This window comes from Oncorhynchus mykiss, chromosome 4, assembly GCF_057628025.1.
Source record: "Oncorhynchus mykiss isolate SJ-2025 chromosome 4, ASM5762802v1, whole genome shotgun sequence".
NCBI lineage: Eukaryota > Metazoa > Chordata > Actinopteri > Salmoniformes > Salmonidae > Oncorhynchus > Oncorhynchus mykiss.
Genome location: NC_143025.1, coordinates 8,401,857 through 8,521,282, shown reverse-complemented (window position 1 = coordinate 8,521,282; position 119,426 = coordinate 8,401,857). Strand labels below are relative to the sequence as shown.

The window sequence follows — 119,426 nt, the reverse complement described above, 5'->3', positions numbered from 1 at the left end:
TTTGGAAGCATAAAGACGACAAAAAATAAATAGATGGTGATACATTTGTACACACCTTGATAGGGTTAGGCATCTGTAACTGCTACAGTGTAGTTTAGTAGGATGGAGGCATCTGTAACTGCTACAGTGTAGTTTAGTAGGATGGAGGCATCTGTAACTGCTACAGTGTAGTTTAGTAGGATGGAGGCATCTGTAACTGCTACAGTGTAGTTTAGTAGGATGGAGGCATATGTAACTTCTACAGTGTAGTTTAGTACGATGGAGGCATCTGTAACTTCTACAGTGTAGTTTAGTACGATGGAGGCATCTGTAACTGCTACAGTGTAGTTTAGTAGGGTGGAGGCATCTGTAACTGCTACAGTGTAGTTTAGTAGGATGGAGGCATCTGTAACTGCTACAGTGTAGTTTAGTAGGATGGAGGCTCCATAGCTATATGGATCTGTAACTGCTACAGTGTAGTTTAGTAGGATGGAGGCTCCATAGCTATATGGATCTGTAACTGCTACAGTGTAGTTTAGTAGGATGGAGGCTCCATAGCTATATGGATCTGTAACTGCTACAGTGTAGTTTAGTAGGATGGAGGCTCCATAGCTATATGGATCTGTAACTGCTACAGTGTAGTTTAGTAGGGTGGAGGCTCCGAAACTCAGAACTGAGAAATCTCAGACTTCCGTGATTTCAGACAACTGGTAACTCTGAAAAAAATGAGCTCCAACGGGGAAAATACGTTTTGAACGGTCATCCAACTCAGAATTCCAGGTCAGGACCTCAGTTGGGCATCTATCTATAGCTCCGACCTGAAGATCACTGATGTCATGAATCAACCTTGTTTTCTTTTCTGAGTTCCCAGTTGTCTTGAAAGAACCATAAATCCAGAGAATGTCAGACTTTGACAAAGCTGGATGACAAAATTTGCCCACAGGAAGGACCGTCACGCCACCATCCTGTTCAAGTGAGCACAGCACAACAACTTGAGTCCAAAAACGTCTGGTATGCTGCTGCATAAATAATGTAATATGCCAGGGAGATATGTAAACTGGAGATAAGAATGTAAAAGTAAATGTACAGTACAGTTTTCAGAACCCTGGCATTTTCAATATTTTGTTACGTTACAGACTTATTCTAAAATGTATTAAATACATTTTTTCCTCATCAATCTACACACAATACCTAAACGACAAAGCAAAAACTGCTTTTTAGAACTCCGAAACAGCAGAAACAACTTATTTACATAAGTATTCAGACCGTTTGCTATGAGACTCGAAATTGAGCTCAGGTTGCATCCTGTTTCCATTGATCATCCTTCAGATGTTTCTACAACATCTCAAGGACCACCTGCGGTAAATTCAATTGATTGGACATGATTTGGGAAGACACAAACCTGTTTATATAAGGTCCCACAGTTGACAGTGCAAGTCAGAGCAAAAAGCAAGCCATGAGGTTGAAGGAATTGTCCGTAGATATCTGAGACAGGATTGTGACGAGGCACAGATCTGGGGACGGGTACCAAAACATTTCTGCAGCATTGAAGGTCCCCAAGAACACAGTGGACTCCATCATCCTTAAATGGAAGAAGTTTGGAACCACCAAGACTCTTCCTAGAGCTGGCCGCCTGGATAAACTGAGCAATTGGGAGGGAAGGTGACCAAGAACCTGATGGACACTCTGACAGAGCTCCAGAGTTCCTCTGTGGAGATGGGAGAATCTTCCAGAAGGACAACAATCTCTGCAGCACTCCACCAATCAGACCTTTATGGTAGAGTGGCCAGACGGAAGCCACTCCTCACTAAAAGGCACATGACAGCCCACTTGGAATTTGCCAAAAGGCACCTAAAGGACTCTGACCATGAGAAACAAGATTCATGGTTCATCCTTGGGAGCAATTTCCAAACGCCTGAAGGTACCACGTTCATCTGTACAAACAATAGTACGCAAGTATAAACACCATGGGACCATGCAGCCATTATACAACTCAGGCAGGAGATGTGTTCTGTCTCCTAGAGATGAACGTACCTTGGTGCGAAAAGTGCAAATCAATCCCAGAACAACAGCAAAGGACCTTGTGAAGATGCTGGAGGAAACCTGTACAAAAGTATCTATATCCACAGTAAAACGAGTCCTATATTGACATAACCTGAAAGGCCGCTCAGCAAGGAAGAAGCCACTGCTCCAAAACCTCCGTAAAAAAGTCAGACTACGTTTTGCAACTGCACATGAGGACAAAGATCATACTTTTGGGGGAAATGTCCTCTGGTCTGATGAAACAAAAATAGAACTGGCTCTGCTGAGTGTGGAGGTGGTAGCAGTGGTAAGGATTCACTCCATAGTGCTGAAAAGAAAGCTCTGCGGTTGGGGCACCGTTTGTCACCGTTATAGTGCAATTCATGTATTGTTTTGTGTTGTGGAGTGGAGTGGAGTGGCTTTGCTGGCATGCATCTAAAAAAAAGGGGGAATTTGAAACACAAAGATTTACATGCTAAAATTGCCACTGATAGAAATGTTTTAAATTGTCATTAATCATATTGTTGTTTCTAAGTACCATGGTTGTATTTTTATCTTTTAATGCGATAACTGGTTTAGCATATATTTTTTGCTGCAAGATATTTACCAGGATTATTTGTCATTAAGTAGTATGTTTTATTTGAGTTTAACCTGTAGTTGTTGGCTCTCTTTCTAATTTGACTAGGCAAGTCAGTTAAGAACAAATTCTTATTTACAATGACGGCCTAGGAACAGTGGGTTAACTGTCTTGTTCAGGGGCAGAACGACAGATTTTTACCTTGTCAGCTCAGGGATCCGGCTTGCAGCCTTTCGGTTACTAGTCAAACGCTCTAACCACTAGGCTACCTGCAGCCCGATAGTAAAAGATTGTATTCCTGCTTAAATTCCTAAAAAAATTCTCCCTCCTTTACTTTGTACATTTCTTATGGGCTTTTTCTAATAGTTTCTTTAATTGAAATGTTATAAATCAGATTGAACTTTTGCCGAGTATGAGATTATCATTCCCCCTAATGCGTGCCTTAAAGACATCCAAAATTATATTGGGTTTGTCCTCTATGTATAGATTTCTATTGGTAAAGGTTTTCATTTTTATTGTTTTAGTATTTAATAACATTCGGGTCCAGAACATGCGCTCTGTTCATTCTCCAAATTCTGTCACAAAATGTATTTTCTGTAGGTGTAATTAAGCATGATACTGGAGAATGATCCAATACCACTATATCATTCTCATTGTTTAAACCCAGTAAATTGTTGAGCGCATTTTGGGAAATAAAAATGTAATCAATTATTGAATAGCTTTTCTTACTTTGAGAAAAAAAAGCAATAGTCTTTTGTAGTTGGGAATAATAATCTCCAGGTGTCCAGTAAATGATTTGTTGAGATTAACATTTTCAGCCTCTTTGGAGGCTTCATAAATTTGAATGTATTTGTTACTACATCTGTCAATCTTCTTAAATGTATGCTTTGGGACACTTAAATCATACATTTAGGCTAAAATAATAGTTCCTGTCTGGATTTAATCTAATATAGCTTGAATTCTATCTAAAAACACTACATTTTGCCCCTAGTGGGATGTGCAATGAAATCAATGTGTATTTTTCACCATGTAAGGTACAATTCAACATTATAAAACAGCCTTCTTGGTCCATATGCTGGAATATAGGGGAAAATGATGTATTCTTATTTTACCAAATGTCCAGTCATTCTAAAGGAATCAGTCTAGGCCATCTCTTCCTCTTATGTCTTCATTATATTAAATTATAACTTTTCCTTCCAATCAGTCTCACGTGTTCTTTCACTAGAGTGGTGAGTTTGACAAATGATCATAGTCACCAACCTTATAATGTATACATGCAGGGGAGATAAATCAAGTCTGCTCACACGACTGGGAACACGTGTGCTTTCATGACACAAATGTCGGTAAATGTGGAGAGATAGTTTGTGTATGAGGAGGACTTGACTCCAATTGCAAGCTGTCCTTATAGCCTCTCACATATGCCCAAACCTATGGTGCAAACCTATTAGTCTGCCATCAAATCAAAGCTAGTATAAAACTAATATAAAACCTTCAACAGATACTAAAAGGAGTAAGTGCCAGTCGAACGTTGTAAAAGTAGTCGTCGTACAGTGCAGTTTTTAAGTCTCACCACCAGATGTCACTATAATCCCTTCATTACAATATAACATGGTGTCATCATGGGAAATTGTGTGCCTTTCTCTCTCTCGTCATCTCATCATTGACATAACTGCTCTCTCTCTCTTGTTCTCCCATCCTTCGCTGCTCTCAGGAGTAGACGAGGAGATAAAACATTAGCATGTCATTCAAACAAACTTTTTTTTTGTTGCTGACACTGCATGTAAATGTTTTTTTTGTTTGTTCAGGGTAGTAAAGTGCTTTACAGTTTCTCTCAATTGCTTGAGTACAAATTTCATCCATATAGAATTAACTTTTTCAAAACAAACACATTGACCAAAATGACACATTTCCTTTTGTAAAATGCATTAAGAGTCTCAAAACTGTCCAGACGTGACGCTTGGCATTCAGGCCAAAGAGTTCAATCTTTGACCATCAGGTTCTAAGTCACCTCCCTAACCAAGGCCCTTGTCCCCCGATTGCTCAGTTTATCCGGGCGGCCAGCTCTAGGAAGAGTCTTGGTGGTTCCACATTTCTTCCACTTAAGAAAGATGGAGGCCACTGTGTTCCTGGGGACCTTCAATACTGCAGAAATGTTTTGGTACCCTTCTCCAGATCTGTGCCTCGACACAATCCTGTCTCGTAGCTCTATGGACAATTCCTTTTAACTTCACGGCTTGGTTTTTGCTCTGACATGCACTGCCAACTGTGGGACCTTATATAGACAGGTGTGTGCCTTTCCAAATCATGTCCAATCAATTGAATTTACCACAGGTGGACCTCGATCAAGTTGTAGAAACATCTCAAGGATGATCAATGGAAACAGGATGCACCTGACCTCAATTTCAAATATCATAGCAAAGGGTCTGAATACTTATGTAAATAAGGTATTTCTGGTTAACATTTTTTATAAACTTGCAAACATTTCTGAAAACCTGTTTTCGCGTTGTTATTATGGGGCAATTGTGTGTTGATTCATGAGATAAAATAAGAATTTCATCAGTTTTTAGAATATAAGACTGTAAAGTAACAAAATGTTGAAAAAGTCAAGGGATCTGAATACACTGTATTATCACAGCATGGACTGTATACTTCTTTCCAAAACAATATTCTACCAAAGGTGACCAATGCAGAAAGAACGTCACACAAGACCATGAATATGCAGAAACAAAAGGCTTTATTGGATTTTTTTCTCCATGTTGTCCTTCACACATTCTCTGACGCTGCACAGTAGACACAGATAATACAAATTAAATACACTAAGCTAACAAATCATCGCAACAAAAAACACAGCAATGTCAAACAGGCAACACAAATACAGTATACGTCACATTCAATCCATTTGTTGTTGTCGATCCGGCCACATGTTGTCATCAAAATCACATTTCCTCGATTGCAATGCGACAAGGAAAGAAATCTCCTTACATGTTGCATCCACGTTTGGCAGCCCTCTGCGGGGATTTCCAGACAACCGGCATTCATTGAGTCGTGGAGGGGCATCTGTCACGAGTTCCACCGAAGTTGTTCCCTCTCCTTGTTCGGGCGGTGTTCGGCGGTCAACGTCACCGACCTTCTAGCCATCGCTGATCCATTTTTCATTTTCTATTGGTTTTGTCTTCCATCACACCTGGTTCCAATCCCATCAATTACATGTTGTGTATTTAACCCTCTGTTCCCCCTCATGTCCTTGTCGGTGATTGTTTATTGTAAGTGTATGTCTGTACTGGTGTGCGTCGGGTTATGGAACCCATTGATTTTTATTATTATGTTTTCCGGTGGGGGTTTTTTTGTAAATAAACTGCGCCGTTGGAAACACAATTATTTCTCTCCTGCGTCGGACTTCTCTGCCGCCAGTTAAACACCCTTACAGCATCTGGTCATGTGTACGGTCATAATAAACTTTCCACCTTGGCGCATCTGAACCCGTCTTCCTTTATGGGACCGTCCAACTCTCCTTTATCCTTGCCCTTCAGCCTCTTACTTCCATTCTTGCAAACAGCAATTCAGAGGTGACCTCTTTTATGCACGAATAAAGACTGATTGCTGATTGAACGATTGTGCAAAGAAGTTTTGCACACACGTGCAGAAGAGGTTCACATTCATGTGAAGAATTTGTATGAGCTGTGAACAAATGTTTTAATTTAGTTTGACATGATTTACTCAACTGAGTTTTGTGTCTCTTGTAGAGAGTTGTGTTTACTGTTTTGCCAAAAATGTGCTTAGCATTTGCATTGTGTGTGAAAGCAATGAGAAATGACTTACAGTTTTACACAAAATAATACTGTTGTGCTCATTAGGTTAGGATGGAGATTAACTGGTCCCCAGTTTCATTAAAAGTGTCTTAGCAATCGAGAAGAACTGTAAATTAAGTTTGTGATTGGCACTGATTTATGCTACTCTTTGTAGTGTTTCCGTACACCACAGGGGGGCACTGTTTTAGAATACTCAACCCAGCTGCTGCTCTAACTGAAAAAAAAACAGGCTTTCAATTTTTTTTTTCTCTTTTCATTTTTATTTCTTCTGGCAAATCTTTTGCCAATTTGCCACAAGCTCATATTTTCACTTGCGCTGACGTTGCTTCCAGAGGCAGTTTGGAACTCAGTAGTGAGTGTTGCAACCGAGGACAGATCATTTTAACGCGTTATGTGAACTTGTGTGGTCTACCACTTTGTGGCTGAGCCGTTGTTGCTCCTAGAAGTTTCCACTTCACAATAACAGTACTTACAGTTGACCGGGGCAGGTCTAGCAGGGCAGAAATGTCAAAACTGACTTGTTGGAAAGCTCACTGAGCTCCTCAGTAAGGCCAATATTTGTTTATGGCGATTGCATGGCTGTGTGCTCGATTTTATACACCTGTCAGCAACGGGAGTGGCTGAAGTAGCAGGTCCATTGTCTACTGAGCGGCCCAGTTCTTTACCGAAGTTACTTTTTCGTAGCAGGTTAGGATAATTAATGTAGCAGGTTTGGAGACTGAGGTTAAGGTTAAGAAAATGGATAGGGTTAGCGATAATGCTCTTCCAACCTGCTACGAAAATCACTTTGTATCGAAGTTTGAGCGGTAAGACTGAAGAGCCGACTGCAACCAAAAGTTGGACACTAATGTAGTTGAACATTTTAATGCATTTGAAGATACACAAATACACTGAATCAAATACAGTCCCATGAACCCTGGTATTTGAAATAAGTGTTTGAACATACTGTCAAATACAATTTGACAGACTATTTGGTTTTTACAAATAGCCATTAAAATACTCAAAAGTACTTGTTTTGGCCGGTGTATTTGTAAATACACAAAGTATTTTAAATAGCAGATACTCAAATACACATGTATTTGAACCCAGGACTGCATTGTTTATAAAAGGTTTTCTTTATCACTTATTTGTATATATCCACAGTACATATAAATCGCGACAAATTGGTTCCTGTTTGGTCAAACAACAATAATTGGTTGACAATAGAACCTCCCACAATGCAGGATGAAGTTGGTGAAGAACAACTGCAGAAACTTGCAATGGTATGCCGACTAAACGTCATGACCTTTGATCGAGTTTTTTGTAAAGTCCATGTAGTTAGTCGGGAAATATCCCCAGAAAGCAACACACTTTGTCACCGACTTGACAAAAGTGATCCGCTCGAATGCGCCCAGTGTGTCCCTGTATAATGCAGCGTTCAAAGCAACTAGGAACTTGTAAATCTCCGACTTCAAAGCGTTTTAAGACAACTGGGAAATCGGGAGAAAAACTAGCAATTCAATTCAAGGGGCTTTATTGGCATGGGAAACATGTGTTAACATTTCCAAAGCAAGTGTTGTAACATTGTACAAATGGTTAAAGTACACAAGGGAAAATAAATAAGCATAAATATGGGTTGTATTTACAATGGTGTTTGTTCTTCACTGGTTGCCCTTTTCTTGTGGCAACAGGTCACAAATCTTGCTGCTGTGATGGAACACTGTGGTATTTCACCCAGTAGATATGGGAGTTTATCAAAATTGGATTTGTTTTCGAATTCTTTGTGGATCTGTGTAATCTGAGGGAAATATGTCTCTCTAATATGGTCATACATTTGGCAGGAGGTTAGGAAGTACAGCTCAGTTTCCACCTCATTTTGTGGGCAGTGTGCACATAGCCTGTCTTCTCTTGAGAGCCATGTCTGCCTACGGCGGCCTTTCTCAATAGCAAGGCTATGCTCACTGAGTCTGTACATAGTCAAAGCTTTCCTTAAGTTTGGCTCAGTCACAGTGGTCAGGTATTCTGCTAATTGTGCTGTTGTCCTGGGGCTCTGTGGGGTGTGTTTGTGTTTGTGAACAGAGCGCTAGGACCAGCTTGCTTAGGGGACTCTTCTCCAGGTTCATCTCTCTGTAGGTGATGGCTTTGTTATGGAAGGTTTGGGAATCGCTTCCTTTTAGGTGGTTGTAGAATTTAAAGGCTCTTTTCTGGATTTTGATCATTAGTGGGTATCGGTCTAATTCTGCTCTGCGTGCATTATTTGGTGTTCTAATTTGTGCACGGAGGATATTTTTGTAGAATTCTGCATGCAGAGTCTCAATTTGGTGTTTGTCCCATTTTGTGAAGTCTTAGCTAGCTCCGACTGGGACAAATCGTTTTGAACGGTCATCCAACTCGGGAACTCTGACCTCTTTCTAGAGCTCTGACTTTCTGACCTGAAGATCACTGACGTCATGATTTGACCTCGTATTTTTCAGAGTTCCCAGTGGTCTTGAACATAGCGGTCAACCTATTTCCTGTAGTCTCAAAATTATTAAACATTTTGTTTCTTGAAATACATTTTCGATTTCTACCTCAAATGGAGCACACTTTGTTAATAATAATAGTATTCAATCATAAATTAAATAATGTCATGCCTGATGCACATGTATCAACTAAATAGCATGTTTTTATTGTTTGGGCTATTGGCTAATGCCTTTTAACTGAGTACATAAATCGGTGATCGGTCGCTCTTTCCCGCCAAACATTCCTTTGTTCATTGAGCAGCTTCGCTGTGTGAGCGAGCAACTAACGCGGCGCAATTCGCGGCCATTTGCGCAGATGCATGGGGTGCCGGTGACTCCACCTCATGACTAGAAGGGATCCAGCTTTTGTCAAAATAATATTGACATTTTAGCTAACCCGTACCCCTTTCCTAACCTTAACCAAATTCTCCTAACCTGCTGCATAAACTCTCCTAACCTGCTACGAAAAGTCAAATCTGACATTATTTTGACAAAAGCTGTATTCCTTCTAGCCATGACCGTCAGTCCACTACCGTCTACGGCGTCATTTATGTTGACAGTTGGAACCACTAGCAGTGGTGGGAAAAGTACCCAGTTGTCATAAAAGTAAAGATTTCTTAATCGAAAATGACTCAAGTAAACGTGAAAGTCACCCAGTAAAATACTACTTGTGTCCAAAAGTATTTGGTTTGACATATACTTAAATATCAAAAGTAAATGTAATTGCTAAAATATACTTAAGTATCAAAAGTAAACATAGGAATAATAAAACATTCCTTATATCAAGCAAAGCACCATTTTCTTGTATTTCTTTAATTTACGGATAGAAAGAGGCACATTCCAACACCCAGACATAATTGACAAATTAAGCATTTGTGTTTAGTGAGTCAGCCAGATCAAAGTCAGTAGGTATGACCAGGGACATAGCCACGGGAAGTAGTTTGGGGGTGAGGCTGCTGCGGGTGAGGTGGATGCAGGAAACAAATTGCCCACGCTAAAGATATCGGTCCGCTAATACAGGACTAGTAAAGGCCCAGTGCACTATTTTTGTGAAAATGTTTTAACTAAATGTGTTAGAGTGTTTACCAGTATTTGTAACTTGAGTTTGATCATTGTCTACACAAAATAGTTAATCAGATAATACTTGTGGAATATAAAAATACATGCTTGATATATATTTTACAGTTTCTTGAAATACTTATTTCTATGTGAAAACTGAAATGGTCTATTCATCCCTTTTCCATCTTAGTAGACACCCTTATCCAGAGCAACTTACAGTAGTGAGTGCATTCATCCATGTGACGTACTTGTTGTGTGTATGTACTGACATGTATGTGTACCCGATACACACACACACACACACACACACACACACAAACATTTAAAACATTAACATGTAGTGTATGTCAATTGTAAAGTATTTTTAGTTATGTGTCGGCCCCCTGTAAGACTAGCAGTCGCCATTGGCGTCGGATAATGGGGATCCTAATAATTTAAATAAAATAAATGTTGTTACTTTTTCCCCATGGGAATTAAACCCACAACAAGCCTAGCATTGCACACGTCATTCTCTACCAACTGAGCCATATCATCACAAACCACTTGATGTCTCCTTGTACTCAATTACTGTATTGTACATTGTTTTATCGTCATGGTGATGAAAAGTCTACAGGTAGAAAACTAGATGACCAGCCTATGTACAATACACTAATGTACATTTACATTAAGTGGTTTGAAAGGATGGTAAATTAATACTGCGCAAAAAAAAAATGTTGTTTTCCCATGTTATTTGATCAAGAAAAATATTTAATTTGATGTGGATGTTTGATGACAGAGTTTTGTTATTTCTAGATTCCATTAGAATGACATCACAGAGAAAGGAACAGGGTTTTGTTCTTTCTAGATTCCATTAGAATGTCATCACAGAGAAAGGAACAGGGTTTTGTTCTTTCTAGATTCCATTAGAATGTCATCACAGAGAAAGGAACAGGGTTTTGTTATTTCTAGATTCCATTAGAATGTCATCACAGAGAAAGGAACAGGGCAACAACTCTCACAATTCCAACTATTGAATCCTGCAAAATTCTGTTCTTAATTATACAACCACCTTTTTTTTGCCAAAGCAGAAACGCTACAGACTTCTATATCGGTCGGCTAATACTAGTAAAGGCCCAGTGCACTACATTTGTGAAAATGCAGCACACTCAGCACCCCTACTTTGCACGGCTATGACCAAGGATGTTCTCTTCATAAGTGCGTGAATTTGACTATTTTCCCGTCCGTATTCAACATTTTATGAGTAGGACTACTTTTGGGTCTCAGCGAAAGTGTTTCTTCCCCCCCCCCCCTCCTCAGCTGTTTCCCAACAAAGGCAGGGCGAACGGATCCCAGATTGTCCCTTCAAATCTAAAGTGAATATTACTAGAGCTTTTACAATGCAGCCAAAAACATTCTTACCTTTCTATTAACAGAAGACGTTTTTTTCCTCTGCATCTTGGTTTTAGTTGTACTCTCGAACTTTGACTTTCTGCCATAATGTAACAATGAACAGCAAGTGACTGTGTCAGCAAAACATTAGAAGAATCAGGAAACAAGCAGCCAATGGCTGGGTTTGCCAGAGAACAAGAGAGAAAGAAGGACACAGAGAAGAGTGAGGGCTTTTTCCACAGTGAAGGTATCCGCCCGACTGAATGATCTACAAATAACCTAGCATCATAAATAACTACTCATTATTATTTGTAGATCAGTCAATCAGTCACAATTAGACAGACAGAGATAATGTGTTACAGAGAGAGAGAGAGAGAGATTCAGACAGACATAATGTGTTACAGGGAGAGAGACAGACAGACTGTGATAATGTGTTACAGAGAGAGAGAGAGAGAGAGAGAGAGAGAGAGAGAGAGAGAGAGAGAGTCAGAGAGACAGACATCATGTGTTATATATAGAGAAGAGTCAGACAGACAGAGATAATGTGTTACAGACAGAGAGAGAGAACGAGAGAGAGTCAGAGAGACAGACATCATGTGTTATATATAGAGAGAGAGTCAGACAGACAGAGATAATGTGTTACAGAGAGAGATAGAGTCAGACAGACATGTTACAGAGAGAGAGAGTCAGAGAGACAGAAAATAATGTACTTTTTACTACATAAATCTTCCCTGACAACCAAAAGTACTCATTTCATTTTGACAGGGAAATGGTCCAATTCACACACTTATCAAGAGAACATCCCTGGTCATCTCTACTGCCTCTGATCTGGCGACTCACTAAGAATCTCACTAGAATTTGTTCTTACCTAGTTACATTTAAAAATATATATATTATATTTATCCATGACAATGGTATTAACATTAACCTCACCTCATATCATTTATATATCCATATTGTTATTGTAGTACAGGATACATATTAACACGCATACAGAAGGAAGATCGGGGGTCAATGAGAAATGACTTTCAAATGCTGCGAAGCAACATGCATGACCCAAAAACCATATGGAATATGGAATACTGCTGTCTGTCAAACGGACTGCAGTTCTGGTCTCCTAGGATGCCTCTGAAATGGCACCCTATTCCATTCAGTTAAGACCAGGTTAGCGTCTCAAATTGCTTCCTATTCCCTATACAGTGCGCCAGAAGTAGTTCACTACATAGGGAATAGGGTGCCATCATCAGACCAGATAACAGAGCATTGTATTGGTAAGCTTGGACACAGCTGTGTTTAACATCAATAAACCAAAACATACTGTTGTGTCCCTTATGTACACGACATTGGCACACGGTCTGGTCTGACTCACAAATTCACCAGAACCACACCTGTTGACTGACTACAATCAGAAACGTTGTTTTGTTCTGTTGCACGTACAGTGAAGAACCAAGGCTTCTGTCAACCTAACAGAGCATGTTACTACAGACGGACACGGTAAAGGATTGTAGCCTGGTTTAACCAGATTGGAAGATGCGCTCACCACTGTTTCGCTATCAACGGTGAAATGTATTGACATCAGGAGATCAGATGCCAGGCTAAAGGGATTATAGTCTACTGGACTAGATACCGAATACAATGTTATTTTACTGGTGCAATATTATTAACAATCCCATTTTTATAATCCGCAGATATATATCTTTACAAAGGTGCCCTATTCTGCTCTTACTGGCAAGGGCACATGCTATTTAAGCGAGGCCAATGTACAGTATATAAACTGAGGTTGATCATTTTATAGTTACAAGTTGATCTGTAAATTCATGTTTTATATCGCTCCAGTGTGTTTAAGTGAATACAGCGAGCACGGAGTCGAAAATTCTGGTTTGAGCAAAAAAATATATCATATATTATTCAATGATGAGAATAAAACTCATTAGAAGCCTTTTATACACCAACGACTGTGGAGAGACAGAAAGAGCAGAGCTGCATATACACTCACATACCTTCCAGAACATATACACTCTGCCTCACATACGTTCTAGAACATATACACTCTGCCTCACATACCTTCTAGAACATATACACTCTGCCTCACATACGTTCTAGAACATATACACTCTGCCTCACATACCTTCTAGAACATATACACTCTGCCTCACATACCTTCTAGAACATATACACTATGCCTCACATACTTTCTAGAACATATACACTCTGCCTCACATACCTTCTAGAATTTATACAGGAAAAGTACAACAACAACAACAAAAGTTTTGAGAAATATTTAAAATAAAATCATATTGAACATCATCACACAATCAGACAAGACAATTCACTGTTTTTTTTTGTTTTTTTAAATATCTGGCATTCATGTACACATCTTCACATTTGTTTCAAGTCTAATATTGTATTACACATTTTTGTAATATCCATCTTTTACATTTTCAGAGTTAACTTTCTTGAGACTAAAACATTTTCCACTCCAGTCAAATGTAGCTATGCGGTAGTTCCATCTCTAAATGAAAACATCGATACTCATAAAGGCTACAGTTATTTTCTTCCCGTTTCAGTTCATAAAATGAGATGTTTGTATAAACAATATTCAATATTTTCTATATATACCATAATCACATCTATACTCATGTACTAACGTTGACAGCCACATTTTATGTTTTCACTTGTAAAGGTTAAACTCCACCATTACCCAGCAGTCAAAACTGTTTGAAATTATGTCACAATGACATCATTACAACCAGATTTGCCCCCTGGGTAACGTAGTCTTTTTTTATTTATTTTTTATTTAAAGCATTTGCTTCACAGGGTTCACTTTAGGATTAGTGAGAGGATTGACCAATGGGAATAAACATTCATAACATCTAACATCTGTCCATCTACAAATAGCAAATACTATATCTTCAATGGGGAATTAAGACTACGTTTTGTAAATCTTCCATTGTTTCCATCATTCCCTTCTGCCCCCTATAGACAGAACTATCTGCCCCCTATAGACAGAACTATCTGCCCCTTATAGACAGAACTATCTGCCCCCTTATAGACAGAACTATCTGCCCCCCTTATAGACATAACTATCTGCCCCCTATAGACAGAACTATCTGCCCCCCTTATAGACATAACTATCTGCCCCCTATAGACAGAACTATCTGCCCCTTTACAGACGGAACAATTTTTGTTTCACCTAGTCTAAATTCTTAACTGGGTTACAGTAGTCATATAGACTTATCTGGAATGTTCCATCCTATACGTAAGACCTTAACACTGTGCACGTGTGCTTAAATGGGTTGTTATGATTAAACATCTTTTAATTATTTCACTTATAGTCAACAGAATAACATGCTCGCTCAAAACACACTCCCCATAACCTGAAATAAATCTGAAAATGTCGAGGAATTTAACACCTCTAATATGGCTAATGTTGATGACGCCAACAGAACGTCTGGTATTTCTACTGTAGACAAGACTAACATGTAGCTATTAGCCATCTAGCAACTAGCTAAGATCTAAAAAAAAAAAACAGATGAATACAAATAAAGTCATTTTATGTCTAAAACAAAGTAGATGTCTATTCCTGAGAATCTAAGTGATACAAAATCAAAATTCAACATGGACAAAATTGTGATAATCCTTTTTTTTAAATAGGATTAAATTCGATCTTTCTGCATTTTTTGTCATGTCCATGTGGCAAAACTGCATCCTTGACAATAATACAGTACTGCAAAAACAAGTATAAACTGTTTTTCAAAAACATGACAGAACATCACAAGCCTACCCCACTTGGTCCCTGTGTGGATCAGTTGGTAGAGCAGGGCACTTGCAATGCCAGGGTTGTGGGTTCAAATCCCACAAGGGACAATTACAAACATAAAGTACAAAAAAATGTATGCTCACTATTGTAAGTTGCTCTGGATAAGAGCGTCAAGTCAAATGTACTAAAACTAATATATATTTTTTGAAACGTTGCAATGGCTCTAGTAAGACAGTGTTGGGTTCTTCTATTCAAAGCTAATGAGCATTACAGGGCAGTGCAAGTGTCTGTCTGGCACATGGAAGCAGAGAAATTAATCTTGTGTGTGCGTAATATGTTATTACTATGCGTAATAACTATGTGCATGGTTGGAGTGCTGGTCCATGTTAGGAGATAGGTGTTCCGAGTTTTGTAAAATTATTATTCCTACATTTGGGAAAAACCTTTTGAAGCAAAATCAAAACAGTATGACACATTTTAATATATACAGTGGGGAGAACAAGTATTTGATACACTGGCGATTTTGCAGGTTTTCCTACTTACAAAGCATGTATATGTCTATAATTTTTTATCAAATGAATTACTTAAAAATCATACAATGTGATTTTCTGGATTTTTGTTTTAGATTCCGTCTCTCACAGTTGAAGTGTACCTATGATAAAAAAAATTATAGACCTCTACATGCTTTGTAAGTAGAAAAACCTGCAAAATCGGCAGTGTATCAAATACTTTGTCTCCCCACTGTATATATTTTTGTTATCTAAGAATTATCTGAATGTAATCGTGAATTGTGGTTCTCATTTGATGATCATCCCTTTTCATCTCCCCAGTCTGTCCCTCACCTAGCCTGGGCGGCTCGGTTTCTGCTCTCATAACAACTGACGCGAGATCAGAAACAGACTGTCACCCTGGCTATTCCTCACCCCTTCTCTCCCACCCTCTCCTCCTCCCTGTCCTACATGCCCGGGTCGTCATAATTGTAGGTGGGTGCCTGTGAGTACTGGGGCTGTTGCTGCTGCATGGCTCCCTGCGCCACCCCCACGGCGGCCTGCTGCGCTGCCTGCTGGACGTGAGGGTTCTTCCAGGCCCCGGTGGTCCACTCCTCCTGGGCTTTACTCATACTGCCTCCAGTGCCACGGTACATGTTGTGCACCTGGAGAGAGAGTCAGGGAGACGGTGTTAGCGTGAGTTGTATTACTGTAGCACAAACAGAGGACACAATAAAGAGTACTGTCTTTGCTCATGTTGTGCCTGGTGCTACAACACATGTTGTCCCTGGTGTTACAGTACATGTTGTCCCTGGTGTTACGGTACATGTTGTCCCTGGTGTTACGGTACATGTTGTCCCTGGTGTTACGGTACATGTTGTCCCTGGTGTTACGGTACATGTTGTCCCTGGTGTTATGGTACATGTTGTCCCTGGTGTTACGGTACATGTTGTCCCTGGTGTTACGGTACATGTTGTCCCTGGTGCTACAACACATGTTGTCCCTGCTACGGTACATGATGTCCCTGGTGTTACGGTACATTCTGTCCCTGGTGTTACGGTACATGATGTCCCTGGTGTTACGGTACATGTTGTGCCTGGTGTTACAGTACATGTTGTGCCTGGTGTTACAGTACATGTTATGCCTGGTGCGATGGTACATGATATCCCTGGTGTTATGGTACATGTTGTCCCTGGTGTTACGGTACATGTTGTCCCTGGTGTTACGGTACATGTTGTCCCTGGTGTTACGGTACAAGTTGTCCCTGGTGTCACGGTACATGTTGTCCCTGGTGTTACGGTACATGTTGTCCCTGGTGTTACGGTACATGATGTCCCTGGTGTTACGGTACATGTTGTCCCTGGTGTTACGGTACATGTTGTCCCTAGTGTTACGGTACATGTTGTCCCTGGTGTTACGGTACATGATGTCCCTGGTGTTACGGTATATGTTGTCCCTGCTACGGTACATGATGTCCCTGGTGTTACGGTATATGTTGTCCCTGCTACGGTACATGTTGTCCCTGGTGTTACGGTACATGTTGTCCCTGGTGTTACGGTACATGATGTCCCTGGTGTTACGGTACATGTTGTCCCTGGTGTTACGGTACATGTTGTCCCTAGTGTTACGGTACATGTTGTCCCTGGTGTTACGGTACATGATGTCCCTGGTGTTACGGTATATGTTGTCCCTGCTACGGTACATGATGTCCCTGGTGTTACGGTATATGTTGTCCCTGCTACGGTACATGTTGTCCCTGGTGTTACGGTACATGATGTCCCTGGTGTTACGGTACATGCTGTCCCTGGTGTTACGGTACATGCTGTCCCTGGTGTTACGGTACATGTTGTCCCTGGTGTTACGGCACATGTTGTCCCTGGTGTTACGGTACACGCTGTCCCTGGTGCTATGGTACATGCTGTCCCTGGTGTTACGGTATATGTTGTCCCTGCTACGGTACATGATGTCCCTGGTGTTACGGTATATGTTGTCCCTGCTACGGTACATGTTGTCCCTGGTGTTACGGTACATGATGTCCCTGGTGTTACGGTACATGATGTCCCTGGTGTTACGGTACATGCTGTCCCTGGTGTTACGGTACATGTTGTCCCTGGTGTTACGGCACATGTTGTCCCTGGTGTTACGGTACACGCTGTCCCTGGTGCTATGGTACATGCTGTCCCTGGTGTTACGGCACATGCTGTCCCTGGTGTTACGGTACATGTTGTCCCTGGTGTTATGGTACATGTTGTCCCTGGTGTTACGGTACATGTTGTCCCTGGTGATACGGTACATGTTATCCATGGTGCATGATGTCCCTGGTGTTACGGTACATGTTGTCCCTGGTGCTACGATACATATTGTCCCTGGTGTTATGGTACATGTTGTCCCTGGTGTTACGGTACATGTTGTCCCTGGTGCTACGGTACATGTTGTCCCTGGTGCTACGATACATATTGTCCCTGGTGTTATGGTACATGTTGTCCCTGGTGTTACGGTACATGTTGTCCCTGGTGCTACGGTACATGTTGTCCCTGGTGTTACGGTACATGATGTCCCTGGTGTTACGGTACATGTTGTCCCTGGTGCTACGATACATGTTGTCCCTGGTGTTACGGTACATGTTGTCCCTGGTGTTACGGTACATGATGTCCCTAGTGCTACGGTACATGATGTCCCTGGTGTTACGGTACATGTTGTCCCTGGTGCTACGGTACATGTTGTCCCTGGTGGTACGGTACATGTTGTCCCTGGTGCTATACCTATTTACCCTTATTCAGGTGCAAAACTTTCACTGGGGATGGGGGGATGGGGGGGGCATGTCCCCCTCACATTCTGAAATTGCATTTTTGTCCCCCGTAGTTTTATCATAGGAATGTGATACAAAATGAGGCAACGGTGTGCTTTAGGACCATGCGGACGCCTCCGAGCTGTTGGGTAGGCTGTCCCCCCTCACTTCTAAAACCAAAGTTGCGCCCCCTGCCCTTATTTACCAGGTAAGTTGTTGTGCACCTGAAGAGAGAGACAGACTGAGAGACAGTGTGAGAGAGAGATTTATAGAGTACTGGTCCGGTGCCACAGTACATGAAGCAACACAAACATAGGCATAGACACATGCACACACACACACACACACGCACACACACACGCACGCACGCACAGACACACACACACACACAAAAGTACACATGGATTTTGTACTGTAGATATGTGGTAGTGGCCTGAGGGCACACAGTGTGTTGTGAAATTAATGGGGATCCATAATAAACCCCAGGAAGAATAGCTGCTGCCTTGGCAGGAACTAATGGGGATCCATAATAAACCCCAGGAAGAGTAGCTGCTGCCTTGGCAGGAACTATTGGGGATCCATAATAAACTCCAGGAAGAGTAGCTGCTGCCTTGGCAGGAACTAATGGGGATCCATAATAAACCACAGGAAGAGTAGCTGCTGCCTTGGCAGGAACTAATAGGGATCCATAATAAACCACAGGAAGAGTAGCTGCTGCCTTGGCAGGAACTAATAGGGATCCATAATAAACCCCAGGAAGAGTAGCTGCTGCCTTGGCAGGAACTAATGGGGATCCATAATAAACCACAGGAAGAGTAGCTGCTGCCTTGGCAACGCCTAATGGGGATCCATAATAAACCACAGGAAGAGTAGCTGCTGCCTTGGCAGGAACTAATGGGGATCCATAATAAACCCCAGGAAGAGTAGCTGCTGCCTTGGCAGGAACTAATGGGGATCCGTAATAAACCACAGGAAGAGTAGCTGCTGCCTTGGCAGGAACTAATGGGGATCCTTGTGCTTCCTGGAGAAAGTCAGGGAGAGATTGAGATGGTGTTTGAGATATATTTATATTACCCTAAGTAAAACACAGTACAGGCCATATATATTACTTGTCCATCAACTATGTAGTCGACAAGTCAGGGATATTTATCAAATATTTTTTACTCTTTTATATTTAGGGAATCTATTGGGCTCCCGAGTGGTGCAGTGGTCTAAGGCACTGCATCTCGGTGCTAGAGGTGTAGCTACAGTCCCTGGTTCAATTCCAGGCTGTATCACACCCGGCTGCGATTGGGAGTCCCTTAGGGCTGCGCACAATCGGCCGGGGTAGGCCGTCGTTGTAAATAAGAATTTGTTCTTAACTGACTTGCCTAGTTAAATAAAAGTACACTCTTTTTTTTTTTACAGGGATATTAATTAACATTTCAGTGTTCACATCAATGAAGGGTAAATGTGCCTGAGTTAGCAGAAGAGATCATATTCACCCGCCTGTGGTACCTGAGATGTGAGTCATATTACAGCCAAAGTCAAACTAAAGCTTGTAAGAAAGAAATACGGTCTTTGCTGTAAATTAGATCCGGGCCTGAATACATAGTGTCAACAGTAGGAGTGCTGATCTAGGATCAGATCCCTCCTGTCCATTTCCTGTCTTATTCATTCTGATATAAAAGGCTAAACTGATCCTAGATCAGCACTCCTCTACTCTAAGACACTTTATGAATGTGGGCCCTGATCTCCTGTTACTATAGCAGCCCATCAAGTTGTTGTCCTCTTCAAGTCAAAGACACTAAAGGATGCAGAGAGATCTGATCTCCTGTTATTATAGCAGCCCATCAAGTTGTTGTCCTCTTCAGGTTAAAGACACGAAAGCTATATTTCCTGGAGAACGTACACCAAGAAAATATGGTCAGAAAGATAAGATGATACAATTGTGGGTTTGTCTTGACAGTTTGCTATTGCCTCAACAGACAAGAGCAGTACTAGAAGTACGGTAGTAGTGAGGAGAAACTGTTTTTTTCAGCTGAATCATATGTTGGAAGTTTACATACACCTTGGCCAAATACATTTAAACATTTATTCTAGTAAATATTCTCTGTCTTAGGTCAGTTAGGATCACCACTTTATTTTAAGAATGTGAAATGTCAGAATAATAGTAGAGAGAATTATTTATTTCAGCTTTTATTTCTTTCATCACATTCCTAGTGGGTTTACATACACTCAATTAATATTTGGTAGCATTGGCCTTAAATTGTTTAACTTGAGTCAAATGTTTTAGGTAGCTTTCCACAAGGTTCCCACAATAAGTTGGGTGAATTTTGGCCCATTCCTCCTGACAGAGCTGGTGTAACTGAGTCAGGTTCATAGTCCTCCTCGCTTGCACACGCTTTTTCAGTTCTGCCCACACATTTTCTATGGGATTGAGGTCAGGGATTTGTGATGGCCACTCCAATACCTTGACTTTGCTGTCCTTAAGTCATTTTGACACAACTTTGGAAGTATGCTTGGGGTCATTGTCCATTTGGAAGACCCATTTGCGGCCAAGCTTTAATTTCCTGACTGATGTCTTGAGATGTTGCTTCAATGTATCCACATAATTTTCCTTGTTATTTTGTGAAGTGCCAACATTCCCTCCTGCAGCAAAGCATCCCCACAACATGATGCTGCCACCCCCGTGCTTCACGGTTGGGATGGTGTTCTTCGGCTTGCAAGCATCCCCCTTTTTCCTCCAAACATAACTATGGTCATTATGATCAAACAGTTTTATTTTTGTTTCATCAGACCAGAGGACATTTCTCCAAAAAGTATGATCTTTGTCCCCATGTGCAGTTGCAAACCGTAGTCTGGCTTTTTTATGGAGGTTTTGGAGCAGTGGCTTCTTCCTTGCTGAGCGGGCTTTCAGGTTATGTTGATATAGGACTCATTTTACTGTGGATATAGATACTTTTGTACCTGTTTCCTAAGTCATGACGGCTGCGTGGTCCCATGGTGTTTATACTTGCGTACTATTGTTTGTACAGATGAACGTGGTACCTTGAAAATTGCTCATAAGGATGAACCAGACTTGTTTTTCTGAGGTCTTGGCTGGTTTCTTTTGATTTTCCCATGATGTCAAGCAAAGAGGGACTGAGTTTGAAGGTAGGCCTTGAAATACATCCACAGGTACACCTACAATTGACTCAAATGATGTCAATTAGCCTATCAGAAGCTTCTAAAGCCATGACATAATTTTCTGGAATTTTCCAAGCTGTTTAAAGGCACAGTCAACTTAGTGTATGTAAACTTCTGACCCACTGGAATTGAGATACAGTAAATTATAAGTGAAATAATCTGTCTGTAAACAATTGTTGGAAAAATGACTTGTGTCAGGCACAAGTAGATGTCCTAACTGACTTGACAAAACTATAGTTTGTTAACAAGAAATTTGTGGAGTGGTTGAAAAACACGTTTTAATGACTCCAACCTAAGTGTATGTAAACTTCCGACTTCAACTGTATCTACAGAAACCACACTGCACATATTGCAAGAGTCCATTATACTCTAGTCAGAATGAGAAACGTGTTGCTAGAGTCCATTATACTCTAGTCAGAATGAGAAACGTGTTGCTAGAGTCCATTATACTCTAGTCAGAGTGAGAAACGTGTTGCTAGAGTCCATTATACTCTAGTCAGAATGAGAAACGTGTTGCTAGAGTCCATTATACTCTAGTCAGAATGAGAAACGTGTTGCTAGAGTCCATTATACTCTAGTCAGAGTGAGAAACGTGTTGCTAGAGTCCATTATACTCTAGTCAGAATGAGAAACGTGTTGCTAGAGTCCATTATACTCTAGTCAGAGTGAGAAACGTGTTGCTAGAGTCCATTATACTCTAGTCAGAATGAGAAACGTGTTGCTAGAGTCCATTATACTCTAGTCAGAATGAGAAACGTGTTGCTAGAGTCCATTATACTCTAGTCAGAGTGAGAAACGTGTTGCTAGAGTCCATTATACTCTAGTCAGAATGAGAAACGTGTTGCTAGAGTCCATTATACTCTAGTCAGAGTGAGAAACGTGTTGCTAGAGTCCATTATACTCTAGTCAGAGTGAGAAACGTGTTGCTAGAGTCCATTATACTCTAGTCAGAGTGAGAAACGTGTTGCTAGAGTCCATTATACTCTAGTCAGAGTGAGAAACGTGTTGCTAGAGTCCATTATACTCTAGTCAGAATGAGAAACGTGTTGCTAGAGTCCATTATACTCTAGTCAGAGTGAGAAACGTGTTGCTAGAGTCCATTATACTCTTGTCAGAATGAGAAACGTGTTGCTAGAGTCCATTATACTCTTGTCAGAATGAGAAACGTGTTGCTAGAGTCCATTATACTCTAGTCAGAGTGAGAAATGTGTTGCTAGAGTCCATTATACTCTAGTCAGAGTGAAAAACGTGTGGCCAAAGTCCATTATACTCTAGTCAGAGTGAAAAACGTGTGGCCAAAGTCCATTATACTCTAGTCAGAATGAGAAACGTGTTGCTAGAGTCCATTATACTCTAGTCAGAGTGAGAAACGTGTGGCCAAAGTCCATTATACTCTAGTCAGAGTGAGAAACGTGTTGCTAAAATCCATTATACTCTAGTCAGAATGAGAAACGTGCAAGTCAGGGCTTTAGAGTAAAGTCAGGGCTTTAGAGTAAAGTCAGGGCTTTAGAGTATGGTCAGGGCTTTAGAGTAAAGTCAGGGCTTTAGAGTAAAGTCAGGGCTTTAGAGTAAAGTCAGGGCTTTAGAGTAAAGTCAGGGCTTTAGAGTAAAGTCAGGGCTTTAGAGTAAAGTCAGGGCTTTAGAGTAAAGTCAGGGCTTTAGAGTAAAGTCAGGGCTTTAGAGTAAAGTGTGGAAGTTATGGTAGAACATTACAAGATTATGTTTTAATATTATTTTATGTATCAAATACTTTGATTAGTACTCTCTGATCTGTGTCTGTGGGACTGAGTTGGGCCTCTTCTATTGAATGATTAGTGTATGTGAAAGGCTGGCCTGTCTGCCAGGGCCAGGTGAACCGTCCAGTTTCTCTCTCACATGCAGATGAACACTGGACTTGTGAGGAGGATCCAGTGTCCCATTGTTGCATTAGTATCTGTGTGTTATTAAGGAGTGCCAAGCTGAGAAGATGACCCTGTATAAACAAGCAGTAAAATGACCTAGAGACAGAAACCTGGCGACATGTAAATCTTGCTGTCTGTTACTCGATAACACAATGTACCTTCGTATAATTCTACACATCTGTTGATTGTCGTGAACATTCAGGAGGATGTACTTTGCTATGAAGAGCTGTAACCTAAATCTGCTGGTGGGTTCTCAGTGATCCCCTCCGGATGATTGTTGACCAGCTCCATTATTGCTGTATGTTTGTATGTTTGACTGTACGTTTGTTTTTACTCCATGTGTAACTCTGTGTTGTTGTCTGTGTCACACTGCTTTGCTTTATCTTGGACAGGACGCAGTTGTAAATGAGAACTTGTTCTCAATTGGCCTACCTGGTTAAATAAAGGTGTTCTCAATTGGCCTACCTGGTTAAATAAAGGTGTTCTCAACTGGCCTACCTGGTTAAATAAAGGTGTTCTCAACTGGCCTACCTGGTTAAATAAAGGTGATTTTTTGTTGTTGTTGTTGTAATAATTAAATAATAAAGTTTGATTGTTTTGAAGAAATCTAAAAGTCTCTCTCCTTTGGACAGAAGTATTCCACAACAAAGTGAAAATGTATGTAGCACACACACACATATAGTACTATGGTACCTTGGTGAGCCCGGTGAAGGAGAGGACAGCCATGGCAGTGAACATGATGGTGGGGATCAACATGACTACAGCGGAGCCTATATTGGTGCTGAAGAAGGTGATGGTAGCCAGCCAGCCACTGGAGGAAGGAAATAGGAAGAAAACCACAACAAGGTCACAGCAAGTCCACGCCTCTTCTAAAGGCAGGCTTTCCCTAATGATAACAATACTATCAGCTGTTAGGCCTACGGACGAAAATCAGGTCAATCAATCAAGCAAATCAATCAAACTGTATAGCCCTTTTTTACATCAACAGTGGTCACAAAGTGCTTTACAGTAACCCGATCTAGAACCCCAAAGAGCAAGGAGAAGTGGCAAGGCAACTATGGAGGAACCTTTCCCTAGAAGGATGTAACCTTGAGCGGAACCAGACTCAGAGGCGACTGGAGGGCCATACTATCAAAGCCAATGGGCGTGACTCTCCCACAAATAAAAAAAAACATTGGTGTTTTATCAGGCTTTTTCCAAGTAAAAAAAAAACATGACATTTTGGCCATCAATGGCCTTCATCAGACTGAACCTAGAAGGAAGAAACCTTGAGAGGAACCAGATTCCCGAGAGGACACCCAGGCTCCATCCTTACCAGACGCCCCAGCCTGGAATGCCTATACACTGGATGATGCTGATCACCACCTGGGCCATGAACACGAAGAAGAACGCCATGAAGTTGAACGAGCTGTCAGTCCTACAAGGGGGGGGGGGGGAGAGAGAAGTAAATCCAATCAGAAATCCAGGATTTAACCTAGACAGTGGAGGCTGCTGAGGGGAGAGAACGGCTCATAATAATGGCCGGAACAGAGCACATGGAATGGCATCCAACACCTGGAAACCATGGAAACAATGTGTTTGATGTATGTGATACCATTCCACTGATTCCACTCCAGTCATTACCACCACGAGACCGTCCTCCCCAATTAACCACTGTATATCTGGGGGAAAAAAGCCTTAAGAAAGGGTTTACTCACGTCTCTATGCCTCATCTAATGTAACACGGGCTGCGTTCAGTAAGTCAGAACGGTGTTCCAACGTTTAATTCAACAAAGACAGTACTGAACGACCAAAACGTTGGCGAACGTTAAAACATACTGAACGCACCCCAGATGTCAGAAAGAAGGATGTACTTACTTGAAGGCCTTGTAGATGGGTCTGAACCAGCACACGTAGGAGCAGGGGGTGAACAGGATGAGCCACAGGATAGCCATGCCAAAGTTAGTGGCTCCGCCCCCGCCGCACATCCATGCCAGGCAGCCAATCAGATTGACCGCCAAGGTGGCACTGTTGACTGTAATGATCACAGATGGTCAAAAAAGGCTAAATAATGATATTAACGGTGGACCTTGCATTATTTACAATGCAGTAGCATTGGTCATGCTTTTAACATTTTATTTATTTAACCATTCAGGTCAATTAAAAACAAATTCATATTTACAATGATGGCCTGGTGTTCATTAGGGCATGCAACGGTAATGGAGAATGAGGGTGTCTGATTGGACAAGTCCAGGTCGTCCCTCTCTGTTTCAGTCTGTTTTCAACGGTTTGGTGCCAAATAAACAGGACCGTCATGTTACTGTTTTCCCATTTCCTGTTAGTACAATTACATTGTCTGGGACGCGGACCTTGTGTAATTAAAGTACAACAGCACCGTCTGTTATTGGATGATTAATCTAGCAAAGTAAAGTTTAATTGGTTGCTTCAGATTTGTATGAGAGTTTGCAGAGACAGTAAAGGTAACTTTATGATTTTGTATCTTCGGTATAGGGGAGAGATCTCTATGGTCTGTGTCCCAAATATAAATATTGAACGATAAAGAAAATATGCTGTAATTTATATGATTTGTATTAAAAAAAAACACAAAATTAAAAAGCTATCTATTCAACACACAATACAGTGACTACTGTAAAGGGCACAAACTAATGATAAACTATTGGGATTATTTATAACATATATGTCACAGGACTTACTTATACAATCCCCAACCTGAGTGATAATGCAAATGAAATGAAAATGATAATGAAAGGTATACGATCATACATCTATAAAGATTACCATGACACTATTAGATGCATTTTCAGCTCTTGTTGTCAAGCCAACGGTATAGATGGGAGGCTTTGAACTAGCGGATGTTGATTTAGATGAAAAACCATGTCAAGTAACAATTCTTGTCTGGTTTCCTGAAAGTCTTATTAAAGAGCTTCAAACCAGCTACACCCGCCTTCCTGCTATACCTGTGTTTGTTTCCCATAATGCTTTGGGTGACGTTAAAAGTCATCTGAAAAGAAAGGCCAAACAGTAGCAGTAGCACTTAACAGCTTGCCGTTATGACGTCACTCAAGCAATCTACACAATAAATACGCAAAGGGCTTGGTTAGAATGGGCCGGTGCTGCCCGGTACAGCACCAGAACCTCTAATCTTCTACTGCTTGAGTACCGACCAACTCTTGTAGAATATTAGCTCTAATACTTGATGACTAAAACCCAGTTTAACCAAGTTCAGAACTAAAAAGCATTCTCGATGGAAAAAAAATGTGTATAAGGCTTGCTTAATCTGTCTGGGAAACCCTATTTAGTGCACTACTTTTGACCAGGACCCATAGGGTCAAAAGTAGTGCACTAAATAGGGAATAGGGTGCCATTTGGAAGACATCCTGTGGTTAGAGACTGAGTCATCTGTGTCGGTTTCACCAGACAGAACCCTATGGGTCCTGGCCAAAAGTAGTGCACTAAATAGGGAATAGGGTGCCATTTGGAAGACATCCTGTGGTTAGAGACTGAGTCATCTGTGTCGGTTTCCCAGACAGAACTCTATGGGTCCTGGCCAAAAGTAGTGCACTAAATAGGGAATAGGGTACCACGTGGGATACCAACACACTCACAGATCCATAGGTAGTAGAGCTTCTTGCAGATGGAGCGGTGTACATCTGGGATCTCATTGAAGTCCTGATAGAAACACGGCTTCAGAGGGATGAAGCCTGGCAGGGGAGGGAAATTGTTTTCTGTGGGGGATAAAAGGAAGAGGCTCAGAATTGAACTTAGTCAAATCTTGAATTAAAAACAAAAATCCAAGATAAAATATTAAAGTTAAAAGTATAAGAATTCAACCTGATCAACACACAAGTTATATTAAAACAGTCAGGTTACGCATTGTGTGCTATAATTGCATGATAGTAAAATGCTTATTAGCTACTTACTACTAATGACTTATATATCTTACAAAAGAGTAGCATGATTCAATATTCAACACAGAAATCACACTCTACAAAATATTCCCACGACTATACCATCCTTGTATGTATAAAGACTGTTCTTACCTGCCATTACAATTTGATATTTTCCTCCAGTTGGAAATAAATATAATTCAGACTAAAACTCAACACCTTAGAAATTATCCTGAAAAGAATATTACATTGTATCAATATTTCAGCAAAGAAAAGTATAATTTTATGATCATAAACACCATAACTGCCTTCATAATATTCCAAGCAACAAACCGGTATGTAGGCTATCGGTAAGAAATATGAAAAACCTTGAGCGCCCAATGAATGCGTCGGTTAACAGTGAAATTACGCCAAAAACCGACTCTCCCTCCCAGTGTGCTTTGCGCTCGTAGCCTTTATAACCCACCGCCCCCGCACCTACAATATGGGATTACAATGTAACATGTTAGGTCGATTATGCATAATATTCTATGGCTACAAACCCTCCATTCTGATAGCCTCCTGAATACGGCCATTGTTGTCAGTGAGATATACATTGTAGACTGCATAAAATAATCTGTCATTTATTTTAATAAAGTTTGACAGTGTGATGATGGATATTTATGATATTTGCAGCTACCGTTCAAACACTCGTAGGTTGAGGGTGTTTGGATGAAGGGCATTTTCCCAGCATTTATTTTTGCACCAAATGGGCCTATACCACCAGACTGATAACAAACGATGTTATGAGAGCACAAATCAATGCAACATTTTACGTTTCTCCGATGTTGTTATTCATTTTAAAGGATGGGCAGGATGCAAGATTCCGCTGTATGTAATGCTATAACGGCATCGTGATGAGCACTACTGTCAATGGAGAAAGGGGCGCCCTTCAGATGAGTAACCGTAGTAGAGACCTAGCCTACGACACGATGGAGTATTTTCAGCAGGACTCAATAAACAAGTCAAACGATTGTACCATTCCTGCCGCATGATTATTCTACATTCTATTAATGCACGGAGCATTTAGTAAATATATAATTCTCCCAATCGTGTAATTGAAACAGAATGAGTGAATGAAATGAAATGTAAATAAAACGGTATGGATTCGTTACTTTGGAAAGGATCTATCGCTTACCTCTTTTTTTTCTTCCAAAACCAGGAATGCTGTTACTATGCAACGTTCTTCAATTGCATTATATGACGATATTCTTTATGAAACACAACACACGCTGGTGAAATTAAAACGAGAGACATAAATTCTATATTCGATTAAAATCTGCAAAAACCAAACGAGAGTTTGGGGGTAGAAAGCTATTCCGTGACGTCACGTTTCTCCTCTCTCTTTACGCACATACCCGTCCTACTAGGAAATGGTTTGAGGAAACGGAATCGTTGCTGGACAGAACTGTCCAACAAGAAAACTGCTTAGTAGCGGTATTTCACTCTCACTATCTTAAAGGAAAGGTTCACCCATTTTCAATGTTATATTGTTTTTGTGCATCTCCGAGTGATGCTCTATTGATTCCCTGGGTAGTTTCATGTTTTCATGTGTGTCTAATTTATTGGCTCAAGCAGGTAGAAATTCGTCCGGTATGATGTAGCACTGTGATAAAGTATCTCTCGCTACACTGAAAGTTCATTGGAATAGTACTTTTAGATCGCGAAAACATCTATCATTCCTGTCACTGATGTCAGATTTCAATACTGGCCGATGTCATAACTCGGAAGGATGTCTTCTCTCGAATGAGCCATTGATCATATTTTTTTTGCGATATTCTTACCTAGAGAAATCTAGCACATTTGTCCTATTTGTCTACCAGAGATATTATCCAAAGAAGATGGGAATCTAATGAATGAAGAAAGTTGTAACGCCCCACCCAGCAGACAGTCGACCAATCGTGTTCACGTTGTCATGCTACGTAACGCGGTTGCTAAGCTTTTCGTCAAGCAATGCCTTCTCAATATCAGTGTATTTGTCGAATAACGTGCCTATTTTCCTCGAAAGTACGTAATGTCACGATTCCAAAACTATATGATATTACACATAGTAAGTTAATTATCTCATATCTCGGAAAATATTTGTAATGTTAACTTCTTGTTGACGAAATTCGTGATAATGTTTTTTTTGTTGCTAGCGCTCAATAGCCTCCCATTCATCCTTGAAGGAGAGCGCCCCTTGTCCCAGAATCACGCATAATGCACCGCGCGGCCCTTTGACGTGGCATGGGAAACGTTTCCCATCTCCTCAGAAGTGCATCTGCTGTTGCGAATGATCTGCAGTTTGAACACGGTGAGAGTGTAGTCCTAAATTGATAGTGCAGTTTGTTTAGGCGATGTTATAGCTAACTAGCTACTTTACATGCTGATATTGCCAAAACAAAAAATATTGTTTTCACATATTAGCGTTAAGCCTGCACTACTATAGTTTAAAATGTAGATGATAGCTGTTGAGGCGCATAATATGCTATAATTCTCTTTCTTTCTCTCTCATTTATATACAGTACCAGTCAAAAGTTTGGACACACCTACTCATTCCAGGGTTGTTCTTTATTTGGACTATTTTCTACATTGTAGAGTAATAGTGAAGACATCAAAACAATGAAATAACACATATGGAATCATGTAGTAAACCATTTTTTTTTAAACAAATCAAAATATATTTTATATTTGAGATTCTTCAAAGTAGACATCCTTTGCCTTGATGACAGCTTTGCACACTCTTGGCATTCTCTCAACCAGCTTCATGAGGTAGTCACCTGGAATGCATTTCAATTAACATGTGTGCCTTGTTAAAAGTTAATTTGTAGAATTTCTTATCTTCTTAATGCGTTTGAGCCAATCAGTTGTGTTGTGACAAGGTCGGGGTGGTATACAGAAGATAGCCCTATTTGGTAAAAGACCAAGTCCATATTATGGCAAGTACAACTCAAATAACCAAAGAGAAACGACAGTCCATCATTACTTTAAGACATGAAGGTCAGTCAATTTGGAAAATTTCAAAAACAATCTCACCGTGTTCAAGTGCAGTCGCAAAAACCATCAAGCGACATTAGACCAGTGGAAATCTTTCCTTTGGTCTGATGAGTCCTATTGTGAGATTTTTGGTTCTGACCTCTGTGTCTTTGTGAGACATAGAGTAGGATGAATGGATGATCTCCACATGTGTGGTTCCCAATGTGAAGCATGGAGGAGGAGGTGTGATGGTGTGGGGGTGCTTTGCTGGTGACACTGTCAGTGATTTATTTAGAATTCAATCACCACAATCACCGACAAACCAATTGAGGTAGTTTGGGATGAGTTGGGCGGCAGAGTGAAGGAAAAGCAGCCAACAAGTGCTCAGCATATGTAGGAGCTCCTTCAAGACTGTTGGAAAAGCATTTAAGGTGAAGTTGGTTGAGAGAATGCCAAGAGTGTGCAAAGCAGTCATCAAGGAAAAGGATGGCTACTTTGAAGAATCTGTTTAACACTTTTTTGGTTTCTACATGATTCCATATCTGTTATTTCATCAGTTTGATGTCTTCAAGATTATTCTAATGTAGAAAATAGTAAAAAATTATGAAAAACCCTTGAATGAGTAGGTGTGTCCAAATTTATGACTGGTATTTTACTGGTATTATATATATATATACAGTTAAAGTCGGAAGTTTACATACACCTTGGCCAAATACATTTAAACTCAGTTTTTCACAATTCCATTAATCCTAGTAAAAATTCCCTGTCTTAGGTCAGTTAGGATCACCACTTTATTTTAGGAATGTGAAATGTCAGAATAATAGTAGAGATAATTATTTATTTCAGCTTTTATTTCTTTCATCACATTCCCAGTGGGTCAGAAGTTTCCATACACTCAATTAGTATTTGGTAGCATTGCCTTTAAATTGTTTCACTTGGGTCAAACATTTCGGGTAGCCTTCCACAAGCTTCCCACAATAAGTTGGATGAATTTTGGCCCATTCCTCCTGACAAAGCTGGTGTAACTGAGTCAGGTTTGTAGGCCTCCTTGCTTGCACACACTTTTTCAGTTCTGCCCACAAATATTTTATAGGATTGGGGTCAGGGCTTTGTGATGGCCACTCCAATACCTTGACTTTGTTGTCCTTAGGCCATTTTGACACAACTTTGTAAGTATGCTTGGGGTCATTGTTCAGTTGGAAGACCCACTGGCAAACAAACTTTAACTTCCTGACTGATGTCTTGAGATGTTGCTTCAATATATCCACAATTTCCCTGCCTCATAATGCCATCTATTTTATGAAGTGCACCAGTCCCTCCTGCAGCAAAGCACCCCCGCAACATGTTTTATTTCACCATTATTTAACCAGGTAGGCCAGTTGAGAACAAGTTCTCATTTACAACTGCGACCTGGCCAAGATAAAGCAAAGCAGTGTGACACAAACAACAACAACACAGAGGTAAACATGGAATAAACAAACATACAGTAAATAACACAGTAAAAAAAAAAGTGGTGATGCTGCCACCTCCATGCTTCACAGTTGGGATGTTTTTTTTGGGCTTGCCAGCCTCCCCCTTTTTCCTCCAAACATAACGATGGTCATTATGGCCAAACTGTTCTATCTTTGTTTAATCAGACCAGAGGACTTTTCTCCAAAAAGTACGGTCTTTGTCCCCATGTGCAGTTGCAAACTGTAGTCGGGCTTTTTTTATGGCGGTTTTGGAGCAGTGGCTTCTTCCTTGCTGAGCGGCCTTTCAGGTTATGTCGATATAGGACTCATTTTACTGTGGATATAGATACTTTTGTACCCGTTTCCTCCAGCATCTTCACAAGGTCATTTGCTGTTGTTTTGGGATTGATTTGCACTTTTTGCACCAAAGTACGTTCATCTCTAGGAGACAGAAAACATCTCCTGCCTGAGCTGTATAATGGCTGCATGGTCCCATGGTGCTTATACTTGCGTACTATTGTTTGTACAGATGAACGTGGTACCTTCAGGCGTTTGGAAATTGCTCCCAAGGATGACCCAGACTTGTGGAGGTCTACAACTTGTTTTCTGAGGTCTTGGCTGATTTCTTTTGATTTTCCCATGAGGTCAAACAAAGAGGCACTGAGTTTGAAGGTAGGCCTTGAAATGTATCCACAGGTACACCTCCAATTGACTCAAATGATGTCAATTAGCCTATCAGAAGCTTCTAAGGCCATTACATAATTTCCTGGAATTTTCCAAGCTGTTTAAAGGCACATTCAACTTAGTGTATGTAAACTTCTGACCCACTGGAATTGTGATACAGTGAATTATAAGTGAAATAATCTGTCTCTAAACAATTGTTGGAAAAATTACTTGTGTCATGCACAAAGTAGATGTCCTAACCGATTTGCCAAAACTATAGTTTGTTAACAAGAAATTTGTGGAGTGGTTGAAAAACTAGTTTTAATGACTCCAACCTAAGTGTGTGTAAACTTCCAACTTCAACTGTATATATAATCCCAAGAAGCAGCCCCTGCATAGAGGCACATTTCCAGTAAAATACACTGTGGGACTATTCCAACTTCCCCCAGCCCACGCCACCCAACGTCCTCCATCATCCAACCCTGTGAGCAACAGATACAACTCTGGAGACACTGCAAGACTAGTTATCTTTTAATCGTGTGTCTTCAATACGTGGCCGGATACATGGTACCAGCAGAGGGTTTCGACAAGTTACCACAGACACAAAGTCAAAATGTACTATTTTGTGAAAATGCATATAAACAAAAATGTCATTTTTGGTCTTAATTTAAGGTTAGGGTTGGGCATAAGGTTGGCAGTGTGGTTAGGTTTAAAATCACATTTTAAGAAGAACAATTATAGAAATAGGCGGGGTTTATGACTTTGTAGATGTGGCAACTAGTGATGACCCCAGCAGAGAGGAAGAGGCAAAGCGAGAGGATTTACTCAGCCCAAAATCTGTCAGCGTGAGATAAGTGTTCTTGTTTTACCTTAGTGGAGATAAGCCCTTTTTTCTATTGAGGTCTATAAGAGTTTCGAATACCGTAAGGCTTAATTGATCAAATAGAAGTTTCGCAATGTTTAGTCTGTTAAAATGTACTGATATAATTGGAGGCACGTGGAATTCTGACAACTTTGAGAAAAACGACTTGGTTTTGCCTGTTGTTCACACGCGTATCTGCCCTCTCATCGGCTAGAATTGTCCCAGCTGTTCACGCCTGCCTTCGATCACTGAGCACATTTCCATTGTTAGAGCGGTCACTCAGCTATCTTGTCAATATATTACATTATCTTCGTTACCAGTCGAACCAGCGGTTGGTAACGGGCTCACTCAGGTAGGTTTATAAAGCAATACGTTTTTAATATCTCATCTAGTTATTACAAGTTGACAAGTACATAAATACGTTTTAGTATTGTTTGTGAGCCAGATGTATTGCTCTCTGTTGGATATGCTAATTAGTTGATGCTAAGCTAACGTTAGCTACCCAGCTAGCTACCAGCTTCATCTAACGTTAGGTAACTTATCTTTCATCTTTATGACTGACCCAAGTTTTTTTTAAGATAGCCTAAGCTACGTTTGTAAAGTAGCATTGTGTCTCTTTAAACGAAGTGTATGAATTATTTAACATTGTCATAATGAACCAACAGGTTTTGTTGACAAATGGCACAACTATGTAAACATTATTAGCTAACTAGCTATAGCCTGTGGCTGGCTACACATCCAATTTGCACTCAGCCTTTGGTGGTAAAGATTAAGTTAGTTAACTAGGTTAATGCCTTTCTGCATGCTTTTCTGAATCAATTCTGATTATAAAGGTCCAGCCACATCTCTATGTAAATCTGATAGCGGTCCCTCCACATTTGAATGGTTTTACACAGTAGCAGTTCTCGCACAATCAATATTATGTTTATACGTGTCCATTATTAGCTGTCAGTGATGTCCGTGTACACTTGGGACCTGCGACGCGTCTCTTATCTCCATTGTCTACAGTGTTGGAAATGCAGCCGCCACTCCCACCAGATGAAGTCAGGGAGCTGGTGTGTTCCTGTCTTCACAGGGACCCAGTAGCTGCTGACCTGAGATGCAGCCTGTTTGTTGCTGCTGCTCAGAGCTACAAGAGGGACTCACTGCTCAGACCCTACCCCCCCAGATACATCAGAGACACTGACACCAAGGAGTTTGATGAGCTGGTGAGGAGTTAGACAGGACAGAAAACACTGATACAGTGCCTTGCGAAAGTATTCGGCCCCCTTGAACTTTGCGACCTTTTGCCACATTTCAGGCTTCAAACATAAAGATATAAAACTGTATTTTTTTGTGAAGAATCAACAACAAGTGGGACACAATCATGAAGTGGAACGACATTTATTGGATATTTCAAACTTTTTTAACAAATCAAAATCTGAAAAATTGGGCGTGCAAAATTATTCAGCCCCTTTACTTTCAGTGCAGCAAACTCTCTCCAGAAGTTCAGTGAGGATCTCTGAATGATCCAATGTTGACCTAAATGACTAATTTATTTATTTAACCAGGCAAGAACAAATTCTTATTTTCAATGACTGCCTGTTCAGGGGCAGAACGACAGATTTGTACCTTGTCATCTCGGGGGTTTGAACTCGCAACCTTCCGGTTACTAGTCCAACGCTCTAACCACTAGGCTACCCTGCCGCCCCATAATGATAATGATAATGATAATGATAATAAATACAATCCACCTGTGTGTAATCAAGTCTCCGTATAAATGCACCTGCACTGTGATAGTCTCAGAGGTCCGTCAAAAGCGCAGAGAGCATCATGAAGTTCAAGGAACACACCAGGCAGGTCCGAGATACTGTTGTGAAGAAGTTTAAAGCTGGATTTGGATACAAAAGTATTTCCCAAGCTTTAAACATCCCAAGGAGCACTGTGCAAGCGATAATATTGAAATGGAAGGAGTATCAGACCACTGCAAATCTACCAAGACCTGGCCGTCCCTCTAAACTTTCAGCTCATACAAGGAGAAGACTGATCAGAGATGCAGCCAAGAGGCCCATGATCACTCTGGATGAACTGCAGAGATCTACAGCTGAGGTGGGAGACTCTGTCCATAGGACAACAATCAGTCGTATATTGCACAAATCTGGCCTTTATGGAAAAGTGGCAAGAAGAAAGCCATTTCTTAAAGATATCCATAAAAAGTGTTGTTTAAAGTTTGCCACAAGCCACCTGGGAGACACACCAAACATGTGGAAGAAGGTGCTCTGGTCAGATGAAACCAAAATTGAACTTTTTGGCAACAATGCAAAACGTTATGTTTGGCGTAAAAGCAACACAGCTGAACACACCATCCCCACTGTCAAACATGGTGGTGGCAGCATCATGGTTTGGGCCTGCTTTTCTTCAGCAGGGACAGGGAAGATGGTTAAAATTGATGGGAAGATGGATGGAGCCAAATACAGGACCATTCTGGAAGAAAACCTGATGGAGTCTGCAAAAGACCTGAGACTGGGACGGAGATTTGTCTTCCAACAAGACAATGATCCAAAACATAAAGCAAAATCTACAATGGAATGGTTCAAAAATAAACATATCCAGGTGTTAGAATGGCCAAGTCAAAGTCCAGACCTGAATCCAATCGAGAATCTGTGGAAAGAACTGAAAACTGCTGTTCACAAATGCTCTCCATCCAACCTCACTGAGCTCGAGCTGTTTTGCAAGGAGGAATGGGAAAAAATGTCAGTCTCTCGATGTGCAAAACTGATAGAGACATACCCGAAGCGACTTACAGCTGTAATCGCAGCAAAAGGTGGCGCTACAAAGTATTAACTTAAGGGGGCTGAATAATTTTGCACGCCCAATTTTTCAGTTTTTGATTTGTTAAAAAAGTTTGAAATATTTTCTCATATCAAAAGATAATTTTTGACTTCTAATTTAAACCTTCAGATGCAGCCTTTCTGCTAGAATTCAAACACATTATTCAGCGTCACTGTGTACCACACCTGTCCAGTTGGTGATGCAATGCACTGTAATCAGTACTGTACTGTGTTGATGTAGCCGGCTCTCCTAGGTTATAGACTCCTATTGTGTTCCTCCCAGCTGTCAGATGTGAGCAGTTTGCCTGGTGTGAGGGAGCTGGTGAGATTGAGACCTGGCAAAGCTGACCATCATCTGGCCCTCACACACTGGGTTCTCTTCTCCAAGAGCTTCGCTGTGAAGACACTACAGAAAGACGAGGTAAAGGCAAAGTCAATAACATGATCACCTCACTATCAACATTCTCAGATTATTGGATGTTCCTGTCAGCTCAGCATTACCATCTTATAACCTACACCTAGCGTTCACGTCAAAGGGGTTTGGATCTCTTGGCGTAACTGCTAAGGTATTTTGCTGACAGTTGCTGGTCCCGGGTTTTAGTCCTGGCCAGGGCGGCCCTTGAATATCCTTGTTCCCTTTCTCCTCTCTGCTGCCCCTTCACCAGTATGTCAAGCTCTGTAACCTGACAGAGGCTGAGGGGATCTCTAAGCCGGTCCCGGACTTTCTGTTTGAGCTAGAGTACTGCGACCAGATGAACGTTAAGTTTGAGAAGACGCGGGCGGGACGCGACCTCTTCTATGCATTCCACGGCAGCCGACTGGAGAACTTCCATTCTATCATACACAACGGACTACACTGCCACCTCAACAAGGTCAGTGCAGAAATGTGGCAGTCCCACCAGGCCTGTCGTGATGGAGATGATCTTTGGTTCCCAGTAGCCCTACTTGAGTATGGTTGATATGTTCACAGATAATTGTTATGTTGAGTCAATAGCCAATATTATCTATAGCATCATTTGAAGTTGCAGAGTAAAATCTAATAATTTGTCAGACCATTATATTTTTTTGACTGACTGACTGTTGTGTTTGGTGATTTTCCCCCACAGACGTCATTGTTCGGAGAGGGCACCTATCTTACCAGTGACCTCAGCATGGCGGTCCTCTACAGTCCCCATGGCAATGGTTGGCGCGACAGCCTCCTGGGACCGTTGCTAAGCTGTGTCGCCATGTGTGAGGTCATTGACCACCCAGACGTGAAGTGCCAGGTAAAGAGGAAAGGTACGTTTGCACAACCTCTAGGATACTTCATAACAGATGAGTGGAGACCCAGTACAGGCAGAGGTGGATATGACTTTCCTCTGAGTCTGGTTCCTCTCAAGGTTTCTTCCTTCTAGGGAGGTTTTTCTTCTGCTTGCTCTTAGGGGTTGAAAATAAATCCTGTCAATAATTATTTCCCTAAACATGTTTCAGACTCGGAGATCATTGACCGGCAGCGATCCAGAGCCAGGAACAGTGAAGGAGGAGAGGTCCCTCAGAAGTACTTTGTGGTCACCAACAATCAGCTGCTCCGAGTCAAATACCTGCTAGTGTACTCTCAGAGAAGACACCTGTCCAGGTTAGTACCTGCTAGTGTACTCTAGGAGAAGACACCTGTCCAGGTTAGTACCTGCTAGTGTACTCTCAGAGAAGACACCTGTCCAGGTTAGTACCTGCAACTGTACTCTAGGAGAAGACACCTGTCCAGGTTAGTACCTGCTAGTGTACTCTCAGAGAAGACACCTGTCCAGGTTAGTACCTGCTAGTGTACTCTCAGAGAAGACACCTGTCCAGGTTAGTACCTGCTAGTGTACTCTAGGAGAAGACACCTGTCCAGGTTAGTACCTGCTAGTGTACTCTCAGAGAAGACACCTGTCCAGGTTAGTACCTGCTAGTGTACTCTCAGAGAAGACACCTGTCCAGGTTAGTACCTGCTAGTGTACTCTCAGAGAAGACACCTGTCCAGGTTAGTACCTGCTAGTGTACTCTCAGAGAAGACACCTGTCCAGGTTAGTACCTGCTAGTGTACTCTCAGAGAAGACACCTGTCCAGGTTAGTACCTGCTAGTGTACTCTAGGAGAAGACACCTGTCCAGGTTAGTACCTGCTAGTGTACTCTCAGAGAAGACACCTGTCCAGGTTAGTACCTGCTAGTGTATTCTAGGCGAAGACACCTGTCCAGGTTAGTACCTGCTAGTGTACTCTCAGAGAAGACACCTGTCCAGGTTAGTACCTGCTAGTGTACTCTAGGAGAAGACACATGTCCAGGTTAGTACCTGCTAGTGTACTCTAGGAGAAGACACATGTCCAGGTTAGTACCTGCTAGTGTACTCTAGGAGAAGACACCTGTCCAGGTTAGTACCTGCTAGTGTACTCTCAGAGAAGACACCTGTCCAGGTTAGTACCTGCTAGTGTACTCTCAGAGAAGACACCTGTCCAGGTTAGTACCTGCTAGTGTACTCTAGGAGAAGACACCTGTCCAGGTAAGTCACCTGTATAGATGGAGCACTATTGTTAAAGTCCAACACCTCTTTGACACACTGCTAACTGGATGCACAAATGCGGTCAAATATATTGGCACCTTGCACTTTACAATCGAGCAGAATGTTCTGTTTTTTCAAAATTGGTTCAATGTTACCTGCAATTTACCACATGTGAGATGATAAATTACACAGTAAACAAGAATCATTGCCTCCAATGAAATGTATTTGAATTTAGAATAATTTAGTCCATTTTTTTACTTTTTTACTTCTATCTCAATTTCACTTTAGATCATTATTGTTTTTTTTGTTCCTGTGCATTTGTAAATCAAACAAATACATTTTTTCAACTTCAAGTGATTTGATAAAAAATAGAGAATGCATATATATTTTACCATCTGTGTTATCTTTGCTGCCCTCTAGTGGTGTCTTGGTGTGTTGCCAGTACATTGGGAAAAGGATGAACTTTCCAGCTTGGCGTCAGCAGCCACTTCAGATTTTCATTGCCGTTCCAACTCCTATATGCGTTTACTGCTTCTGTAGTGCAGATGTAGTCTTTTGACTTGTGTGATGTGATTTTTTTTTTTTGTGATGTTTCCAGACATTCCCAGGGCAGGTCGTGGCTGGTCAGACATCACTTTGCCATTATGATGAGTCTCTATCTGCTGCTACTCATCTTCATCGGTACCTTCAACTCCACCACATTCCTCTCCTTCTGGAACCGGCTCTTCCGGTGACGTCATGGTGCTTTTCGACTTCAGCCCAAGATGGTCCAGCCTGAGGCTTCCTATGGGCTTAAACCCTGGGGTTTTACTAGGGAAATTGTTTCCTTTCCAACCCTTGGGCTTGACCCTAAGGCACGAGCGTGAAACTCATTCCACGGAGTGCCGAGTGTCTGCAGGTTTTCGCGCCTCCCTTGTACTTGATTGATGAATTAAGGTCACTGATTAGTAAATAACTCCCCTCAACTGGTTGTCTAGGTCTTAATTGAAAAGAAAAACCAGCAGACACTAGAGCCTCCATGGAATGAGTTGGAGACCACTGCACTTCAAACTTGGGAAGAGCAGTGTGTCAAGTTCAACAACCTGTGAAATTTCAACAGTTTCTTATGAGAAGGAATAGTTCATCTAGACATGGACCATTCTTCTCATTCATAGTGCCTTCCCTAACACAGAGACAGACCAGACGGACAGACCGGACGGACGGACAGCACAGGAGACAGACTGGACGGACAGCACAGGAGACAGACTGGACGGACAGCACAGGAGACAGACTGGACGGACAGCACAGGAGACATACTGGACGGACAGCACAGGAGACAGACCGGACGGACGGACAGCACAGGAGACGGACCAGGCATACGGACCGGACGGACAGATGGACAGCACAGGAGACGGACCAGACGGACGGACCGGACGGACGGACCGACAGCACAGGAGACGGACCGGACGGACAGCACAGGAGACGGACCGGACGGACAGGAGACGGACGGACGGATGGACAGCACAGGAGACGGGCGGATGGACGGACGGACGGACGGATGGACAGCACAGGAGACGGACGGACGGACGGCACAGGAGACGGACGGCACAGAAGACGGACCGGACGGACGGACGGACGGCACAGGAGACGGACCGGACGGACGGACAGCACAGGAGACGGACCGGACGGACGGACAGCACAGGAGACGGACCGGACGGACGGACAGCACAGGAGACGGACCGGACGGACGGACAGCACAGGAGACGGACCGGACGGACGGACAGCACAGGAGACGGACCGGACGGACGGACAGCACAGGAGACGGACCGGACGGACGGACAGCACAGGAGACGGACCGGACGGACGGACAGCACAGGAGACGGACCGGACGGACGGACAGCATAGGAGACGGACCGGACGGACAGCACAAGAGACGGACCGGACAGATGGACAGCACAGGAGACGTGGGCAAACAGGACAAACACCTTAACACTGTTCCCATTTCATGTGTTTTCCATCTTACATCCCTTTGTATGTACAGTATACATGGTTATCACAGCTATGGTTATAACACCCTCACATGCTGACAACATCGCCCGCGTCTCATGAGAGAGCATTGCAAAAATACGTGTACACATACATGTTATTCAATCATTGCAGCCACACTGTTCACGCGTGTCAACGAGCGTCTTGCGAAGACGGCCAGCGCTTTGTGACGCTTGACGTGCTGTGAGTCTCTCCTCTCCCATCTCCTCATTGGTTTTTAGGAGCATATACTCACATGGGTGATTGAAAGATGAACTGCGGTCCACTATCCACTCCAGTTGGTGGTGGTAATGCACCTTAAAGTTGGTTGCCAACCCCCATATTTATTTGTATTTATTTCACCTTTATTTAACCAGGTAGGCAAGTTGAGAACAAGTTCTCATTTACGACACACAACAACACAGAGTTGTTACACATGGAGTAAAACAAACATACAGTCAATAATACAGTAGAAAAATATGTATATATACAATGTGAGCAAATGAGGTGAGATAAGGGAGGTAGAGGCAAAAAAAAGGCCATGGTGGAGAAGTAAATACAATATAGCAAGTTAAACACTGGAATGGTAGATTTGTAGTGGAAGTAGAAATATAAATAATGGGGTGCAAAGGAGCAAAATTAATAAATACAGTAGGGGAAGAGGTAGTTGTTTGGGCTAAATTATAGATGTTCTATGTACAGGTGCAGTAATCTAAAGTCCGAAGAAGAAGCCTGAAGGAGGAGAGATTACTAGAAACTAACTAGGTTTCCCCTTTTATCTGTGGATTCATTATCGGAGTAGAGGACCTTGGGCATTTCAGGTAAAATAACAACCCGAGATTTATATCCCAGGACAAGCTAGATAGCAACAGCAAGCAAGCTAGCAACAGCAAGCAAGCTAGCAACAGCAAGCTAGCTAGCAACAGCAAGCTAGCAAGCAAGCTAGCAACAGCAAGCTAGCTAGCCAAATATGACAAATTAGCTAGCAACAGCAAGCTAGCTAAATTGCCATATATGTTTAATGCTTTTTGACCTGGGTGGACAAAATCAACATGCGCGCGATTGCGGACGCACGCGGAGCGGTGTGGTCAGCACATAAGACTGTTTTCACATGAAGGAAACCATGCTTTGAGTCATTTCCTGTTGTTGAAAGTAAACGTTATCATGGTCTACTATGTAAAATCGCTGAGTAGCCTTTTTAATCACTAACAAACAGGTTTTGAGGTCAATTTCAGTACATTGAAATTTCATATTCCTTCATTAATATGTCATTTAACAGACGCTTTTATCCAATGCGACTTAGTCATGCATGCATGTGGTTTACGTATGGGTTGTCCCGGGAATCAAACCCACTATTTTGGCGTAGCAAGCGCAACAGAGGACCATTGAAAAGCATTGAAGAGAATAGGAATTTCAGTGTACTTCCTAAAATAACTGGAATTAAAATGAAATTGACCCTGCTAACAAAAATACAGTGCATTCGGAAAGTATTCAGACCCCTTGACTTTTTCCACATTTATTTGTAAAAAGTATTCAGACCCCCCCCCCCCCCCAGTCTACACACACAATACCCCATAATGACAAAGCATAATGACCATAATGACAAAGCAAAAACAGGTTTTATATAAATATTTGCAAATTTATAACATTTGTATTAGACCCTTCAGACCCTTTACTCAGTACTTTGTTGAAGCATCTTTGGAAGCGTTTACAGTCTTGGTTCCAATCAATTGAATTTACCAGAGGTGGACTCCCAAGTTGTAGAAACATCTCAAGGATGGTCAATGGAAACAGGATGCAACCTGAGCTCAATTTTGAGTCTCAAAGCAAAGGTTCTGAATACTTATGTAAATAAGGTATTTCTGTTTTTTTTATTTTGAATACATTTGCAAAAATGTCTAAAACCCTGTTTTCACTTTGTCTTTATGGGGTATTGTGTAGATTGATTTTTTTTAAATTTAAATACTTTTTAGAATCCGGCTGTAACGTAACAAAATGTGGGAAAAGTGAAGGGGTCTGAATACTTTCCGAATGCACTGTATACAATTAAATTGTGCTCAGTTAAAAAAAAAAATGTTTTTATTGTTGCACAACTACTTACATTTTGCCTGCATCTGCCTTAAGCTTAGCATACATTTTGCCTGCATCTGCCTTAAGCTTAGCAAATATAAAATACTGCTTAGATTGTTGCTTTCATCAGTAATCACTGCAATATCAGTCTGCAATAGTGTACTTCTGGGTTGTGTTCATTAGGGCACACAGTAGCAAAACGTTTCGCAAACAGAAACAAATGTGTTTACTTATTGGACAAGGAGTCCTGTCAATGTAGTCCTTGTATCTGTACATCTTTGTGGTCAACGTCTTCGTTGGTCTGTTGTTTTTTTATTACCTCATGACAAGTGAAGGACTTTCCCTGGTTGTTATTAAACGATTTGAGTTGGCTTATTGTTAGCTGTTGTCCTTTTTGTCCTTTTTATAATGAAAAACCACTTGAATTTGTCAAGAGGACCCTAATTCTTGAAGAGCTGTTATATATTCTTTATACATCATTTAATCGTTTTATTGTTATAAGATATTCCCAAAACAATCATATCAAATAAAATGTGCTTTTTGTATCGCTTATAACATTTTCATTTCTTACAGTTGGATCTTAATCGTAACAAATACATTTGGGATTTTTTTTTTTCTCCCTTTTTTTGAGACAATTAAATGTTTATTTAACTTGTGGATTATAGCTGCAACAAACATCAAGATTAGCTAGTAGGCTGTTTCTCATGAAATATCTCAACAGCACTTTACAAACTATACAAGTTTAGACAGAGCTAGTGGACTGTTTCTCTTAAACCCAAAGGATTTGAGGTTGGGAGTATTCAGATATTTCTATGTAAACAAAAAGTGAAAAGAATTGTAGATACTCTTGGTGTAGATACTGTTGGTGACTGTGGCCTGTAAATTAAAACTTACTGGTTTGTTGGATGATCCACTACTTGGCCAAAAGTATGTGGACACCTGCTTGTTGAACATCTCATTCCAAAATCATGGGCATTAACTTGGAGTTGGTCCCCCCTTTGCTATAACAGCCTCCACTCGACTGGGAAGGTTTTCCACTAGATGTTGGAACATTGCTACAGGCACGTGCTTCCATTCAGCGACAAGAGCATTCGTGAGGTCGGGCACTGATGTTGGGTGATTAGGCCTGGTTCGCAGGCGGCGTTCCAATTCATCCCAAAGGGTTGAGGTCAGGGCTCTGTGCAGGCCAGTCAAGTTCTTCCACACCGATCTCAACAAATCATTTCTGTATGGGCCTCGCTTTGTGTACAGGGGTGTTATCATTCTGAAACAGGAAAGGACATTCCCCAAACTGTTGCCACAAAGTTGGAAGCACAGAATCTTCATTGTATACTGTAGCGTTGATTTCCCTTCACTGGAACTAAGGGGCCTAGCCTGAACCATGAAAAACAGCCCCATACCATTATTCCTCCACCAAACTTTACAGTTGGCATTATGCATTCGGGCAGGCAGTGTTTTCCTGGCATCAGCCAAACCCAGATTTGTCTGTCAGACTGCCAGAGGGTGAAGCGTGATTCATCACTCCAGAGAACACATTTCCACTGCTCCAGAGTGGCGACGAGCTTTACACCACTACAGCCGACGCTTGGCATTGCACACGGTGATCTTAGGCTTGTGTGCGGCTGCTTGGCCATGGAAACACATTTCATGAAGCTCCCAACGAACAGTTATTGTGCTGACGTTGCTTCCGGGGGCAGTTTGGAACTCGTAGTGACAGTTGCAAACGAGGACAGATTAATTTTACGTGCTTCAGCACTCGCCGGTCCCGTTCTGTGAGCTTGTGTGGTCTACCACTTTGTGGCTGAACCGTTGTTGCTCCTAGATGTCTCCACTTCACAATAACAGCACTTACAGTTGACCGGGGCAGCTCTAGCGTGGCAGAAATTTTACGAACTGACTTGTTAGAATGGTGGCATCCTTTGACTCTGCCACGTTGAAAGTCACTGAGTCCTTCAGTGAGGCCATTCTTCTGCCAATGTCTGTCTATGGAGATTGCATGGCTGTGTGCTCGATTTTATACACCTGTCAGCAACGGGTGTGGTTGAAATAGCCGAATACACTCATTCGAATGGGCTGTCCACATACTTTTGTATATATAGTGTACATCTATAGGTGTAGACAGAGAGTAGAATGTGGATGTTATCCTGTGGAGAGATGAGAAGAACCAGAAAAGCATTCGAAACACTTGTTTGTTGTATAACTTCTTATTGGTCTGTGTGTTCCTCCATATTGTAACTTTATCATGCTGCCTGTCCGTGGGAATGTTTTATGACAGCTGGATCCCTGAAGGTCCATTCTTATCTGTGTTTATTATCAGTGGACAACAGGACCAATACACGGGCTTGATAACAGTGGCGGCTAGCTTTGTTCACCGAGGAGTCTGCCATACACAAGCTATTATGTAAATATATCACTGCCTGTTCTGTCCCTGTCCAGATAACACAAGTGTCACGGTCTTCCTCCTCTTCATCTGAAGAGGAGAGGCGAGAAGGATCAGAGGACCAAAATGCGGCGTGGTATGTGTTCATAGTGAATATTTAATTAAAGAAAGTACTGAACACTGCAACACTTTACAAAAACAATAAACCAATAATGACCGTGAAGCTACAAATGAGACCTGTGCTGACACAAGCAACTAGCATAGACAATCACCCACAAACAAACAGTGCAACCCAGGCTACCTAAGTATGATTCTCAATCAGAGACAACTAATGACACCTGCCTCTGATTGAGAACCATATTAGGCCGAAACATACAAATCCCCAAATCATAGAAAAACAAACATAGACTGCCCACCCAACTCACGCCCTGACCATAATAAATAAATACAAAACAACGGAAATAAAGGTCAGAACGTGACAACAAGGCTGTCCCTGTCCAGATAACACAAGGCTGTCCCTGTCCAGATAACACAAGGCTGTCCCTGTCCAGATAACACAAGGCTGTCCCTGTCCAGATAACACAAGGCTGTCCCTGTCCAGATAACACAAGGCTGTCCCTGTCCAGATAACACAAGGCTGTCCCTGTCCAGATAACACAAGGCTGTCCCTGTCCAGATAACACAAGGCTGTCCCTGTCCTAGATAACACAAGGCTGTCCCTGTCCAGATAACACAAGGCTGTCCCTGTCCAGATAACACAAGGCTGTCCCTGTCCAGATAACACAAGGCTGTCCCTGTCCATGTTCTTGGATATCAGCTATTGGATAGAAGAAGAAACACTAGTTTAGTCAGTGAGGATGTATTTATGTTAATGAACGTGCTTTTGAATCGTAGTAATATGGAAATATGTTGTGCAATCTTGTATCAATGGTTTACTTACGAACTGAAAACATTTAGCAAAGGGTCGGTTTGCAAAACAATTTATAGCTTAGCATTTTATGACTTTAAACAATGATATTTCTCAACTGATATTTTAATCAGTAAATACAGTATGTTCCCTCGGACCAGATTTATTAAACATTTGCATTAGAACAAAGTTGGTTCCAGAAGAAAGTTAATAGCTGAAAACTAATCTAATCACTAATCTGTCAGTTTTTAATTTTTTATTTATCAACCTTGATGTACCTTCGTGCCCTACATTCCCTCTGGAAAATAACCTAAACATCCAAACTAGGTGTATAATATATGTATATATATTTATATTTTTTAATGCTTTCAGACTGTGTCCTATCAGATTTCACAATGTTTTTATTAATGAATACCTTTTGGAATTAAAATGGTTGCGGAGAAGCAGCTGACATCATCTTGATTTATTTGTTTTATCGCCATCCTTAAATTTGATCGTGTGTGGTCTTTTAGAAACCTGTGATTGTAACTGAGATATTAAAAATGTCTGTGGAATGACTGATAACTCGGCTGCTCAATGAACACCTACTTCTCACAAAAATGACCACCTGTACTTGTTGAATTCAGTTTTTTTTTTCTCCCTTTCTTGATGACTATTTCTTCACCAGAAGCCACTTTATATAAGCCAGACAGACATCTGAAGGACGTTCAGAGAACAAACAGCCTATTGTTGGGCCAGGCAGTATTCCTGTCTTCTACTGACTTTGTTATTGTAGGCTCATAAAGACGGTTATTCAGTAACCTCTATGCAGGTGTACAGTGCGTTCAGAAAGTGTTCACACCCCTTGATTTTTTTCCCACATTTTCTGTTACAGGCTGATTTATATATATATATATTGTCACTGACCTACACTCAATACCCCATAATGTCGAAGTGGAATTATGTTTTTACACTTTTTTTTACAATGTATTAAAAATGTAAAGTTAAAACGTCTTGATGTCAATAAGTATTCAACCCATTTGTTATGGCAAACCTAAATAAGTTCAGGAGTAAACATTTGCTTAACAAGTCACATAAGTTGCATGGACTCACTCTTTATGCAATAATAGTACTGGCTGCATCATAGTGCTGGCTGCATCATAGTGCTGGCTGCATCATAGTGCTGGTTGCATCATAGTGCTGGTTGCATCACAGTGCTGGCTGCATCATAGTGCTGGTTGCATCATGGTGCTGGTTGCATCATAGTTCTGGCTGCATCATAGTGCTGGCTGCGTCATAGTGGTGGTTGCATCATAGTGGTGGTTGCATCATAGTGCTGGCTGCATCATAGTGGTGGTTGCATCATAGTGGTGGTTGCATCACAGTGCTGGCTGCATTATAGTGCTGGCTGCATCATAGTGGTGGTTGCATCATAGTGCTGGTTGCATCATAGTGGTGGTTGCATCACAGTGCTGGCTGCATCATAGTGCTGGCTGCATCATAGTGGTGGCTGCATCATAGTGGTGGTTGCATCATAGTGCTGGTTGCATCATAGTGCTGGCTGCATCATAGTGGTGGTTGCATCATAGTGGTGGTTGCATCACAGTGCTGGTTGCATCACAGTGCTGGCTGCATCATAGTGCTGGTTGCATCATAGTGCTGGTTGCATCATAGTGGTGGCTGCATCATAGTGCTGGTTGCATCATAGTGCTGGTTGCATCATAGTGCTGGTTGCATCATAGTGCTGGCTGCATCATAGTGGTGGCTGCATCATAGTGCTGGCTGCATCATAGTGGTGGCTGCATCATAGTGGTGACTGCATCATAGTGCTGGCTGCATCATAGTGCTGGTTGCATCATGGTGCTGGCTGCAAATGTTTGTTTTTTTACAAATGTATTAAAAATGAAAAGCTGAAACGTCTTGATGTCAATAAGTATTCAACCCATTTGTTATGGCAAACCTAAATAAGTTCAGGAGTAAACATTTGCTTAACAAGTCACATAAGTTGCATGGACTCACTCTTTATGCAATAATAGTGCTGGCTGCATCATAGTGCTGGTTGCATCATAGTGCTGGCTGCATCATAGTGGTGGCTGCATCATAGTGCTGGCTGCATCATAGTGGTGGCTGCATCATAGTGGTGACTGCATCATAGTGCTGGCTGCATCATAGTGCTGGTTGCATCATGGTGCTGGCTGCAAATGTTTTTTTTTTTACAAATGTATTAAAAATGAAAAGCTGAAACGTCTTGATGTCAATAAGTATTCAACCCATTTGTTATGGCAAACCTAAATAAGTTCAGGAGTAAACATTTACTTAACAAGTCACATAAGTTGCATGGACTCACTCTTTATGCAATAATAGTGCTGGCTGCATCATAGTGCTGGCTGCATCATAGTGCTGGCTGCATCATAGTGCTGGCTGCATCATAGTGCTGGTTGCATCACAGTGCTGGCTGCATCATAGTGCTGGTTGCATCATGGTGCTGGTTGCATCATAGTGCTGGCTGCATCATAGTGCTGGCTGCGTCATAGTGGTGGTTGCATCATAGTGGTGGTTGCATCATAGTGCTGGCTGCATCATAGTGGTGGTTGCATCATAGTGGTGGTTGCATCACAGTGCTGGCTGCATTATAGTGCTGGCTGCATCATAGTGGTGGTTGCATCATAGTGCTGGTTGCATCATAGTGGTGGTTGCATCACAGTGCTGGCTGCATCATAGTGCTGGCTGCATCATAGTGGTGGCTGCATCATAGTGGTGGTTGCATCATAGTGCTGGTTGCATCATAGTGCTGGCTGCATCATAGTGGTGGTTGCATCATAGTGGTGGTTGCATCATAGTGGTGGTTGCATCACAGTGCTGGTTGCATCACAGTGCTGGTTGCATCATAGTGCTGGTTGCATCATAGTGCTGGTTGCATCATAGTGGTGGCTGCATCATAGTGCTGGCTGCATCATAGTGCTGGCTGCATCATAGTGGTGGCTGCATCATAGTGGTGACTGCATCATAGTGCTGGCTGCATCATAGTGCTGGTTGCATCATGGTGCTGGCTGCATCATAGTGCTGGCTGCATCATAGTGGTGGTTGCATCATAGTGGTGGCTGCATCATAGTGCTGGCTGCATCATAGTGCTGGTTGCATCATAGTGCTGGTTGCATCATAGTGCTGGCTACATCATAGTGCTGGTTGCATCATCTTATAGGTATGCTTGTAATCATCAAGGACTGGGGAGTTTTTCAGGATAAAAAATAAACGGAACTAAGCACAGGCAACATCCTAGAAGAAAACCTACTTCCTTCTGCTTTCACCAGACAGTTGGAGATGAATTCACCTGTCAGCAGTACAATAACCTAAAAAAAAACAAGGCGAAATCTACACTGCCGTTTCTTACCAAGAAGACAGTGAATGTTCCTGAGTGGCCGAGTTACATTTTTGACATACGTCTATTTGAAAATCTAGCAATGATCAACAACCAATTTGACAGAGCTTGAAGAATTTAAAAAATAATAATAATGGGCAAATGTTGCACAATACCGGTGTAGAAAGCTCTTACTTACCCAGAAAGCCTCACAGCTTTTATTGCTGCCAAAGGTCCTCTCCAAAAAGTATTGACTCAGGGATGTGAACACTTAAGTAAATGAGATATTTCTGTATTTTATTTTCAATAGATTTGCTAAAATGTCTAAAAACATGTTTCTTAGCTTTTTCATTATGGGGTGTTGTGTGTAGATGGGTGAGAATATATATATTTATATTTATTTATTAAATACATTTGAATTCAGGTTATAACACAACAAAATGTGGAATATGTCAAGGGGGGTATATGAATACTTTCTGAAGGCTCTGTGTAAAACTTTATCAGAGAGGATTTAGAGTATTGCTCTGTCTAAATTCACTCCCTCAACCTTAACCTCATCGGTCTAAAATCTATTACAAATCGAGCATGTACTCAGAAAGATAGGATACTCAGATGTGTGTTGTTATTGTACCCCAAATAGCTTTAACAACATGGATATTTGATCCACTACATTATACAATTGCGCGTGTTGGTATATGTAAAGACACGTTATAATCTACAAAAAAAAAAAATCATTTTTATTCACAAAATTCAAGATGCAGTCAATTTATCACATTGAAAAATGTACACAGGCAATGTATATAACACAACAAACAAAAAAATATTATTGTCAAGTTATTCAAATAATGTATTTGAAAATAGCTGCCGTTCAGTATCTGTAACACACTGTATCAGTGCACATTTTAGTCAGGAGTTTAGTCATCAGTTCAGACATCCAGGCACCAAGCACACAAAATACCCCTCCGCATTACTCTGTTGAGAAAAGACATACCATTCAAAAGGTGAAGAAATGTATTATTCCAAAGCAGATTGTGAATGTTCAATCTATTATAAGGAATGTAAAGCATTTACCACTGCTACCCTGGTGTAGATACCACCACGAGAAATTGCTATCATTTATGACATCATATCTATCATACAGTAAGAATTCTGGGCAGGATTAGTCCGTTCGCAACTTGACACGCTTGCAGCTCACCTGTAGGTTGTGGTGGCAGATGGGGTGGTGGTGGTGACGGTGGGGCTCGGCCAGGTGGTTGTGAACACACCTCCCAAAGCGGTGCAGGCAGGTGGGGTCTGAGGGGGCACAGGTCTGTGGGCAGGAGGCTGAGGATGGGGGTCTCAAGACCAGACAGCTGGAGCATGACGTGTGCTGGCAGGTACCATGACACTCCTGCTTCTCCAGGGACACTGACCTGCCGCAGGGAGAGACAGTAATTCATACAGCTTTTAAAGGACATGAAAAGGGTAGAACATGGGAGGAGGCAAGTGATGAGAACTGAGAGGTAGAGTTGGGGGGAACAATTCCGTTCCAATTCAGACAGATTTTCAGGCCAGGAAAACAGGTAGAAACTCTGAGGGGAGGGAGAGAGGGAGAGAGGGAATGGACTGCGGGTTTGGACTGAGATGTCCCGGTCCAGATATATTCACCCACCTGGCAGAGCACACCTCATTAGGATTGGCCTGACAGTACTCCCAGGTGCATTCTGGGCGACAGGACTCCACATCCAGGGTCTCCAGCACTGCCAAGAAAAAAACTGCTTATGAGACAAAGGACGGTAAACGACCTAAACCATACAACCTAAACCATACAACCTAAACCATACAACCTAAACCATACAACCTAAACCATATAACCTAAACCATATAACCTAAACCATACATTATTATTCATGTCATACGACCTAAACCATACAACCTAAACCATACAACCTAAACCATACATTATTATTCATGTCATACGACCTAAACCATACAACCTAAACCATACGACCTAAACCATACAACCTAAACCATACAACCTAAACCATACATTACTATTCATGTCATACGACCTAAACCATACAACCTAAACCATATAACCTAAACCATACATTATTATTCATGTCATACGACCTAAACCATACAACCTAAACCATACGACCTAAACCATACGACCTAAACCATACAACCTAAACCATACAACCTAAACCATACAACCTAAACCATACAACCTAAACCATATAACCTAAACCATACAACCTAAACCATACATTATTATTCATGTCATACAACCTAAACCATACGACCTAAACCATACAACCTAAACCATATAACCTAAACCATACAACCTAAACCATACAACCTAAACCATATAACCTAAACCATACAACCTAAACCATACAACCTAAACCATATAACCTAAACCATACATTATTATTCATGTCATACAACCTAAACCATATAACCTAAACCATACAACCTAAACCATACATTATTATTCATGTCATACAACCTAAACCATATAACCTAAACCATACAACCTAAACCATACATTATTATTCATGTCATACAACCTAAACCATACAACCTAAACCATACAACCTAAACCATATAACCTAAACCATACAACCTAAACCATACAACCTAAACCATACGACCTAAACCATACAACCTAAACCATACATTATTATTCATGTCATATAACCTAAACCATACATTACTATTCATGTCATATTATCTAAACCATACATTATTATTAATGTCATACAACTTAAACCATACATTACTATTCATGTCATATTATCTAAACCATACATTACTATTCATGTCATATTATCTAAACCATACATTACTATTCATGTCATATAACCTAAACCATACATTACTATTCATGTTATATAACCTAAACCATATAACATAAACCATACATTACTATTCATGTTATATAACCTAAACCATATAACATAAACCATACATTACTATTCATGTTATATAACCTAAACCATATAACCTAAACCATACATTACTATTCATGTTATATAACCTAAACCATACATTACTATTCATGTCATATAACCTAAACCATATAACCTAAACCATACAACCTAAACCATACAACTTAAACCATACATTACTATTCATGTTATATAACCTAAACCATACATTACTATTCATGTTATATTATCTAAACCATACATTATTATTAATGTCATATAACCTAAACCATACATTACTATTCATGTTATATAACCTAAACCATACATTACTATTCATGTTATATAACCTAAACCATACAACCTAAACCATACATTACTATTCATGTTATATAACCTAAACCATACATTACTATTCATGTTATATAACCTAAACCATATAACCTAACCCATATATTACTATTCATGTCATATAACCTAAACCATACATTACTATTAATGTAAAACTTGTAAAACTACTACTAGTAATAGTGTATAAAACAATGAAGGGGACCACAATGAGCATCCATCCTATATAGAGCTGTCTGTAGTGGTCAGATTTTGCTATCTCTCTGTGATGTCGGATATATTAAATATGAGAATCTACAACAATTGAATCCTTAACTATACAGACGATAGTAACAGATAGGACCATAAATATCAACATGAGATTAGACAACAGGTAGGACCATTAATTTCACCATACGTCTAGATAACAGGTGTAATTATGTGTCAACTGTTAACAGGAGAAAGTATCTTTGATTCAAAGGATTCCTTCACCGACAGACACTATCGCATTTCACAGCTCGTAAATAAGAATAGCCTCGTTGGTGCCAATTTCTGGTGCGTACGTCTCCACAGCTCAATTGATTACATCTCAGGTATGGAATGAACGTCGTATCATTTAAAGATTCATTACACGACCAGGGACGAGCAGCAGACCGTGATTCAGAAGCACAGTTGCAGCGCTTTTCATTCAAAACCAATTAGATTTTTATCATGCATCGTGTATCGTAAAGCAGGGGCGAAACTTTGTTTTTAGAAGTTTGGGGGACACATAAATATATATATAGATATATATATCTATATATATATATATATATATATAATAATTTTTTCATCCATCCAGTCGGATTAACACTCCAAATAGCCTAGCCGACCAATCAGAGGCCTCCCCATTGTTCTAAAGCACACCTTGCCTCATTTTGTATCACATTCCTATTACAAAACTGTGTGTGTGTGTGTGTGTGGGGGGGGGGGGGCGACAAAATCTCATTTCAGACATGTCCGTCCCTGTCCCTGTCCCCAGTGAACGTCGCACCCCTGTAGTAAAGTATTAGAATGCCTGCAGTTCCCATCATCTGGGTCCAGGGATATTCTCCTCCTTGATTTTGCGACAGTGCACTCTGCTCACAGTGAACATGGTTTTAGTGCTCAACCACTTATAGTGATCAAATTGTCCTGCACAGATGTGATCACCATGAGAGAAGTGCATTGAATGACATGGCGTTGTCCGTCAGTGTATCCTACCTGCTTTACAGATACCTTTACGTTCCTCTACGTCTGGTATTCCCTCAGCAGCCGAGACAGACTCCTGGTAGACACACACCAGCCCCTCGTCACACTTGCCCAGGTAGTCCCAGGTCCCACCACAGCTCTCCCCAGCCGTCCTGGCACAGGCTGGGCAGCAGCCACAGACCCCCGTGGTCAGGCCACCTTTACACTGGAGCTTCAGGGCCCGGCGGTGGGTGCAGTGGATCCTCTCACAGGGCGGACAGTGGAGGGCCTGGAGGGTCTGGGACTGGGCCTCGGATCGGTGTGAGGTCTCTGACCCTGACACCCCCAGTGATACTGCTACTGCTACTACCAACAGCCACATCTGTGTATGACAATGACGGATGACCATTCTGGCGGTGTCGCGTATGAGGTGAGAGGACTTGGTGAGGATCTTTTATGCTGGTCGTCATTGGCAACACCTAGGCAGTTTACAAGGCACCACCTCTCCACCCCCAGTAGCAGCCAATGAATGGAGGGGGGGGGGGGGTTTACAGTAAGGTTGCTGTGTGTAGTGAATGTGTGTGTATAGTGCGTGTGTGTGCGTGTGTGTGTGTAGTGTGTGTTATCCATCAACCCCCTTATCTTCACCATCTCCTTCGTTGTTGTTTGTTCATTCCAAATAAATCTTTCTTTCGCAGTGATTTTTGTAGTAGATTAGCTTGATCCAGGTCTGCTGTACGAGACTCTTACAAAGACCCTTTTTAATACAGGACACATGACGACAACCAAATGGGGCAATTCAGTAGGATCAGATAGTCCACCTTCTTACAAGGCCAAAAGGACAAGATTAGACATTGGCAGGTTATCTGAACAACCCTCTGTGCTTTCTAGAAGTCTGGAGGCCCCGTAATAAATGTCTAGCGAGTCGTGTGCCTTAAAACGAATATGTACACGACGTCTCTGAGGTCAGACCCTTGACCTGACATCAATCAACGGGCCGCTCTGCTGCAAGAATGATGAAATATCAACAGCTGAGAACTATTATGGCAGAAGCAAGTTAAAGGAAAAGTATGATGGAGATGAAGTCCCTCACGTCAACGGAATGAAACGGTTTATTAACGTAATGTAGTTAGAAACTCGTTCGCCAGACTCTTCCCATTACACTCTGTGCACAATTAGCAGATCAACCCACAAAATAAAATTACAATTCCTCAGGAATAATTGTAACAATTCATTTCTTGAAATTTGGGGGCATGAAAAAAAAAAAAACACTTCAGTCTAATACAATGCTCCTATGTCCAATACCAATACAGAAAATAATGAATATTACACTGCAAATCAAAGTTTATTTGTCACGTGCGCCGAATACAACAGGTGTAGTAGACCTCACAGTGAAATGCTGAATACAACAGGTGTAGTAGACCTCACAGTGAAATGCTGAATACAACAGGTGTAGTAGACCTCACAGTGAAATGCTGAATACAACAGGTGTAGTAGACCTCACAGTGAAATGCTGAATACAACAGGTGTAGTAGACCTTACAGTGAAATGCTGAATACAACAGGTGTAGTAGGCCTCACAGTGAAATGCTGAATACAACAGGTGTAGTAGACCTTACAGTGAAATGCTGAATACAACAGGTGTAGTAGACCTCACAGTGAAATGCTGAATACAACAGGTGTAGTAGACCTTACAGTGAAATGCTGAATACAACAAGTGTAGTAGACCTCACAGTGAAATGCTGAATACAACAGGTGTAGTAGACCTTACAGTGAAATGCTGAATACAACAAGTGTAGTAGACCTTACAGTGAAATGCCGAATACAACAGGTGTAGTAGACCTTACAGTGAAATGCTGAATACAACAAGTGTAGTAGACCTCACAGTGAAATGCTGAATACAACAGGTGTAGTAGACCTTACAGTGAAATGCTGAATACAACAAGTGTAGTAGACCTCACAGTGAAATGCTGAATACAACAGGTGTAGTAGACCTCACAGTGAAATGCTGAATACAACAAGTGTAGTAGACCTTACAGTGAAATGCCGAATACAACAGGTGTAGTAGACCTCACAGTGCAATGCTGAATACAACAGGTGTAGTAGACCTCACAGTGAAATGCTGAATACAACAGGTGTAGTAGACCTTACAGTGAAATGCCGAATACAACAGGTGTAGTAGACCTCACAGTGCAATGCTGAATACAACAGGTGTAGTAGACCTCACAGTGAAATGCTGAATACAACAGGTGTAGTAGACCTTACAGTGAAATGCTGAATACAACAGGTGTAGTAGACCTCACAGTGAAATGCTGAATACAACAGGTGTAGTAGACCTTACAGTGAAATGCTGAATACAACAGGTGTAGTAGACCTCACAGTGCAATGCTGAATACAACAGGTGTAGTAGACCTTACAGTGAAATGCTGAATACAACAGGTGTAGTAGACCTTACAGTGAAATGCTGAATACAACAGGTGTAGTAGACCTCACAGTGCAATGCTGAATACAACAGGTGTAGTAGACCTTACAGTGAAATGCTGAATACAACAGGTGTAGTAGACCTTACAGTGAAATGCTGAATACAACAGGTGTAGTAGACCTTACAGTGAAATGCTGAATACAACAGGTGTAGTAGACCTTACAGTGAAATGCTGAATACAACAGGTGTAGTAGACCTTACAGTGAAATGCTGAATACAACAGGTGTAGTAGACCTCACAGTGAAATGCTGAATACAACAGGTGTAGTAGACCTTACAGTGAAATGCTGAATACAACAGGTGTAGTAGACCTTACAGTGAAATGCTGAATACAACAGGTGTAGTAGACCTTACAGTGAAATGCCGAATACAACAGGTGTAGTAGACCTCACAGTGAAATGCTGAATACAACAGGTGTAGTAGACCTTACAGTGAAATGCTGAATACAACAGGTGTAGTAGACCTTACAGTGAAATGCTGAATACAACAGGTGTAGTAGACCTAACAGTGAAATGCTGAATACAACAGGTGTAGTAGACCTTACAGTGAAATGCCGAATACAACAGGTGTAGTAGACCTCACAGTGAAATGCTGAATACAACAGGTGTAGTAGACCTCACAGTGAAATGCTGAATACAACAGGTGTAGTAGACCTTACAGTGAAATGCCGAATACAACAGGTGTAGTAGACCTTACAGTGAAATGCTGAATACAACAGGTGTAGTAGACCTCACAGTGAAATGCCGAATACAACAGGTGTAGTAGACCTAACAGTGAAATGCTGAATACAACAGGTGTAGTAGACCTAACAGTGAAATGCTGAATACAACAGGTGTAGTAGACCTAACAGTGAAATGCTGAATACAACAGGTGTAGTAGACCTAACAGTGAAATGCCGAATACAACAGGTGTATTAGACCTTACAGTGAAATGCTTACTTACAGCCTCTAACCAATAGTGCAAAAAAGGTGAACAATAGGTAGGTAAAGAAATAAAACAACAGCCAAAAGACTAGGCTATAAAAGTAGCGAGGCTATAAAAGTAGCAAGGCCACATACAGACACCGGCTAGTCAGGCTGATTGAGGTAGTATGTACATATAGATATGGTTAAAGTGACTATGTATATATGATGAACAGAGAGTAGCAGTAGCGTAAAAAGAGGGGTTGGCGGGTGGTGGGACACAATGCAGATAGTCCGGTTAGCCAATGTGTGGGAGCACTGGTTGGTCGGCCCAATTGAGGTAGTATGTACATGAATGTATAGTTAAAGTGACTATGCATATAAGATAAACAGAGAGTAGCAGCAGCGTAAAGCAGTGGTTGGGGGGCACACAATGCAAATAAACTGGGTACCCATTTGATTACCTGTTCAGGAGTCTTATGGCTTGGGGGTAAAAACTGTTGAGAAGCCTTTTTGTCCTAGACTTGGCACTCCGGTACCACTTGCCATGCAGTAGTACAGAGAACAGTCTATGACTGGGGTGGCTGAGGTCTTTGACAATGTTTAGGGCCTTCCTCTGACACTGCCTGGTTTAGAGGTCCTGGATGGCAGGCAGCTTAGCCCCAGTGATGTACTGGGCCGTACGCACTACCCTCTGAAGTGCCTTGCGGTCAGAGGCAGAGCAATTGCCGTACCAGGCAGTGATGCAACCAGTGCTCTCGATGGTGCAGCTGTCGAACCTTTTGAGGATCTCAGGACCCATGCCAAATCTTTTTAGTTTCCTGGGGGAGAATAGGCTTTGTCGTGCCCTCTTCACAACTGTCTTGGTGTGTTTGGACCATTCTAGTTTGTTGTTGATGTGGACACCAAGGAACTTGAAGCTCTCAACCTGCTCCACTACAGCCTCGTCGATGAGAATGGGGGCGTGCTCGGTCCTCCTTTTCCTGTAGTCCACAATCATCTTCTTAGTCTTGGTTACGTTGAGGGATAGGTTGTTGTCCTGGCACCACACAGCCAGGTCTCTGACCTCCTCCCTATAGGCTGCCTCGTCGTTGTCGGTGATCAGGCCTACCACTGTTGTGTTGTCTGCAAACTTAATGATGGTGTTGGAGTCGTGCCTAGCCATGCAGTCTTGGGTGAACAGGGAGTACAGGAGGGGACTGAGCACGCACCCCTGGGGAGCTCCAGTGTTGAGGATCAGCGTGGCAGATGTGTTGCTACCTACCCTCACCACCTGGGGGCGGCCCGTCAGGAAGTCCAGGATCCAGTTGCAGAGGGAGGGGTTTAGTCCCAGGATCCTTAGCTTAGTGATAAGCTTTGAGGGTACTATGGTGTTGAACGCTGAGCTGTAGCCAATGAATAGCATTCTCACATAAGTGTTCCTTTTGTCCAGGTGGGAAAGGGCAGTGTGGAGTGCAATAGAGATTGTATCATCTGTGGATCTGTTGGGGCGGTATGCAAATTGGAGTGGGTCTAAGGTTTCTGGGATAATGGTGTTGATGTGAAAAATGTGGAGAAAGTCAAGGGGTCTGAATACTTTCGGAATGCACTGTAAGTACGCAAACATATTCCTGAGTGTGTACCCAACATTTTCATAGCAATGTGGCTTTTCTCAAGTGACTTTATGCTCCAGGTCTTATTTGGACATTTTCTCCTGCAAATACCATTGTTGCATTTACACAGGCAGCCCAATTCTGATGTTTTCCCACCAAATTGGTCTTTTGACCAATCACATCAGATATTTTCACATCAAATCTGTTCTGATTTTGCTCAAAAGACCAATTAATTCAAACAAATATCAGAATTGGGCTGACGGTGTAAACGCAGTCGATGTGATCTCTACTCAAGGATAAATATAGTGGAATATGGGATAAGCAAACTGACATTTGAAGACCTACATTCTTCACAATCATTTTTTTTTAGCTCATATTATGGAACGCCAGTAGCCATTAAAATACATATAATATTGAACGATAGTGGAGACAAATATAGTCAATCTCATTTGCATAGAATACCACATTTATTTTCCTTCTACTTTCAGTCGTCAAACAGTAACAATTCATTTTGTTGACACGTTTATTTTAAAAGATAAAATTGAATTCATTGTAGATTTGGAAAAAAAACGAAGTTATGCTGGTAAAATATTTTGGAACATTCTTACAGTGAAGAGAACTCAAGGATCAGTTTCTTGTCTTATTGATCAGTTTCGAGGAATCGTCGAAGGAATCCTAACGAGGAGAAAAAAAAAACATATCGAGATCAGATGTTCGTGTTCTTCGTCAAACCATTCAACACTTCTTTCAGAATCTTCTTTGTGTGCAGCGGGCAACACAAGGGTGGTTTTCATTGGATGGCTTTGGGCAGTAGAATAGGTCATAGGTCATGCTCCGAGGTGGATGAATCGAGCAGAGCTGAGAGGGAATGGGAAGGACAGTGGATGTCCCCAAATATAAAAGGGCACTACTTGAACAGGTTGCCGTTTGAGACTCAGCAGTCGGTTGGTGTCACATGAAGTCCTCGTAGTCTTGCGCGTAACCTCCATCGAACTCTCCGTAGTCCGCTAGGTCATCCTTCATCTTGGCCTTCATCCCTCCGGCAGCAACCACACCTTTCTTTTTCTTCTTCCCTTTATTCAGCTGCTGTTGGAAATAAAGACGGGATGATTAGCATCGACTTATATCACAGGAATACACATTTAATGAGGGTCGTGTTCATTAGGGCAAGCAATAGAAAACGTTACAAAACATTTTGCAATGGAAGAAAAAAAAAAGACGAAAAATGAGTAGTAGCTCTTTCACTGTTCCAGTCCGTTTTCTTCTGTTTGATGCCTAATGAACAGGACCCGGATAAGACTGATTACAAGCCCCCCCCAAAAAAGTGTACTTTTCTGTCATTTGAAAAGACCACCTACCTTTTCCTGTTTCTGTTTCTCACTTAGTAATACTGTAAGGGAGTTGCTGACCTTTTTTAGGTCTTCTACCTCCACTGTAACATAAGAGGTGCACAGTTTTAAAAAATTTAATATTTCATATAATACAGTACCACTGACCGTTGATATGATTGACTAATAACATTGGTTAATTTCTAAATGTATATTATTACAATGGATTATAAAATGAATACTCACATGAGAGACAGAGGTCTCGAAACAAGGACTCTAGGAAACCGGAATAGTGTATGGAACTCTCAAAAGGTGTTATCTTGTCTTTTAGCAACTTTTCAAAATCTGTAAAGTCATCTTTAGAAGAGGGGCTTACAGCGTCAATTCCTTTTACAATGTTGACGACACCTGATTTGGGAAGAAAAAAAATTACATTTCAGCACTATGATATTAAAAGTTTCCACTGACAACTTGTGTTGACAATGTAAAAAAAACAAACACTTTATACTTCTAGCAAAAATGGCTGGTTTTAATCACAGATTCCCTGTAAAGCTTTTTATGGATCTGGAATGTGTAACCTGTCAACTTTAAAATGTTTATAATACATACAGTGTCTTCAGAAAGTATTCACACCCCTTAACTTTTCCCATATTTTCTTGAGTTACAGCAAGAATTTAAAACAGATACCTCAATGTCAAAGTGAAATCATGTTTTTTAAAATGTTTACAAATATGTATTACACTTTGGATGGTGTGTCACTACAAATATACAGGTATCCTTCCTAACTCAGTTGCCAGAGAGGAAGGAAACTGCTCAGGGATTTCACCATGAGGCAAATGGTGACTTTAAAACAGTTAAGAGTTTAATGGCTGTGATAGGAGAAAACTGAGAATGGATCAACAACATTGTAGTTACCCCACAATACTGACCTAATTGACAGAGTGAAAAGAAGGAAGCCTGTACAGAATACAAATATTCCTAAACATGTATCCTGTTTGCAACAAGGCACTAAAGTAATAATGCAAAAATATTGTCAATGCAATGAACTTTTTGTCCTGAACACAGTCTTACGTTTGGGGCAAATCCAATACAACACAATGCTTTTAAAAAAATGGAGCTAAGCACAGGCAAAATCCTAGAGGAAAACAAGGTTCAATCTGCTTTCCACCAGACACTAGGCAGGTTTCCATTGTTCCAGGTCAATTCGACAAAAGCAATGGTGCAAAAAAATATTTGGGATGTCTAACGGAATTTAGATTTTTTATTTTACCTTTATTTAACTATGCAAGACTGTTAAGAACAAATTCTTATTTTCAATGACGACCTAGGAACAGTGGGTTAACTGCCTTGTTCAGGGGCAGAACGACATATTTCTACCTTGTCAGCTCGGGGATATGATATACACAGACAAACAGGTTTTTATATAAAAGAGACAAGGCCAAACTTTTCCTTTTCCTGTAATACTGGGACCAGTTTCCCAAAGTCATCTTAAGGCTAAATTCATCATTGGAACTATAGGATCTATGGTTCAAATCATGAACTTAGCCTTAAGATGCTTTTGGGAAACCTGGCCCTGATCTCTTACCAAAAGCATCCTGAGCCAGTAGAAGACCAGTCTCTTCCTGTAGTTTCTCTGCTAGCTCTTCCTCTGGTGTGAGTTCCGTTTCCTCTTCCTGTAGTTTCTCTGCTAGCTCCTCCTCTGGTGTGAGTTCCTTTTTCTCTTCCTGTAGTTTCTCTGCTAGCTCCTCCTCTGGTGTGAGTTCTGTCTCATTAGATTCCTCTAACTACCAAGCAATAAATTAGAAATAGTATACTTTCAAATCCAGCAGACAATGACTTGTCAGTCATGGACACTTTAGGCTATACACTGAGTGTACAAAACATTAAGGACAACTTCCTAATACTAAGTTGCGCACGTCCCTTGGGTGGTGGACGATGATTCTTGATACACACGGGAAACTGTTGAGCATGAAACAACCAGCAGCGTTGCAGTTCTTGACACAAAACGGTGCGCCTGGTACCTACTAACATACCATGTTCAAAGGCACTTAAATATTTTGTCTTGCCCATTCACCCTCTGAATGGCACACAATCCATGGCTCAATGGTCAAGGTTTAAAAATCCTTCTTTAACCTGTGACATCAATAAGGGATCATAGCTTTCACCTGGATTCACCTGGTCAGTCTGTGTCATGGAAAGAGCAGGTGTCCTTAATGTTTTGTATACTCAGTCTATATATACACACACACATTGTGAAGCCCTTCGGGAGGTTTTGAGGTTTAATCTGAGTCTGGAAAACACAAAAATCCGGATCTCTGGGAATACCGGATGTACAGTGTAATAATTTGTACCCAATCCAAATGATAAAGACAATTAAAATCATCAAGGCATCCCAAATGTGCTAATATTTATGGAAGCAAAGGTCACGTTTCTGCTGAATGTTGAGAAGCAAACCAGCAGTCGCAGTAGCTGGATTGGTTACCGTGGCTACTATCATGTGCTCCATAGCAACGACAAGCAGAAATCCCAGTATGCAAGGCACTTACCCTCTTTCTCAACTCTTGTTGTTTTTTTCGTTGTAAACTTTCTTTTTCTTTGATTTTTTCCGCTAATTTCTTCTTTTCTGAACGTTTTGTCTCTGCTACAAAATAAAAGAAAACGGAAAAGAATAATGTGACTTAAATTTGAACTTGTATAATTATAATAGGAACTCACTGGTTCAAGTCATGCGGTTTAAATACCTGCTTTTTTCTCTTCTGCGTTCTTCAATTCCTCCTCTTCATCATCCCAGTTATCCTACAAAGAGAACACACGTTTATGGGAAAAATGGATGTATGCTTCAGAATGTTGCGTCCCAGTCATGGATCTAGCTTTTAGTTACAACCAAAGCCATCACTATTTAGCTTATTCATTGTTCACCATTGGTAAATGCAGTCTGAAACGCAGTCTGAAACGCAGTCTGAAACTGAATGACTGCAAAATCATGTAAAAATGTTCCTTACAAGCAGGAATGTTGAATAAAATTACATTTGAACTTACTCTTTCAGTTAGTCCTTCCGGATGGTCAATTTTAGACAGAATATCCATAGGAAAGTAATTGTTAAACCAAATTTTTAAGAGTGCTGAAATTCAAACTGAGAGTTAAATGATCAGCAAACACCTGCTGACGTCAGTCTCGAGCACGTGCCTTCGGTCATGCGCAAACACACGTGTGTACGAGATGCACGCATAGTAAAACTGAAGTCAGTCGGTGTTTACATGGTTTTGAGCATTGTGACAGTTGATAGAAAATGTCAACTTCAGTACTGATGCTCAAAAAAGTTGGGTAAACAAATACTTTTCTGGGGGATATTTTGTACAAAATTAGTGGACGACAGGTCGAGGTCACACCAGTCATTTATTATGGATGACGGGTCGAGGTCACACCAGTCATATATTAGTGGATGATGGGTCGAGGTCACACCAGTCATTTATTATAGATGACGGGGCGAGGTCACATCAGTCATATATTAGTGGATGACGGGTCGAGGTCACATAAGTCATATATTAGTGGATGACGGGTCAAGGTCACACCAGTCATTTATTATAGATGACGGGGCGAGGTCACACCAGTCATATATTAGTGGATGATGGGTCGAGGTCACACCAGTCATATATTAGTGGATGACAGGTCGAGGTCACACCAGTCATTTATTATAGACGACGGGGCGAGGTCACACCTGTCATATATTAGTGGATGATGGGTCGAGGTCACACCAGTCATATATTAGTGGATGACGGGTCGAGGTCACACCAGTCATTTATTATGGACAACAGGTCAACCCAGTCTGAGACACCTACCGTATCCCTTCCCCAGTCTGGGTCCCCATGATGTCCTCTAGGGGTTCTGCCATGCTCTGAGACACCTACCGTATCCCTTCCCCAGTCTGGGTCCCCATGATGTCCTCTAGGGGTTCTGCCATGCTCTGAGACACCTACCGTATCCCTTCCCAAGACCTGGGTCCCCATGATGTCCTCTAGGGGTTCTGCCATGCTCTGAGACACCTACCGTATCCCTTCCCCAGTCTGGGTCCCCATGATGTCCTCTAGGGGTTCTGCCATGCTCTGAGACACTTACCGTATCCCTTCCCCAGACCTGGGTCCCCATGATGTCCTCTAGGGGTTCTGCCATGCTCTGAGACACCTACCGTATCCCTTCCCCAGACCTGGATCCCCATGATGATCTCTAGGGGTTCTGCCATGCTCTGAGACACCTACCTTCCCCAGACCTGGATCCCCATGATGTCCTCTAGGGGTTCTGCCATGCTCTGAGACACCTACCGTATCCCTTCCCCAGACCTGGATCCCCATGATGTCCTCCATGATCAACCACCCTCCAAGATCCCACTTTTCATTACAATTACCTACAGCTACTGTTAATGTCATGTTGTATAATGTAATCTGCTAAGGGACCTGTGCTCGACATATCATCCTGGACACAGTGAGATGCACTACATACACTAGCACTGTAAACACTCCAAGAGGGAAGAGAACAGCTGTGCCTGGACTACAATCTCCCTCTTCAAGTCCACCTCCTGAAACTGGCTGCATGTCGCGGGAAAGTGACCGGCAGAACAACCTGTAGCATCCACCTCTCCTCCGTCCCACACACCAGAACTGAGATAAAACCCATGCCCTACTTCTGCCAAGACCATCCCACCAATCATATTATGTACATGTCATTCATACTTCTGTTTTTTCAACTAAATGGTATTGTATTGTTTGTGTTGATGTTAGCCTATACTTATTTATTTCAGTCTATAGCTGTATAATGGTATTGTATTGTTTGTGTTGATGTTAGCCTATACTTATTTATTTCAGTCTATACCTGTATAATGGTATTGTATTGTTTGTGTTGATGTTAGCCTATACTTATTTATTTCAGTCTATACCTGTATAATGGTATTGTATTGTTTGTGTTGATGTTAGCCTATACTTATTTATTTCAGTCTATAGCTGTATAATGGTATTGTATTGTTGTTCTTTGCTATTTCGAAAGTACTGTTTACTTTTAATGTTGTTGAAATGTTAAGGTACCCAAAAGTAGTTCAAAATAATGTTTTCATTAAATAAGCTTTGTTTACATAGTAGGGATGAAAATAAAGTCGTTTTGGCTGGAATGCGCTCCAAAATTCGACACATTAGCTCAGGCCTGGGCAATACCAGTCCTCTGGCCTGATTGGCGTCACCCCCCCTAGCAAACACACCTGATTTAAACTAATTGCATTTTTTTTAAACTAAAGATCATGATTAGTTAATTATTGGAGTTAGGTGTGTTAGCTGGGGCTGGCGCAAAAGTGTGACACCAATCAGGCCCCACCCTAGAGGACTGGAGTTGCCCAGACCTGGATTCTCTCATCACGCCGTTGATATGGCAACGGAAGCGAATAGCTTCTCGAATGTCATTGTGACGCAGAGGGGGAACACTATTTGGCATGACAGGCCGAATGTTCTGGACACTTTTTCCGAGTCTGTCCTACTCCTGACTTGTCACTTTAGGCTAACTTTGGTTAGATAGCCACTGTTTGGTAGTTAACACTGCTATCATCATATGTAATGATCTAGTTTAGGATGCGAAGAGGATGCTTAGATTATTAGATTAGATGCTCTTGAAATCAACTACGGTGTATGTGGTTGCTAGCTAACGTTAGCCTGCTATCGTTACCTTGATATCCTCATCCTCATCCTCGCCTTCCCATTTGTCTGCCACAACAGCCTTCTTGGCCCCGATTGCGGGCTCGTCCGGATCGAAAGTGTCAGCATCTAAGACAACAACAAAAATACACATGTAACAAATGTCAACTATCATCTCTTGTATTTTTAATTGGCAATGTTTCGGTAAACTTGAAGAATGCTCCATTCCCACACAAGTGGATTGGATTCTTACCCCATGAATCTCCCTCCGCCATATTTGCCTGTGTATCTGATCAGAACGAATTCCGTGGGTGTACAATCGGTAACTGGCTCTTTGGTTCCGAGAGAGAATGATGCACACACCGATGTGCGCTGTCATGCTCCCATTATTATTCTCCAGTCATTGCTGCTCTAATTATTATTCTTCAGTCATTGCTTTCCCATATTTAGTGGCAACATAGCATCATTCGTTCAAGCCAAAACATAATGTCAGTTATATAGTTTCAGAATATCCATTAAAATAGTAATTTTTAGACCATTGAATATAGTTGTCACCAATTAGCAGTGGTGTAAAGTACTTAAGTAAAAATAATTTAAAGTACTACTTAAGTAGTGTTTTGTGGTATCTGTACTTTACTATTTATATTTTTTGACAACTTTTATTTTTACTTCACCACATTCCTAAAGAAAATGGTGTCATTTTTACTCCATACATTTTCACTGACACAAAAATTATGGTTACATTTTGACAGGAAAATGGTCCAATTCACACACTTATCAAGAGAACATCCCTGGTCATCCCTTCTGCCTCTGATCTGACGGACTCACTAAACACATGCTTTGTTTTTAAATTATGTCTTGAGTGCTGGAGTGTGACCCTGGCTATCCATAAATAAATAAAAATACAAGATAATTGTGCCTTCTGGTTTGCTTAATATAAGGAGTTTTTTATTATTCACACGTTTCCTTTTTAGACTTAAGTATATTTTAGCAATTACATTTACTTTTGATACTTATGTATATTTAAAACCAAATACTTTTCGACTTTTACTCAAGTAGTATTTTACTGGGTGACTTTCACTTTTAGTTGAGTCATTTTCTATTAAGGTATCTTTACATTTACTCAAGTATGAGATTTGAGCACTTTTTTTCTGCCACTGCAAGTGAGGATGCTTGTAGTTTGTTCAGTTCAGTGTTTTGAATAGCAGGATATTGTAGTAGGCTACACATTACCGGTTGGCATGGCCAAGTTCATTTACATTTTATGATGTGCAGTGATGTAAAAATACTTTAAAGTACCACTTAATTCGTTTTTTTTTTGTATCTGTACTTTACTATTTTTATATTTGACAACATTTACTTCACTACATTCCTAAAGAAAATAATATACTTCTTACTCCATACATTTTCCCCTGACACCCAAAAGTACTTGTTAAATTTTGAATGCTTAGCAGGACAGGAAAATGGCTCAATTCACACATTTATCAAGAGAACATCCCTGGTCATCTTTACTGCCTCTGATCTGGAGGACTCACTAAACAGAGAACATCCCTGGTCATCTCTACTGCCTCTGATCTGGAGGACTCACTAAACAGAGAACATCCCTGGTCATCCCTACTGCCTCTGATCTGGCGACTCACTAAACAGAGAACATCCCTGGTCATCCCTACTGCCTCTGATCTGGCGACTCACTAAACACAAATGCTTCATTTGTAAATTACGTCTAAGTGTTGGCTATCCGTAAAAAAAATATATATTTAAAAAAAGTAAAAAATGTCAGACAATTACTCTAGTAGTATTTCACTGGGAGACTTTTACTTTTACTTGAGTCATTTTCTATTAAGTTATCTTTACTTTAACTCAGGTATGACAATTGGATACTTTTCCCATCACTGATGGTGTGTATGCGTAACCAGTGTGAAATGGCTAGCTAGTTTGTATTTATTATGGATCCCCATTAGCTGATGCCAAAGCAGCAGCTACTCTTCCTGGGGTCCAGAAAAATGAAGGGAATTTATACGATTTAAAAAATATTACAATACATTCACAGATTTCACAACACATTGTGTGCCCTCAGGCCCCTACTCCACCACTACCACGTCTACAGTACTAAACCCATATGTATAGTGCATGTTATCATGTGTGTGTATACATGTGTCTGTGCCAATGTTTGTCTTGCTTCACAGTCCCCGCTGTTCCATCAGGTGTTTTGAAATGTTTTAATTTTACTGCTTGCGTCAGTTACTTGATGTGGAATAGAGTTCCATGTAGTCATGGCTCTATGTAGTACTGTGTGCCTCCCATGGTCTGTTCTGGACTTGAGGACTGTGAAGAGCCGATTTATGGTGTTTCAATCGGTGACGCCACTCTCTCTGACACCTTGCTCTGACACCGAATAAAAATACAAATGCAACAATTTCAATGATTTGACTGTTTCAGTTCATATAAAGGAAATCAGTCAATTCATTAGGCCCTAATCTATGGATTTCACATGACCCGGGCACAGCCATGGATGGGCCTGGGAGGGCATAGGCCCCCTTGACTTTTCCCGAAGCCACTCCTGCATTGTCTTGGCTGTGTGCTTAGGGTTGTTGTCCTGTTGGAAGGTGAACCTTCACCCCAGTTTGAGGATCTGAGTGCTCTGAAGCAGGTTTTCAAAAAGGATCTTACTGTAATTTGCTCCGTTCATCTTTCCCCCGATCCTGACTAGTCTCCCAGTCCCTGCTGCTGAAAAACATCCCCACAGCATGATGCTGCCACCACCATGCTTCACCGTAGGGATGGTGCCAGGTTTCCTCAAGACGTGACACTTGGCATTCAGGCCAAAGTGTTCAATATTGGCTTCATCAGACCAGAGAATCTTGTTTCTCATGGTCCGAGAGTCCTTTAGGTGCCTTTTGGCAAACTCCAAGAGGGCTGTCATGGAAGCCATTCCTCATTAAAAGGCACGGCTTCCGTCTGGCCACTAAACCATAAAGGCCTGATTTGTGCAGTGCTGCAGAGATGGTTGTTATTCTGGAAGGTTCTCCTATCTCCACAGAGGAGCTCTGTCACAGTGACCACTGCATTTTTGGTCACCTCCCTGACCAAGGCCCTTCTTCCCCAAACGCAGTTTGGCCGGGCGGCCAGCTCTTGAAAGAGTCTTGGTGGTTCCAAACTTCTTCCATTTAAGAATGATGGAGTCCACTGTGTTCCTGGGGACCTTCAATGATGCAGAAATGTTTTGGTACCCGTCCCCAGATCTGTGCCTCGACACAATCCTGTCTGAGCTCTACGGACAATTCCTTCATCCAAATGGCTTGGTTCAATTTCGAGTCTCATAGCAAAGGGTCTGAATACTTACGTAAGGTATTTAATTTGTTTTATTTTGAATACATTTGCAAAAATGTCTAAATACCAGTTTTTGCTTTGTCATTATGGGGTATTGTGTGTAGACTGATGAGGGGGATAAAAGTTATGTAATCCATTAAAGTCTAACGTAAACGTGTTTTTTTTTTTTAATCAAGGGGTCTGAATACTTTCCGCACTAAGATGACCAAAAGGTATGTTGCTCTGTGCACGGGGGCTCAATTCATCCCAAAGGTGTTCGATAGGTTTGAGGTCAGGGCTCTGTGCCGGCCAGTCTAGTTCTTCCACACAGATCTTGACAAACCATTTCTTCTGTATGGACCTCGTTTTGTGCACCGGGGGCATTGTCATGCTGAAACAGGAAAGGGCATTCCTCAAACTGTTGCCACAAAATTGGAAGCACAGAATCGTCTAGAATTTCCATTCACTGGAATTAAGGGGCCTAGCTCGAACCATGAAAAACAGCCCCAGACCATTATTCCTCCTCCTCCAAACTTTACAGTCGGCACTACACATTGGGGCAGGTAGCGTTCTCCTGGCATCCACCAAACCCAGATTCCTCCGTCGGACTGTCAGATGAATGTGATTCATCACTCCAGAGAACGCGTTTCCACCGCTTCAGAGCCCATTGGCGGGGAGCTTTAACCCATTCCAGCAGAAGCTTGGCATTGCGATCTTAGGTTTGTGTGCTGCTGCTCAGCCATCAAAAACGTATTTCCTGAAGCACACGATGAACAGTTCCGGTGCTGACTTTGCTTCCAGAGAAAATTTGGAACTCGGTAGTGAGCGTTGCAACCGAGGACAGACGTTCTGTGAGCGTGTGTGGTCTACCACTTCACAGCTGAGCCGTTGTTGCACCTAGACAATTCCACTTCACAATCACAGCACTTACAGTTGACCAGGACAGAAATTTGCCGAACTGACTTGTTGTAAAGGTGGAATCCTATGCCACGTTGAAAGTCACTGAGCTTTTCAGTACAGGACATTCTACTGCCAATGTTTGTCTATGGAGATTGCATGGCACGGCTCAATTGTATACACCTGTCAGCAACAGGTGTGGCTGAAATAGTCAAATCCCAATAATTTGTAGGGGTGTCCACATACTTTTGTATTTTTTAGTGTGTGTGTGTGTGTGTGACTAAGAGTATCTTGCTAAATAATGTATGCGTCTTGGCTCATACTGATGCAGTTCAAAAGCAAAACGTAAATCATTCATTTTCATTAATTGTATAAAAATGTATTTATGATCAAGGACACCATTGAGTAACACCGAGTACAACAGGAGTGACCGTCCAAGATGGTCAATGACAACATGGGAGTCTTATCGGCCAAACTTTTAGACTCATACATAAGAGATTCCACACACCCACGACTAAGAACAGCAATGAAAAACATGATTTAAAAGATAAAAACAAAATGTTAGCCGTTTTGCTGGTGCTACGATTTCAAAATAGTCCGGACATAACAATTGAGGTGATAACTTGTGTACAAAAAAATATTTTTTACATAGGGCTGCATTTAAAAGTTGTTTTTTTTTTATACAAAAAGTGCAGGAGCTCCGAAGCCTTCCTTTCTCCTTAAACTCTTCATCACACCCTAAAAAAAACAGAGCATCTTAAGGGTATTTTTAAACATCTTTACAAAAAAACAAAAAAAGGGGTGAAATCTCAAAAGATACATTTTCTAAATGAATATCTGGGCCATCATTATGGCTTGTTGAATGGTCTTCCAAGTGAAACCTTATACTACATTAACATTACGACCTATACACATCATCATGATGATTTCATAAACATTTCCTCTTAAAAGATAGATTAAAACCTGCACCTTGTTAGAGACTACATAACTGCACTTAAAATGGGACTAAAAAGCAGACTAGGAAGTAAGCATGCATACCAAATGACACCCTATTCTTTTGTATAGTGCACTATATAGGGAATAGGTCCCATAGGACTGTGGTCAAACAGTGCACTATATAGAGAATAGGTCCCATAGGACTGTGGTCAAACAGTGCACTATATAGAGAATAGGTCCCATAGGACTGTGGTCATACAGTGCACTATATAGGGAATAGGTCCCATAGGACTGTGGTCAAACAGTGCACTATATAGAGAATAGGTCCCATAGGACTGTGGTCAAACAGTGCACTATATAGAGAATAGGTCCCATAGGACTGTGGTCAAACAGTGCACTATATAGAGAATAGGTCCCATAGGACTGTGGTCATACAGTGCACTATATAGGGAATAGGTCCCATAGGACTGTGGTCAAACAGTGCACTATATAGAGAATAGGTCCCATAGGACTGTGGTCATACAGTGCACTATATAGGGAATAGGTCCCATAGGACTGTGGTCAAACAGTGCACTATATAGAGAATAGGTCCCATAGGACTGTGGTCATACAGTGCACTATATAGAGAATAGGCTGCCATTTGGGATGTAAAAATTGCAGGCAGACAACAGAAAAATCACCTTTTTTCTTTTTCTTCCAAAGACGTAAATAAAAAATAAAAAAGTAAAAGAAGCAGTCAGTTAAAATAGGAACACATACTAAAACCAGAAGCACAGTGAAAAGTTGAAAAATATATAGGTCATATGTACACATGTAATCGAGTGTGTATATTATACAGGTTTGACTGCCCATTCCTGTTAAACTGAGTCTGGAGCAGTCAGGTCCTCACACTCAAATACTGCATGACATTCAGTCCAAAAGTGTAGCTGCAGATGAGAAACAATCTCCCAGAAAGTCGCCACGGTCTTCTTGTTCATTAGGCACCAAAAACGAAGAAAACGGTCCGAATTGGAGAGGTTCTGCCTGGACTTGTCCAATCAGAAACGCTTTATTTTCCTTCGTTGCAAAACGTTTGTGCCTTAACGAACACGGCCCTGCTTTCAAGAATAAACAAAGAGGTCCATCCGTCTAGGCAGAAGCCTTTTACAATACAAGGGGACTGCTCTACCCTGGGGGTACAGTTTAGTTTGAGTATAACAGTTTAGTTCGAGAATACAAAACATATACAAATACTCAAACTGTACATAGCTTCAGGAATTATAAAGATTTGTGTTTTGTTGTTTTCTGTAACAAGAAAATCCTCTGTAATGGTGTTTTGTTGGTATTTTCATCAGTAATGAAAAAGTTGTAGTTGTAGGCAGAGATCCATTTAAAACAACATCCTCATTAGAGTCAGTTAAACTTGATTCTCCTCATCTCCGCTGTGTTGAAGGGAAGGCATCCCTCTCCAAGTACTGCAGGGCTAATCCATAGAATTAGAATGAACATTCTAATATAAATATACATTCTATATTTCTATTGGTTAGCCTGCTGGGTCAACCAATCATAAATCAGTCTGGAGGAAGGAGATCGTGAAGACGAAACCGTTCTCTGACGTAAGGCCTTACGTCCTCATTCTGTGGAGGAGTGTAAGAACAGACAGTAGAGGTGGCATAAAATAGTACAGCAACACAAATGACCAAGGTGACGTTCGTGGAGGAAGAGAAAGAAGAGAAACCGGTCTGTTTATGCAAGCCGGATACAGACAATCTAACAGGTACATTGGCAAATGTTTGAGTGAGTACATAAAGAAGTCATTTGAGTTGGATGCACATTAAAAAAAAAAAAAGTATTACTTTTTTAAATTTCATAGCATCTCTACTAGCTTCTCCAGAATGAGTACATACCATCTCCACTAGCTTCTCCAGAATGAGTACATACCATCTCCACTAGCTTCTCCAGAATGAGTACATACCATCTCTACTAGCTTCTCCAGAATGAGTACATACCATCTCTACTAGCTTCTCCAGAATGAGTACATACCATCTCCACTAGCTTCTCCAGAATGAGTACATACCATCTCCACTAGCTTCTCCAGAATGAGTACATACCATCTCCACTAGCTTCTCCAGAATGAGTACATATCATCTCCACTAGCTTCTCCAGAAGGAGTACATACCATCTCCACTAGCTTCTCCAGAATGAGTACATACCATCTCCACTAGCTTCTCCAGAATGAGTACATACCATCTCCACTAGCTTCTCCAGAATGAGTACATACCATCTCCACTAGCTTCTCCAGAATGAGTACATACCATCTCTACTAGCTTCTCCAGAATGAGTACATAGAATCTCCACTAGCTTCTCCAGAATGAGTACATACCATCTCTACTAGCTTCTCCAGAATGAGTACATAGAATCTCCACTAGCTTCTCCAGAATGAGTACATACCATCTCCACTAGCTTCTCCAGAATGAGTACATACCATCTCCACTAGCTTCTCCAGAACGAGTACATACCATCTCCACTAGCTTCTCCAGAACGAGTACATACCATCTCCACTAGCTTCTCCAGAATGAGTACATACCATCTCCACTAGCTTCTCCAGGAAAGGAACCAGCTTGAGAAGCTCGTTATCGTTCCTGTCCATGAACCAGCTCTCGATGGGAATCCCATTGGAAAGCTGTGATGAAGAACCATGACGTTTTGAATCGTATATGCCACTTTGCCCTCACTATTTATCCAAAATACTTAGTATATTGAGGGCATATAATTTAAGTATGCGATTCCTGCGGGATAGAATGAGTAGCTGTACTGTAAAAGCTTACCTGATAGGCGAAGGCTTGAGGTGAATTGTCGATTATTATTGTTTTTGAAAGATCTCTTCCAAGAATGTTTAGGTCCTTGATGTAGTTTCCTTGAACACATACACAGTGCTCACGAAACAAACGATGCCTGTAGGAGAGGTAGAGGAATAATCCAAATGATTAGCCAAGTGTAGAAGTGGGTGTTAGGACATTAGCGCAAGCTTTATACACGCACCCTAATCCCTACATAGGTGCACTACTTTTGGGGAATATTGTGCCATTTGGGATACAGGTCACGGTGCAACTCAACACGGGTTATTTGTAATCATTCAAAAGCAATAACTTTATTTAACTGACCTGACCAACTGTTTCTTGGGGTCCAGGATGTTGAGCAGCTTGTCTGCATACACCTTCTTAGAGGCAGTGAACAGAATGATCTATGAACAACAAGAAACCCATAAGAATAATTTTGACTATATATTTCCGTTCTGTTTGATTGTCTGTCCCAGTGAAGTCTACAGTAGAGGTTTACACGAGAACGGGACCCTGCGGGAATCTGTCAGGGAATAGGAGTCAAGTTCGGGACAGGATCAACAGTCCACAGGAAAGGGCAGTGCAGTAATAGGGGTGGAAATACAGACAGGACAGACAGGGGTTTTTCCCTTTCACTATTTTCTACATTGTAGAATAAACTAAAAAAAACATGAAAACTATGAAATAACACACATGGAATCATGTAGTAACCAAGAATGTGTTAAACAAATCAAAATATATTTTATATTTGAGATTCTTCAAAGTAGCCACCCTTGATGCCAGCTTTGCACACTCTTGACATTCTCACAGGCATTGCTGGTTGTTTGGGGTTTTAGGCTGGGTGACTGTATAGCACTTTGTGACATCTGCTGATGTAAAAAGGGCTTTAAAACACAAATTTGATTGAATAGCCTACATACTTTTGCGTACAAAATTCAGCGATTTTTTTTGATAAGGGACAAGAATGTTCCGGGGTTATAAAACTGTTGTAGGATCAGGATAGTACAGGTGGGGGAATTTTTTTTATTGACAGAACAAGACAGGAATTAATTTTCACTCTAGTCTACAGTGGTCTGATGTCTATGTATTAAACACATAGGACCTCACCTCGTAAATTTGAGACATGCGCTCCAGGAACTCTCTGAAGAACGGCCTCAAACGCACGTACACCTGCAGAGAAGAAAGAATGATATGGAAACCATATCATGTCAAGAGCGTTCCCTGTTCATTGAAAGATATGTTTTGCATGATGAAAAAAATAGGGGTCGGGTTGTAGAAAAATCAACGGACCATCAATGTAATAAGAAACCTTAGTTGCCGGTAGCAACCACTACAGAATGTCCGGTCAGAACAGGGATGAGACGGATGTCCAGGTTAAGGGGAGTTTAACGGAAGATAGCCACATACATCTGACCACTCGTGGTTCAGATAACCGAGAATCATGTCCAGTGAGAACTGACATTAACGATGGTTCAAATTGTTGCGCTTGGCTGGAACAGCGGAGGTGTTCGGGAATCCCTCCTGCCCCCCAGTGGCACACCGGAGGTGTTCGGGAATCCCTCCCGCCCCCCAGTGGCACACCGGAGGTGTTCGGGAATCCCTCCCCCCCCAGTGGCACACCGGAGGTGTTCGGGAATCCCTCCCCCCCCAGTGGCACACCGGAGGTGTTCGGGAATCCCTCCCCCCCAGTGGCACACCGGCGGTGTTCGGGAATCCCCCCCCCCCAGTGGCACACCGGCGGTGTTCGGGAATCCCCCCCCCCCCCCCCCCCCCAGTGGCACACCGGAGGTGTTCGGGAATCCCTCCCCCCCCCCCCCAGTGGCACACCGGAGGTGTTCGGGAATCCCTCCTCCCCCCCCCAGTGGCACACCGGAGGTGTTCGGGAATCCCTCCTCCCCCCCAGTGGCACACCGGAGGTGTTCGGGAATCCCTCCTCCCCCCCAGTGGCACACCGGAGGTGTTCGGGAATCCCTCCTCCCCCCCAGTGGCACACCGGAGGTGTTCGGGAATCCCTCCTCCCCCCCAGTGGCACACCGGAGGTGTTCGGGAATCCCTCCTCCCCCCCAGTGGCACACCGGAGGTGTTCGGGAATCCCTCCTCCCCCCCAGTGGCACACCGGAGGTGTTCGGGAATCCCTCCTCCCCCCCAGTGGCACACCGGAGGTGTTCGGGAATCCCTCCTCCCCCCCAGTGGCACACCGGAGGTGTTCGGGAATCCCTCCTCCCCCCCAGTGGCACACCGGAGGTGTTCGGGAATCCCTCCTCCCCCCCAGTGGCACACCGGAGGTGTTCGGGAATCCCTCCTGCCCCCCAGTGGCACACCGGAGGTGTTCGGGAATCCCTCCTGCCCCCCAGTGGCACACCGGAGGTGTTCGGGAATCCCTCCTGCCCCCCAGTGGCACACCGGAGGTTCCGGTTCTCAGGTCACTTATGTAATTTGATGTTGAAGACACCGACAAGTACCCCTGCATGGGGGGACCATCCAAGCGAAGAAAGAGGGACCCAACATGTACACGTACACTTAAACATCAGACAGACATGGATTTAGTCCTACGGAGGGAAAACGCTGGTAGTGCTCATTAGGATGGGGACGTTTCTGACCATACGGTGTTCCCAGGGTGCAACACTAACTGAAGTCCAGGGAATCTAGGCCGAACGAGATGTGCTGATAAGTAATTGGCTGACCTTGACCAATAAGACACTAACAAAAGTGGGGGTCCCCTGAATGGGACACTAAGCTGCCTGAATGGGACACTAAGCTGCCACTTTAAACAATGCTACCTTATATAATGTTACTTACCCTACATTATTCATCTCATATGCATACGTATATATTGTACTCTATATCATCGACTGTATTCTTATGTAATACATGTATCACTAGCCATTTTAAACTATGCCACTTTGTTTACATACTCATCTCATATGTATATACTGTACTCGATACATCTACTGTTTCTTGCCTATGCTGCTCTGTACCATCATATATCTTATGTACATATTCTTTATCCCCTTACACTGTGTATAAGACAGTAGTTTTGGAATTGTTAGTTAGATTACTTGCTGGTTATTACTGCATTGTCGGAACTAGAAGCACAAGCATTTCGCTACACTCACATTAACATCTGCTAACCATGTGTATGTGACAAATAAAATTTGATTTGAGCTGCCTGACTAGAAGTAACCATGACTAGAATCAGATGACTGAAGCTGGCCATTTTAACACGACAAATCACATAAATCCCCATGCTTTTTCTCGATTTGTCTTACCTTGATTCCTCATGTCCCCCCCCCCCCCCCTCCTTCTCAAAACGCATAGAAGTAATCCATGGGAAAAAAGCCCTTGGATATTCTCTTACAATGTGGTTTGAGAATAAAGCGAGGAGAGAGAGAGGACACAAGGAAAGAAGAATTGAGAAAAAGCCCATTGACAATCACTTAACACCTGTGGATTTCTATAGTATCACAGCCTGTACCTGGTAGATGACGTCTTGGAACAGAACAGGGAAGGTCAGGGCTGCGTCATCCAACTCATTCAGACTACAGTGCACCAACGTCTCGTCCTGATGAAGACACAAACAGTACACCTTCTGGTTAGCGGCTGTTCAACCTTCTTTAGTTGAATGCACGGGACGCTGTAGATGAGAGCTAGCCTAGTCGCAGATTGGTTTGTGCTTCTTCTGCCTACTCCAACTGTCAAGCCAAATTTAACCTTTGCTTAGCCCCAGAATTTTGAGAAACCAATCGTAGGCGCTCCAATGGGAACGCAACTGTCGTAGACTGGCACCCAGGCTATATTAAAAGAGAGCAGAAACTCACCGGCACCCAGGCTAGACAAGAGGTTCTGCTAATGACTCAAATATATAAAAAAAAAAAGTGCTACTCACCAAATCTAGGACCAGGGAGAACTCTGGTGTGCTGCGTGTTTTGAGAGGCAGTGCTGGTTTCCTGGCGATCTGCTCCTCTGTCAACGGAGGCACATGCTTGATGAAGAAGTACCTGAAAACAGAGCAGGCACAGAAGATATTAGTTGGTTCAAGTAAAAAAATGTAAAAAAAAAAAACATTTGCACACACACACACAGTTGGTTTGATGGTGATGACGACACGCAGATGGGCAACCTATTTCTACTACTTATTATTCCACAGACATTTAAAGAGGGGCACTTAAAACGTTGTTTGATTGGTAAATAAACTAAGAGGTAGGTAGGTACTCACGGATCAAAGACTTCCCAGTCCTCCTCGTAGGTGCCGTCTGCAGGGGCCGTGGGAGGGGCGTGGGGGTAACAGCTGACTGGGGTACATACCGGAGCTGGATGACATATTTATAAACAGAAATCCACAGGTTTTATTTATTCGCATCTACTTTTCACCCCGGGTATTTCAACATAGCATGTAAAAAATTCCACTGAATATTCCAGATTACTAATCGCCACGGTGGCCTGTTAGAAGGGGCGTACCGCCACGGTGGCCTGTTAGAAGGGGCGTACCGCCACGGTGGCCTGTTAGAAGGGGCGTACCGCCACGGTGGCCTGTTAGAAGGGGCGTATCGCCACGGTTACCTGTTAGAAGGGGCGTATCTGTTTCTGTAACCATCTCCCCTTCCTCCACAGGTGGTTCTGGTGTAGCCAGAGGAGCCGGTGGTGGTGGTGGTGGTACTGGAGCAACAGGAGACAGGACGACGTCTTCTGTAGATGTGGGGGTACTGGTCGACATTTCCTCCACCTCCTTCACAATCTCCTCAGCCTCCAGCACCTGCCCAGGTGAGTCAGACCCAAGAGTGGCTAGATCGGGGAGATACAAGAGAGACACAGGGGGTTAATCTCAAAAAGTATTTTTCTTTGATTCTTTGCATCTTCTCTTGTTAACGCCTGTTCACAGAGAGGAATAAGGCAATGACGAGAGAAGAGTGAACATGGATGAAAAAAAAGAAAGTGTGTGTAACACAAATGTGTTTTACATTTAAAACCTCTGGCTGGACGAGGGGAATACACAGGAGCGACGTGGAGAAGAGGGAGGTATACAAGAGAATTCCTTTAGGACCGGTAAAAAAAAATGAACCATGGGGCTGGTATCCCAGACAGATTACACCAAGTCATGGATCAGTAAAGCACGTTGGAGGAACTTCATTGAGTCAATGTGTTTCAGTCCAATAACAGCCTTAATCTGTAACCAGTCACACTCTTAGACTGGTCTTCCTGGTTGAAAAAAAAAACAAAACAACAAAAAAAACACAAGACACAATGATGAGACTTGAGGCAGATTCTGTTACCCGTCTTGGTTGCAGGTGAGAAGAAGTTGAAGACGGGAGAGAAGATCGTGCCCAGGAGAGTAGTGCGAGGAGGGCTGATGGCCACCTCCACGGGGACCTCCAGTTTACCGTTGGGCTTCAGGGGCTTACTGTTCAACGTCATTGGATCTGAGGGGGAAAAACAAGGGAACTTCACTATTTCCAATGAAACCTGCAAAATCCACCTGCTTTTTGGCAACGCAGGATATAAGAACAGCCCTTAGCCGTGGTATATTGGCCATATACCACACCACCTCGCGCCTCATTGCTTAATTATGCCAGAGGAATGTCTTGACTCACCAGGTTTGTTAGCGCTTCTCCTGCAGCCCCTGGGGATAGCTTTGTTAAGAGGATGAGGAGAAGACGTGATCAGGTTGCTGCTGTCCACTTTACAATCAACACGACTCCTCTTAGCTGGGATGTCATGCTCCATCTGACAGAAAGGAAGCAGAGTAGAGGGACTAGTGGTTAGTGTCACAACTTGCTGAAAGCAACATTCAATATGGCACCCTTCTGACTTGTAGCTTTAATTTAGGATGCTAATCCTCTTCAACTGTTTTAAGATCAAAATGCCATTTTAACTTTAAAAAAGGTGAATTACACCTGCACATTTTGGCCTCTTTTTTTGTGGGGGGGGGGGGGGGGCTCGCTCCTCAAGAAACAGAAGCCAAATGTAACTTGGCTGGGGGGGGGGGGGGGGGTGATGTGGGTGTCTCCATTCAGAGACATTAGTACAGAGTGCCAGGCCTCTCTCCATTCAGAGACATCAGTACAGAGTGCCAGGTCTCTCTCCATTCAGAGACATCAGTACAGAGTGCCAGGTCTCTCTCCATTCAGAGACATTAGTACAGAGTGCCAGGTCTCTCTCCATTCAGAGACATTAGTACAGAGTGCCAGGCCTCTCTCCATTCAGAGACATCAGTACAGAGTGCCAGGTCTCTCTCCATTCAGAGACATTAGTACAGAGTGCCAGGCCTCTCTCATTCAGAGACATCAGTACAGAGTGCCAGGCCTCTCTCCATTCAGAGACATCAGTATCAAGCCTGTCTGTCAGTCTGGACTTCATCACATCATCTTGCAAGTCTCCATGTGCTGGCTCCATACATGTTTCTGTGAACACAGTCACTGTTCTATTATCAATGGCAGTTAGTTAGTCTTTACCAGTGTTTCATTAAATGGTCACAGCAGCGTAGATCAGCTCCTAGCCCTTCCTCAAAGATATTGGACGGTCACACACACAAACTGAGCACTGATCAGACACGATCAATACTGGTTATGATTAGCCTGGTGGATAATGGACCAACCTGATCAATGGATTCGCCTTTATATTTCTCTTCAGATATCAGAAAATGTGAAGTGAAATAGCATGGTGAACAGTGATCAGGCTGGTTCCCAGGTCTCTCTCTCTCTATATATATTTATTTTTATACAAATGAGCCACTGAAAGCTGTTGCAGGTGAAGGCCACGTCTTTGTGAGACACAGAGTTGGTGAACGGATGGTCTCAGTGATTTATTTAGAATTCAAGGCACACTTCACCAGCATGGCTACCATACCATTCTGCAGCAAAAAGCCACCCCATCTGGTTTGCACTTAGTGGGACTATCATTTGTTTTTCAACAGGACAATGACCCAACACACCTCCAGGCTGTGTAAGGGCTATTTGACCAAGGAGAGTGATGGGGCTGCATCAGATGACCTGGCATCACAATCACCCGACCTCAACCCAATTGAGATGGTTTGGGATAAGTTGGACGGCAAAGTGAAGGAAAAGCAGCCAACGAGTGCTCAGCACGTGTGGGAACTCCTTCAAGACTGTTGGAAAAGCATTCCGGGTGAATCTGGTTGAGAGAATGGCAAGAGTGTACAAAGCTGTCATCAAGATAAAGGTGGCTGCTTTGAAGAATATAACATTTTAATTTGTTTAACACTTTTTTGGTTACTACATGATTCCATGTGTTATTTCATAGTTTTGATGTCTTTACTATGTTGAAAATAGTAAAAACAAAGAAAAACCCTTGAATGAGTAGGTGTGTCCATACTTTTGACTGGTACTGTATATACACACCACGCAGTGTCAGAGGAAGGCCCAAAGAAACTGTCAAAGACTCTAGTGACATAATGTTCTCTCTGCTACCGCACGGCAAGCAGTACCGGAGTGTCAAGTCTAGGTCCAAAAGGCACCTAACTACTTCTATAGCCAAGCTATAATATTGCTGAACCATTCATCAAAATGGCCACCCAGACTATTAACATTTATCCCCCTTTGTTTTTACACTTATCTATGCAAAGTCACTTTACCCCCACCTACCTGTACAAATGACCTTGACTAACCTGTAACCCCACACATTAATTCAGTACTGGTACCCCCTGCATATAGCCTTGTCATTGTATGTTGTTACTTTTTATTTGTTTTGTTTTTTTAACTTTAGTTTATTTGGTAAATATTTTCCCAACTCTATTTCTTGATCTGCATTGTTGGTTAAGGGCTTGTAAGTAAGCATTTCACAGTAAAGTCCTGTTGTATTAGGCACATGAGACAAATAAAATTTGATGACAGGAATCCATGCTTTGCTTTAGTTTCCCCTGGTACTGATCCTAAATGCTAATTGTTTTAGCATTTGAGGTACAAATCCCATTCAAGTCATGCGACCGATATTAGTATTTTTCCCGCACTGTGTCCAAATCATTTGAAAGTATCTCAAATTGATTGTGAAGCTCAAAGTAATTTGGATTATTTGAACACGAAGCGTGTAAAACCGCTAAATATCCATCCCGTGACATGAATGGGATGTGCCGCAATTTATTTTATATTTAACCTTTAACTAGGCAAGTCAATTAACAACAAATTCTTATTTACACTGCTCAAAAAAATAAAGGGAACACTAAAATAGCACATCCTAGATCTGAATGAATGAATGAAATATTCTTATTAAATACTTTTCTTTACATAGTTGAATGTGCTGACAACAAAATCACACAAAAATGATCAATGGAAATCAAATTGATCAACCCATGGAGGTCTGGATTTGGAGTCACACTCAAAATTAAAGTGGAAAACCACACTACAGGCTGATCCAACTTTGATGTAATGTCCTTAAAACAAGTCCAAATGAGGCTCAGTAGTGTGTGTGGCCTCCACGTGCCTGTATGACCTCCCTACAACGCCTGGGCATGGTCTCCTGAGGGATCTCCTCCCAGACCTGGACTAAAGCATCCACCAACTCCTGGACAGTCTGTGGTGCAACGTGGCGTTGGTGGATGGAGCGAGACATGATGTCCCAGATGTGCTCAATTGGATTCAGGTCTGGGGAACGGGCGGGCCAGTCCATAGCATCAATACCTTCCTCTTCCAGGAACTGCTGACACACTCCAACCACATGAGGTCTAGCATTGTCTTGCATTAGGAGGAACCCAGGGCCAACCGCATCAGCATATGGTCTCACAAGGGGTCTGAGAATCTCATCTCGGTACCTAATGGCAGTCAGGCTACCTCTGGCGAGCACATGGAGGGCTGTGCGGCCCCCCAAAGAAATGCCACCCAACACCATGACTGACCCACCACCAAACCGGTCATGGTGGAGGATGTTGCAGGCAGCAGAACGTTCTCCACGGCGTCTCCAGACTGTCACGTCCGTCACGTGCTCAGTGTGAACCTGCTTTCATCTGTGAAGAGCACAGGGCGCCAGTGGCGAATTTGCCAATCTTGGTGTTCTCTGGCAAATGAAAAACGTCCTGCACGGTGTAGGGCTGTAAGCACAACCCCCACCTGTGGACGTTGGGCCCTCATACCACCCTCATGGAGTCTGTTTCTGACCGTTTGAGCAGACACGCACATTTGTGGCCTGCTGGAGGTCATTTTGCAGGGCTCTGGCAGTGCTCCTCCTTGCACAAAGGCGGAGGTAGCGGTCCTGCTCTTGGGTTGTTGCCCTCGTCCACGTCTCCTGATGTACTGGTCTGTCTCCTGGTAGCGCCTCCATGCTCTGGACACTACGCTGACAGACACAGCAAACCTTCTTGCCAGAGCTCGCATTGATGTGCCATCCTGGATGAGCTGCACTACCTGAGCCACTTGTGTGGGTTGTAGACTCCGTCTCATGCTACCACTAGAGTGAAAGCACCGCCAGCATTCAAAAGTGACAAAAACATCAGCCAGGAAGCATAGGAACTGAGAAGTGGTCTGTGGTCCCCACCTGCAGAACCACTCCTTTATTGGGGGTGTCTTGCTAATTGCCTATAATTTCCATCTGTTGTCTATTCCATTTGCACAACAGCATGTGACATTTATTGTCAATCAGTGTTGCTTCCTAAGTGGACAGTTTGATTTCACAGAAGTGTGATTGACTTGGAGTTACATTGTGTTGTTTAAGTGTTCCCTTTATTTTTTTGAGCGGTGTACAATGACGGCCTAGGAACAGTGGGTTAACTACTTTGTTCAGGGGCAGAAGGACAGATATTTACCTCGTCAGCTCAGGGATTCGATCTAGCAACTTTTCCGTTACTGGCCCAACGCTCTAACCACTAGGCTACCTGCCACCCAAAATGTGAGCATTTGCAAACAGTTCACACAAACACACCTTGACAGCATTTCCCCTGATGAACTTCTTGATGGTGGAAAACAGGCCCGTCTCATTCTTCTGCATTCTGAGGCCTCTCCTGGTCGCAGCAGTGGGCTCCACCTCACAGTGTTTCCTCTTGGCCTGGGCTGGGCGGGGGGCCGAGGCTGGGGCTGGACGGCCGGGGCTGGATTTGGGACCAGGTTTCGGTTTGGTGCTGGTCTGCTGAGAAGCTTTCCGCACTCTCAACCTCATCATCCTACACGTTACATGGAAGACTGGTGTGGCAGCACAGCAAGCAGACAGGGCAATATATATATTACAAGTACAACAAAGACAACACAGGAAACCAGTGAGGTGACATGTAGCCAAGTCAAAGCTTTAATACAGCCACAACGCATTTATTTATTATAGCCCTAACAATGTGTTTATTTTTACTTTGTTAGGATGTTTGGCATATTCTTGACATGTATTCCCCAAAAACGACTATATCTAAAAAAATAAATAAATAAAGAGTATTGAGAATTATAACTATATAATTAAGCTAATAAGTATATGTCATTGCAATTATAATGTATAAATATTTCAGAATACAGATTTAAATTCACAATAACATATCCACAGTGGGATCTATGCTACAGTACTTGTAGTTATTTTATGAACACTACCAGGAAAGTGGGCGGTGTTCGTTCTGCAAAGCTTTTTTTTCCCCTTCTAGCTGAAGTTGTTGGCAAACTTTTAACTAGTTGCTAGTATGAGACCTAGGTAACTAGTCAAGACGACAATTCCCTTTCACAAGACAAGTCACATAGGACGTTAAACCAAATAAATATGAGACTTGACCAAATGCCACCACATATATATAGCTCCAAACATTAGTAATGGGTTAGCTAGTATCTAGCTAGCAGTTGTTAGCAAGCCAGTGAACAGCGAGTGACAAGCATGAACATTACATTAGCCAGTTAACTGTTATGTAACCAGTGTTTGGCTAGCTAGCCAAAACAGTTAGCGACCCCAATTATTTTATTCCGGCCATTCTAAAACGAGATACAGGTATTACAGGTAGTAAGATGGCAAAGCTAGCCAACAAAATTGGGACTAACGATTTAACATTTTTTTAAAGTAACGGAATAGTTGTCTGGCGACTAGCTAACGGTATCCATCACTTAAGATTAGCAGGCTAGCTAGCCATTTTGATTTCACGATTGCCAACCAAACAACATGCATAACATCGGTCAGCAGTTTTAATATTAGTTTTAATAAATTAAATGACTAGTATCGTCGCTAGATATAGCTAGCTAGTCACGTTAGCTGGTAGCATTTTTAAAAGCTACATCAAGCTGGCTAGCTAGGTGCTCACTGGTGATATGGCAATCGTTTGAATCAAAAAAAAAAAAAAAAACATGTTGACACAGCCATAAACAATTAACGTTACTTACCGATGGTGCAAATAAATTCGTAACCAAACTTGCCGCTTGCCTGTCCACACTGGTAGCCGCAACGGTGCGGCCACCGAGAGAGAGGTCTGTCCGTCGTTATCGCTGCCAGCTGTGTTCAGAACCACAGACCATCGACGGGCTCTTCGGACGCCATTTCCCGCCTCATCACAAATTCCCGAGAGGGTGCACTCGATAAAGCTACTCGGGACTCCAGCGCTACTTTGATGTCTAGGAATGTGGATTATATTACATGCAATTTACAGTGTACCACCACCATCGCAAAAGCAGCTAAAAGTAACCACTGAATAACGTCATAAAAGTATGCGGTAAAACGGTTTGTGAGAGATATATTATTTTCATGATATGGTTTGACGGATCACGTGTTTCAATACGGAGCATATATGTGGCTGCTGCACCGGAGTAAACCGAGTGTACCCACTGTAATGCGAATCCTAGCTAACTCGTCAGAAATCCAGGATGATTGATTCTCACACACACACACACATTATATATACACACACATATATATTATATATACACATAAATATATATTATATATATATATATACACACATATTATATATAAATATATATTATATATAGACACACATATTATATATACACAAATATATATTATATATACACACATATATATTATATATACACACATATTATATATAAATATATATTATATATACACACATATATTATATATAAATATATGCACACACATTATATACACACACACATATTATATATAAATATATACACACACACACACACACACACACTTTCATGTATTTAACTAGGCAAATCAGTTAAGAACAAATTCTTATTTACAATGACGCCTACTCCGGCCATTACCTAACCCGGACGATGGGCCAATTGTGCGCCACCCTATGGGACTCCCAATCACGACCGGTTGTGATACAGCCTGGAATCGAACCAAGGGCTGTAGTGACTCCTCTACCACTGAGATGCATTGCCTTTGACGCTGCGCCACACATATGACCTGCGCAGGCGCACCTCAGCATTACTGGCACACAATTTAATTTTTCAAAAATAGGTTTGGAAAGCAAAGTTTGATCTCATATACTTCCTAAGTCTACTAAGCATAGTGAGTACCGGTATGTGTGGATGACTCCTATGGTGCGGTCATTGTAAACAGAGAAGGACGTCATACTATAGAAGTTTAGGAGTAGCCCTTCAGTGGAGCTTATCAGCAAAATAGAACAAAAATAATACATTTGTTATTTATTAAAATTACTCAACTTTTATATTTATAATTTCCTATAGGAATGAAAGCAGGACAATCATATGTAATAAAATCATAGGTGTAAATTTAAGGTTAGAGGAAGGGTTAGCTATCTAATGTTGGCTTTGGAAATTCATATTTAAATACACGTTAGTATAAAGCTGGTCAATTCTCTCCTAATAATCCCCATGAGTTGTGAGAATCCCTGTTACTCCCATTCATAAGACATTTAATTATATACAAGCCATTATCATATATAGATAGATGTGTTTATGTGCTGCTACCATGTTGTGTTGCTACCATGTTGTTGTTATGTTGTGTTGCTATACCATGCTGTGTTGTCATCTTAGGTCTCTTTATGTCATGTTGTCTCTCTTGTCGTGATGTGTGTTTTGTCCTATATTTATATTTGATTTATTTTTAATCCCAGCACCTGTCCTGCAGGAGGCCTTTTGGTAGGCCGTCATTGTAAATAAGAATTTGTTCTTAACTGACTTGCTTAGTTAAATAAAATAACAAATATAGCCTATAGGTGAGAAACCCTTCCTTATGGCACTTTAAACGATGTGTACAGTATGCAGTGCTTAATTTGTTAAATCGGGAGGTCCCAGAACACTCAGCGTGAGAGGGGGCATAGACTATATGCCCACATACTCAAATGTAGCTGTGGTGTTTACACAAGTCAATTTCTTTTAGCCTAATTTTCAAGACAAATGTACAGCTTTTTTTTTTTTTTAAGTCACTGCAGATCTCCTGCCATATGCACGCACACATACTCAGTTTACAATAACCATATTTCATATCATTATCAAGACTAACAGTAGAACGCACATCACAATATAACTTGAGATTTTTCTTATTTTATGTTGGTTGCAGCAGAGCACATGAGAATATATAGGCCCCCTGCCTATAACATGAAGCACATATTCAGATTAAGGAAAATACTTTCCTACCTTAGTTTTCAAAACCTCCCACAATGACTTTCCATGTCAGTAAATGTCTTGCTCAAAGTCATGAGCGGGCCTGTATCTGTGAAATTTAGCCTCCTTGTAAGGCTGTTCAGAAGGATCTGGCAGTAGTGCCTATTTTTTTTCTCATTTTGACTGTTAACGGTAACTTGGGTGTCCTCTTTAGCCTCGTCTACAATGCTTGCTTCCACTAAATGCTCCTTGGTTTGGGCATGGTAAAAAAACTTTTCAGAGGGCTTTGTTTTGTTTTTCCATCGGAGGCAGAGGACATTACTGTACATTCCACCCAATCTTTTGTTAATTTAATCCATCCAGTCGTTTCTAGACTAAAGCTCACTACATTTTTGCATGTTGTACAGCCCAGCTTTTAATTTCACATGACAAGCCAGGGGTTATACCTTTGCTTGTTCTTGAACTGAGCCTCCCTTCAGTGGATCAACCTGGTCTCAGATCATTTCGTATTATTCTGTACGTAAATCTGAGATGTTCCTTTAAGTATGATATGTGACATTTTGTATGGTATGTATTCATTTGTGAATGTCCATCACCCATTTCGTATGGTATGTTACGATTTACAATTCGTATTATATGATACGAATTTGCAAAACGTTCAATATGTTACGAATTTTAGCTTGGTGGCTAACGTAAGCGAAGGGTTAGGGTTAAGTTTAGGAGTTAGGTTTTAAGGTTAGAGGAAGGGTTAGCTAACATGCTAAGTAGTTGAAAAGTAGCTGAAATACTAAAGTTGTCTGTGATGAGATTTGAAGGCCTACTTGGTAGTGGAGGTGGAAGGGTTAGCAGCACTGCTAGCTAAGGCGTCGCCATCAGGGTCAGTTTTATCCCCAATCCTCTCTTCCGGCACTGACAGTTCTCTGGCTCGTTTCGGGATTGATTTTCTCTGGATTTTTTTTACTTGAAAATCATCATCATTGCTTCTTCTTATCCATTTTAAAAATGTGTCTTTCCCACGTTTCAAATTCAGTAGGGAGATGACTAGCCTAGGCTACATGACTACGGACAGTAGGGACCACTTCCCTAGCTGACCACCACGACCAAGACCTGTGTCAAGATCAGTTACTTACCCCCCCACCGACCCTACCCATAACCTTTAAGTACAAATCAGAAAGCAGGTCTGGAATCAGTGTGGGAGGATAGGATGATTACACAGGATCCTCGCGCTTTAACCTGATGTTTTTTTCCAGGGGTCGGGAGAAATAACAAGTAGGCAATTTGATTGGACTGTGATAGCTTTTATTAGAATGTTTATAGTGCGAACAGTGAAACAATTAATAAATCATGCCGCAAGAGGTACCAGATCCGGGAAAATAGGTGATCTGGCTCAAATTAAGCACTGACAGTATTACTAGAGGTTTTAGATCAAATTAAGCACTGACAGTATTGCTAGAGGTACTAGATTTGTTATATATATATATATATATATATAAAAATCTAATGGTATTGTCAATACCTTGCTGAATTGTATTATGAAATTATGGTTATTGAAATAGTGGTCTGGGAATAGTGTTGTAACCTTCTAGGAACTTTCCCAAAAATTACCAGGTTTTCCTGAAATCCTTGGAATTTTGGGAAAGTCACAGGAATTTTGCAACCCTCTCTGGGAATCAAAGATCAGAGAAACAGTTGATTACATTGTAACAGTGAAACAGCTGAATTGGGTGTATACGCTTCTATTTCATCCCAAGGTGCATGATTTTCCTGTATGGTCCTGGTCCACCCCAAAACCCCCTATGGGAAAAATATCAGATGTATGTTTGGACTAATATTAGCAACAAAAAGGCTCTGTAAAACATGTATTCGCTGTTTAGTCTACATAAAAGGTTGGGTTAATTAGGGCACACAACAGAAAACATTTAGCGATGGAAAATAAAAATGAGCATTTCTTATTGGTCAAATTAAGTAAATCCAGCCCCCCCCCACCCCCACACACACACACTTGGTGCCTTACGAATACGACCCAGTAATTCTCTTTGACAGCTACTTACTTGAGAAGTCCATGCCAGTACAGATGAGGCATCACGTCAGCTTTCATGTGGTACATGGTCCGTCTCTCCTTGCTTTGGTCAATAGGGAATGTCTCCAATGGCTGCCCACTATAGTCAAACTCAGCCAGGATGACGGTGTTGTAGTTCGTCACCAAAGGGCAGGATGTGTAGCCATCATACTGTAAACACAAGTATCTTAGAGCTATATTTAAGCAATAAGACACGAGGGGGTGTGGTATATGGCCAATATACCACGGCTAAGGGATGTTCTTAGGCGGAGTGCCTGGATACAGCCCTTAGTCAGATATACCACGACTGTCAACCAATCAGCATTCTGGGCTCAAACCACCCAGTTTATAATCATGTGGATACGTCCCAAAAGGCACCCTATTCAAACCATAGTGCACTACTTTTGACCAGGGCCCTGGTCATAAGTAGTGCACTATAAAGTGTGTCATTTGGGACATATTCTGTGTTATCTTGAAGAGTCTAAAAATACTAATAGTAGGTTAAGTGTAATTAGTGTTATGTAAGGTAACGTACCTTACTATCCGGCTTTTCATTCTTCAACACTTTTGAAATGGTTCTGTCCAGAATACTAGACTGGGCAGCTGGAAATAAAACACACCATATTCTTACTGATGCCCTTCCCCATGCTCAACAACAAATGTAGGACATGCAGGTACAGGTTTTCAACCTCACAGGTAAATACCACAACAAAAGTTTTGCAAGAGCCGTTTCCCCTGGTGTTTAGTTGTGGTATTATATTTTTTTTTTTATAAGTGGCAAAACAGAAAAAACAAAAAATGACTTTACCCACGGCAGCAGCTGTTTTGGATGTCGGCAGGTTGGTGCAGTCTCCGATTCCGAACACGTTGGGATACTTGTTATGTTGAAGGGTCTCTTTGTTGACGTCCAGCCAGCCAGCCTCATCAGCCAATAAGGATCCTTTAACCACCGGGTTGGGTCCCATCGGAGGAGTGACGTGAAGCATCTCATACTGAAAAAGAAAGAAAAGCTCGATTCCCTGACTGAAAATTAGCACAAACAAATCAAACTATTACTGTCTTGTTGTTGCCCAGCAAATGCTCCGATAGTTAGTAAGTTAAGCTTCAGACAAGTAAGCCTTATCTGAGCCAGAATGACCCATAGGCTCCTGCCCTATCTCCGAATTATGTAGTGAGGCAGCTTGATGTACCAGTTCACCCCCTGGACATGATGCTAGTCTATCTCCTGTTTCTGTAGTGCGAGTCAGCTTGATGTACCAGTATACCCCCTGGACAGGACGCTAGTCTATCACAGGGCCTTACCCCCAATCTATCTCCTTAATGTTGAGTGCCAAACAGAGGGACATCAGGTACCATTTTTTACAGTCTTTGGTATGATTCAACAAGGGATCGAACTCCCAATCATCTTATCTTAGGGGAGAAACACCAACCACAAGACCACTGAGATAGTGAATGCTACAATAACTATGAATGCTACAATAACTATGAATGCTACAATAACTATGACTACATCTGCATACTACGTTACTTAGCATCAGTTTTCTATGTCAACTTAAATAATATGTTAGAAATCTGTGAACAAACCCCTCGGCTACATTCTGTGTTTTCGATTAGCAAATTACCTCAAACACTTTGGTTTCTCCAGGGTTGTCGAGGTTTTCAAACACAGCTTCCTGCTTGTCGGCCCGGACCTCGATGAGATTTTGTCTGAGATTCACCTGGATGTCGCGACTCTTCACAATCTCCCACAATGCATCTGCATATTTCTTGACCCCAAAGAGCACTGGCAGTGATGTGTTGTACACAACGTTGGCCTTAGCCCTTTTTCCTGTCTTCGAGAGGGATCAGATCAGAATAAACCTGTTATAATATTGAGGAAGGGTATGACACAGATGAGAGCTGGGTTATGTTCATTAGGTACCAGTAAGAAATACACAATTTCAAAACGTTTTGCTACGGTGTGTGTAACAGTATAACTTTAGACCGTCCCCTCGCCCATACCCGGGCGCGAACCATGGACCCTCTGCACACATCAACAACTGACACCCACGAAGCATCGTTACCGATCGCTCCACAAAAGCCGCGGCCCTTGAAGAGCCAGGGGAACTACTACTTCAAGGTCTCAGAGCAAGTGACGTCACCGATTGAAACGCTATTTAGCGCGCACCGCTAACTAAACTAGCTGTTTCACATCCGTTACATGTGCACTAATGAACAGAAGTCAACCCAGATACAAAAATGTAGATTCAGAATACCTTTTTACAACAGTTTATCTGATGCATTTTATATCGAAATACCTTCCTGAGATAAGCATCGGTCAGGTACATGATCTTCTGTGGTGCTCCTGCACACTTCACCGGAGTGTTGGGGAAAGAGAATACAGCATTTCCCTCCTTGAAGTTCTGCAGTGCACTCCAAGTCTTCTCCACAGTTTGTACGGAATAGTTTGAACCAATCTTAAATTTGACCCAATCTTCAATCTCAGGCAGACCCTTGATCTAGAGAGTGATTGTGAGAGACAAAAATAGATGATCATTGGCAGAGACTGACTCATACAATAAAAGGACTTATGTTAAAGGCCCAGTGCAGTAAAAAACGTGATTTACTTGTATTTTTATATATATATATATATATATATATATATATATATACACACACACACTAAGGTTGGAATAATACTGTGAAATTATTTTTTTTTATAAATGATAATGCCCTTTTAGTGTCAGAGCTGTTTGAAAAGGCCACCTGAAATTTCTGCCTGTTTTGGTAGAATGGAGTTTTGGCCTACTTGGTGACATCACCAGGCAATACATTAGTTAATAGACCAATAAGAGAGTTCCAAACCTCCCCACTCAGACAGTCTGCTAAGAAGCTATTTTTGTTTATTTTTGACCATTTTAATTGAAAACAATTCACAGTAAAGTTATTTCATTGTTCCCCAGAAATGATTCGCTATTGAGATAAACATGTCTGCATTAGACCTTTGAAACAATATTGAGGGAGTGGTGAAAGGCATAAAATAAACAATATGGTGCTTATTACCTTTTCATAGTGTAGCTGTAAACCTAAAGCCACTATCAGATATTGGTAGGAGATCTGTTACAGGGAAGACAATACAAGTTACAGTCAGTTGTAAGGTAAAATGATCGTAGGCCTACTTCCTTGTTATTAACAAACATACACTGAGCATACAAAACAATGAAGAACTTTGCTCTTTCCGTGATTTAGACTGACCAGGTGAAAGCTATGATCCCACATTGATGTCACTTGTTAAATCCATTTCAAATCAGTGTAGATGAAGGGAAGGAGACAGGTTAAATAAGTTTTTTTTTTAAGCCTTGAGACATGGATTGTGTGTCTGAGCCATTTAGAGGGTGAGTAGGAAAAAAAAAAACAATGTTCCCTCAAAACATTGTCAGTACGGACCGCATTTCAGGTCTGCTGAGGGCAAACTTGAATGTTGTGAAAATTCTGTGCAACTTCCAGAGCGGGTGGGTTTACTGTCAACACTGATGCTACACCTGCTTTAAGTTCTAGTTTTACTGTCAACACTGATGCTGTACCTGCTTCATATTACAGTTTTACTGTGAACACTGAGGCTGTACCTGCTTTAGGTTACAGTTTTACTGTGAAGACTGAGGCTGTAGCCGCTTTAGGTTACAGTTTTAACAGTGGCCAAGTAGGCTACAGTGGCTATTTTATCATAATCTAGGCCTACCAGAATGGCCTACCATTTTTTTTAAATTGAGAAAATGCATCCCATAACATTTTAACATGGAAAAAGTTGTGCCATCATTGAGCCTACAGTAGAATGTCAATGTGTGGTGTTCAATGTAGGCCGACATTCCATGAGACTTTTATTCTGAAAAAACATCAACCTGTTTCTCCACTTGCCCTTCAGACCAGGTGACTGAAAATGTTGTTTGATGCAAGAAAACCACTTTACAAAATAAAATGCATCATTATTCCGATCCCACTATTACAGAGAATCAGACAAATTATGCTTCCATCTGCCTATTCACTACTTAGCTTACTCAATCTAGTCTCAAAATACAACACTGCCCCTTTAAGACAAAAAAAAGCATGTTACCTGACTCGCTTTTCAAAGATGTCTAGAAATGTACACGTTTTGTGCTCAATTGCCACAGTAAAAGGGAAACGTTGATAGTTTTAACTAACAGGGAAAAACTCTAGATAGTTGAGTTCAATCTCGTGCTTCTCTACATGGGCCAATGATTCTCCTGGGCGGCAGTCCCGGGGCGAGCGTGCAGTTTAGAGGGAACATGAGGTGGAACTCACTGTTAGGAAGGCGTTCCTAATGTTTGGTATACTCAGTGTAAAGGACATGTAAAGCTGAATGATTTCATTGTCATTTGTCCAGTTGCATATCAAGAGGATCTATATTGCAGGCCTCTCCAGGGTTGGAGAGCCCTGGTGTAAACCTACAGGAGGGTTCTTCTCCAAGAACAGAGTTATAGAGCCCTGGTGTAAACCTACAGGAGGGTTCTTCTCCAGGAACAGAGTTATAGAGCCCTGGTGTAAACCTACAGGAGGGTAGCTCTCCGGGAACAGGGTTGGAGAGCCCTGGTGTAAACCTACAGGAGGGTAGCTCTCCGGAAACAGGGTTGGAGAGCCCTGGTGTAAACCTACAGGAGGGTAGCTCCCCTGGGAACAGGGTTGGAGGTCCCTGGTGTAAACCTACAGGAGGGTAGCTCTCTGGGAACAGGGTTGGAGAGCCCTGGTGTAAACCTACAGGAGGGTAGCTCTCCGGGAACAGGGTTGGAGAGCCCTGGTGTAAACCTACAGGAGGGTAGCTCTCCGGAAACAGGGTTGGAGAGCCCTGGTGTAAACCTACAGGAGGGTAGCTCTCCGGAAACAGGGTTGGAGAGCCCTGGTGTAAACCTACAGGAGGGTAGCTCTCCGGAAACAGGGTTGGAGAGCCCTGGTGTAAACCTACAGGAGGGTAGCTCTCCGGAAACAGGGTTGGAGAGCCCTGGTGTAAACCTACAGGAGGGTAGCTCTCCGGAAACAGGGTTGGAGAGCCCTGGTGTAAACCTACAGGAGGGTAGCTCTCCGGGAACAGGGTTGGAGAGCCCTGGTGTAAACCTACAGGAGGGTAGCTCTCCGGAAACAGGGTTGGAGAGCCCTGGTGTAAACCTACAGGAGGGTAGCTCTCCGGAAACAGGGTTGGAGAGCCCTGGTGTAAACCTACAGGAGGGTAGCTCTCCGGAAACAGGGTTGGAGACCCCTGGTGTAAACCTACAGGAGGGTAGCTCTCCGGAAACAGGGTTGGAGAGCCCTGGTGTAAACCTACAGGAGGGTAGCTCTCCGGAAACAGGGTTGGAGAGCCCTGGTCTACAGCCTTTTATCTCTTAAGTGTTATGGCTTTTTTTGTTTGTTTTTTCCAGATTAGCATTTTGCCTCCAGCACCTTCACTAATCGGTTTTGCTGTGTGTGGTAGATTCAGCCTATTATCCGCAGGAAGGATGAGCAACACAGATTATGACAACACTTGACTGACCTTTGCCTTCGGATGGAGACCAAAGCCCTATAATTACATTTTTTTTAACTTCAATCAATGTGTATTAAATCAAATAAACGATATGGAAAGTAAACAGCCCTACCTACCTCCATGCCATTTCCTGTGCGCACAGTGTTTGCGTCTGGGTTGATCTCCTGAACCTTGGATCTAACCCACTTGACACCAGACGGCACAACACTGGCGGTAGGTCGACCGGAAGAGGCCACACCTTTAGCCCCAGCGCCAACCAATGTCCAGATGGGCTGATAGTAGTGCATCTACGGGAATAATGTTGCTTATTATAAACTGGTTGGTTCGAGCCCTGAATGCTGATTGGCTGACAGTCGTGGTATATCAGACCGTATACCACGGGTATGACAAAACATTGATTTTTACTGCTCTAATTACATTGGTAACAAGTTTATAATATCATTAAGGCACCTTGGGGGTTTGTGATATGGCCAATATACCACTGCTAAGGGCTGTATCCAGGCACTCCGCCTAATGTTTAAATATATACTCTTGTGCACAAGACTACATGTTCCACATCCAAAATGGCCCCCTATTCCTTATATAATGCACTACGGGCCCCTGGTCAAGTAGTGGACTGTTTAGGAATAGGGGGCCATTTGAGACCCACCCACTGTCTTTAATACCTCACTGGGTTCCACTATGGCCACGTTCTCCGCCCCTAGCTTCCTCTTCATCCGAGCACTCATTGTGATGCCACCACTTCCTCCTCCCAGCACTAGGACCTTGTAATGCTCTTTGGAGGAGGAGGCATGGCTGCTGCTGCTGGTGGTGGTGTGGAGATGACAGATGCCAATAGCAGCAGTCCTATGGCACTGCCTCCACAGGGCTCGCTGCTGATGCACCACTCGGACTGTAGCCATGTTTTCCTTTCTGGAATGGATTCAAAGTCAGGATTCAGTTCCAGTGATGACATAGGGCCTAGTGACTGACAGATTAACAGGAAGTGATTCCATAGGGCCTAGTGACTGACAGATTATTGACAGGAAGTGATTCCATAGGGCCTAGTGACTGACAGATTATTGCCAGGAAGTGATTCCATAGGGCCTAGTGACTGACAGATTATTGCCAGGAAGTGAATACATGGGGCCAGTAATTGACAGATTATTGACAGGAAGTGAATACATAGGGCATAGGTCGAGTGACTGACAGATTATTGACAGGCAGTATAGTCAAAGGAAAAAACAGCAGAAGGTGCATGTGGGCAAGCATAAAACCCCCACTTACAATTATCAGGTTATTGAGGCTACTGGTTATATTTGTCTTATGTGTAGGGGTAACCGTTCTATCAATCGGACTTCTGTAACCTAGCTAGTTCAGGTTAGCCTAGTGGTTAGAGCGTTGGACTAGTAACCGAGAGTTTGCAAGATGGAATCCCCGAGCCGACAAGGTAAAAATCTGACGTTCTGCATCTGAACAAGACAATTAACCCACTGTTCCTAGGCCCTCATTGAAAATAAGAATTTGTTCTTAACTGACTTGACTAGTTAAATAAAGGTAAAAATATATTTAAAAAAATAAATGACAACCCACATACTAAATATGCATATTTCATAGCCCCCGTGTCAAAAGATAATAACAACATTGATCAAAGTGATTTGAAGTCTATGCAGAGCAGCCAATTCACATCACTCTACCAAGACCTCTACTAGCTTGGGTTAAATGCAGAAGACACATTTCAGTTAAATATATTCCGTTGGACAACTGACTAGCTTTTCCCCCTTTCCCTTTCAATGCAACTTATTCTGGGAGTCTGTCGGGACATTGGGCCGGGACCACTCTAAACACTAGTCAACAGTTAAATGGTGAATGATAGGATCTCTGATGATCCCATAGACTGTGAAACATTTGGACGATGTCATCGGTGACGTCACCCCATGGGTTTCATATGAGGATGCTCAGTGGCGTATTTGATGATCAGGAAGTGTGATTTCAGTGTGTCGAAATCTTGCGACATGGAGTTTTTTTTTTTGGAAACATTGCATGCGTAGTTTGAGCTACTCTAGGGAATTATGTTGCAGGTTAGCTCAGTGCTGTCCTTATGGTTCTCAAATTGAAGGCAGACAGAGGTACTGCAGGTGCAGGCTGCCATTAGCAACTAAATTGTCCTCATTACTTCGTCTGTATGTTCATTTTATCTTTATTTTACTAGGCAAGTCATTTGATTGAAATGCCCTCAATAATCTGACATCCCAGTTAAGGATACAATGACTTATCTGGGAATAGCAATAACTAAGAAACAACAGCTAGATGTTTTCTGAACTGTAACCCTATCATAGAGAGAACTCAAAATAAATGTAACCCAGCTAGCAATGAGGAATCAGCCCAGCTCCACTGCGCTAGCTGGGAATCATTGGTTACAAGGGATGCATCTCTTTGGTTACTCGCTTTCTCAGAAGTTTATTTTTAACTAATAACATTACATTGGTTTCCTAAAAATAAATACAAAAGTGCTACCCTACTAAACATGAACTTAAAACGTTTTTTAAAGACATTGATGTTTATTGTAGCTTCTGTAATGAACAACCGGACTGTTTTACATGTATTTTATACCCGGAAGTTGTGGAAAGATATGTAGATGTTTTTAGATTATATACATGCATATTTTTCCCTTCTAGTTGAAAATGTTATATATATATTTTTTTTTACAAGGTATAGCAAAGGCTATGCGACGCCTTCTTAATCAAAATCATTGTTATTTTAGCTCAATTCCAAATTCGTAAATGTAAGAGTTGAAAACCTCTATTTGAGAATGAAATTAAACATTTTCTTCTCAGAACATAAAAAGCTTGTACTTTTTACAAAGTGTTTATTTAAATATATTGTATGTATTCCATGACTGTTCTTTGTAATGTTTGTATAAATATATTTTGAATTTCTTAAAAATACATTGGGCTGGGACTGAGTCGAGGCCCAATGTCCCAACAGACTCCCAGAACGAGTTGCGTCGAAGCTAGAAACCTACCTTATTTAAGAAGAACGTTGCGAAAACGGGATATGAACTTTGCAGGCTGGCGATCTATGACTGGCTACTCAGACGCCTTGCTCTGGTCAAACTTACTGTCGATCTACCTTCAGTCTTAAACACACCTCGAGAGCGTGTCACCGATTGCGTAGTGAGCCACTACATACAGTAAGTACAAATTGGCCTCGTTTCACAAAACCCAGACGACATGACGCTTGAAAAAAACATTCCGCCCACAATAAAGACATGCACGACTGCTAGATCAAACCTCTTCAAACGGAAGCTGTGCAGAAACATGAGTTGTAAACATAAATGACTGCGTAAGCTCATCGACCTCGTCAGCTGCTGAGTGCATTACTCGAAATGTCCATATGATGGCACCATTGTCAAAAGAAATGCCTGGCAATGGGTCACTGCCAATGATGAACAGCATATAAACCCTTAAGGTCCTTGTGTAATGTGATATTGTACCCTCTAGCCCAATTGTCCATTGTATATGATTTATATACTTGTGTTCCCACATGTACTTCCTGTATTGATTTGTTGTTAATAAAAAAATATTAAAAAAAACACTGGATTGCAGTTGCTATCTATTGGCCATTGAGAGACGGTTTGGAAGGCTTTGATGCCACCGTTCGGCCATATTGGCAGTCCTCCATAGGAATGAATGGAATTCTACAGTATTTCAATTAAATGTTTCAAGGACAAAATGACATGTATTTAAGCATGATTTGTGTTTTAGTGGTGACATTTACATTAGTTATCTAAAAAAATAGGCGTTTAGCTAACATAATATAATTTAGAAGTATGCATTAAGGTGTCTGAAATATGATAAATGTGGCAAAAACAAATGTAGACTTTAATCATTTTTTTACAACGGGGGGGGGGGGGGGGGGGGGGAGTGCCAAGATGGAGGTTGTCACTAGCTATCACAGCCACAAAGTCCAAATGAGCTATATCGTCAAAATTCCTGAAAACAAACATTTGCTTTGAGGTTAGGCATAAGATTAGCAGTGTGGATAAGGTTAGGGTTCCGTTTAAAATCTGATTTCACAAGAGAAATTGTAGAAATAGGCGGGGTTTATGACTTTCTGGCTGTGGCAACTAGTGATGACCGAAGTTAGTATGTGTGTGTGTGTGTAATCAAATAAAATGTTATTAGTCACATGCGCCGAATACAACAGGTGGAAACCATAAGAAATAAACATTACAAATAGTTAAAGAGCAGCAGTAAAACAACAATAGCGAGATTATAAACGGGGGGTACCGGTACCGAGTCAATGTGCGGGGGCATCGGTTAGTCGAGGTAATTGAGGTAATATGTACATGTAGGTAGAGTTATTAAAGTGACTATGCATAGATAATAACAGAGAGTAGCAGCGATGTAAAAGAGGTGGGGGGGGGGGGGTGCAAATAGTCTGGGGAGCCATTTGATTAGATGTTCAGGAGTCTTATGGCTTGGGGGGATAGAAGCTGTTTAGAAGCCTCTTGGACCTTGACCAGGCACTCCGGTACCGCTTGCCGTGCGGTAGCAGAGAGAACAGTCTATGACTAGGGTAGCTGGGGTCTTTGACAATTTTTAGGGCCTTCCTCTGACACCGCCTGGGGTAGAGGTCCTGGATGACAGGCAGCTTAGCCCCAGTGATGTACTGGGCCGTACGCACTACCCTCTGAAGTGCCTTGCGGTCAGATGCCGAGCAGTTGCTGTACCAGGCAGTGATGCAACCAGTTGCAACCACTCTCGATGTTGCAGCTTTTGAGGATCTGGGGACCCATGCCAAATCTTTTAGTTTCCTGAGGTGGAATAGGCTTTGTTGTGCCCTCTTCACGACTGTCTTGGTGTGTTTGGACCATTCTAGTTTGTTGTTGATGTGGACACCAAGGAACTTGAAGCTCTCAGCCTGCTCCACTACAGCCCCGTCGATGAGAATGGGGGTGTGCTCAGTCCTCCTTTTCCTCTAGTCCACAATAATCTCCTTAGTCTTGGTTACGTTGAGGGATAGGTTGTTACTCTGGCACCACTCAGCCAGGTCTCTGACCTCCTCTCTATAGGCTGTCTCGTGGTTGTCGGTGACCAGGCCTACCACTGCTGTGTCGTCTGAAAACTTAATGATGGTGTTGGAGTCGTGCCTGGCCATGCAGTCGTGGGTGAAAGAGGGTACAGGAGGGGATTGAGCACGCACCCCTGAGGAGCTCCAGTGTTGGCAGATGTGTTGCTACCTACCCTCACCACCTGGGGGCGGCCCGTCAGGAAGTCCAGGATACAGTTGCAGAGGGAGGTGTTTAGTCCCAGGATCCTTAGCTTGGTGATGAGCTTTGAGGGTACTATGATGCTGCGGGTCTGTAGTCATTTAGGCAGGTTGCCTTCGTGTTCTTGGGCACAGGGACTATGGTGGTCTGCTTGAAGCATGTTGTTATTACAGACTCAATCAGGGACATGTTGAGTCCCGCACCTTGAAAGCGGCAGCTCTACCCTTTAGCTCAGTGCGAATGTTGCCTGTAAGCCATGGCTTCTGCTTGGGGTATGTACGTACAGTCACTGTGGGGATGACGTCCTCTATGCACTTATTGATAAAGCCAGTGACTGATGTGGTGTACTCCTCAATGTCATTGGAAGAATCCCGTAATATGTTCCAGTCTGTGATAGCAAAACTGTCCTGTAGTTTAACATCTGCTTCATCAGACCACTTTTCTATAGACCGAGTCACTGGTGCTTCCTGCTTTAATTTTTGCTTGTAAGCAGGAATCAGGAGGATAGAGTTGTGGTCGGATTTACCAAATGGAGCGTGAGGGAGAGCTTTGTACGCGTCTCTGTGTGTGGAGTACAGGTTGATCTAGAATTGTTTTCCCTTTGGTTGCACATTTAACATGTTGATAGAAATTAGGTAGAACTGATGTAAGTTTCCCTGCATTAAAGTCTCCGGCCACTAGGAGCGCCGCCTCTGGGTGAGTGGATTCCTGTTTGCTTATTTCCTTATACAGTTGACTGAGTGCGGTCTTAGTGCCAGCATCCATCCGTCTGTTGTGGTAAATAAAAAGCCACGAAAAGTAAAAAACTGAAAACTCTCTAGAGGCAAATAGCGTGGTCTGCATTTCATCACAAGATACTCTACTTCAGGCGAGCAAAATCTAGAGACTTCCTTAGATTTTGTGCACCAGCTGTTGTTTATAAATATGCACAGACCCCCCCCCCCCCTCGTCTTACTGGATGGAGTGTGCTGTTCTACCTTACCGGTGCAGCGTAGGATATTCGTGATCGTACCTAATTTATTGTCCAATGATTGCACGTTGGCGAGTAGTATTGCCGCTAAAAAGGCAGCTTTCCCACTCGCCTTCTGCGGATCCTTACGAGGCACCCCGCTCTGTGTCCTCAGTACTTGTGTCACTTCCTCTTGCAAATAACTGGGATGTTGGCCGTGTCGGGCGTTCGGGGAATGTCCTGTGCATCCTGCTTGTTGAAGAGAAAATCTTTGTCAAATATCCTTGAGATGTTGTAGGAACATCTCAAGGATGATCAATGGAAACAGGATGCACCTGAGCTTTATTTTAAGTCTCATAGCAAAGGGTCTGAATATTCATGTAAATAAGGTACTTCTGTTTTTATTTTTAATAAATTAGCAAAAATGTCTAAACCTGTTTTCGCTTTGTCATTATGGGGTGTAGATTGTTGAGGAATTGTATTTAATAAATTTTAGAATAAGGCTGTAACGTAACAAAATGTGGAAAAAGTGAAGGGTCTGAATACTTTCCGAAAATACTATATATTACCGTTACACTACATGACCAAAAGTATGTGGACACCATTTCAAATGAGTTGATTTGGCTATTTCAGCTACACCCGTCGCTAACAGGTGTATAAAATCGAGCACACAGCCATGCAATCTCCATAGACAAACATTGGCAGTAGAATGGCCCGTACTGAAGAGCTCAGTGACTTTTAATGTGGCACCGTCATAGGATGCCACCTTTCCAACCAGTCAGTTCGTCAAATTTCTGCCCTGCTAGAGCTGCCCCGGTCAGCTGTAAGTGCTGTTATCGTGAAGTGGAAATGTCTTGGCGCAACAACGGGACCCTTTACAAAGACATGCTAAACCTTGGGGATGTGGATTTATTTTGTACTCTTGTGCAGTACAACTGTTTGCAACTACCTTTAAAAGAATGTATGGATAATTGAACATACTTATATTTTTTATATTGTATTATTTGTACCAGCATTTCTTTAGAAAATACACTTTTAATGCAAATATATAGTCTCCAAAACATACATTGGTCTATTGTGCTGGGCAACGGGTTTCATACAGAGTGCTTGTGACTCCTTACTCCACTCACTCCGTTTCCTGCAATGCAATACACTGTATATGCATTGCATAATGGCTTATAGAAGGAAAAAAAAACGCATCTAGTTGCAGATGCCAGTCTACTCACTTAAATAGAATACAAATCAGATGAGTTATGACAAAACGCTAGGTCATGTTGCTACTGTAGCTTTAGGTTGACGTTTGAACAGTGGCACACATATCAGAACCATGGACAGCTGCCATTTTAGAATGGAACGTTGTCAGCCTTTCTACAAATACGTTGCCCAAAAGCATATAAATGTGATTTCATCTTTTAGTCCACAACACTGTTCCAGTAAGATCTTGGATAAAAACTTGAGAAGTGAGGGGAATTAAGGTTTGAGATGTTCACTCGGAGGGGTCTGGAGTCATCGTGCTCTTGTGCAGGGTGGTAGGTAGATTAGCAGTTAAGAGCTTTGGGCTAGTAACCGAAGGGTTGCTGTGTTCGATTCCCTAAACCGAGTAGGTGAAAAATTTGCCCATGTTTACTTGAGCAGGGCCCTGATTGCATCAAAGTACTAAAAATGTAGTTTTGACCCAAATACCAATATCAACACGAGACGCAAAAACACAATGGAAAGCTGGTTTGTCATTACATGAAGTGCTAACAGACAGGCATACCTGCTTTAGGCCTTTGTCCAGATTAAAGTACTGCTGGCCTTTTGCTCTGTCCATTCCATTGGCACCAGTGCATTACAGTGTAAATGCATTACTCTTGCCCTAATGGAGATGCCAAGTGGGCCTACAAGTAGGTGTTTAAGTTGAGAAGCAAATTGCTTCAATGTAAACGATGATGGACTGGCATATCTCATAACAACCTAGATTAACCTGATGTCTGATGTTGTCGGCCGTGCCTTGGCTTTACACATCCCTAGACCAGCCTTGACATATTCCAAAAAATTATAATCAGGTCAACCACTTGACCTTACAAATACAATATTTGCCTCTAGGACTTGGGTTTTGGGACTTGGAGAAAGGTACCACTTTCAAATTCATAGACAGAACTATGGATGCAAGGACTGACCATCCGTGATATCAAAATTATAGTTTTAACCATGTTTTTTTTTTTTTTTTTTTTTTTTTTTTTTTTTAGCTTTACAGTATTTGTTTACATTTACTTTGCTTACAAAAATGTGTAGTAAAACAAGCTTATATGTTGGGTTTTGATGGACTATCGACAGTTGAACTAAGCTCATGAAGCCTTTACTGTGTAAGTAATACTCAGTTTGCTTTATCAGGTAATTCATTTGGAGAACATCTCACCACACCCAGTGATGGTGAGGAATCAAGTTTGGTGTGACAGGAACTATCAAAGCAATTAACATACAAGTAAGACATGCACATGCTATTGATTAGATTGGTTCTTCAGGTTGGGGCAGAGATCAAAGAGTTAAAACACTACCCAGAGATGAGGGCAAACTCAGCTCTTGGTTCAGTGTTCTCCACTGGAGCCAGAGTTAAGAAGTTACACTGCTTCATTGCTGCTGTTGTCTTCTGCTCTGCTGCCTGGATGGATACTAAAGTAAAGATTCCTCAAATCAATAAGTTTTTGCTGTCCTTCATTGTCTTACAACCGTATACGTTTGGAACAATATACTCTACAAGCACTACACATTTCCATTTTGAAGTTCTGATACATTTTATGAGCACCACCAACACAGTGAACGGGAAAATTAATTGAAAAGCCAGCAACACTCTGTATTATTCAGTGCCCCATGAAATGACACCATATCTAGATTCTACAGACACTACAGACTACTCCCAACCCCACTTTTACATCAGCACAAATAATAGTTATTTTCACTATAAGCCCAATATTGTCAACATACCAGTCTGAACGTTGTATTTTCCGTATCTGATTATTTTTTAACAAAAATTCCTTCTTGCATTTGCTTATAAGCACAATACAAATTGACATTGATTAAAATGTAATATACTGTATTTTGAATGCGTTATCCACCTTGCAATGTTTTGAAATTTGGGCTTTTATTTTGAAGGGCTCCTCATTACCATAGGAAAGTGAAGCTATCGTTAGTTCTGCTAGCAGTAGTGAGAGAAACGCACAGATTCTCCAGAACTGCAGATGAGTCGACATCTTCCTCCTTCACTTTAATGATGAGGCATGGTAAAACAACAACAAAAAAACAGCTTTAATGCCATAGCAACATCAGGAAAACTGGGCAGTTGTGCTTCAAATACAGCAGTTTTGTAACATCTTTCAATTGAGCCTCTCATTCTCCTTAATTGCCGGTGTGGTGAGATAAATCGATCAGTTAGTATATGACGATACATGAGCTGCTCTGTAAACCACATCCATGTGGGAAGAGCAAGGCATGTTGCACTGGGACACGTTTTAATACAGTGAAAAAAATCATAATTTTACAATATTATGCAGATAAGACATCTTAATTATCTACAGTATGTTACACAAATAATTCTGATTCTTCCGCCACAGAGGTCATACAATAAGTTGTGTAGTGATTCATATGTTGATATGTTTTATTTATGAGAGGTATTGACATGTTGAATGCACTGAGCTGTCTGTCTAAACTACTGGCACACAGCTCGGACACCCATGCATACCCCACAAGACATGCCACAAGAGGTATCTTCACAGTCCCCAGAACAGACTATGGGAGGCACACAGTACTACATAGAGCCATGACTACATGGAACTTTATTCTACATCTAGTAACTGACGCAAGCTGTAAAATTTGATTTAAAAAAAACAAAAACATTATGGAACAGCGGGGACTGTGAAGCAACACAATCTGATTAATGATTTATTTATTTTACCTCACGTTAGTCTCATTCCAAACGTCGGAAATTGTTGGCTATCTGCACGAACTCAGTCTTGACTATGAGTCATCCATACATCAATTGTCTTAAATCGTTTATTTATTACTTACTAAGTAATTCACAGAAATGCCTAAACAAGCAGTAAATATGGTTACATGTGGTGATAGAATGTGCCCTAGTGGGCTAAACCGGCATGGTAGCTTGTTAGACAAAGGGGCAATGGGTAGTCGATTAAGAAGTCACTACAGAGTTTAAAAATTATAACAATTGAAATGCTAATCCTTACACATGAACGCTCACTCAGTCAGGAACAATTGCAATCAATATATATATTTACGCTCAGTGTGTCGTCTTGGTCGCTGGTGAAAAGTTCATTTATTTTGCAGAATTGTCCGCCTCTCTCCCTCGGTTGTGGTTAGAGGGGATTGTTCAGAGTGACAATCGTTATAGAATTAATGTTTCGGCGGTTGTCGTTCTTCTCGTTCAATGATGCCGAATTCCTAGCTGCAGACTAGTAATTAGTATCAAAGACTTGTTCTGATTCTGTCGGTATCGATAGTCTAATAGTTTTAACCACGTGGTATGGTTAAAATATTCAGCAATGGTCTACAACCTCTTCCTAATGGAGAAAAACATGGTCTGGTGATAATTTCTCAAAGTGGGCTTTTATTCAGAATGGCAGAAGAGGGCTGTCCCAGGATGTCTGACCCTAACTGGGCTCAGGGGCGGTCCAGGATGTCTGACCCTAACTGGGCTCAGGGGCGGTCCAGGAGGTCTGACCCTAACTGGGCTCAGGGGCGGTCCAGGAGGTCTGACCCTAACTGGGCTCAGGGGCGGTCCAGGATGTCTGACCCTAACTAGGCTCAGGGGCGGTCCAGGATGTCTGACCCTAACTGGCTCAGGGGCGGTCCTCTGATTTAGTTCAAATCAAAAGGGAATTGTATTTGTCTTCATTAAACAGTCCACAATCATATTACACCATTATTCAAACAGTATCATCCTCACTCATTCATCTTATACAACAATTAGATGTAAACCTCATATCTGAGGCTATTATATAAACAGCGTTATGGTAATGTGGCCACACCGTCTCTCTTGAGCTTCCCAAGTTGTGCCAAACGCACCAGTTCGTAGCTGGATTCTTCACCCATCTTTTACACTTTCTCTGGAACATGAAATTTGTTTCGTACCTCACGTTCTGTGAGGTGAAAGGATTTCCTTTGTCTCCATGAAAACTACTCTCTATAACTGTGTGTCCATGAGGCAGGGTCTTCCTTAGGAATTTACGACCTCACTCTGCCCGCAGCAGTCTGGTTGTAGAAGCAGAGAACGGGGGATGGTGCTCGATGTACTCAAAGGGGGCAACATCATGACAACATACACATGGATTTAGTACTGTAGATATGTGGTAGTGGTGGAGTAGGGGCCTGAGGGCACACAGTGTGTTGTGAAATCTGTGAATGTATTGTAATGTTTTTAAAATGGTATAAATTCCCTTCATTTTGATGGACCCCAGGAAGAGTAGCTGCTGCTTTGGCATCAGCTAATGGGGATCCATAATAAATACAAACTAGCTAGCCATTTCACACTGGTTACACACACACACCATCAGTGATGGGAAAAGTATCCAATTGTCATACCTGAGTTAAAGTAAAGATAACTTAATAGAAAATGACTCAAGTAAAAGTGAAAGTCACCCAGTAAAATACTACTTGAGTAAAAGTCAAAGTAGTTGGTTTTAAATATACTTAAGTATCAAAAGAAAATGTAATTGATCAAATATACATACAGTTGAAGTCGGAAGTTTACATACACCTTGGCCAAATACATTTAAACTCAATTTTTCAACATTCCTGACGGTTAATCCTAGTAATAAATCCCTGTCTTAGGTCAGTTAGGATCACCACTTGAGAATGTGAAATGTCAGAATAATAGTAGAGAGAATGATTTATTTCAGCGTTAATTTCTTTCATCACATTCTCAGTGGGTCAGAAGTTTACAAACACTCAATTAGTATTTGGTAGCATTGCCTATAAATTGTTTAAGGTTTGTAGGCCTCCTTGCTCGCACACGCTTTTTCAGTTCTGCCCACAAATTTTCTATAGGATTGAGGTCAGGACTCTGTGATTGTCACTCCAATACCTTGACATTGTTGTCCTTAAGCCATTTTGCCACAACTTTGGAAGTATGAATGGGGTCATTGTCCCTTTGGAAGACCCATTTGCAACCAAGGTTTAACTTCCTGACTGATGACTTGAGATGTTGCTTCAATATATCCACATAATTTTCCTGCCTCGTGATGCCATCAATTTGTGAAGTGCACCACTCCCTCCCTGTAAGGGTTCTCGTCCTCCTCTTCTGATGAGGAGTAGCGAGAAGGATCAGAGGACCAATGCGTGGCATGGTAAGTGTCCATAATGTTTATTAAACACAACCGAACACTGGAACAAAATAATAAACGTGAATAAACTACACAGTCCCGTGTGGTAACAAACACTGACACAGAAGACAAACACCCACAACTCAAAAGTGAAACCAGGCTACCTAAGTACGATTCTCAATCAGGGACAACGATTGACAGCTGCCTCTGATTGAGAACCATACTAGGCCGAACACAGAAATCCCAAATGATAGAAAAAAACGAACATAGACAACCCACCCAACTCACGCCCTGACCGTACTAAAACAAAGATATAATAACAGACCGAAGGTCAGAATGTGACACTCCTGCAGCAAATCACCCCCACAGCATGATGCTGCCACCCCCGTGCTTCACGGTTGGGATGACGTTCTTTGGCTTGCAAGCCTCACCCCTTTTCCTTCAAACATTTCTATTTTTGTGATCTTTGTACCCATGTGCAGTTGCAAACCGTAGTCTGGCTTTTTTATGGCGGTTTTAGAGCAGTGGCTTCTTCCTTGCTGAGTGGCCTTTCAGGTTATGTCGATATAGGACTCGTTTTCCTGTGGATATAGATACTTTTGTGCCTGTGTCCACCAGCATCTTCACAAGGTCCTTTGCTGTTGTTCACAATGTCTGCACTTTTCTCACCAAATACATTCATCTCTTCTTCCTGAGCGGTATGACAGCTACGTGGTCCCATGGTGTTTATAGTTGTGTACTATTGTTTGTGCAGATGAATGTGATACCTTCAGGCGTTTGGAAATTGCTCCCAAAGATGAAACAGACTTGTAGAGGTCTACAATTTCTTTCTGAGGTTTTGGCTAATTTCTTTTGATTTTCCCATGATGTCAAGCAAAGAGGCACTGAGTTTGAAGGTAGGCCTTGAAATACATCCACAGGTACGCCTCCAATTGACTCAAATGATGTCAATTAGCCTATCAGAAGCTTCTAAAGCCATGACATCAGTTTCTGGAATGTTCCAAGCTGTTAAAAGGCACAGTCAACTTAGTGTATGTAAACTTCTGACCCACTGGAATTGTGATACAGTGAATTATACGTGAAATCATCTGTCTGTAAACAATAGTTGGAAAAATGACTTGTCATGCACACAGCAGATGTCCTAACTGACTTGCCAAAACTATAGTTTGTTAACAAGAAATTTGTGGAGTGGTTGAAAAATTAGTTTTAATGACTAACCTAAGTGTATGTCAACTTCCGACTTCAACTGTAAGTATCAAAATTAAAAGTATACATAATTTTTTATTGATTTGATTTTAATCCCTTTCACCCCACAGATAAAGTAATAACCTGTTAAAATATTTTATAAAGGTTTAAGATAAATGATTAAATAATTCTACCTGGAAACTTAACCATTAGGATTAGAGGTTATGTAGCATGGATAAGGAGTAATTAAAAATAATAAACCTAGTTGGACCTGGGAAGAGAGGAATGTACTGTATGTGTGTGCCGAAAGAAAACAAAGAGGATCCTTAACCTATGTTTGAACCGACCTGGCTATAACTCTGGGGAGATAAGATAGGACAGGGAGAGCCCCTCCAGGTTTCCCGTATCTGGGGGGGGACTGGAACTGTCAGCTGGGTAGTGATCAACTGTGGTGAGACTTCATGAGAAAAAGAGAGAATCCAAATGTTAGTGTGTATGTATGTGCGTAGGTTAAGAAAATGTTATAAAAGTAACGTCTTTGTATATGCACAGGAGAGCTCTCGCAAATAAACTTGGATTTGACCAATTGTGAGCTGGGAAATCTGTCTGTTTCATTTAAACCAGAACTTTACACACTCTGGGTTTGCAGACAGATTAAAATAATTGAAATTTAAGAACATTGATTACAAAATTCTATATCATAACCAGAGTCTACATGACTCACCCGAATCCCTTTCACTCCACAGAGAAAGTAAATAATACCAATGAGATTTGTCTCTGTCTTTCTCAATGACTTCTGAAGACTGTGTGAAAATACAATGTTGTTATTCAGACAGGGCTGTCTCCAGGTAAACATTTAGATTGGTGATCCTATGCAGTCGCCAATGCATCTAGGGCAGCAATTCAAGACGGATTCAAGAAGATGCTTACATGCAGATTATAGGTGAATTGCACGGGCATAAAAATGCATGGAGGAAGGATTGTGTGGTGATTCACCGTCAGCTCTTACTTGTATTTAGGTTCTGATGTTGACCAGGTGGATTTTCTTGGAATCATTGACAGCAGACAGCAGCCAAGACTACTCTGCTCAATTGCCATTGGGAGCACAGCATAACCACAGTAGTCAATGTGTTCTCCTAGCAGTAATGAATGAAGACAATGCTTGACATACAGTCACGGTTTATAGCCCTTATAAAGGATAACACTGATTAATGTTTTACTGTACATCAAGTTTCAAGTTAATGTCACAGTGAAATGCCTGCTGCTTATAGTAGCATCTATACATATAAACTTTGTTTACATACCTATTAGATTGACTCTTCCAGGAGCTCGTGCTTAAAAGAGGAGATTCACCATACTTTTCATACTTTTTCTAAAAGGCATCTTTCAGATTTTGTAACCTAGGAATACAACACAATCGGGAAAATGAATGCACAATTCAGGGAGTGAGTTGAGTACAAAACTGTCTTACTGTTGCTTACTATACATATATAATACATGCATTGATAGTTTTAGCAACTGTAATGACCAATATAGTATTTAGACAATTATCACAATCATAACTCACCTTTCATTTGCACTTTTCAGAATCTTTGTCTTTGGCGAGTGCGCTGCCATTTTTTCAAACCAAATACCGGTTCCAACCGGTTGTTTTTAGACTATTGGTAAATCACCAAATCTAGCCTAGGTAGCCTACTATACTGAAGATAAAGATTGAAACGCACCAATACTAAACTCAGCAAAAAAAAATAAACGTCCTCTCACTGTCAACTGAGTTTATTTTCAGCAAACTTAACATGTGTAAATATTTGTGTGAACATAACAAGATTCAACAACTGACATAAACTGAACAAGTTCCACAGACATGGAATAATGTGTCCCTGAACAAAGGGTGGGGGGGGGGGGGGGGGGGGTCAAAATCAAAAGTTAGTCAGTATCTGGTGTGGCCACCAGCTGCATTAAGTACTGCAGTGCATCTCCTCCTCATGGATTGCACCAGATTTGCCAGTTCTTGCTGTGAGATGTTACCCAACTCTTCCACCAAGGTACCTGCAAAGTTCCCAGGCATTTCTGGGGGGGAATGACCCTAGCCCTCACCCTCTGATCCAACAGGTCCCAGACGTGCTCAATGGGATTGAGATCCGGACTCTTCGCTGGCCATGGCAGAACACTGACATTCCTGTCTTGTAGGAAATCACGCACAGAACGAGCATTATGGCTGGTGGCATTGTCATGCTGGAGGGTCATGTCAGGATGAGCCTGCAAGAAGGGTACCACATGAAGGAGGAGGATGTCTTCCTTGTAACGCACAGCATTGAGATTGCCTACAATGACAACAAGCTCAGTCCGATGATGCTGTGACACACTGCCCCAGACCATGACGGGCCCTCCACCTCCAAACCGATACCACTCCAGAGTACAGGCCTCGGTGTAACGCTCATTCCTTCGACGATAAACGCGAATCCGATCATCACCCCTGTGGAGACAAAACCGCGTCTCATCAGTGAAGAGCACTTTTTGCCAGTCCTGTCTGGTCCAGCGACGGTGGGTTTGTGCCCATAGGCAACGTTGTTGCCGGTGATGTCTGGTGAGGACCTGCCTTCCAACAACCCTACAAGCCCTCAGTCCAGCCTCTCTCAGCCTATTATGTACAGTCTGAGCACTGATGGAGGGATTGTGCGTTGCTGTTGTTGCCATCCTGTGCCTGTCCATGCTGTACCTGTCCATCCTGTACCAGGTGTGATGTTCGGATGTACCAATCCTGTGCAGGTGTTGTTACACGTGGTCTGCCACTGTGAGGATGATCAGCTGTCCGTCCTGTCTCCCTGTAGCGCTGTCTTAGGCGTCTCACAGTAATGGACATTGCAATGTATTTCCCTGGCCAAATCTGCAATTCTCATCTGCAGCCTAAGGCACGTTCACGCAGATGAGCAGAGACCCTGGGCATCTTTCTTTTGGTGTTTTTCAGAGTCAGTAGAAAGGCCTCTTTAGTGTCGTAAGTTTTCATAACTGTGACCTTAATTGCCTCCCGTCTGTAAGCTGTTCGTTCCACAGGTGCGTGTTCTTTAATTGTTTATGGTTCATTGAACAAGCATGGGAAACAGTGTTTAAACCCATTACAATGACGATCTGTGAAGTTATTTGGATTTGTACGATTTATCTTTGAAAGACAGGGTCCTGAAAAAGCGGACGTTTCTTTTTTTTGCTGTGTTTATCTGACTTATATACACGGGTCCTGGATATTTTTTGTACTGCTGATCTACGACCAGCTCTTCCTACCAAAACCAAAACCACAACCTCAAACACTTTCAGTTAAACAAAAAACTATTGCTTGACCAGGTGTTAACATATATTAGCCATCTATAATTTAGCCCAAACAACTACCTCTTCCCCTAATGTATTTATTTATTTTGCTCCTTTGCACCCCATTATTTATATTTCTACTTTGCACATTCTTCCACTACAAATCTACCATTCCAGTGTTTAACTTGCTATATTGTATTTACTTTGCCACCATGGCCTTGTTTTTGCTTTTACCTCCCTTATCTCACCTCATTTGCTCACATCGTATATAGACTTGTTTCTACTGTATTATTGACTGTATGTTTGTTTTACTTCATGTGTAACTCTGTGTCGTTGTATGTGTCGAACTGCTTTGCTTTATCTTGGCCAGGTCGCAATTGTAAATGAGAACTTGTTCTCAACTTGTCTACCTGGTTAAATAAATGTGAAAAAAAAATTAAAAAAATTATAATAAAAATAAAAATCATTGTAACGAAACGCAACAATACGGAAGAGTATATAGAGGGGGAAAAAATGGTTCCAGTTCATAGGAATCACGATTCACGCTGCGCAGAAAGGCATATCGGTGGCGGATAAGGTTGGAGCTGGAACAAACTGCGACTCTCTGCTGCCCACCGCTGGACAGTATGATCCTCCCAGCAATGCTCCCTACTTCTCTCCACACTCCTATTAAAAGAGTCATTCCAGCGATACACCTACGCTTGTACCATTAGCAAGTTTGCTGTCGAGTAAGCTTCGTAGTCAAGATGTCTGATATGGAAGATGACTTCATGTGCGACGATGAAGAGGATTATGATCTGGTAAACTCCTCCGAAGTAAATATATATGGATATTGTAGCTGATTACCATATACAACGTATTTAGCTAGCTAGATAACCAGCGTAAACATTCCACTTCGCTAACTTTAGCTAGCTACCGTATTACTCTCAGCTACGTTACTGTAGCTGTTATTGGTGCTCGTATCATTGACAGCTCAATTGCCTAGTTAGTTAGCTAGCTTTGTCTTGTAATGATTTGTTCACATACTGCTGCTATACCGTTTGCACCGTTATATGATCCAGCTGTTTGCTTTACAAATCACCGTAGCAAAAACAACACACATCATCACGAGCTAGCTAGCTGGCTAGCTGAATGTCAACACAACCAGTGGGTGTTGATCTTGTAAACTGCATTGATGACGAATTGTGTGATTTCAGGAGTACTCAGAGGACAGCAACTCTGAGCCCAATGTTGATTTAGAGAATCAATACTACAATTCAAAGGCCCTGAAGGAGGATGACCCCAAAGCAGCTCTCATCAGCTTCCAGAAGGTTAGTTATCACACACACACACACACATACACACATACACGCCGTGTCAATGGCTGTCCATTTATTAAATGCGTCTTTCTGAACCCCAGGTCTTGGAGCTAGAGGGCGAGAAAGGAGAATGGGGGTTCAAAGCTCTCAAACAGATGATTAAGATGAATTTCAAACTGGTAAGCATTAGACATTAGTCTCACAAGTCTCCAAAAAAATGGTCTCTGAAATATTACATGTAGGCTACCAACAACTATTGTCTGACAGGCATTTCTGTAGGAGTAGCCTAGGTATTCATAAATATGAACAGCCTACCTTATGCGACATCTCTGATCAAATGTGATAATATTTTGTAAAGAAATGCCATGTTATGGGAGCATAAAAATTGTATTTTGAATTACATTTATTTAATTTGTACCCCCCCCACACCCCACCCCAGACGAATTTCCCTGAAATGATGAACAGGTACAAGCAGCTGTTGACATACATTCGGAGTGCAGTTACACGAAACTATTCAGAGAAATCCATCAACTCCATCCTGGATTACATCTCTACGTCTAAGCAGGTATTGCTTGCCGCGTCAAATGATCAATCAATCAACAATGTTGATTCTGTGTACATCTGAGCTGTACAATTTTGGAAAAAACAGTCCAAACAAAACTGAATGTTTGAAGAGGAGGCAAATACTTTTACATTTCTTTTTAAGATGGACTTGCTGCAAGAGTTTTATGAAACCACATTGGACGCATTAAAGGATGCCAAAAATGACAGGCTTTGGTTTAAAACCAACACTAAGGTATGATTCATTTTAAAGATAAAAAAAATATATATATAAAACTTTACATGTGTCCTTAATTCCATCCACAATATCATAATTAACATTTTATACAACACAAAAACATATGTGGCGAGTGGCGTATAATTTATATGGAGACACTGACTTTGATACTTGTGTGATTTGATTTCCTCCTCGGTTTGTCCTGTCTGTTGTTTAGCTTGGGAAGTTGTACCTGGAGAGAGAAGAGTATGGTAAGCTTCAGAAGATCCTGAGGCAGTTGCACCAGTCCTGTCAGGTGAAGAAACACTCCTCATCAATGCAATCAGAGGTTTTCACAGAGGTTTTACCACCAAATCTAATTCAGCATTATAACATCATAATGAAAAACATACTTGTGTGTCAGTAGATTGGAACTGTATTGTATCATTGTAGCCTGGTCCGAGTTCTGTTTGCGCTGTATAGACAGCTTCTATAGCTGTTGTCATGACCACAGAAGGCAAGACAGCACAAACAGATCTGGGGCCGGGCTAGTATGGCTGTGGAACCATTGTGGAAATCTAGAATTTCCTGTTCCTCCTGAAGTGTCTGTGGAATTATATCTCTAGTATTTGTTCTGTCTAGGTGTATAGATGGATGATTAGTGTTTGTCCCATGTTCTGTCTTGGTGTATAGACGGATGATTAGTATTTGTCCCATGTTCTGTCTAGGTGATTAGTGTTTGTCCCATGTTCTGTTTTGGTCTATAGACGGATGATTTAGTATTTGTCCCATGTTCTGTCTTGGTGTATAGACGGATGATTAGTATTTGTCCCATGTTCTGTCTTGGTGTATAGACGGATGATTAGTATTTGTCCCATGTTCTGTCTTGGTGTATAGACGGATGATTAGTATTTGTCCCATGTTCTGTCTTGGTGATTAGTATTTGTCACATGTTCTGCCTTGGTGTATAGACGGATGACGGTGAGGATGACCTGAAGAAAGGCACCCAGCTCTTGGAGATCTATGCTCTGGAGATCCAGATGTATACGGCCCAGAAGAACAACAAGAAGCTGAAGGCGCTGTATGAACAGTCTCTACACATCAAGTCTGCCATCCCTCACCCTCTCATCATGGGAGTCATCAGAGGTAGACACATCTCTACCTACACCTTAACTATATATCCACTTCTATACCTACACCGTAACTATATAACTATATAACCACATCTCTACCTACACCTTAACTATTAACTATATATCCACGTCTCTACCTACACCTTAACTATATAACCACGTCTACCTACACCTTAACTATATAACCACGTCTTTACCTACACCTTAACTGTGTTACTCCGAGTGGTGCAGCGGTCTAAGTGGGAGTCCCATAGGGCGGCACACAATTGGCCCAGCATCGTCCGGGTTAGGGGAGGGTTTGGCCGGGGTAGGGCCGTCATTGTAAAATAATAATTTGTTTTTAATTGACTTGCCTAGTTTAAATAAATAAATAAATAAATAGCTTTATAACCTAGACACACATTCATTGGCTCTTTGTCAAGGTTTTTTCCCTTTTTCTTGCGTTCTTGCTTCTTTCTCAAAACGCATTGGAGGAGAAGACCCAAGGTCCCTCCCCTCTGACCGAGTCCTCTAATGTATTTTTTTTAGGTAGGAGTCATGTACAGACGATCCTTTTTCAGGACCATGGAGGATTTTCTTAGGAAATTATTCCTGACCGTGTTTGGTCTCTCTCGTGTTTTTGTTTTCTCCAGAGTGTGGAGGGAAAATGCATTTGCGAGAAGGGGAGTTTGAGAAGGCTCACACAGACTTCTTCGAGGCGTTTAAGAACTACGATGAATCAGGAAGTCCTCGCCGGACCACCTGTCTGAAGTACCTGGTGTTGGCCAACATGCTGATGAAGTCTGGAATCAACCCGTTCGACTCACAGGAGGTATGAAAGGTCTCATTTGTGATAAGAGATGAATCTCTCTTATTGGATTGTTTCTCAGACCCAGATTTAAAACGGAGGGCCCTGACACAATATTAGAACCTGCGAATTAAGTAAATGAATTCATATTTTAGTGATCATGGTGATGTGTGTGTTGTATTGGTGCATCTTTTCATAATGTTTGAGTGTCTTTACTCAAACTGACATTTGTTTCTCTTAGGCTAAACCCTATAAAAATGATCCAGACATTCTTGCAATGACAAACTTGGTCAGGTAAGACTGCATCTCATTCACTATTACAATCTAACCTTTCCTGGATAAGTTTGGCTTTGGCTGTTTGTCTACACACGGTTTGTCAACACATTGTTTGTCAACATTATGCTGTATGAACACGGTCTGATTACTGAATGGAAACCAATGTTCTATTCTACTCCCCCTCTAGTTCCTACCAGAACAATGACATCACAGAGTTTGAGAAGATCCTGAAGACCAATCACAGTAACATAATGGATGATCCGTTCATAAGGGAACACATAGAAGGTATGATGGTCTAGACGTCACTTTCAGACTGATATATTTGGTTGATGTTACTTCATCACAACAAAAAAACAACAACAACATATTAGTAAGTAGTAACATGTTTATATAAGCAAGTTAAAAATCCTTATGCCTGGCTGGCATGTAAAGTATCACTGAAAATTCCTTCTATATAATCATTTATTTCCTTGTCTTTCAGAGTTATTACGAAACATAAGAACACAAGTGCTCGTCAAATTAATTAAGCCTTACACGAGAATACACATACCTTTTATTTCCAAGGTAAGATCACTACAAAGATCTGTCTCTGGCATGTTTTGTTGTTGTTGTTGAAAAAGCAAATATTTTCTCTAAATTTGAAGGTCATTATAAAAATGTTGTCTCTTTTCAGGAATTGAACATTGATGTCTGCGACGTGGAAAGCCTTCTTGTTCAGTGCATTCTAGACAGGTAAATTGCATGTCGTTACATCATTGTGGCTTAGCGGTCTAAAGGCACTGCATCTCAGTGCTAGAGGCGTCACTACAGACCCTGGTTCAATTCCAGACTGTATCACATCCGGGCCGTCATTGGGAGTCCCATAGGGTGGCCCACAATTGGCTCAGCGTCGTTAGGGCTTGTCCGGGGTAGGCCGTCATTGTAAATAACAATTTGTTCTTAACTAGCTTAAATAAAGGTTGAATAAAACAACAATGCACCACAGTTTTGTGAGTTTACCATCATTGACCTTCTATTGAACTTTTCTTCCTCTACCTGTCAGCACGATCAACGGCCGCATCGACCAAGTCAACCAACTGTTGGAGCTGGATCACCAGAAGAGGAATGGAGCCCGATACATGGCTTTAGATAAATGGACGAATCAGCTGAATACTCTCAACCAGGCCATCGTCAGCAAACTGGCCTAATCAGAGTAGTCAGTAGTGTAATTGAAAAGTTAACAATTCGATGGTGTGGGTATTTCAACTTGAAGGAACTCGTTAACCCAATTCATCTCGGGTTACAGTAGCAGTAGGCTACATTCATTATTGTCATCTGTAGGATTGATGATGTTCAAGCTTCCAATGGCAAATGTACTGTCACTTATTATGTGACTGATCATTTAAGATGGAGATCAGAGGTGCCAGTTGCCAGCTTGTGTTTCATGGCCTTGGGCCAGTTTCCTGGGCACAGATAAATCCTAGTCCTGGATTTAGAAGCATGCTCAATGAGAATGCTTTTTAGGGTTTAGGTGTTGGACTCTGCGTAATCTGTGTCTGGGAACTCGGACCGTGTGGCCTAAAACCAACCGACTTATATTAGAAAACGATGGCCATTGTACAGATAGAGGATTGTAAAATCCCACTTATGTACATTTCTTATAGGGAAAGGACATGTCTGTTCTCCCACTATATTACCGCCTTCCACGGAAATGTGAAAACACCAAATTATGTATAATATTATTGTTGAGCATGTCAAAATCAGCATGCCCTTTTCTGTAAAATAGCCAGTGCTCTCTATACAGTATTTCATCAATGTAGGTCCATGTTTCATATGGTATGTTGTTTTGACACTGTTGTTGGAACAATTTGAGCCTTTCTGTTTTATTAATGAATAATAAACTACAAATTGTACCTTCCTATGGTGTCACTTCTTAAATATTTTTTTACATCTTTTTTTGCGTATCACGTCGAGGTAACTCGTATTCTGTAAATATCATACATCAGCAACCATCTCTACAAATCATCCCAAAGCATTATTTCCATTCACTTCCAGGTTGGTGATTTGGTTGTCGGCAACAACTACAACAACCCATCTGTGTTGCAGCATGGCCATTGGTGGGGGGGGGGTCGTTTGATGACGCGTGTTGAATTCACCAATCAGCGACGGAGAGTTTATGCCGCTGTTTGGGCGCGCGAGCTTTCAACGGAGCGGCGAGTCGTAACACAGGAAGTTCATTACTATTATTAGCCAGACAGATTGAAAACCTAACTTTAGTTGTTTATGATATATACGCAGACGTTATGTTCTGATTAGCAACTGTTAACGAAACTGTACTCTTGTCAGACTAGTACGTTATTAGGTAGCTGTGCCCGTCATGCCAGTCGTTCGATGCTTTGTTTGTTTTCTGGTAAATGGTTGCTATGTTAGCTAGCTAATGTTAGCTAACCAGTCCGATCATTCATTGCCCAGCATCATGTGCATCTGCTGTTTTGTAACGTTTTACATTAGATTTATTTTTTGGGGTCTTCGCTGACAACATTTATCATCGGATATCCACTTGTACTTCAAATCACAAGGTAAGGTGATCAGTGAGTTTTTTTGATCACTCTTCAAACGAACAGTTTCTTCTAGCTAACGTTACAGCTAACTAATTGACTAACGTTAGCTAGCTCGGTGTTGTTTTGAGTCGTACTAAATGCATAATGACAATGTTTCTGATACGAGGTGTGTGGTTTGTGTGAGCCCTCCGCCCTCACTGTCAATCAAATACACAGCCACGTCATGAACATCTGCGCTCTCTTGTGCTTTCTCAGGTCTTCTCTCAGTATTAGTACTGATCATCATGTCCATCGACTTTGATAGTGCTGCTCTGCAAACTCAACATGAGGAGGAGGAATACGACCCAGAGGACTATGCCCGAGAGCAAGAGGTACGAAATACTCTGTCATTCTCTCTCTAACACACAGGCTGTTTTTTGTTGTTGATAAACTTGCTTGTTGTTAGGGTAGTGGATCAGAAATGTATCATGTGCCTATGAAACAGTGTTGCTATTATGTTGTCTGACAATGGTTTCAGTGTGACCCCAATTCAGAGTGTTTTTGCAGATAGTAGACATCAGCTCTTGTGTTGCCACTCCCGTAAGGGCTGGGATAGTAGTGATATTTATAATTATCGGCCCATTTCAAGGCTTACTTGTCTAGCTAAAATGATTGAATCCTTGGAGTAGGAAGCAGATTATTCAGTCAACCTTATTTGATCTGTTCTTGATCATGGTGATCTTATTTATCGAAGTGTAGCTGCTACTCCTCTGAAACCTTGGAATGAGTAGGTGTGTCCAAACCTTGGACTGGTACTGTATACAGAGTTTGGACACCTAACTCTTATTCAATTTTTACTACATTGTAGAATAATAGTGAAGTCAAAACTATGAAATGACGCATGGAATCATGTAGTAACCAAAAAAGTGTTAAACAAATCTAAATATATTTTCT

The 119,426-nt window shown here is 41.8% G+C and overlaps 8 protein-coding genes across 20 annotated transcripts in view; 3 read left to right on the top strand and 5 right to left on the bottom strand.

Annotated features, from left to right (window-relative positions):
* Window positions 1–13,562: 13,562 nt before the first annotated feature.
* On the bottom strand, window positions 13,563–29,159 carry LOC110521227 (secretory carrier-associated membrane protein 5). Of its 3 annotated transcripts, none has more exons than XM_036968680.2 (7): window positions 28,464–29,159; window positions 27,440–27,518; window positions 27,005–27,124; window positions 25,257–25,413; window positions 24,715–24,816; window positions 24,093–24,210; window positions 13,563–16,207 (listed from the first exon to the last, which is right to left on the bottom strand). In XM_036968680.2, the coding sequence occupies exons 2-7, from the start codon at window positions 27,444–27,446 to the stop codon at window positions 16,010–16,012; spliced, it is 702 nt and encodes a 233-aa protein (XP_036824575.1). In that variant the 5' UTR covers window positions 27,447–27,518; window positions 28,464–29,159; the 3' UTR covers window positions 13,563–16,009. The 3 variants fall into 3 exon arrangements, with proteins under 3 accessions (XP_036824575.1, XP_036824576.1, XP_090087183.1); XM_036968681.2 differs by lacking the exon at window positions 28,464–29,159 and adding an exon at window positions 27,655–27,763; XM_090231057.1 differs by lacking the exon at window positions 27,440–27,518 and having other exon boundaries at window positions 28,464–28,713.
* A 3,768-nt stretch (window positions 29,160–32,927) lies between these two features.
* LOC110521226 (protein mono-ADP-ribosyltransferase PARP16) lies at window positions 32,928–43,039 on the top strand. Of its 4 annotated transcripts, none has more exons than XM_036968679.2 (7): window positions 32,928–33,608; window positions 34,265–34,464; window positions 36,350–36,487; window positions 36,732–36,938; window positions 37,173–37,344; window positions 37,537–37,681; window positions 39,183–43,039. In XM_036968679.2, the coding sequence occupies exons 2-7, from the start codon at window positions 34,273–34,275 to the stop codon at window positions 39,316–39,318; spliced, it is 990 nt and encodes a 329-aa protein (XP_036824574.2). In that variant the 5' UTR covers window positions 32,928–33,608; window positions 34,265–34,272; the 3' UTR covers window positions 39,319–43,039. The 4 variants fall into 4 exon arrangements, with proteins under 4 accessions (XP_036824574.2, XP_090087180.1, XP_090087181.1 ...); XM_090231054.1 differs by having other exon boundaries at window positions 33,122–33,608; window positions 34,332–34,464; XM_090231055.1 differs by having other exon boundaries at window positions 33,159–33,608; window positions 36,805–36,938.
* Window positions 43,040–49,989: 6,950 nt separating this feature from the next.
* On the bottom strand, window positions 49,990–54,462 carry LOC110520940 (uncharacterized). The gene is made up of 4 exons (XM_036969196.2): window positions 53,764–54,462; window positions 50,934–51,021; window positions 50,478–50,694; window positions 49,990–50,254 (listed from the first exon to the last, which is right to left on the bottom strand). The coding sequence occupies exons 1-4, from the start codon at window positions 54,137–54,139 to the stop codon at window positions 50,204–50,206; spliced, it is 732 nt and encodes a 243-aa protein (XP_036825091.2). The 5' UTR covers window positions 54,140–54,462; the 3' UTR covers window positions 49,990–50,203.
* Window positions 54,463–59,152: 4,690 nt separating this feature from the next.
* LOC110521225 (eukaryotic translation initiation factor 3 subunit J-A) lies at window positions 59,153–66,196 on the bottom strand. 2 transcript variants are annotated; one of them, XM_021598661.3, is made up of 8 exons: window positions 65,959–66,196; window positions 65,737–65,834; window positions 62,774–62,828; window positions 62,579–62,673; window positions 61,618–61,816; window positions 60,279–60,440; window positions 60,063–60,136; window positions 59,153–59,790 (listed from the first exon to the last, which is right to left on the bottom strand). In XM_021598661.3, the coding sequence occupies exons 1-8, from the start codon at window positions 65,978–65,980 to the stop codon at window positions 59,656–59,658; spliced, it is 840 nt and encodes a 279-aa protein (XP_021454336.1). In that variant the 5' UTR covers window positions 65,981–66,196; the 3' UTR covers window positions 59,153–59,655. The 2 variants fall into 2 exon arrangements, with proteins under 2 accessions (XP_021454336.1, XP_021454337.1); XM_021598662.3 differs by having other exon boundaries at window positions 59,153–59,787; window positions 65,959–66,089.
* A 4,072-nt stretch (window positions 66,197–70,268) lies between these two features.
* On the bottom strand, window positions 70,269–85,396 carry LOC110521224 (CTD small phosphatase-like protein 2-A). 3 transcript variants are annotated; one of them, XM_090231052.1, is made up of 13 exons: window positions 84,949–85,396; window positions 83,531–83,787; window positions 79,255–79,387; window positions 78,937–79,083; window positions 78,227–78,448; window positions 77,883–77,976; window positions 77,553–77,664; window positions 77,142–77,228; window positions 74,774–74,836; window positions 73,991–74,070; window positions 73,655–73,781; window positions 73,414–73,509; window positions 70,269–72,463 (listed from the first exon to the last, which is right to left on the bottom strand). In XM_090231052.1, exons 2-13 carry the CDS (start codon window positions 83,765–83,767, stop codon window positions 72,398–72,400), a joined length of 1,464 nt encoding a protein of 487 aa, XP_090087178.1. In that variant the 5' UTR covers window positions 83,768–83,787; window positions 84,949–85,396; the 3' UTR covers window positions 70,269–72,397. The 3 variants fall into 3 exon arrangements, with proteins under 3 accessions (XP_090087178.1, XP_090087176.1, XP_090087179.1); XM_090231050.1 differs by having other exon boundaries at window positions 83,531–83,768; window positions 84,949–85,119; XM_090231053.1 differs by lacking the exon at window positions 70,269–72,463 and having other exon boundaries at window positions 73,337–73,509; window positions 84,949–85,391.
* A 3,004-nt stretch (window positions 85,397–88,400) lies between these two features.
* On the bottom strand, window positions 88,401–98,105 carry LOC110521223 (sulfide:quinone oxidoreductase, mitochondrial). The gene is made up of 10 exons (XM_090231049.1): window positions 97,699–98,105; window positions 95,360–95,606; window positions 94,811–94,981; window positions 92,225–92,278; window positions 91,480–91,680; window positions 90,805–91,014; window positions 89,991–90,174; window positions 89,718–89,785; window positions 89,175–89,353; window positions 88,401–88,917 (listed from the first exon to the last, which is right to left on the bottom strand). The coding sequence occupies exons 2-10, from the start codon at window positions 95,594–95,596 to the stop codon at window positions 88,860–88,862; spliced, it is 1,362 nt and encodes a 453-aa protein (XP_090087175.1). The 5' UTR covers window positions 95,597–95,606; window positions 97,699–98,105; the 3' UTR covers window positions 88,401–88,859.
* A 14,272-nt stretch (window positions 98,106–112,377) lies between these two features.
* LOC110521222 (COP9 signalosome complex subunit 2) lies at window positions 112,378–117,850 on the top strand. 4 transcript variants are annotated; one of them, XM_036969069.2, is made up of 13 exons: window positions 112,378–112,502; window positions 112,899–113,012; window positions 113,102–113,179; window positions 113,440–113,565; window positions 113,707–113,796; window positions 113,996–114,073; window positions 114,729–114,903; window positions 115,523–115,701; window positions 115,919–115,971; window positions 116,141–116,238; window positions 116,435–116,517; window positions 116,627–116,685; window positions 116,996–117,850. In XM_036969069.2, the coding sequence occupies exons 1-13, from the start codon at window positions 112,449–112,451 to the stop codon at window positions 117,138–117,140; spliced, it is 1,332 nt and encodes a 443-aa protein (XP_036824964.1). In that variant the 5' UTR covers window positions 112,378–112,448; the 3' UTR covers window positions 117,141–117,850. The 4 variants fall into 4 exon arrangements, with proteins under 4 accessions (XP_036824964.1, XP_036824962.1, XP_036824963.1 ...); XM_036969067.2 differs by having other exon boundaries at window positions 113,996–114,118; XM_036969068.2 differs by having other exon boundaries at window positions 112,378–112,517.
* A 239-nt stretch (window positions 117,851–118,089) lies between these two features.
* The window catches only part of LOC110521221 (centrosomal protein of 152 kDa), a 45,937-nt gene continuing 44,600 nt past the window's right edge, over window positions 118,090–119,426 (top strand). The window contains exons 1-2 of one of the 2 annotated variants that reach the window (XM_090231048.1): window positions 118,090–118,511; window positions 118,749–118,864. In XM_090231048.1, the coding sequence (XP_090087174.1) occupies window positions 118,778–118,864 (87 nt within the window). In that variant the 5' untranslated portion in view covers window positions 118,090–118,511; window positions 118,749–118,777. The remainder of the gene's footprint in view (window positions 118,512–118,748; window positions 118,865–119,426) is intronic. The other variant, XM_090231047.1, reaches the window with a different exon arrangement.

Excerpts from the sequence above, each read along its gene's own strand:
- LOC110521223 (XM_090231049.1), bottom strand. The coding sequence starts at position 95,596 with ATGGCTACAGTCCGAGTGGTGCATCAGCAGCGAGCCCTGTGGAGGCAG. Across the intron at positions 91,015-91,479 it reads CCGATGCTTATCTCAGGAAG|ACAGGAAAAAGGGCTAAGGC; the intron begins GTATTTCGATAT and ends TCCCTCTCGAAG. Across the intron at positions 88,918-89,174 it reads TACTGGCATGGACTTCTCAA|GGGGTTTTGGGGTGGACCAG; the intron begins GTAAGTAGCTGT and ends TTTTTCCCATAG.
- LOC110521225 (XM_021598661.3), bottom strand. The coding sequence starts at position 65,980 with ATGGCGGAGGGAGATTCATGGG. Across the intron at positions 62,829-65,736 it reads ATGAGGATGAGGATATCAAG|GATAACTGGGATGATGAAGA; the intron begins GTAACGATAGCA and ends TTCTCTTTGTAG. Across the intron at positions 60,137-60,278 it reads TCGAGACCTCTGTCTCTCAT|TGGAGGTAGAAGACCTAAAA; the intron begins GTGAGTATTCAT and ends CTTATGTTACAG.
- LOC110521224 (XM_090231052.1), bottom strand. The coding sequence starts at position 83,767 with ATGATGAGGTTGAGAGTGCGGAAAGCTTCTCAGCAGACCAGCACCAAA. Across the intron at positions 79,388-83,530 it reads TCAGGGGAAATGCTGTCAAG|ATGGAGCATGACATCCCAGC; the intron begins GTGTGTTTGTGT and ends CCTTTCTGTCAG. Across the intron at positions 77,665-77,882 it reads GACTGGGAAGTCTTTGATCC|GTACTTCTTCATCAAGCATG; the intron begins GTGAGTACCTAC and ends CTCTGTTTTCAG.
- LOC110521222 (XM_036969065.2), top strand. The coding sequence starts at position 112,449 with ATGTCTGATATGGAAGATGACTTCATGTGCGACGATGAAGAGGATTAT. Across the intron at positions 113,013-113,101 it reads CTCTCATCAGCTTCCAGAAG|GTCTTGGAGCTAGAGGGCGA; the intron begins GTTAGTTATCAC and ends TCTGAACCCCAG. Across the intron at positions 116,518-116,626 it reads ACATACCTTTTATTTCCAAG|GAATTGAACATTGATGTCTG; the intron begins GTAAGATCACTA and ends GTCTCTTTTCAG.
- LOC110520940 (XM_036969196.2), bottom strand. The coding sequence starts at position 54,139 with ATGGTCATCCGTCATTGTCATACACAGATGTGGCTGTTGGTAGTAGCA. Across the intron at positions 51,022-53,763 it reads TAAAGGTATCTGTAAAGCAG|TGCTGGAGACCCTGGATGTG; the intron begins GTAGGATACACT and ends TTTTCTTGGCAG. Across the intron at positions 50,695-50,933 it reads AATGAGGTGTGCTCTGCCAG|GTCAGTGTCCCTGGAGAAGC; the intron begins GTGGGTGAATAT and ends TCCCTGCGGCAG.
- LOC110521227 (XM_036968680.2), bottom strand. Across the intron at positions 25,414-27,004 it reads GCTCTACTACCTATGGATCT|TCAACAGTGCCACCTTGGCG; the intron begins GTGAGTGTGTTG and ends TGATCATTACAG. Across the intron at positions 16,208-24,092 it reads CCTTCACCGGGCTCACCAAG|GTGCACAACATGTACCGTGG; the intron begins GTACCATAGTAC and ends CTCTCTCTCCAG.
- LOC110521226 (XM_036968679.2), top strand. The coding sequence starts at position 34,273 with ATGCAGCCGCCACTCCCACCAGATGAAGTCAGGGAGCTGGTGTGTTCC. Across the intron at positions 34,465-36,349 it reads CCAAGGAGTTTGATGAGCTG|CTGTCAGATGTGAGCAGTTT; the intron begins GTGAGGAGTTAG and ends TGTTCCTCCCAG. Across the intron at positions 36,939-37,172 it reads TACACTGCCACCTCAACAAG|ACGTCATTGTTCGGAGAGGG; the intron begins GTCAGTGCAGAA and ends TTTCCCCCACAG.